This window comes from Magallana gigas, chromosome 9 (assembly GCF_963853765.1).
Source record: "Magallana gigas chromosome 9, xbMagGiga1.1, whole genome shotgun sequence".
Lineage (NCBI taxonomy): Eukaryota > Metazoa > Mollusca > Bivalvia > Ostreida > Ostreidae > Magallana > Magallana gigas.
Window position 1 is genome coordinate 176,737 of NC_088861.1, and position 144,179 is coordinate 320,915.

Sequence of the window (144,179 nt, forward strand, 5' to 3'; positions counted from 1 at the left end):
ATTTTTGATAACCGCGCCAAATGTATCTGTTTTCAACTTATACGGGTATATTGTAAATATCTTTACACACTGCCAGATCACAAAGGCAGTTCTGACACGAGTCAACATTAATATTCTGAAATACAGTGTATGGCAAGACGTGTAACCGTTATGCAAATGACGTTATTTGCATATGACGTAACACTGTCTGACACGGTTCAATTGCTGGATATAGCACCGATATGAGATGGATCAAAATTCAGCGCGGGCGGTTTACGGGAACGCTGTAAATTGGTCCTACACCACTTGTTTTCAATCGCACTATTTAGTTTAGGATTAGGGGACCGAGAATATAAATAAATTATAGATAAATTTGACACTGGGCGCTTGATAGCGTACGCCTGGCCTGATAATCATATTTGTACCTAGCACCAATAAAGATTAGGTTGGGGATAGAGTCTACTTCAATCAATACATGAACCAAGCCGCATGGAAATACTCTTATATATATAGCTCATCAAGCAATTCTATACAAAAGACATATTAAAATTTGGTGTTACATTTCACGACCATCAATATTAGACCCTCGCTAAAAATATTAGACGTGTACCAGTATATTTTTTTAAGCAGAAATTGTCTCTTTGTTTCAACTTGATTAATATAAATTCTCAAGATCAGATGTTGTTGTTAGACGTTCAAGTTTTTATTTTAAAAAGTATTTAAAAAAGAAAACACGCGTACGGTGACAAATGATGAAATCACATCGATTTTATTAACTTTTTAAAATGTTTAAACAATTTTCGCAGTCAGGCTATATGGGTTTTTCACTTAAACATTGCACTTATCTTACAATAAATGAGATGCACTACGTGCTAGAATTTAGAGTTACATTAAATTTATTATCAAACAATTTTAAACTGACTCCCTTTACATAAAAAGTGTGTATACTCCTTCCGTATTTTTAAAGGTGTTTATTATTGGTCGATAGTTTTATACTAAAAAAGCTGGATTAAAAAAAAAAAACTTGAAGTAATAAGAATAAAGAAACCTTGCAAAAATCATTTAAAGTAGCGTATTCTATTGAATTTTTTTTATTTTTCAAGCAGACCAGCGTTTGTCACTTGACAATCTCCAATTTTATAACGTTAAACAACATTTGGCAGCTAACTGTTTGTGAAAGGTTTAATGGGTTAAACGTTGTAACCAAAAAGAGATCGCTCAAAGTTATGTTTTTTTCATTGGGCCCTTCCTGCAATCTGTGCAAGATGGCAACAACTTTTCATGGCGCCCTGAATAGTTTCCCTAGGAACCGCAAGCCCACTTTCTTTTGTTTCTGTCCGTTCTACATCTTGCAAGTCCCCAGTCATCTGTCCAAGGGATTGTAGATTCCAATCAAATTGTGTAAGCTGTCGTCTGCGAGAACCTCGGCCTGCACACGACTTGCACGCGCTTTATCCCCCCGCACCTGCCCACGCGTTGCGACATTCTGCACGCTGCAAATTTCGACATAAAGAAGCTACATTTCAACATTTATCATCACTGGTACCCGTAATTATTACCAACGTGTCAATTTTATGAGAGAGCTAGATGTTATAAAATTAAAAAAAAACTGAAAAGATTTTTTTTTATCTTAAATGACCATGCATGTTTGCTATCAACGATCGATCGACAGAAATCGTCATCTGTTTCCAAATTACAGCTTAGAGGTTCCTCTTGAGACGCTTATCTGACAAGTTATTGAAATACTTCGCTGTGAAGTTTATTTAATTATGTAAGTGAAACTTTATAAATATGAACACCAGACAATCAGCACCCAGGTGGACAGGTAAGACAGGTAATGATTAGTCTTTGTGTGGGGACCCGTGAGGTGTCACGGGACGAAATCACAATGGGCCGTCCGATGATTGACAGGCGCAGATTTTGTCAACATCCACGGGACGTTTAGTCAACAAGCCCTTAACGCACACATACACCCGGCCCTTGTTTTTCTACTTCATATGTACTCGGAAATTGTAGCACGGTATGGACAAAGACTGACCAGTGGGGTAACAGAGGACTAGTTTACCAAACAACGGAAAGCCCTGACGGTGACACCGCATTTGTTCACCGTCCAAGAATGTCTGAACAATTCCGGTAATAAATGATATCACACTTTGAACAAAGTTTAATTTGCTAATAAAAGGACCCATGGCAGATTCCAGAATAGAGTTACCGGAAATAATCGTAATTTGGGAAGTACGAATATTTCTGAAACTGAACATATATAATTTGCATCTTCAGTTTCTATTCACATTTTAATTTTATTTCCAAAAGGTGTTTTGTTTTCTGGAGAGGGTGAGAAGAAAAGAGAGCAAGCGTTTACCGGTTTCCATGGTTAATTGGCATTTTTTGGTGTCACTCGATTGCTCAAAATGTGAAATTAAAATAAATCCCGGCCTTTGAAACCTTGCGGTGATACATCCTGCATTGTCCTGCTAATTTGTAGACATAAGACAGTTTTATACGATCGCCATTGAAGGCTACGAGGCCAAATTATACCCTTAACCAAGCGCTTCATTTCCATTATTGTACGACTGACGTTTTTATTGCGTTACGCTTGAACGTAAAATGGCCCGTTAAGTCCATTGAAAGAATGGCATTATCCACATTGTGCGTGTGTGTTTATAAGTGATTAGCTTCACTTTAATGATACGGTTTTTTTCATAAGCTCTAAAGCTCTTAACTATTGCTATTCCTTTATTGTACATCACCATTACACGCTAAGCCGCCTTGTTCTTTTTGCATGGTTACCAAATTTTTTTATTCCCATTGTGCCAGGTCGGATTTTTGAAATATGAGTCCTTATTTTTGAAGTCATTTATTTCTATAAATCGTAGATCTTTTGTCCGCTTGCTAAGTGACAGCTTGCTGCCACCTCATCTAGCAGGCCAGAAATCCCTTTTTCACATCTGTTTTTGATCAATAATCAATAGTCCACTTTGTCCAAATGAAAATAAGAACTGACCACTTGGTCATTACTTTTTGAAAAACTCCCCTTTTCGTCACGCGCAAGTTCATAAATCCCAATTATTCGGGTTAATTTGAACACATTTTTTGCAGATAAAGTGCTCTCGATGCGGACCTTTGTGAACTTTTCTAATTCGTTCGTGACATTTTTCTCGCTAATCTGAATAACTAATCTTGAAAACTAGAGATTTAGGGACAGTGCATTCAGCTTCTGCAGCGGCTGAACAGATGGGGCCTGGAAGAGAGAGAGAGAGAGAGAGAGAGAGAGAGAGAGAGAGAGAGAGAGAGAGAGAGAGAGAGAGAGAGAGAGAGAGAGAGAGAGAGAGAGAGAGAGAGAGAGAGAGCGAGCGAGAGAGAGAGAGAGAGAGAGAGAGAGAGAGAGAGAGAGAGAGAGAGAGAGAGAGCATAATGCATTGAGTTTATGCATACAATTAAGTATACATGGTGTATAGGTGTGATCTTAATTGTTGTGTACATTGTTTTCGGTTTTTTGTTTCTATTAACAATGTACGTCTTTCTTGTATAGATGTATAATTCGAATCAAGGTTCTAGCCATTTCAAAGCTTATAAAAATATTAAAGAAATGCGAAGTTCGTCCTTGTTAAAAATTGTCTATATCAATTTTTAAAAAAATATATCATCTAGTGTCTTCCGTTTAAACCTAAATCACGAAATTAGAGATCAATTCTTAATTAAGATTGAATAACATGAGTTTTTAATACGCATTACTTCGAGTGACTAAAAGCTGTGTCCTTGACATTCGATAAGGAAATCATAATGGACAGGGGAAACAGCGCAAAAAAACGAAGAAAACAACACCAAGGTCAAGGTCAGATAAAAAATACTATAGAACGTTTCCTGTTAACAAAGGAATAGAATATAACAGTAACCACAATTTGTGTTAAATTCAAAGTTTCACGAAAGTTGGTGAATGACTAATGGAATAAAGACCCCCCCCCCCCAAAAAAAACCCCCAAAAACCCCAAAAACCAACCGCCCGCACATACCTTGTAATTTGAATTAAAGGTACCTTTTAAATTCGATGTCTTTAGATGGTAAGAAAATTCATCAATAATATTTTTTTCATAGAAATAGAAATCTATTGTTTTGCAAATAATGATAACATTTTGATAGTAGATAGCCTGTATCTTTATAAAGCATATTGTGACCGGAACCCGAGATATCAGAGACACGCTCAAGTACTGCCTTTCGCTGGACTTACGGAATGCAGTGCTGATCATATCCCGATATCGGCATAATATAATCAAATAGATAACTTGTAGTTCAACAATGGAGATACTTTTACATTTCACAGCTTTCTGATAGAAGTTTTAGTGTAAACCATAGTTTATTATGAATACAACGTACAACATATATACAATGATGCATAATTAGGCAAGGATTCGGACACAAGTAAACACTTATATTAATCCGTTTCCTTAAATATAATTTACAAATTATAAATCACTGAAGTGCCCAGGTTGGAATGTCTTTGTAATCACGTTTACGAAAAATTTACGTCTAAACAAACAATGTGTATGAAAAAAATATGTTATGGGAAAAAGATAAGATGCAGGGTGAGTAAGATAATAGAAAAGATGTAGGATGTGTGAGAAATGTTTATGTTTGAAAACGTTTTGATGCTGAAATAAATTTGTGAACTGCTTTGAAAATTGTTTCATTATTTGCTGAAGAAAGATTTGTATCCCCATATAGTAATATGTAGACGTCAGTTTGGAAAGGTATAGTATCCAGGTGCAACATTCTTGCATTGGTATATAGGGGGCATTCAAGAAGATAGTGTTCGTTAGTTTCGGGTTTACCGCATGTGCAGAGTGGGTTATTAACTATATTGCGACTGAAAAGGTGATGTTTTAAAGTGCTGCATTTTAGTCTAAGCCTGGTATGAAGAATCTGTTCTCTACGGTGACCGAAGTAATAGTAGTTGGGAATTATGTTTTTGGTATGCAGTATGCGCTTTAAGTTTGATAGGGAAGGATTTTGTTTCGTGGCAGAAGAGAGATTATTCCAGAGTTTGGTTGTTGATGAAAGAAATGAGTTTTGGTAGTACATTGTGTTGCATTTGACCTGAGTGATACGTTCTGCATTTCTTGTAGGATAATTGTGAGTATCGCTACCTCTCGGAGGGATTAGGCTGGTGAGGTAAGGTGGTGCGAAACCGTGAACTATTTTGTGATACTGCAAAATCTTATGGTTGCGACGCCTACTTTGAAGGGTTTCCCATCCCGTTTCTGTATAGAGATCTTGGATGCTGCTTAACTTAGTTGCTCCTGTGGTGATTCTGGCTGCTTCAATATTAATGTGTTCTACCTTTTGTGCTAGTTCAGCTGTAGTATTATCCCAGATGACGTCGGCATACTCAAGAATTGGTCGAATGTACGAAAAATAAAGAGTTTCTAATGATTTACGATTAAGCTCATACTTGTGTTTTCTTAAGATTTGTAGGCGCGAGGAGGCTTTTCTAACTATATCATCTATGTGCATTGCCCACTGTCCGTTGTTTGAGAAGTTTAATCCAAGATGTTTATGCGTAGACACTTCTTGTATTAGACTTCCATTAAAGTATAAATTCGGATGTTGATTCCTGTGTTTTTTGTTAGTTATGAGGAGAGACTCGGTTTTGGTTGGGTTGAAGGTAACAAGCCATTGTTTAGCCCATAGATTGATTTTTTCTAAGTCACTGTTAAGAACATGTCCAGCTGACCTAGGGTCATCAACAATAACGTATAGCGTTGTGTCATCGGCAAACAGTCTAATAGATGATTTAATATCGGAAACAATATCGTTAATATAAACTAGAAAGAGTAAAGGCCCTAATATAGATCCTTGTGGCACACCGGAGTTTATATAACCCCAGTCTGACTTTTCCGAATTGAGAACTACTCGTTGTTTTCTGTTGTTCAAATAACTTTAAAACCACTTTAATAATGAACCAGATATCCCCGCTTTTGCAAGTTTGTACAGTAGGCCCCTGTGCCACACTCTGTCAAAAGCTTTGCTAATATCACAAAATACAACTCTGATTTCTTTTCCGGAGTCAAGAGCTTTGCCTATGTCATTGGTGATATCTATTAATTGATTTACTGTGGAATCACCAGGTCTGAAGCCTGATTGATTTTCACAAATGATATTGAATTTCTGAAAATATTCGTAAATCAGATTGTAGACACATCGTTCTAAAATTTTGCCAGTAATAGAGAGAAGGGAGATTGGACGATAGTTGGTTAAGTCGTTGGTATTTCCTTTTTTATGAATAGGAATGACGTGGGCCATTTTCCAAGGGGCTGGAAAATAAGAAGTACTGAGAGATTTATTGAAAAGCTTAGTTAAAGGATAGCACAGAATAGACGCAGCTTCTTTGAGGAGCCTTGGATTCATGAGATCAGGACCGCAAGCTTATAGAAGTTTTATCATTCATTGACCGCGAGCGAGAGGGGGTGGTTGCACACCTCACTCTCTCTCTCTCTCTCTCTCTCTCTCTCTCTCTCTGCATGGCACATATTTATTTATTTATTAATTTCAGCTTACATTATATCAAAATGTGACTATTTTATCTATCTTTATCTTTGTTAAAGTTGACATTCGTAATTTTGAACTTTGGAATGTTGACCGTGTCAGCTAGGAATGTTTCTTACACAAAATGCCTGCTCTTCCAGGATTTTATCTAACTGTTGTTCGCGTAACGAGGTGTCAAAAACCTACAAAATATGTCGCCCCTAGTCTGTTTATTTTTTTCCGAGTCGTTTTCTTACTTAATAACATTACAACAATCATTTGTTGTTGATCTGTTGTACACTTTATTTTATGGTTGTTGATTTAAGAGGACAAGAATACTGTCGGTCGATCAGAGGAATTCACAAGTGCTACTAATTGAAATGTTACACAATTAACGACACATACAAATCGGCGACCCTCACAACTATTTAGACAAGTTGTAAAATTCTTGAGATCTTCGGTTTTCTTAGCGATGGTGTGAAAGTATGTGCCCTGCAGAAGCAAAAGTAACGCTAGCTGCGCCTTCAAAGATCGCCGCCATATCTTATTGCGTCACAACCTGTCAACAAATGGCGTCGTTTTCACATTAGCAGACGGTAATCGGACAAAACGGATTTCTAAAGTAAAACACCAATAAAACTCGTCGCTTTTAGTTTCAGTTTCAGATCAGAAATAACGATGAAAAGCAATACAAATTTTTAATCCATGCGCATAAGAGATAAATATTTTTAACAATGCAGATTTTGTAGATTCTGCCATATCAGTGTTACTGGTCTGAACTCTTAAATGCAAAATGCTAACAAGTGCCGTTCGACATCTGTTGGCCAAATGGAACTCTAGATCAAAAAGAGACACGAGCAGTTTATTTTTGTAATACAGAACAGGTCACTCTAATGAAAAAGTATAACTCTGTGCTCTGCTGTACGGAGATCGGAATTCTTTAAAAACTCTTTCAACTTTAAACTCGCGAACACGACACAGTGTCCTTTTTCTTTGTCGAGCACGCGAGTCATTCTTAATCTTGACTAAAATTTCACACGACATTTTCACAATGGAGGCTGATTAGATTCCTTCAGTCTATTCGGGCACCAACAAACAACCTCTCAAAGTCCGGACATTTTTAAACAAATTTCGGACCTTTAATCCCATTTCCTTCCCGGGGATCAATATTGACCGAGTCATGGGTGCTATCAGTCACCGACCCCCAAAATGTATCATGTGACAACTCGGGTCAGGGTTTTTAGACTAATACTTTTCATTTTATTGAAAATAAACAATAACGCGTTTACATTTGTTTTCAACATATTTTATTGCATACAAAGGGTTTGAAACACAAGTTTTAACTACTTACATAATTTATCACAAAGTCACAAAGGCCATAAAATATAATGCAAGTAGAAAAAAAAAAGATGGGAAAATATGAGGAGCAAAATATTATGAAAGTACGTACTATAATACAATCATGTTTTTAGAATCTATTATGAATTTCAGCACAAAAGAGGGAAATATGCCGTCAGTTCTTTAAAATACTAGTTGTCATAACCCAAAGTAGAATGTATTGACAATCATTAATTATACACAACCAGTTCCTGAAATATTTGTGTATGCAAAACATTTCTTTTGCTACAAAAACAGGTGTTGAGCGTTGTCTTTTATTTAAAGCAAAAACATTGTATCTATGTCAATAATATTACTTCTTTGTAAATATAAATTAAGCAAATAACTGTGTCCATAAATGAGCACAAGAAACGATTCTGGTAAGTGCGCAAAACCATCATGCATAGACCATCCATTTAGAACCCACACTGAATGAGAGTATCATTGTTTTAATGCTAGATAGACTCCATTGGGGGTGAGAAGGGGGGTTGGGGTTGGGGTGTCATAAAGATGTTGAGAATCGGAGAATATTGAAGGTGAGGGGGTTTACTTTTTGTTAATTCAAATAATCTGAACAGTTGATTATAAGTTTTGTTTCAATTTGTTCTAGATAATCAAAGCGGTTATATTCATGAAAAAAAAATCGTCATCATTCAAATCTTTTACATTCTAAGGGCATCGTTATCACCAGAGGTCAGCGCGGGGACATGTTAGATTTGCAGGTAACGGGCATGCAGAAGGGCATGCAAAGCTTCCTACTTAGTTCCTTCTACGAGCGAGACGCAGGTAAAAACCAATACCGACTATACCTACTGAAAAAGTCAACGGTCAACGGATCATTGCAATGGTGTTATCTTCTCCCATATACACGTGAGACAGATTTACAACACCTATGGGAGCTATAGTGGGGTGAACGACCCATCGCTGACCATTACTTCACCCGACCAGGTTCGGTCGAAATTGGCCGTTCTACTGTACTTTGCGGCGAAACCAAACAATGATAGACAATTCCTGAACAGTCCTGGCTTTTTATGGCACCGGGGTCAGCTAAGGTGAGGCGCTGTGTCGTAATCTGCTCTTGGTACGTGTTGCAAGGTCTCTGCTGATAGGGGCTTACGTACTGACCCTGATACAAAAGTTCGGGGCCCGCTCTAATCATGCCCCGTGGGGTAGTCTTTTTACGCACTGCATTGTCAACTTTATTTAATTTTCGTTTAAATAAAAGGGTTTTTTTCTGAAAGGGGTATGTGTCGCAGTTTTTAACAGTATTTAAGTAAGACATCGACCCCACGAAATCCTGGACCTTTCAACCTTTAGTCAAATTAAGCTGGCATACTTCTCATGGACAACACATGCAGATACTAGCAAACCAAAAACTCTAATAATAATTAAAAGCACTGATAATCTCAGTTACGTCTTACACACAAATTGGATGGATTTTTTATATCTTCAAATTACACAGTAGTACTCAATGCAGCTCAGTCTTTCGTCGTATTTCAGCTCTTTCTCAAACGTCTCAACAACACAACAAAGACTGCATTGGCGATAGTCGATACAGTTATAAATACTCGCTCTACTCATCTTACTCCATGAATAGCGATTTTTTAAGTGAAAAATCAGCGATCTGCTGGGCCCCCTATCTCCTGACATGTATGGGAGAGGACCACGTTTTATTGTTTACGTATTGCGGGACACTGGTTTTATGTCCGACAGGTGTATTAATGGTAGTTAATGTTACCTGAGTCTTTTCTGTAATAAAAAAAAATTATATCTGCTTAGAATTCAATATCGTTTCTTAAGTTTGATAACAATTATAGTCCCTGCAGGGTAATGGTTTTGTGGCGCTACCAGTAGGATAAATTATCGCTGACAGAACAGGTTGATAACAAATATGAGAAAGAAAGAATGACAGAAAGAAAGACAGTTTTTAGAATATTTGTGCTCAAATCAATTTACTTTTGGAGACAAGAATATCTATAATCCGATATTGAGTAGACCAAAGAATTGTTCTTAGATTTTAAATAATTATATAGATATGAAAACAGTGTTAGCAAGTAAAAGATCTCCTCTTTGTGTCCTAGAATAGTTTCTGATTATAAAAAAAAGCAAAGTGCGAAGAAACCATTCACATATATATACTAATATCACTTTAGCTATTAGCACAATTAACTCATATTATTCGGTCTACAGAGGTGGCGGGTTATCAGGAATTGACCATTGGACGACTCGTTGACATATTGATATTTCACTCAATTCAGGACGCCATGTGGCGTTTGCTGAGGTACAAATGTAACCGTTGCGACATATGGAACCTCGCCATTGTTCTGTTTTTCTCAAGAGGGGGATCACGTAAAGCGCACCGTGACCCTCTTACAACAGGTGCGAGCAGCGACAGGAATGCAGTGCTTGCAGGGATAGGGAAAACAGCCAACACACGGGGCGATGAATGTTTACTTTTCTCATCCAATTCGACAAAACGAACAAAATTTCATAGATCAGTATTAAGGGTTAAAAGTCAAAAGCTGCTTGAGAATCCACGAGTGGGTCAAAATCTATTCAAATTGTTTGCATTGCAGAAATTGTATGAATCACTGGGACAGCGACGCCCGCAGTACAAAGGATACCGGATCGATTGTTTGAAAGAAACTTTTGAACAGCATTAAAGATTACTATGAATGGAATAAAAGGACTGCGATATCAAAGGTGGTTTCCTTCATTTCGTCACAAGGAGAGACTGAGAGCTAAGGGAGATTTGTTTCAGAGACTGATAGCATTAGGAGCTTAAAAGGAAACGTCACCAAATGATCGACACTAACCACATGGCGTACTATTTAGCCAGAAGCAGATCAACTGCAATCGTTAGAGACAAAAAGTTTCAAGACACAAGCTGTGACCAGCACTATTTAGAGAAATACTAATTGAATTGACAGCTAAATCGTCCTTTGGTCGTGTAAGGTCGGGACTGTCGTCTGTTTCACTTGCGCGGCAGTCGTCTGCTCGCCGCGTGGTGGATCCCGGAGACAGATGACCATGCATCCGGGTAACTTGTCACCCCCTGTCACGTTGAACCAGGGTGCTGATGTTGAGATAATGGTGAGATGGAAACAGACCCTGATTACAGTAATGTACCGAACTCTATTGATTGCCGACAGATTAAGATGAAGAATGGAGACAAAGACATTAATTCAACTCCATGTTGTGAATAATTGTTCTGTCTCCAAGTTTTTGAATTCTGGGTATTTTCTCAGAGAAATGCCTAATACAGAAGATTACAATGTCCATGATGATCGCACTTCCCATTCAGGGGGAAATTATTCCGTTTTGGGATTTGAAAATTTTTAAACTTTGTAAAAGAAGATATTTAAGCAGGAAGAGTTTGTTTTCTTCCTCCAATTTGAGATAAGAAATGTTCATGTAAGATTTATAACCTAATCTTAAAACAAAATGGAAATATAATCCAGGAAACTTTATGAAATTAAATTGGAATTAAGTTTCTTCCTTATGTGAACGATATCAAGGCTTTGCAAACTCTCTAATACCCCCCCCCCCCCCCATTCTCCAATTTCTCTCACACACATAATACATCAATCACAATAAGTGTCTAATATAAAAACCTGTGACCATGTTCGTCAGTAGCGGCTGGTAGTAGTAACATATAATTAGGAAAATAAACACAGAAAAGACCAGTTTACTGACGATCTAAAGGCGAACACCTGTGGCCGCCATCGTCTTTATTGGCGGTTTATTTGATTTTTCTCTACCTCAAATACCAAATAAAATTCCCATTGCCGGGCCAAAGAGAAAAAGATGGACAAGAAAGTGACCAGAATTTTAACATCCCGCTTCTCTAAAACACGTAGCGGCCCAGCGACTTTGATCTTTTACAAGTGTTTGATTGCCTTTTTCACAAGATGGCCGCAAAGCACTTCCGGCAAATCAGACTTTTGATTGATGGTCAAGAGAAATTAAAGATGTTCATTAACGGTGTTTTCTTTTTATCACAGTCGGCGTTTTCTGAACAGTAGACCCCCAAGTCGAGTCACTCTATCAATGAGGTGTTTATAGACGGTAGTTTTGTGGTCAATTGTCGTCTTTTAAAAATACGACACTTTCAAAGGAGAAAAAAAAATGATTTTTATCTTTTTTTGTCTATTTGTTTAAGATCTTTAAAAATATTAACGATGTCAGATGTATAGGGAAATATGAACTCGTAATTCTATTATTGGATCAGATCAAATTTGATTTGCTGTTCTAAATTTGTTGCAATAAAAATGGACATCATAATCAAGATGCATATTAAAGAAGTTAAAAATAAACTGACGAAGACCGCCTTTACAATGAAATACATCATATGACAGGTTTTTTAGATTTGATAGCAATTCTTTATTCACTCAAGACCAGTTTACTGATATTTGAGGTTCAAAATCAGTATATACAAATGTACACAAAAACAGTCAAGGATCACATGCACAGTAGGAGTAGTAATGATAAAAACAGGGTACGTTTATAATACAGTAGATTGTTCTTTGCCACAATGAGACTACTAGTATTTGATATCCTTGTTGGTAAAATCGTTATTACACTTTGAAGCCCTCCTGCTTAATCAATAGTTCACCCATCTGTCGGCCTGCGATTCAAGGGTCCTCGCCGGATTACCGCTGACAATCAGAACAGAGGTATTACAAGAAATGACGTCAGACACTCTAATACGGCACCGGTCAAGTTTTACTGTTTTACCCCCCTGGGGAAGAAAACAGTTACTGTCCCGTTGTAAGTGATTTGCTTTGTTACGGGGAATTAGCGGTGCAAGGGAAGACTGGTTCTCTTGCTTTGAACATGGCGGCCCCCGGGGGACACAGACTTGTTGTATAACTGGTCTTCGTGGCCCCTAAAGTCGGATAAATCCTGCATGTAATACAACACAAACACCCCCACCCACCCAATATAAAATGTAATGTAACCATCACCGCCCTCTTTATCATAAATAATCAACTCCTACCGAAATAAAGAAACTAATATTGAAAACAAAACAGATAAAATTTTAAATAGCTTTCCCATAAATTACACGTATCAAACGAACAAAAGACTGATTATTAGCGCCGATTTTAATATCCACAACCACTTGGCCATATGTTTATCGGTTGTTCTTTATGTTCAATGTATTTTAGAGAAAGCGAAGAAAACAATCGTCCAAATTGTTCCGAATGCGTGTCATGGTACCAATCAATTAATGATGATTATAAATTTCACACTGTCTGCATCATTTGAATTGTAAAATTGCGAAACATGATTTTTATTAAAAATAAAAAAATAGGTCGCCACCTTTACCACCTGTTAGATCTTTTGACCTGTTTTATATTTGGTAACTAACCGGGAGAGGGGGTGGGGGGTGGGGGTAGGAGAATGTTATAGGTAGCTGCTAACTTTTTCATTTGAAATGCAATGTAATACCGCAATTCTGTCTTGAACAGAATATTGAATTCTTTTATGTCAACGATGCTAAATGGCCCTTCTGGAAGAAATTCGTCAGTTATTATATATATATGCATTTCGAAATGGAAAAAAGAAGCATAAAAACACTTTTTTTCTTTTTTGGATCAATACAATGAACAAAACCTTTCTATTTTCTACATCAGTCTAAAAGAAATTAAATAAATTAGATGCATGTTTCTCCTCCTTCTCGTCTTCATACAACAAAATATTCGTTAAAGTTGTTCTAAGCAGACAAGGAACCAAAATTTCAATTTTCTTTCTGAAAATAGTATTATTTGACACATCACGTTAATAAGATGTATATATGTTTTTTGAAAGAAGATGTCCCGCGCTTGTGGAAAGCTGTCCCTTGTTTATTTCAGTAAAATAATTGAAATTGACGAAAACAAACAAAACTGTGTCAATATTAATTATCGGGGCATTCAAGTTATTCCTTTGTCAGCCAAATTAACATAATTTTGAATATTTCAGAAATGAGATCACAAGTTTTTGGTCCGTATCATGTTGCCTCAGATCTGATACAAACGACCTCGAAGACAAGCAGAGGTCAACTCGATATAGACAAAGAGTTCTGCACCGTCACCCCCAAAGAAGCAAAAAACCCCTCTCCCGACGTTGACGGGTTTCTTCCATTGTGAATGACACAAACTCTCCCGATTTTTTCTGCCTTTTATCTCGCTCGTCCCTCGGATGAAGGCAAAAGAACAAAGCTCCCGTGATCCGTGGCCGCCCGATAAAAGCCGGAGTGTAACATATTGCAGCAGAGTTTTTTGTTTAGGGCGGAGCAATGGTGTGGGAACTAGCTTGTCATGTTACACGTGATGGTCGCTCAAGTCTTTGTTTGAATAATTTTCCCGTACTTTTTTTTAATCAAATAAAAAGAGCCGGTCTGTTATTAAGTAAAATAGTCTCGAAGCTATTCAAATTATTGAATAGGACTGCAAAGAGTCTTACAAAGCTTGCTTATTAAATTTCTACAAATTTGAAAAAAAGTCGGTACTATGCGAAACGTTGAAACATAATAGTATAGTAATGAGGTAATGACTAATGAATGAGCATCTGTTCCTTAAACAACAGGAAAGCCTCTCTTTCTTCTTGAGCCTGAGAACCTGCAATGCAGTTCTTAAAATCACGTAAAATCATAATTCATAAGGGACATTTCATGCTCGAAGCATCGTTTTTTAATATGGGAGGGAGGGAGATTTGAATCCTTGAAAAAGCAACCTATTCCGCTGATGATAAAAATCCTAATCCGTGAAGAAGGCCGGGGGAGGGGGGATGGAGTGGAAGAGTACCTAAAACTTCTATTTTTTCTATTCATTTTTACTGGGTCCTCCTTAAGTTGGGGGAAGGGTAATTCCTCCTTTCATTATATTTTCTCTATGTATAGGCACGTAGCATCACCTTTCCCGCACTATATATAGAAATTGAATTATCATGGATTTTGTTTAAAATAAAAAATCGAAGTGAAAATAAGGAATTCGACAATTCAATTGAATGGTTTATGACATCACCATGTTGGCATACTGTCATGTTGTAAATTTTGAATTTACCAGGTGGGTGTAAATACATAATATACATGGATTAACAATTTCTTTTATGGGACCAATACCATGCATAGTATAATTTATCATTGAAAATATCACAATAATGAAATCGAAGATGACTAATAATTTACAAACATAGCATATAAACGTTTTTTCTTTGGGATAATTGGTTTACAATATCTACGTGTTTCAATAAACAGTGAATGTGCACTTAATATTGTATTATTTCATGTTTTTTTTAAGGAAAACTTTACGAAATCTTGCAACTTTTACTCGTTAGAATTAAATATTTTATTGTCAAAATGAAGTTTTCCTGAGTTAGAATATAAGATTTTGTTCAATTGTTCTAAGATCATATCAATAAAAGTTTTATTCAACTTAAACCACAAATACTCATAGGAAATGTCTAAAAATATCAAGTTTTTGTTGAAGATTGAAAATATTGCTTTGCCATGAAGTATAACTTTTTCTCGAAGCTTACTCTTTGACTTCTTTAAAAGCTGATACTAAAAGTGCATTATTATATGTGGTATTTGATTCCATATTTCGTAGTCTGATATACATGTAGTATTTAAACATGTTTTCATAACAAAAATAGTAAAGTGGATAAGAACCTAGTTTAGCATTGACTGCTAACTTTGATGCTTTTCTATGTACACGTATTCTACGAATACATGTATGTGATTTTGAATTTTTTTTCAAATGGAAAAAATTCTGAGAATTTAATATCTAATTTATAGTCTGTGATCTTTGTTTCAGATCCATATATGTTATAATTGGTACTACATGTACAATCATTGAATGGTCATGATAGTTTAAGTAGCACTTGATCTGAAAGGTTATTATTTCCAGGTATACTTGATGTTAGTGCATAATAATGCCTTTTTAGCTCGTTCCGAAGCAAAATTCAGCTATTTAGTTCTTTGCAATTAACAGTGAAATTGAGAATAAAGGTATGACCCTTCTACCCCACAGATTAGGATTTTCATGGTTTGCGACCTCCCCCCCCCCCCCCCCCCCCCATTTCCTCCTCTTTGTTCTGACTCCGATGCCTCATGATCATGCGCGGATCCAAAAGATTTTTCCAGTGGAGGTGAGTTTGCCGGGGGGGGGGGATCTGAGGCATATTTTATGGTAATTTTAAAATGCAATTCAAAGAAAAATGACCATAACAAACTGTCAACCATATCAAAAAGCCATAAAACGAAATACAAATTCAAAGCAGAGCAAATTGAATTTTGCAAGTGGGGGGGGGGGGTCTCTCTCAAGATGCTACATGCCTGCACTTACCCTGCAATTGAAAATACCCAAAACAGGCCAATACGAAATTATTTTTTATTAATTATCAATTAACTGTATGATATTTTTTGAAAAATTAACAAGACACAGCAAAAGGGAAATAACCCTAGATATATCAAGAATACATCAAGTCTTATCCCCCAATACTTACAAGCATCGGTGGTTCAGTGGTAGAATGCTCGCCTGCCACGCGGGCGGCCCGGGTTCGATTCCCGGCCGATGCAATTTTTTCTTCATCTTTTGTCATCAACTGGATATTGTTGATGTTTATTCTAATGATACATATTAGGAATAAGAAATCATTCTTTGAGTTTTATGACAAAATGATTATTTATTCATTATTTAATGATTAAGTTGATCACCCCTGATCGCAGAATGGATCCCTCATAATATACCACGGTACAAAGAATGATGCCTTATCATTATGATTTCTTTTTTCTTACTTATATTTATATATTTTTCGTCAATTTTTTGCATGATTAAATATCAAAATAGTCGTTGACAAAAAGTATTGGACTACATTACAAGATTGATTTGTAGTGTTATCACAGACATTTTAAGAAGACACTGAAAAATATAAATATTTAAAAATCAAAACTTTAAAGTAGTCCTCCATGCAATGAAAATCAATATACATGAAAACAAACTTAAAACTTAACAAATATATCATCCTGAATTTAAAGTTTAATCTTCAATGATATGCAAAAACAGTAAATTATCTTCTAACACAGCCGCAAAGCACGGCCATATATGTAAGACCCTCTTACATGCGAACTCCGGACCGTGGTTCGCGACGATGCTTTTAATAGTATCGTACTAATAATGACTTCAACTGAATTTAATAAAACTGCATGTATATCATGCATGAGGTTGAAGAAAAAATCCCACGGGGTGGGGTGGGCGGGGGGGGGGGGGGGGGGAGGGGGGTCCGCGGGAATATTGTGAATACCGGTTTTTTTTTTTTTATTATTAATTATTTTACTATGTGACTTTAATAAGTTTTAATGTTCCAGGTGTGTGTGTGTGTGTGTTTGGGGGGGGGGTGTCTTCTTATTATTCTTATTTAATTATATAATGTTTCTTTTTTGTAAGTACAAATGTAGCATGTTTTTAAATAATTTCTAAATGATATCAACAAATAACACAAATCCTTATTTAGTTAAACACAATTAATGGGTGTGTCCTGCTTTTTCTGACAAAAACAATTTTTCCCTTTTTCGGGGTCGTTCTCCAAAAAAAAAGTCGATAATATCACGTTATTTAAAAGACATATTTAAAAGATGTTATTCATATTACTTGGACCTTATTTTTCGTAACTAGAGTAAAACCAGCAAATCTTACCGTGGGTTTTAACATGTAAGAGTTATTTATCTTGATTAGCCGTCATGTCTATTTCAGTAATAGAAAATCCCAGGTAATTGCACCATGGTCAAAATGGTGTTGCATTCGAAATAGACAAGCCAAATGCACGGGAAACACCGTCAAATACTCTTAGTAAGTAAAATTAATATGAAATTCGTAGATTCACCGTGTATACGGTACATGTATGTGTTTATTATGAATGTGTATATAATCAACTAAGTATTGTGCAATGGTGGTGTAATCAGGAAAAGAAGAGTATTTCCCGTGACAATATATTATATGAGCTATACAATCCTGTGGTCGACTCAAATGATATTTTGGCTGAATATATGATGGGCTTCTTTTGTGATACATTAAGAAATATTTATAAATATCGCGATAATCAAATAATGTAAACACAATGATGCATGCATGTGCTTAATTGTCATATTGGCCATAATACAAAGCGAGATAACTCTCTAGGAAATAACGACCAATCATTGAATTTTTGATGCATAACATTTTAATTTGGTTCTATTACAAAATGTATATCTACATTTGTATAGCTATTATATCGTACCGATAACTTTGTTCTATGAAAACTCCTTTCTATTTTACTCAATTCCCACACCACCCTAACCATAAATCAATTATTACTTGTTAATAAGCATATTTATTGCGGAATAACACTTGAATGCATTCCATAATTCCATATGAAGTACTTACAGAGCAGTTACATTACAGAGCAGACACATTACATCAGAGCATAGAGACTCGCCATGAAGAAAGAAAACACTTACCTACCCTCCGCCAGGAAGATATTCCAGCGGTATGAACGGGTCAGCCACACGGAGAACATCTTGTTGGTGGGGACTGTGGGGGCGGGGAAATCGGCGACCATCAACACCATCACCGCCGCACTCTCGGGGGAGAAGAAATACCGTGCCCCCATCGGCGCTCTCCTCTCCCCAACAGACGGGCAAAGGAAGAGGACCACGACACACCTTATGTGGTGAGTCTTGTTTGGTCGATTGGAGAACTGCAAGAGTAATTCTAATTTGCTCGTTTGCAGTGTGGAGATCTCCGTTAGATCTACATTGTCTACTTTCCAAATAGCAGGTAGACAATGGAGATCCGCTGGAGATATTCAGGACCAGTTCTGAAGGTAGCAAACGAATACACTCATACACCGGGTGAACCGGCTGTGTGGGATCTTTAAATTTCGTGAGGGCCAATTTTCGTGGATTGTATAATGTGTAAAAAGATTCATAGGGGCGTAATTTTACTTGAAGATTGGCGAAGTGTTTGCATGTCAAGTTTTTTGGGGGGCAAGTCTATATGCAACCTCCCTTTTAAAAAAACGATGCTAAGTGCCGTGTGTCGGATGCTGGTAAATATCGGGCTTTTCTTCCAAATAATCTGCATGCATGTATTATCTTATCAATGTCTTTATAGTACATGAAGGTTACAATCAATTGAATAATTGCAATTAAGTATTAATGTATTGTATTACAATTCAATTTTATGTACATGAACTTCAGTACTCCACATGACATTGTATACGTATATACATATGTGTACTAAAATTCATTTGTGTGACTATAGGTACAAAGGGTGTGGTATAGACGAAGTTAGAAGAAAAGAGATGCATGTTCCAAAGTACATTCCAAACCTTGTGGACATGACAGGGTTAGAAAACGTCGAATCCCGCGAACAGGAAAAGCTACTGGAGATGATACTGATGGGAAAAATCCCAGACGAAACTTCGATTCCCGCATTGCAAGACATGGAGAGAAGAAACACAGGGTCACTAAACAGAAACTTTCCATTCACATACGATCCCCGACGCATTCATAAAATTCTATTTGTGGCTAGCGCTACGGAACCTATACCCACCAAGTTAATTCAGAGTGTTCGAAACGTCGCTCAACCTGATGGCAGCCCCTCTAACTATAATCCAAGATGTAAGAGATGATTACTTTTTTTTTTTTAATATTTCTGCACATTTCTCTTCTTGTGTAAGTGAATTGTTTTCTCTATAGAAGGACTTTATGCGACAAGTTTTTACACTAAGCACCAAGTCATCATATAGAAAGGTTTAATATATTTACTGTTCCAACGCTGGTTAAACGATTACAACTTTAGCAAATAGTAGATTCAATTTAGATCATTAACATTCGAAATTTTTTTTGGTAATTTAGACCAAATTGTCATATTGCATTTCCTGTATTAACACCCTAAACCCAATATTGAAATTCAATAACTGCAATTTATAAAACAATGCGTTCATGTGCTTTACTAGCTGCAGATCTGTATATCTTTCTTGTTGAAAAAATTCGATCGGATAGACAAACCAGATTTTTTCAAACAGAGAGCTGCAGATGGTTTGTCTATCCGATTTTTTTTAAACCAGAGAGCTTCAGATCTAGCTGTAGCTATACATTTGACTGAGGACTTGAAAGGTATTAATCTGAATTAAAAATAAAATTAAATTGGTGTATGCAATGTACATGGGTTATTAACTTTCTTTGACAGACATTCCCCTGTTTGGCTTGCTTACCAAAGAAGACCTCGTGGATTGGGAGGACACAGATATTCTAAATCGAGAGCGGGAATTCCTTCAGAGCCTCGGTATCGACGAAACAACCTCGTATTCACGCTGGCACAATAGCTCATCCGGGGACTTTTCGTGCAAGGTTCTGTATTTCCTTGACAAACTTATGTCCCCCGAAGTCCGCGTTGTTTTGGACCAGATTGGAATTCTACACAGATGTGTAGGTGCATTATGGGAACATCCGTCGAGTATATTTACAATTATGCTTGTATCGTGTTTTGGATGTGCTTGTATTTTTTATGTTTATTCATATGGTCTGAACTTGAGTTTCTTACCTCTTTAATGTTTTAAATCGTACATGCTGCTTTGTAGATTTATGGACCTTCTTATCTAAAAATTACACAATGAACAAAAAAAAAAAAAATGCTGGTAGTGTTTGTTTAGTAAATGTTTCCTCGAAAATGTGAGTGAATATGAAATGTTTCTTCACCCTGAATACTCGATTTTATTAAGTAAAATCTTAGATATGTTTATTTTGTTTAAATGCACATGTACACATATAAATGTTTCTTGTTGTATTTAGTTTACTTTCATTGCATATGTAGGTAATGGAATTAGTTTTATTCAATTTTTTGAATATTGTTATCAATAATAAGTATCATTTTTGAAAGAAAATATGATAAGTAATATTCATGCAAAGTTGTATGTTGGTGTGGTGGATGTTTTTCTTCGTATCTCATTTGATAAATTATCACAGCACTGCAGTCTCCAAAATCGAGACCTACAAGTAAATCTATATAATATTGTAATATTTTATTTTACTTACACAGGATCCTATATTTGAAAATCAAACCAGTTCTTATAGATGTATATGTGTTGTTGTTTTTTTCAAAAGGAAATGAAGACACCTGTGATGTTTACAACTCGGATGGCGGATGACGTCATCATTAATACTTTGCATACTCTGTTTTAAAGTGATCTCATGGTATTTATGTTTGAAAATCCCAGAATTACAAGAGACACTGTGTTAATGATATTGCATTAATAACATTGCAACTTAATTGTGTGTTTGACTCCTTGTTTGGAAAGAAAATGATTTTCAAGTATAAAATATATTTTAGAAACAAAGACTTCAAGTCTTTGTTTTTAAAAACAAAACAAATAAATGAGTAACAAGTGAAAAGCGGTCATGTGACGGCAAACCGGGTTTTCTTTTATGTGAACTGTATCCATAACCCATGTCATCTCTTGATTGATAAACACTGCCTACTCTGAGAAATGAAGTACATTGTACCCTTATTGCAATATTCTGCGAAAAAATGACTCAGTTCAACAGCTGATATTTTTTCATTAATTATCAAAATCAAAATCCAAGTAATATGCACACCTCTGATATATGTACAATTGATCTGCAAAACAACAATTTCCTATCTTGAAACTTTAGGAGGAATTATCCGTACAATAAGGGTACCCTATATCCAATATTTTGCCAAAAAGTGACTTAAGTTCAAAAACTAGTATTTTCATAAATAATTACAAATCAAAATCCTAGTTATATGCACACCTCTGATATATGTACAATGGATCTGCAAAACAACAACTTCCTATCTTGAAAACTGTAGGAGGAGTTATCCGTACAATACGGGTACTGTATATCCAATATTTTGCCAACAAATGACTAATTAAGTTCAACAGCTGGTGTTTTTTTCACTAATTATCAGAAATCAAAATCTTAGCAATACGTACACTTCTGATATATGTACAATTGAACTACCTAACTTAAAAACTATAGGAGGAGTTTTCCGTGCAATATGGGTATTCTTTTGGCAGCCGCTCGCCCGCCTGCCATTTTTCACCATTTCAGTAACCAGATTTTTCTTCCGGAAAACCTGGTTAAAAACGATAGCAGTGTTTCCCCAAAAAATGTGATTTAACTACGTGAACTTTTATTCAAAATGACTTTATTGAATCGATTTCATTTAGGGTTTATATGTGTTAGAAGGTGCACTTCTTTTCTAAAGAAATAAAATTAGTTTTTTTAAACCATGAAATTATGAAAATATCGTTTTTCCAAAAGTATATGATTTTGTGATATAAATCTCATGCTGAGAAAAGAAGATAAAAGATTTTCTAACGAACACAGGTTATGAAACATGCGCGGATCCAAACATTGTTTCCGGGTGATCAGAGACCTATTTTCAATTTTACTTTATGAATTTTCCGGGGGGGGGGTGGGTTGTAGTAGTCCCGTACCCACCAACTCCTTTCAAGGTCCGCGCGTGTGAAATTTAGTATGTGTCTTTTTGAGACGGTTGAGAAAAAAACTGTATTTTAAAGCTTTATTATTCCATCATTGTCCTAATCCGTCGTCAAAGGAATGTACCGGTATTATCCAAAATCTAAATCGTAAATTCTCCTTTATTTATTGTATGTATTCACACAAATCAAAGAAAGGATTAAAAAATGATATCAAGCCAATGTGTAGGAAACTACTTTATATAAGCAATATAATTAAGTTCATTGTAGATATCACAGAAGTAGGAATGTTTGTTATGAATTACATTTTCATATAATGTATATTGTACATGTATATATAGTTAGTAATGCTTGAGCATGAGAGATTCGATCTAAAAACGGAATTAAACTCTTGACTTAAAAAATATAATACACTGGAGTCTAATAAAACTCCTCATGCATATCATATTTTTTGATGCAAATTGCACATACATTGTACATGTGCAGTCCATATATAGTTACACATACATATATAACACAAGTTAAACATACATGGAGCAGCTATCTACCGCTATAACTAGTATTGGTTGAAAGATTTCAACAATATTCATAGAAAAAAAATATTATGCCCTGTGCATGTGATGTACACAATTGCTAAAATTTACTACTACTATAATAAAATACAATTTCATGTAAATATTTGTTAGAATTATCATTGGAAGACTTCGTAAGCACCATTGTTAAATCTGAGACATAAACAAGATCAATTTGCTCAAGTTTACATAATAATGAACATGTATTTTATACATATTCGTAAGTCACTAAAGACTTGTCTATGACTAAGAGAATTTAATGCCAAAAATATCATCTGATTTCTTGTAAACTGCATCATTTGCTCACATACATTGCAAATATGAAATATCATTCAGCAAAGTAAATAATAATAATTATTCGTCCGAACTTAAACCCGGTGCATTATGCGTTGAAGCAATTTTGAGTACATGGAAATTCAATACGTCCTTTACACAAATCCAAAAAAAAAAAAAAAATTAAAGGGGCATGGTCACGATTTTAATCAAAAATTATTTTTTCGATTTAAATGTTTATAATGCTTCAGTAAGGCATTTTTAATAGGCAACCAAAATTTGAGTGTCATTTGTTGAGTTATAAGCGAGTTACAATTCCTCGCTATGTAAACAAAGCTTTTGTTTACATTTTGAATGTTGAAGTGAACATTCCAGTTTTAGACCTAAAATTAATGTGTTAATCGTTAGGAACTGTTTATTTATGCTTAAAATGAAAAAAAGTATTGACAAATCATCTTGAAAAAGGTTTTTTACTGGTATATTGAACCTATGTAAACATACACAGGGCACGAGCCTTGTTTACACGACGAAGAATTGTGAGCCCTGTATCTTGCTTAAAACTCATCGACGGGCACCCAAATTTCATTTGATCATTAGAAATGCATTCATAAAGCATTTTAAATAATAAACACAGAAAAATAAAAATTGGCCAAAATCGTGACCATGCCCCTTTAAACGATGAGCCTTTGATTGACAAAAATTTTTCTTCACATAACATTAAACTCGTATATTCTCCAATACCCCGAACCCTTTTGGTCGCTGGCAGAGACTCGGATGCGCTCCCCCGGAGATGACGTCTTCATCTTGCCCTCCCATACGCTTCCCTTTTTCTCCATTGGAGTCTCGTGAAGCAAAGCCTGGACTATTTTTGGAGAGGAAAACCGGATCTGTATTTGCTCATGCGCTTTGACCTCGCACGTGGCAGGGGACAGCAGACGACATTCAAACTGGGTCGTCTGCGGGAAAGTTTTCGGGAATGGTTCACTCTTTGGATAATCTTCGCCACAGAAAACTAAGTATGCTATTCTGGGTGAAAAAGTTTCTGCGTTTTCATTTTTGGTGAATACACTCAGCTTGTAATATCCTTTGGAGGGAAACTTTGCTTTCAAGTGTAGCTGTCCCTTCTCTCGTTCAAGTAACGTGTAATTATCAGACAAGTTCAAATTTTTGGTCGCGTGCTCCAGCTTGGCTACTGCATCCACAATTTTCGTAGTTTTGATGGAGAAGTCGACCTTTCCATTCTTGCTTAGTAGAAAAGCTTTCTTACCAGCAGAGCTATGGAAACCGGCCTCGATGTAATCATGGTAAGAACCAAATGGACCTTGGTGACTGGGGAAAGCAAACACTTCAGAGTCTACATCTTCACATTTCAAAACATAATTTGTTAGAGCAGTGAGCTCTTCAATGGCTGGATCAGTTCGACCAAACAGTTTCAAAGTGTACGTTCCCTTTTCGGATGGAGTGACCCTGATTCTTATTTTGTTGCCACTCAAGTTTTCGACAAGTACATACTGATCAAAATTGCGAGTGGACATTTTCTTGGATAATCTGGCAACTACGAAAAAGTAGGAGGAGGGGTACTGAATGGTGAGATCAAGTTTCCTTGAGAACGTGACGACTCCGTCGGGATGAGATATGGGCTTTAAGTTCCAAACGTACATTTGTGAAAAACCCTTTAGTCGTTTGCTAAACGTTTCGAGCGATAGAGGGTTTGGGAGCAGTTGCCAGGGTTGACTTTTAGACATATCATTGTCCATGTATGGAAAATGTGTAACTATGAAATGGCTTGGTTTTGTCAAAAAGTGAAAATCGGAGAAGTTTTTAATGAAAGCTCCCCGTTCATCGATGGACCCAGCTCCCCAAGTGCATTCCACAAATTGCCAATTTCCATGGATATACACCGCGTTCCACGCATGTTCAGGAGTTTCTCTGGTCGTAAAAACTCTCTCTGGGTCGTAATTGAATGATTTAGAGTATCCGGAAACGATTTTCACGGGAATTTTACATTCTCTGAAACGAAGATATAAGATTTAGATTACCAAAAAAAAAAACCAAACAAGAAAACTGTACTGCAAAAAGATAGTTATAAACTTTAAAATCAAGAGTAACCTACAACGAGGTGACGGTTTGCTCATACCTGCACAGCTCTGCAAATAAGTTTGCATATCCAATGCACACAGTACTACGCATGCGCAATACTGCTGCTCCGCTGGTGTCGATATTTCTGTCATGAAAGTCAGATCGAGTGTCGTACCTTAACAAATGTTAGAGAAGCACTAATAAAATAGTATATTTTGTAACAATTTTACAAGTTCACGAGTAGAATGACATAAAATTATTGAAGTATTAGTGATACAAAGGCGTTGTAACGGGGGGGGAGGGGGGGCTAAGCCTCCAACGGACTAGAAAATTTCATGAAAACAAATTAAATTTTGGTTGTTTTCTTTTTTTACATGTATATGCAATTCAAGTACGCAAGTTTATGCAGCTAAGATTTTACAAAGTTTACATATTAAAGTTGAGCTGTTTGCGAAACAGAAAAAAAATCTCCTACAGTAACTGTTGATTTACTATTCAGCCTTTATAATAACCAAAGTTAGCCATCTTTTGTGTTTGTTGTATACTAGCAGTTACATGGATTTTGTGCGACTTCGATATACGCACTCGATGTCAAGCTTATTATAAGGGGGTATGGAGCACCTCCATGTTGTGACGTACTTCCGTTTGAAATAACAATAAAGTCTAATATAATTTTATGAATCATTTCTTTCCCAAAACTGATATCTAACAGCCTAGCGCAGTGGGGTAGAGGGTTAGCTACGGACTTGTAAGTCACGAGTTCGAATACTGCTGAGGCTTTAAAATTTTTATCTTTCAACAAAATTTTAAAAAAGTTTTTGGACAAATATTGTAAAATTTGAACATTCTACATTTGTACATCGGGAAAAATATTTTGATTATAATGTACTTTTATCCACATTAATACCGACTTCCCATACCACCTCAAACAGTGTTAAAGTACATGCACATGTGTAAAACTTAAACATGCTTTGTCTACAAGTACGGAGTGTACATGTACCTGTCTACAGCTATTTAGACTTCCTTGTGTGTTGTGTAGTCAAGGAAAATTATAAATGCGCCTGAGTTTGTTTTTACAGGTGTGATGTGAATACATAGTTTGGGTGTAAATCAACACAGGTGGTATTTTACTGTAGTAGTATGTTGATCATTCCAGGCACGTAGCATCGTTTTTGAAAGGGGGGGGGGGGTAGACTCATCAAAAAAATTTTGACAAAAAAAATAAATAAATAAAATAAAAAGGTTACAATGATATTAGCAATCTTGAAATCCTATTCCGCAGGGGAAGAGGAAATACCAGGTATTACTTTCAATTTCAATGTTTATTTCCTTCTTACATTGTATTTCCACTTCCATTTTTCACTTCTCCCGAAAAAAAGTGGGGGGGGGGGGCAACTCCATATTTACTATATGTAAATTTAAGAAAAAGGTTTCCTGATGCTACTTACCTGCATTCAGAATAGATAATGGCGCATACTGTATCTATATCGTGTGATATACATATATCTTATATTCATGTATGTATAGAATGTATTGTGTTGTGTTACAACACATTTCACAGTATATGTGTGTTGTATTACAATCAACATATTGCAAGATGTGATATCAAAATACGCTGTAGACTACGAAATGATTAAAGGTTAATTAAGAGTTGTCTGTAATTGATGATGTAGCCTAAAAAGTACAGGTTGTAGAGATCACTGGCGTCGGAAGCAAATTGAAAGTGGGGGGGGGGCTAGACTAATCCTCAGAAATATTGAGAAAAAATTTTGGAAACCTAATCCGTGGGGGGGGGGGGGGGGGGGGGGAGTATACCTATACTTCCAAAAGAAAAAAAAAACTTACTTACCCAAATCTTTTTTTCCAAAATCATGAAATTCCTAATCCGTGGGGGGGGGGGGGGGGGGGGCTAGCTAGTATGCTTCCGATTCCAACTTCTCAATCTTTCAAGTTAAATTTAGGAACAATAATCTTTCCTGCGAGAAAAAGTGGGGGGCTGAACCTTCTATCATGCTATGTTTCTAATGGTTAGGTATAACTTTGCAAAAAAAAAGTGGGGGGGGGGGGGGGCTAAGCCCCCCTAGCCCCCCCCCCCCCCCCCCGCGGTTCCGACGCCTATGGAGATTACTTTGTATTTGACAGTAAATACTTCAAATTTGGTAGATTTTAAAGGGGGAGGAAGTCATTGGTGAAACTACATGCAGACTTATATGAAATCGGAGTTTTTTCCCTCAGTCACTGATCTCTAATAATATATATGTACATCATATTCACACATGGTGTTACTTCTCATGTGCATTTTTCGAGTACTATATACTTAATGGATAAGTATTAATTGTATTATCGTAGAATCAAACATAAAACAGCCTCTTTGGCAACAGACTCTTTTATGTGCACAAAGTCTACAGATCTATGACTAATCAACAAATATATGTAAGTGAAACCTGATGTTATGCGTGATCCATCGGTAGAAGGCGCGGATCCTCTCCAAGTCTGATTTGGCTCCGTTAACGAGATGGGCAGACAGTGCGGTTACAGAGAGCTCGGCGGATCTAGGTGTCTGTAGACATAAAAATCAAATATAAGCTGTTTGTTGTGTCGTCAGTGTGGCAAGACACTAATTATTGTTTACTATGGGCGCCTTACACCGACTGATTATCAATCTTGGTCAAAACGAATTTTAAGGGGCATTGTGAGGGATGTAGGTGTGGTGGTAACGAAACTTCACGTAACACAATACTAGTAGGCAGCAACAACAAAATGATTAAGAGGAGGGGAAATTCTTTTCAAAAGCTGTACCTTTTTTTCCCGGTCAGATAAGAAGATAGGGGAGGGAGAAAAAAAAAATAGGGGGGGGGGGAGAGTTGCTGTCGCATGAATTCAAAATATCACGATGCAGTAAACAAAGCTTTAGATACGGTTATGCAATACACCTGAGTAAGGTCGTATGACTAGTCCATATATATCAACTTCCTTGACACGTTAAAAATGCATATGTCTCACCTTTAAAGCGTATTCGTCAATTGCTTTAAACTGATCTTCTCGTTTCATCAGGTCTCTCTTAAGTTTCCTCGGGGGTCGGGGTGGGGGGAGGGGGAGGTCTCCATCCTCGGTGTATTTGTTAGATGACTGGGTACACCCCATTGCTGGCTCTCAAATCAAAACTTTGTACCTACAAGTAAACACTTTAAAATCATTCACCTTTGTCACAATTTACCCCCGGTGGGCAACTTTTATTATTAAATCTGCAATTAAATAAATTGGTCTTGTATATTGTTCATCATTTTTATGTGGCCGTAAAATGAACCATTCCCACTTATGTCTTACAATGCCTGAATGATCATCAATGTTAGCTTGTTTTTTTTTTATCAATTTATTTCTTTGGTCACGCTTTACATCTTTTACATTTTGACATTGTTTATTATTATTTTCAATGAGCAAATAACCACTTACCAAATACGAAAGTTGGGGGGATTAAAATCCACGGTTAGTTAAAAGTCTTATTAAACACACATTCTAAAAATCACCACCGCTTGTGTATTGTCCAGTCCAGTGCATTATTATTCTAGCTCTCGTGATATAATGAATGTCTTCAAGTGATTGACACGGCCAAACAGAAAGTATACAAGAATGTCGACAAGCAAAAGAACTAAATCATACCTATACCTGTTACTCGTCTACCTGATAAATGTATTAAGGTGGTTTTACCAATGACCGCGGAATTTTTTTTTCTCACTTTCGTTCTATACAGTTTACGTCATGCCTGTATATATACACACGGTGTATTCCTATATTTTGATTTAAATTTGGACCCTTTCATTATCTAAATATAGACTTACATAGTTTACTGGGTTTAAATCGAAGTTTTCATGCCAATATGTTACATATGAGTTACCTGATTTTTATAGATTAAATATACAGTGCAAGAAAATGATTTGTGCATACCGTCACCAAAATGTATATATTTATAAAACTTTCTGTTTCACTTTGTCATATGATATCATGTTTATAAATATAAAGTTTACCTTGGTTGCTAAGTTTGCACAATTATGCATATTAAACGTCATTATTGAAATGAAATGTTAAGATTCACTTGTCTGCCGTCAAATTTCGTAAAAAAAATGAAAAAAAATCTTTAAGGGCATGATGAAGCTCTATATATTCTTCGAAATAAGAATCAAATTCAGCATAATAATTTTCTTTCCTTTTTCTTATATTTTCATCTATCTCAGGCACGTAGCATCGTTTTGGAAAGGGGGGCAGACTCATCCAAAAAATCTTGACAAGCCCCCCCCCCCAAAAAAAAAATTACTTTCCAAAATTCTCAAAATCCTAATCCGTTGGGGGGGGGTTACACCTTTAACTTTTTTGTATGTAAATTTAAGAAAAATCTTTGCTGCGCTAAAAAGTTTTTTTTTTTGGGGGGGGGGGGGGGGGAGAGGGGGCCCCTGGCCCCCTGATTCTACGTGCCTCTATCTATCTATCTATCTATCTATCTATCTATCTATCTATCTATCTATCTATCTATCTATCTATCTATCTAATCAGTCTGTCTGTCCATTGATCGATCCCTCCATCTATCAATCAACATCCATCCATCCATCCATCGAGAGAGAGAGAGAGAGAGAGAGAGAGAGAGAGAGAGAGAGAGAGAGAGAGAGAGAGAGAGAGAGAGCGAGCTATATGCCTGTAGCTCCCAGTCTGAAAGAAAAGCCTCCCCCACTTTTTGCAAGGTTAGACACTAATTACCATAACTACAATCGTGGGCATAAATAGACAAATGTTATGCTAAATAAATGATACTTCTACTGAAAGTTTGTTCAACACATGCTTTTTGACTAGTGGATTCGGTGAAGGATTTTGACTAAAAAAATGGGAGGGGGCAATAAAATTATTTATAACCTTCAATGAATATGATTGACGTCTTAGAGAAAAGAAGAAGAAGATGTTTTGACTGCAATTCGTACCATCCAATGCTCTTCAAAGGTCAGTCTTTTTTTTCAGTAGGAGGAAGAAATGACAAGTCCTTAAATTCTTTAAATTTTGGTGAACAGGAACATGCATAAGTAATTAATTAATTTTCTCTCACACACCAATTTGACTGCGAAGAGCAAACAGCAACTAGTAAATAAGAAATTTACTGAAAAAATAAGCAATCGATGAGTTTTGTTACAGCACGGGCACCTAAATATATTTTTTTATCAATCAGTCGCTCAATAAGTCTAATATAAAGAAATTCTACCTCCTCTATATATAAATACACAATGTGTATTTATATATAGTAGGAGTAGAATTTTTCGATATTTGACTTATTCAGCGACTGATTGATAAAAACTCAAGTGTCTGTGGTTACAGAAAGGTGGACCTCGAATTCCAGTCGGGATCGGTGTTCAGTGAGATGGATTTCCGTTAGCTCGAAGCAGAATCAGTTCGACTTTCGTAAACAAAAACATAGTTTTAGCGGACAAAACATGAAAGATGGTTTGAAATCTTGATAATCCAAACAGTGTCTCTGCCATAAGGCAGTGACAGAAAGCCAGCTAAACAGGTAAGCCGTTTGCCTAATGTAAATTAAAATTGCTTCTGTTTTGAAGCTTGCTTGAGCTAACCCAGTCCGTCTTAAACTGCTATAAGAATGTTTTAAGGTCGAGCGACCCGCTGCACATACCGCATAAACCCGGATTTATCTCGGTCGTTCAAAATGTCTTCTAATGTATCTGTGAGAAGGTTGCACACCTTGGTGGAAATTAACTGTGTTTGATTTGGTTCGTTAGAAGGTATTAATTTTCATAAAATGACGCATGTGCGTAGTTGTACGAAAATCCTATAATCCTGATATTGTATATTTCCTTTCATGTGAGTATAAAGTGCATGCATCAGAAATCATAGGTTTTGTTATATAGTCTGGTTAAAGTAAGCATGTATTAACTTATTTCTAAGGACAAAGAATTTTGAACAAATTATATTATAGTAACCATCATTGTACAATATCACAGTTGATATGATGATACTGCTAAGTCTACCTTGCTTGTACAAAAGGTATAGGCTGAGGTTGCTTGTGTATTTTGTATATAATGTAAAGAAACCTACTGATGATATCGGGGCCTGGTGTTGGTATATTAAAGCAAGTATTACAGGGTTGCAAATAACATTTTCAAGTGGGGCCATGTGGGCTCCCAACTTTTCAAGTTATACAAGCCCACAATAATTTTTAGGGGCCCACTGATATTCATAATGAAGCTAGTTTATAATATAAAAATATATCTAGACTGAAAATTGTTAAGTGCTATTATTAATTTAAATTAGATCCAATTTATTAAATTTAATATTTTTATGTATTCATACATTTTAGAGATGAAGTGTTTTGTAATCATGGTAATTGTGCTTTGACCCAATTACATCGTTATGTAGAGGATCTAATTTTTTTTTAAATATAACTGTAAACAAACGGTTTTATGACTATTTTAGCATTAATTTGGCAGAATTATTAACTAATTACAAGTTACCAACTAATTGTAATATCAACACTAAAAGTTATAAACATCAGTTGCACAGTATGTGGTTTTATCACCCGTATTTATAACCCCTAAAGATAAGACAATCGGGAGTTATTAATCACAACAGGGGTTAACTGAGACTGTGTAAACATCTTTAGAATTAGTTAATTATCATTTGATTGCCTTTGGGATTAATTTAAATGATTAAGAACTCAAAATACAGGAAGACTTCAACTTCTCTTTCAGAGGAAATTCCGGAGCTGTATAATATATTTGGCCTTAAGTTTTTAGTTCATTATGTACTCTGGAAGATATACATAATACCATCTAGGGTACTCTGATAAAGTTATGTAATCCAATGTAGCATTATCAAATGATGTATAATTACTTGTGTAACATATATGTTTTCCAGGTGGCATCACTTGGCACAAAAACATTTCTATAAGTATTTTACCTTTCACAAGTAAACCAGAAGTACAAAAAATTGATGTGTTGATAAAAAATTATTTTAAGGTCTTTAGATTGTGTAAATTATCAGTTTTCAGCAGTTATACTAGATGATTATAAATGTATGATCTTAATATTATTGATGTGATTATTTTTGTTCAAAGGAATTGATGTTTAGAAAGTGCAGTAGACAGTGAAAATTATACACACACCATGGAAATGGAGGAAATTAAGCCCTGTCCAAATCGGAGCCCAATTGGCACAGATGGGACAGCCATGTTTTTTGTGGGTGAGGATATCCTCATCAAAGGGAAGGTCAGTGATACATGTATTTGCACAGTGTTCAGCATCTTTTTGATAGCCGAGGCTAATTGTCTACTCCTCTTTTCTAAGCGGGGATTATTCCCTCCCCAGCTGGCAAAAATGCAAGTTTCATTAATTGATGCACATACTTGCATGAATCTATATAAACTGATACATAGATAATGGTAAACAAATTTGATATAGTGAAATAGAGTTGCATAATATTGAGATTAATTTTGACTTTTAAAGTTGAAATGTGTAAACCAATATTAAATTTATAAAATGTTATTATAATGAGTTAAATGCCAGTCACCATTAATTTGATAATTTACTGGCATAAGAAAAAAAATTTTAAAAGTATTTTCCATATACCCTTCCCTTTATTTCTCGTTCAACTCTGTAACATATATTTGCATGTACTATTGAATCAGAGGTATTGACCTATTTCAAGGTACTTGTGTGACCTTGATTAAAACAACACTTGTCAACACATTTCTATCTGCTGTGTATTATGAATACACAGTTAGACAAGGTCAGATAAAGATTCCCTATTTTTACATATTTGTTAAGATTAGGTAATGTCTGTTTTAATTGATATAACATACATGTATACAAAATAGATATAAATCAATGATGACACATTTAGTACTGCAGATAAGAATAAACCACACATTAGGGCAGTCAGTTGTACATAGGAAGACTGAAATGAATGAAGTCCCAAGTTTTGTTGCAAACATGCTTAACACATTTTATTCATGTCTTGTCAACCATGTCTTCTCTAAGGGCGAGAACTTGTTTGAGGAACTCCCCGGGGGTAAGAAAATTGTACTGGGGGTCTGTGCCATGCAGAAGAAATCCAACTCCAAGCCGATGCATGAGATCCTGGGAAGACTGGAGAAGTTCATGCAGATGCAGACCATGATCTTTGATGAGGACGTGATTCTGAACAAGCCGATAGAAGAATGGCCGATTGTGGACGTCCTGATAAGCTTCTTCTCGGCGGGGTTTCCCCTGGACAAGGCCATTGAATACACCAAACTGAGGCAGCCCTTTGTGATCAACGACTTGGAATCTCAGTACACACTTCTGGACAGGTAGTCTTACGCATACTGTATACATGGAAAATTCGCTCCCATTTTATTTTTGCCCCTTTTGCTCTCATTGTCAATTGAGAATTTAAGACTAATTTAAGACTAAGCAAATTACAAAAAAAAATTTAATAGCTGTATTAATTGGAAAAGGTTTTAATTTTAAACAAATTCAAGGCGTTTTAAACAAATTCAAGGCGAGACAAAACTGTTTGCAAGTGTAAATGGGTATAAAATACACAGGGCGAAAATGACCCTGTATACAGTATCTTTGTAGTACATGTGTAGTACATGTGCGGTCAGACTTTTTTATCTCGTACTAATTTGGAGAGAGAAAAATAAAACAATGAGATATCTTAGGAATCTAGATAGAGAAAAAGTTATTGTAACTTAATTGTCCATTGATTTTTTTGTTGAAATTGAGTTATTTTCATATTTTGTTACTACGTTTGAGGAATAATTCTGCATGATTTTTTAGATTTTGACATGAGTTAAACTCATTAACATTTTAACAATACATGTCTGGTATTGTCCTAAAACTTTTCTAAAATCACCGAGCAACAATTACTTATTTTATTATTAATGGACTCAATAAGATGTTGTGCAAAAAGGAAAATTTTATGTTTTCTTTGCATTATATATGTATAACTGTGTGCATATATGAATATTTTCTTTGTTGTTGTTGTGTCCTTGATATTGCTGATATTTTTCTCTTTCTAAATAAGTTGTAGGCAAATTTGTCTTTGATATAAAACGCACTCAACTCTAAATTTTAGGAGAGAAGTATACAAGACATTGTTTGAAAATGACATATTACATCCCCGGTACACAGTATTGAACAGAAAAAAGGATGATACAACAGAATGTAAGCATCAAAATGACATTGAATTTTAGATCTGTGAAGTGATGCAGTCTATTTATCATTGAAATAATTGTGAACTTTTCATGGTGTGTTTGGTAAAGATGTACTGTAAACATAAAAAATGGACCATGTAATCAGAATGTATATCAACAAAGTTAAGTGAAGTGTACATTTTTTTTTATCAATAAAATTAGATTTGCACCTCCTAGTTCTCTCATTTATAGATTTTTACTACCCGTACCATTTATAATGCTATAAAGTATTATTTTATTTTTGACACTATTACATTCAGTTTGTAATATTTTACACACTAATTTTTTCACTTCATCATCATTTACGAGTATTCTTCACACTAATTTATACACTTTACATTTTTACACCAATTCTTGCACTTGTGTGTTACAGCTCAGGTAGTGATCTCGGATGACGCAATAGAGGTAGATGGGGACACATTCCAAAGACCGTTTGTAGAGAAGCCTGTCTCAGCAGAGGACCACAACATCATCATCTACTTCCCCCAGTCCGCGGGAGGAGGCAGCCAGAAGCTGTTCAGAAAGGTACCTTCCCACCTCACTGCCTTACAGTGCCAAAAGAAATCACCAAGATGGCATTACAAGCATACACAGTATAGGGATTTATTACATTACAAGCATACACAGTATAGGGATTTATTACATTACAAGCATACACAGTATAGGGATTTATTACATTACAAGCATACACAGTAAAGGGATTTTTTACATTACAAGTATACATAGAATAGGGATTGATTACATTACAAGGATACACAATATAGGGATTTATTACATTACAAGCATACACAGTATAGGGATTTATTACATTACAAGCATACACAGTATAGGGATTTATTACATTACAAGCATACACAGTATAGGGATTTATTACATTACAAGCATACACAGTATAGGGATTTATTACATTACAAGCATACACAGCATAGGGATTTATTACATTACAAGCATACACAGTATAGGGATTTATTACATTACAAGCATACACAATATAGGGATTTATTACACTACAAGCATACACAGTATAGGGATTTATTACATTACAAGCATACACAGTATAGGGATTTATTACATTACAAGCATACACAGTATAGGGATTTATTACATTACAAGCATACACAGTATAGGGATTTATTACATTACAAGCATACACAGTATAGGGATTTATTACATTACAAGCATACACAGTAAAGGGATTTTTTACATTACAAGTATACATAGAATAGGGATTGATTACATTACAAGGATACACAATATAGGGATTTATTACATTACAAGCATACACAGTATAGGGATTTATTACATTACAAGCATACACAGTATAGGGATTTATTACATTACAAGCATACACAGTATAGGGATTTATTACATTACAAGCATACACAGTATAGGGATTTATTACATTACAAGCATACACAGCATAGGGATTTATTACATTACAAGCATACACAGTATAGGGATTTATTACATTACAAGCATACACAATATAGGGATTTATTACACTACAAGCATACACAGTATAGGGATTTATTACATTACAAGCATACACAGTATAGGGATTTATTTCATTACAAGCATACACACTATAGGGATTTATTACATTACAAGCATACACACTATAGGGATTTATTACATTACAAGCATACTCAGTATAGGGATTTATTACATTACAAGCATACACAGTTTAAGGATTTATTGCATTACAAGCATACACAATAAAGGGATTTACTACATTACAAGCATACACAATATCATTGTTTTTCTCAATGTGTTTCTCAATATGTTTGGCTAAGACTTCAGACTGAATAAAGGTGATGAGGTTTGCTTGATAAATCTCAGTTTAATATGTATCAATTTGTCACTGAATCATATAACAAAACAATTATTTTTTTTCAATCAGTACAGTGATTTAGCTACCCTCAAAGTATACTGTACAATATTTACCTCGCCTTTTGAGCTGGAAGAATATTGTACTTCTCAGGTAGCTAAATCATCGCATTGACCTTAAAAAACAGCAGTAATTGTAAAGCTTATTGATATATACATTGAAGCTTCTCTGTCCCTATCGACTGAAATTCTGATGAACTTTTTCCAATTCAAAAGGCCTCTTTAGAATAACACAGAAAAATCCCTGGTTTGCAGTGAATTATTTATGAACTCTTTTTTTCATGCATTGATTTTGATTGATTGAAGGTTATGATCTTTATATAGAGTGTAGGGTCTTTTTAAACCTCAATCGACAAAAATAAGACAACATTTTTAACTCAGAAACCACTACATGTACACTGGTTATGAAATTTATTTACTATTGTTCTGTATTATACAATGGTCATATATAACTGAATAAAGTTCCACATAATACATGGAATTTTATAGAGAAGTTCCATACCACATATACAAGTGCCGTAGGATATAGTAATTATGTGGACTTTAGACACCCACCATTTGATGCATTGTAGTTGATATATGGAAGTACATATAACACATAAATATGGTCTACAAGGAGGTGTTAATGGAATTCATAGAAGTTCAATCAGATCCACAACATGTGTTATTGATTTCTGAAGAAGCACATATTTTTGGTTGGGTCAAAATTTCGTTGTTTTTAAACCAAATAAGATTTCGTTGGCATTTAATTTCGTCATATTGTAATCTCTTTGTATTCATTAATACTTGGGTTAAAAATTTGTCATGGATTTAATTTCGTTGATTAAAACTGCCAACGAAATAACAAAATTAAATCCTCAGTGAATATTTCTGCTTGTACAGTATATGAATTAAGAGAATTTCTGAAAGATAAACTGAAAATTCCTCATTAAAGGTGGGTATTGAATTAATATTTGTGTGAAGTCATGATAAACAATACTAAAGGATTTTAAACTTTTGTTTTTATTTCTGACAGTTGTGATCTACATTCATACATATTATTAAATTATAACAAAAATTTGGTGTTCATATATTATTCTTCGCTTTGAATAAATAAGGAGTTTACCGTAGTATAGTCAGCTTGGCAAACTGTGTACAGTAAAACTCATTTAGTACGAACACGGATAAAGCGAATTCTTGTATATAGCAAAGTTTTTTTTTCAAGTCCCAGCTAAAATTCTTAACAAATCTTTGCAAAATTTTATGGTTATGACAAATTCAAATATAACGAATTTACGGAATATATAGCGAACTGATTTTGAGTCCCATAGAGGTGAATAATAATAATGAAATTTAACACATTTATAACAAATTTCTTTACAGTTTATAAATTTTGCACTACCATTTAACGTAATAGTTTGAATAAATTTATTTTTATGTAAATTTTTCAATTCACAATCTGATTATCAAAGTATCAAGTATCAAAGTAATGTATTTTCATTTTATGCCCCAATTAGCAAAAATTAATTTATCATCTGGTGAAAGGAGAAATGTATATAGTGAATTTGCCATAATAGTTATCATAAGAATTCGTTACTTATACGAATATAACAAATTACGGATATAGCGAAGTAAATCTATTGGTCCGTAGGATTTCGATATAACTAAGTTTTACTGTACTGTGTTCTGATATTTGATGGTCTGTCTGTCTGTCTGTCTGTACACCTGTACACCTGGATGTTTACCTGTTGCAAGGTTCTTCTCGGTCACCCACCTCAGAACTTCCACTGTAATGGGCTGTGGACATATTTAGACACTGAACCATTTCCTGTGAGTTAACTGAACTTTTGGTTGCTAGTACTAGCTCTGTATCTTCCAGTAGCATCGCAAATTTGTGTACAATGTAGTGTTGCAGTTGTGTTAATGTCCACGCTTAGATCAAACTGTTTTTGGTTTGTATTGTGTCCACACATATGCACTTGGTCCTTTCCCATTCTCATAAAAATTGGTTTTTGGGGTTTTGACTGCCACATATGCAATGGAATAAACTATAGCATTTTGGACATATCTGTTGCTTTCATTATGCATAGCATTCTTATACTCGGAAACGTAATGCTTTAATATATGTATATTTAGCAGAGCTAGACTTTTATCAATTTCTCAATGAAGTAAAAAAAGATGTAGTGATTTAGGATTAGAGTTGGCAGCAAATGAAAGCTAAAAGACATTCTATTGATTATTGTTTTTCAACAGTCTTCATGAAAACTTCAAAAATTTACTTGCAAGCAGGACCAGAGGACTAGTGAGCTGTCTTTACCAGCTATTATATCCCCCCCCCTCCCAAACACACACACAAGAAAATTTACTGGCCCTTCTATAGCATGAAAAGTAAAAACATACCCCATCTTTTTTTCACTTCAATTATTAGTCCATCCACCCATGCACTACTAACTTTGGGTCATATTGATCATTACTCAAATCCTTTTCATCAATTTACACATTATTAGTAAGTAATAAAATTAAAAGACGTAATAGATTTTTTACAAAAAATATTTTGATGTTTGACCTTGAAAATATGTACACGCCCATTAGACTTGTTGATTTTTGATTCTCACTGATTCACAGGCCTTGGTCTTCAGATATCTGAGTTTTCATGAAGTCTGCTTAAAAAGAACATTATTTTATTTAGTGACCGAGACATCATTAAAAAAAAAATATTAATGTTGTAGAGAAGAATTGGTGTAAGTATATATGAATGGGAGAAAATTAATTGATATATGTTACATGTGCCTTAATTATTGGTTTGGAAATTTGAAGCAAAACACAGTTACCGGTATAAATCTTCATAGCGAACACCTGCCTTATTGTTAATTAATAGACTAAAGCTTTTGAGAATATAAAGGTCAGCTTCAAATCTGCCCAACATGTTCTAAAAATTTAAGTAAATACAAAGAAGGGAAATGTTCAGTAGGTCTTGCTCTGGGCCATAGGACTAAAACAAATGCACTTTTAATCTAATTCTTATTCATACCAAAGGAAAATATAGTGGTAAAGTGAGACTAAGTTCAAAAGTGAGCTTGTGTGTGTGACTTTAGTCTTATTTTTGACTGGATTTTGTTTCACAGTAAATAGTTAGAGGTGGGTGATGTTATGTCAAGATTCATTGCCTGCATGTATTTTTTGTTGATTGTTGATACTTGATCTGAAGTATTGAAAATTTTTATTCACATTCTATCTGATTTTTTTTTCATGATATACAGGGTTTTTTATTTTTTGTTAATCTGAATAAAGATATTAGAATTACAGAGGCGGGAAACCCCTCCCCATGTATCTGTTTTATAATCGAATGATTAACACAGGATTCTATCAATATTTCTATTTTGAACTGAAAACCAGTACAGCTAAATTTATTAATTTATGACAGTAAATAAAAGTGAAATGCATTTTGAGCATTGTGAATAAAATGTTCACTGAATTAGTTGTGCTTGTATGTACACATAGAGTTGTTTCTAATGGATTTCTATTTTATTGGTCCAGGAGCATACTTTTTAATCATTAAAGATTAAATTAATTTTAAACACATGAAAACTGATTTTGAAAACAAACTTGATTTTTAATGTTGCATATTGGGTATATTTTATGATTGTCTTTTGCAGATCGGTTCCAGAAGCAGTGTATATTCTCATACCGGTCGACTTCGGAAATCTGGGTCATATATATACGAAGACTTCATGCCGACTGATGGAACAGATGTCAAGGTCAGTGGAGTAAATCTGGAAGTGGTTTACCCGAAATTTAAGCAGCATTTCAGACAATTTCAAATTTATAATTTCGAAATAAACATAAATTCAGTTCCTTAAATCTGTAAATCTGATTCATTCTTAATCTTTAAAGCTGTAGCCTTGTACTCAACAAATGTTTTATTTGTATAAAAGCAGAGCTTTATTTAATGATATAAATTAATTGAAGGTTTTTAAAGCATCAACAAATTTTTTATCCCACGTTTATAGGTGTACACAGTAGGTCCAGATTATGCCCATGCTGAGGCTCGTAAGTCGCCCGCCCTGGACGGTAAGGTGGAGCGTGATGAGCATGGTAAGGAGGTTCGATTCCCCGTGTTACTGAGCGCCAAGGAGAAGATGCTGGCCCGCAGGGTCTCGCTGGCATTCAAGGTCAGTCAACATGTCCATGGGGGACTAGCGCTCATCTGTCTGATCTCTAAAAAATCATAAATTTTTTATGAAAGTAAATAATAGTTTTTTTGGATAATCATTTTTCATATGGTTGAATTGGTTATGTGGTTTATTGGGTAATTAGGTAATAAATCTATGTTTAGTGAATATAGACTGTGCAGCGGTTGCCTTTTTGACTTTTATTGATAGGTCTTTCATCCCAGTGAGAGTTGTATTTTTTGAAAGTGGGTAATTTTTACCATAAAAATTACCCAATTATTTAATTCATCAAAAATGATTGAGCTATATCATTTGCAGTAACTTTTTCTCTTTTTTCAGCAAACAGTGTGTGGGTTTGATTTGTTGAGAGCCAATGGGAAATCGTATGTCTGTGATGTGAACGGATTTAGTTTTGTCAAGAACTCTACAAAGTATTATGATGACTGTGCCAAAATATTAGGGTCAGTATCACAAATATAATTATTTTTATATGTAAATCCAATTGATATTTTAAACTTATTATATTGAATAAAAAAAAGAAAAGCCCTACCATGAGAATAATTTTTTTTTTTTGGTGATAATTAATGATGGTGTATTTACTGAAGATTCTGTATTTTGTTTATCATAATGTATTATGAGACAACATTTGTAATTATAGTCTCTACAAGCACAGGTGTTATCTTGATGAATGCACAATTCTCATCTCGAGATACATTCTTATTTATGGAGTTCTCATAAACCTATTACAGGACCATGATAATGCGAGCTCTTGCCCCCCAGTTACACATTCCATGGGTTCTTGGATCAGCCCCAGAGGACATCCCTGTTGTACCCACCACCTCTGGATCCATGTAAGGCTCCATAGGTGGAGAGGTTTTGAGTTGGTGGTTAATGCTTGCAATCAAAACTTCTATTATTTTTTATGGCTTTTGTTGGTCTCTGACATTTGTAGCAAATGAATTAGGCACTTGGCTAGAGAATATGCTAGAAATTGTTTGAAATGTACAAGTACATGTACATGTAATTAACTTACTTTATATATTGAAGACTAGTTTCAGTATAGTATTCAAAATAAACTTTGTAGACAATCACAATTTCATCACATTTACTAATTTTTTGATATTCATTTCTTGGTTTATCTCTTTGCTAAACACATGTGAATCATTGTGAATTAGAAACAAACAAAAAAAGTATAGTCTTTGGAAGAAAAGTATTCAACAGTATATAATGTTAACTTGAATTTCCTAGGATGGAGTTGAGAAGTGTAGTAGCAGTGATTCGTCATGGAGATAGAACACCCAAGCAGAAAATGAAAATGGAGGTTAAACATAGAAAGTAGGTAGCATTATTTTTAAAACCAGAAAGTCCAGACTTCCATTGTAATTTTGTTTATGAAGTTTAAAATTATAAATTTAGAAGTAAATGAACATTTGTACGTTTGTCTGTCAGTTTGGTAACTTGACCATTTAACCTTTTTCAATTTATTCAGGCTTTTTATTGCTGACATCATTCTAATTTGAAATTCTAATTTGAAAGTGCAAAACAATATTCAAATTTAAGTTTTAGTTTAGGACCATTGTTACTGGTTATTAAAACCTCCAAATTAAATATGACTGATGTTATTTTATCCCCACAGATTCTTTGAGCTCTTTGAGAAGTATGAAGGGTACAGGAAAGGACATTTAAAACTTAAAAAGCCCAAACAGCTGCAGGAAGTGCTGGACATTGCCCGCTTTCTTCTGTCGGAGAATGAGAAGTCGTCGGATCCCGAAGTCTGTGAGAAGAAGGCTAAACTACAACAGCTGAAACTGGTGCTAGAGATGTAAGTCGTTCCCTATCATAAGAAATCTGTACAGCATGTTCTTATGATAATTATACCATTTTTAATCTTTGATTAAGATATTCAATACACATTAAAAGCTAAATATAATACAAGAATTTTAAATCTGCTTTTTATTAATAGATGTAAGCAGTAAAGAAGAAAACAATTTTAAAATTTTTAATCAATGAATTGTGATTCAGTTTTATATTTTTTCGCAATTTACCTTGCAATATTTTGCTGGAATATGATTCTTTTTTTTTTTGCTTCAGTTTATAGTCATTTTCTTCATTGTCCATGAAACTTGGATGCTCTGTAATTAAGGTCCAGTGAGTTTTGTAATAGAGGAGTTTGGGGAGCAGTTCTCACTTGAATTATTAGTTTACTGGCACATGTTTTGTCACAAAGTGATTTCTATGTCTTTATATGTTTAGAGTTTTCCCATTTCCAATTACAATTTGAAAAAAAAAAACCCTCTCTTTTGAAAATTCTCACTTTGATTAGTTGCCATAGATTTAATAGTGGTTCTCTTTTAAATCCCTCATCTTCCTTTGATAAAATATATACACCTGTCAGTTGATCAGTATATCAATTTTGTCTGATCAATACCATTAGAACCCTTTACATGACAGATATCAAACTTTGTATACAGATACCCTAAAGAGAAGATGACCCTTATTGATTTTGAGGTCACAGTGTCAAATATCAAGTTCAAAATACCCGGGACTTCGTCAGGTCAAGCTTGTGTCTTCTCATTCATAGTTTTAGAACCCTTTACTGGACAGACATAAAACTTGTTCCACAGATACCTATCCTATATTCAACATTTACTGAAATTCCAAGTGTTGTCTGAACAAAATCTGTTAATTATTTGCATTATTTACTATTTACTTTAAACTTGGTACACAGGTACCCCCAAAGAAGCAGATAAGCCATTAATATTGATCATGATGTCAAAAGGTCAAAGGTCAAACTTTCTGGATATATTATTTGCCCATTTAATTTTGTTCGTTCTCTTAGTAATTTGTGATAAAGTCGACACTTCAATATTGCAACATTTGTTTTGGGGGGGGGGGGTATTCTGGTAAAAGGTTTTTAAAAAGTGTTCTTGACTAATTCCATGGAAGCATGAACATGTCTTATTTAGTAAAACATTTTCAGCAGCTAGGAATCCTCATATTTAATCAGAAAGTTACTGGTAGATGCAGTCACTTACTTTGCATGTTTCTTTGACTGCCATTTTTTTTTTGCCTCTCTGCAGTTGGAAAAAAGCTCTAATCATATTGGCCTTGTATGTACATTATGTAACTTTGCATGTCATATATTAGGCCATTCTTAAAAAAAACTTTGTTTGGAAATGCCGCCTGGAGGTTTCTAGACTCAGGAGGGAGGGAGGGAATTTTTTTTATTTTTGAAACTTGAAGTTTAACTAATTAAAAATTGCTTAAAACAATTTTAAAAAGATAAAGAAAGTTCTTTATTTTTGCTTATAAAATTTTATCAGCGGGGGTATTTCAAAGAGGTGGGAGGCAATTCCAAACAAACAATAATTTTATTTTGGCCTTAATAAGATTTTGGTTCATAAACATTGCCAATATATTTTTTTTTTTAATTTCTATTTTGTACAGGAAACAAATTTATTATTTAATTTGCAGATAATTTATAATTTACCCCACATTGCACTGTGAACAGATTCCTGTTAAATTCGGCAATATTATACAAAAATGATTTAGTTAAGAAAAAATGAAGAAGTGCAGAGGAATATATATAATCAGTCTGTCATCATGCAAATGTTTCAGGGCCCCGATGAAATGAATTATAAATCAAGTGTATTATGCATCAGACTGACAATAGAAAGCAAATGTTGCCAACAAGAGCAAAGTTTACTTTCGTGCAGAATAATAAGTTTTAAATCTTGAATGTAATATGGCATTTAGTTGAGAAAGCTTCAAAACCATTGTTTTCTTTGTCATTAGATGTTTTGTAAAACAGCTACATGTAGAGAACAGGTAGCAGGAAGGGGTTAGTGTGTTATGTGTATAGGTACACACGTGCCAAACTGATTGTTATATAGTACTAATCGGATATGTCTGTTGGGAGGTGAATGGTCAGTGTACGATGTATATATCTAGCCTTCATCAGCTCAATACATGTATAGTGTATACACTCTGTTAACTGTGTCTGTCCCTGTTAAATTTTTAGGTACGGTCATTTCTCAGGGATTAATCGCAAAGTTCAGCTGAAATACCAGCCATTCGGACACCGCAAATCTAAGCGGTCTTCTAGTGAAGATGGTGTGTAGTCTGTATCGTACTCATGTCATAACAACTGACTAGTAGTCTCGCCTTGTTAATCACGTACTAGACAGTTTGTGTTGTGTATCTAGTCACACCTCATTCATCTGCATGCTTCATTTATTTATTTATCATTTTTTGATTTTGTACATCATGAAATATTTATTTTGGCTCTGCTTCTCATCAGCTCATTGCAGTTAATGGAAAAAACATGGCAGCGATCTTAAATGCATCATATTAACAATTTTTCATTTCAAAAAGTTTAATATTCATTTTAGTCTATAGAATTACTCATGACTAGCACAAGATTCTTTTCAGTACATAGTACATACAAACGGGTCATTGATAACTCTTATTTTTGTCAAAATCAATTTAACAGACTATGAAGCCAAGTTCTTTCCTCATGGTGGTGGATTCTATCATTTTCTCAGTGTTGTTATTTTTGCACAGTGAGGAATCGAGAAAGACGGATTCATTCTTACAACCGCTTTGCTTTTAAGCTACGCTGCATGTGTTTTTTTGCATACAGCTTGCGCCAAAGTAAACGTCTCTGATCCCGCTTTTTTTCTTCATTTTTTTTAATAACACGAGTGCCATGCAATAATTAATAGAGGTCTGGAGAATGTTTGATCTTTTGGGTCCTCTCTCTAGGTACAAATTTACTGGCATCCACAGAAAGATTCAGCTGAAGTATCAGCCCTCAGGGCGGCCCTTTGCCACCTCCAGTGAGGGTCTGTACCCAGTGTGTGCACAGATATCGGGGAGTGGACCCAGAGTGTTTCATTCATAGGTTCATGAACCTTTTTAATATCTAGCTTTTAACAAATACTAAATATTTATGTATATCTCAATTAAAATTTTGTCTTTTGCGTGGAAAAATAAACTTAATTATGATATTCTTTGCCTTTAGTTTAATATGTCAAGTACATGTATTTTGTCAATATATTAGTGTTGCTGTAGGTTTTCTTTTTTAAAAACACGAAAATCACTTTGTAGAAAGAGAGACAACTCTGGGTACACAACCTGTATTTGTTACCTCCCTTCCAATTTTATTTTGCTTTTCACATTGCTTTTGGTTTTAAATTCTAGCTGTTTTGGTTTTTTTTGTTAAATTGTAAATTTTAAATTGGGGAAAAGAAATAAAGCTTTAAATGATAAAAGAATTAATGATTTACATTAAATGTTATACTCATGTACGCTAATTATAGGATTTATTAATATATAATGCATTAGATTCTATCTATTCTGATTTGTTTTAAAACTCTTATTAAATGCATGTTTTGATATGCTGAAACAGAATTTAAAAAAAATTATTCAAACTTACTTTCAAGATTTATTACTTTAAAATTGTATAATCTTGATTTTATTTTAACATTTCTTGAATTATCATATTATGAAATCTTTGGTACTCATAACTCATGTGTTAAAAAAGGAAACCATATTAAAAAAAATTGTGGACTTATTTTTTGAAGATAGTATTATGTTAGCTGGAGTTAACAAAGGACATTTCTGTACTTTAAGATGACGTGCCTCATCCCCCATCTTTGCTGTTGATTGTGAAGTGGGGAGGGGAGCTGACCCCTGCTGGAAAAGTGCAGGCAGAGGAGCTAGGAAAAGCATTCCGTACTCTGTACCCAGGGGGCCAGGGTATGTTTTGTACCTTAATGTATTAGGCTACATGTCAGATATATTGTTCATATTAAAAATTAAACCATATGATGAAAACTGGTACAATTCAAATACATTGTTCATCACAAAGGGAAAAAAATTCAAAAATCAGATACATATATATATAAGTATTGAATAGGTAATCTAATTGTTAGCACAATATATATGGTAGATTTATCAGAGCAGGTTATTTTCTCTTTATTTATTAGAATTTATGCAATCTGTAAAATCAGTGAATCCATTTAGAAATGATATCAAACAAATCAAAATTCACATGATGAAACTGCTTTGATGACTGAAGATATTTTTTTTCTTACAGGACAGTTTGAATCTCCAGGGCTAGGGTTTTTACGCCTACACAGTACTTTCCGACATGATCTGAAAATCTATGCCTCCGATGAGGGCAGGGTTCAAATGACAGCTGCTGCATTTACAAAGGTTTGTTCAATGATGATGTCAATATTGGCTGATCCCCAACATATTAAGCCCGGGATCATTAATACTTTTAACAATTGCAAATTTGTGTAAAGATAGCTGAATACGGTGAATAGAATAAGTACAGTTCTACCATGTCACTGTGTCTCATAATTTTCAATTCTATAGACAACATTCCTCTCTTTAAATACATGAACTTGAAATTTATTATGACATTATTGGAATTCGTACTGAGGTCCTCAAACTCTGACGAGCTCACTTTTGATCTCAGCAGTCTCACTTTTACCAAAGTAATATAAAGCGAGATTCAAGATTGAATTTGAATTTGTCTTAAGTTTCAAAACTCAGGGCTGCGTTTTACAAAAGAACTTACGACAGAGTCATAAATATTTTCAGTCTCATGGAACGGTCTTTGATGAACAAAATTTATATCAAACCATTTATTTACACCTATTTTGATTTCCATAATTATATTTTACAATTATAACAATAAAATATTGATTAGTTTGTGATTAATAAACATTCATTAATTTGGTCGTAAGTTCTTTTGTAAAACGCAGCCCTGGAATCTGAAATCAGAATTGTTTTGATATTTTAACCAATTTTATTCTATTTATTAAGTACAAGAAAATTCACAAGCATATGAAATTATTTAGGGGCTGTTAGCCTTGGAGGGGGAGCTGCCTCCGATCCTGGTACAAATGGTGAAGAGCGCCAACACGAATGGTCTGCTGGACAAACAGGGGGAGACCTCCAAGTACCAACAAGTGTAAACACGTTTATCTGTCTTATCTCGCTCTCCGTGTGTGAATCACCTGTAACAGCTCTGGTCTAGCCACTAATATTTAACAATTTGAAGTTTTCATCACAAAAAAAAACATCTTGTGTAGTACATGTACTTAAGCTCATCTCTTTCTCTTTTGAACTAAATTTACTCTGGCTGATTTACTGGTACATGTAGTATATGTGCTGTGAAATAAGGTATTTTAATCCATAATTCTTAATCCAGCTGACAATTCTCAGTATTTTATTTTAGGTAGTACTATACAATGATGACTATAGAGTCTATGTAACTATTGAATGATCAACATTGGTGTAGTCTTGGCTATTGCTTTCAGATTGCAAGATCGGTAAATATCTAACTAAAGCAACGCCTGATGCATCATTTTTTTTATTCACACTGTTTCCTTATTCAGATATATGTATTTTGGCCATAAAGGAGTTTTTCAGGACAATGTTTCATATAGCTATGCTTTAAAATAATCTTGTATGACAAAGTCTTGTCCATTGTGAATTCTCTTTGATAGATGGTTTTTCAGCAGCAGTTTGATTATAACACTAGGCTAAGCCTTGTTATTGATCCACACATTTTCTTCTCTCAGCTTTGAAATGAGACACTATCCTTATTCCTTTGAAATGTGTGTTATGCATGTAACTTTAAAATGAAGATTATTGAAGACAAAGTATACATAAATTCAATTCTGACCACCTGAATAAAAAGGCTAGTTTGAATTTTACTGTCATATTGGAAATAGGTGAGTTTACCATTTGCTCATGTCCTCATGGTATGTTGTACATGTACTTGCATATTATTTGAATATAACGTAGAATTAAAAAACAAAACAAAACGAGACTTTTGCTTTTACTCGCAGTATTTGATTAATATTAGAACACTTGGGAAAATTCACTTGGATCAGTGCCATTTTGAAATGTATTTAGCGATGTTGCATGAGCCTATTTCTTAAACTGATAAATTCAAGCAAAGAAAATTCTAGCTCTCTCATGTCTTTGTCTCTGATTATCTCCTTATGACCTCTATTCATATATCTACCTCAGATATAGTATACTTTTTGCACAGTTTGTAATAAATGCCATTGTTTAGAGTAGCATCAGATAAATATGAAATGTTCAGTGAGGTGTATTCTAAACACTCCATATGCATTCCACATACGGGGATTGAGTGATGCATTATATTTTATTTCTTGGAATAGAGAGAGTACACAGTTTTATTAGAGAACGTACATTTTTTATGTGTAGATTTAGAGTCTGCCTCAATAACTTACAATGAATATCTTACAACTTATATTTCTTATATTGGTGTATAAAAACATCATAATTTTTATATTATTTTAATCATTTTAATATTTCTAGTACATGGAATATACCAGTATATGTGAACCATGTTTTTCTTTTTACAGTACATTTATCCTATAAATGTATTGATTATTACCTGATGATTAACATATACCTTAAGGTTTATAGTATGTGAATAATCCAGAGTTTTTATCTTTAAATAATTTTTGATTATAAGTGCTATTTATAGCTTCATATCCAGTAGTTAGTTGTATTTATCTAGAAAAGGTTTAAGTATGTATACCTGCACATTTGGCAGTACAAACACTGAAAGACATTGCAGCATGATTAAATACAGGTACTGAAATACTGTTAGATGATTTAGTCGGCACTTTTATGACTTTGGTTTGTAGTTTGAATACTTTTAAAAACTTTTGATTATGCTAATAAATATTTTCAGTACCAAAAAGATTAAGAAAACAGCAAAAAAAAAAAAAAAAAAAAAATTGGTGGATATCTGACACTAATAATGATGATGATTGTTGAGTTTTATAAAGTAGCTTTAGAGAGAGACTAAAAACCAAAATTATTCTTAACAGGGTGAAAGAGAGGCTGACTCATATGTTGAACGAAGACAAGGAATTTGATGAAGACGATTACTTTAAGGTACCTTAAGTGTATTATATTTGGCTGTGTGTTCTATTAGGCATTTAGGTGGAATGTTCCCTCTGCCTCAAAAACATTGCCAAATGTCGAACATAACTCTAGATCAGGGGCATAGTACTTGGGTTGCAGCAGTGAGGATAAAGTGAATTGTTCACTGTTCTACTTCGAATGCGACTATTTATCTAGTTGCTTTAACACCTGGGTTTCCTCTGGGTACTCCGGCTTCCTCCCACACCAATGACAGCCTTGTGCTAACATCTGCGCAAATGAGAGATACTGATATAAGTTGTAGAAATTTGTAAATCATTTTAAAATAAGTTCAGTCTTTATAGAAAATACTCTAAATCAAATTGATGCCTTTCTGTTGAAAAATCATTTTCCCCAAATGTAATACATTCTAAATATAATTTACGTTATTGTATTGATGTAATGTAAGGATTTAAAAATACACATTGCCTTGTTAATTTCAAGATCATTACTTCTAAAATATAAAAAAAGGCATAGCACTTATATTAAATGACATTTTGAAAAGTGTTTACTGAAATGTCTTTTTATTTCAGTTGGCACCTACCTACAGCGAATCTCTCATTAAGGCACTGGACTTCATCAAGAATCCAAGAAAACTCTGTGAACATGTGTATAGCATGGTAAAAGAGCTCACTGCCAAAATTAGAACACTCAAATTGGAGCACAGAACAAGAGGTGCGTGAAATTTAGTTATGTTACTACTCTCATTTAAATTCTTGGGGGTCAATTTTCATGGAGTGTGAGTTTTTAGGTTTATCGTAAGGATGATATTTCTTGGATGCTTTGGTTTTGCATTAGAAAATCGACCCTTTCAAAATTTGTTTTTGTTGAGGATGTAAATGGGGGAGGGTTACCCATGAATAACATTGAAATTGAGCCATACAAATTCTAATGAATCCACATTATTCTCTTAAAGGAGACAAAATGGAAACTGTAACAAAATTGTGATGAAAATTTTGACATTTCAGATCTGAAACTGTATCATGGAGAGTCATGGGAACTATTAATTCGCCGCTGGGCCAAGTTGGAGAAGGACTTCAAGATGAAGGACGGCCGATTTGACGTCAGTAAGATCCCAGACATATACGACTGCATCAAGTACGACCTACAGCACAACCAGAAGACCATTCAGTATGAGGGGGCCAAGGAGCTGTTTGAATGTTCCAAAGCTTTGGCAGACATCGTTATACCTCAGGTATAGTACAGGTCATATACCTGTAAACCAACTTTTATTCCCAAGCGAGAAAATTCTGCGAGGTTCGCGAGAGCCTCCTTGTCGGAAAATTTATTGCTGCAAACCAGCCTTTTTCGTATGGTTGTAATAAGAACACAAAATTTACTTGCATGATATTATTTTCATTGTTTGAGAAGTGCTCATAGTGTACATTATATTAGATAAAAAACAAGTTAACTTCCTTGGTTGTTTTTGTAAAGTACACAAACAAATAAATATAGTTTTAAGAGGATCCTTTTTTCTCATTACATGTAAACCATTTTCCTAATTTTAAAAGCGGTATTAATAATTATAAATAAATTTATATTCAGAAAATTGAACTGCTTTCAGATGAGTCTAGTATGTGATTACTCTTAAGGCTGCATGACTTTTTAGCAGTATTGAATCTTTTTAACTTTTATTCAAAGTTGATTGATTTGTAGGAGAATGGGATCACTGTATGGAGATTGAATTGATTTGTAGGAGGTTGGGATCACTACATAGATATTAAATTGATTTGTAGGAGAATGGGATCACTGTATGGAGATTGAATTGATTTGTAGGAGGTTGGGATCACTGTATGGAGATTGAATTGATTTGTAGGAGGTTGGGATTACTACATAGATATTAAATTGATTTGTAGGAGAATGGGATCACTGTATGGAGATTGAATTGATTTGTAGGAGTATGGGATCACTGTATGGAGATTGAATTGATTTGTAGGAGGTTGGGATTACTACATAGATATTAAATTTATTTGTAGGAGTATGGGATCACTGTATGGAGATTTAATTGATTTGTAGGAGTGTGGGATCACTGTATGGAGATTTAATTGATTTGTAGGAGTATGGGATCACTACATGGAGATTTAATTGATTTGTAGGAGTATGGGATCACTGTATGGATATTAAATTGATTTGTAGGAGTATGGGATCACTGTATGGAGGTATTGTTGATTTGTAGAAGTATGGGATCACATAAGATTTAATTGATTTGTAGGAGTATGGGATCACTGTTGATGAGAAGCTCCACATCTCCCAGAGTGTGTGCACGCCTCTGATGAGGAAGATCCGCAGTGACATGGTGCAGTGTGTCAGCCCCGATGAAGAGGACGAGTCGACGAGACTCAACTCTCTGTGAGTCCATCTCAGTACTCACATCAATCATAATTTGCCAGTCTAGCCAAAATATAATTTTACCTAGTAGATTGTTTTTAGGCAAGCCTCAGCATATATAATTGCCTTTAAGTTTTAATTATTCTTAATCCATCTTGTAGAAGTTAGAACAGGGTAAATGCCTAATGTACATTTTATTGTCATTTTATGAGGTCATTTATGTGAACAATAAACAATTGTAGCCTATATTTAAATGTTTTGTGGGGTTTTTTTTGGATATGTTTCCATAAATTTATGTTGCACATTTTATTTCAGATACTCCTTAGGGGTTTCTTCCCCTGAGAGATTTGTAAGGACTCGCCTCTATTTTACCAGCGAGAGTCACATTCACTCCCTGTTAAACATGCTGAGATACGGAGGCCTTCGTGATGTAAGTTTGTGTGTCAGAGTGTTAAGCTGTCTAGAACCTCCTTTTGACTGAGTTATACTCTGTTGATAATAGGTTGCATTGTTGGCAATGTCATGCAGTTTTGAAACAATTTAGGAAATTCATCCCAGCAATCTTTTATAAATTTAAAGGTTTTTTGTTAAATAGCTAAAACAAATAGCTCTAAACAAATGTGTAAATTTACTAAATGTTGTAGAGAAATAAACAAAACTGAATTCATTGAATAAGAATTAATCAAATGAAGGCATATATATCCAAATTCACATGAATTGTGATGACACCACATTGTTTTACTCTATTAATAACAGAGATAATTCTGAAGCAAGAATATTTCAAATCTAGGCCTATATTTCTTAATTCAGATCTTAAGTTCTGATTGATTGGTACATGTACCGGTACTTTATACACTTTTTTGACTGTGCTGATTTATTTTATTTAGCAAACTACTCACTGAGTATTGTTTTTTGTGTTGTACAGGAGAATGCAGAGGAGCAGTGGAGGAAGGCTCTGGATTTCATCAACAACACTCCAGAACTGAACTATATGACACAGATTATCATCATGATGTTTGAGGACCCTAGCAAGGTACTAAGGACACAGAACTACAGGAATTTGAATTGCTAGAATGTGGCATGGTCATACCCTATTTTGAAGAGCAGGAACAGTTTTGCCATGTTTTTGTTTATACATAAGAAAATACACTCACCCCAAAAAACAAACTTGGAGGGGTATGATTGAATCAGTGTTTTTGTCCATCTGTATTGTATTGTCTGTCCATCCATCAGTAAGTAAGGGTATGGCATGGGAATCTACATGATTGTCAGAGAACATGTAATTTGTAATCTACATGATTGGCAGAGAACATGTAATTTGTAATCTACATGATTGTCAGAGAACATGTAATTTGTAATCTACATGATTGTCAGAGAATATGTAATTTGTAATCTACATGATTGTCAGAGAACATGTAATTTGTAATCTACATCATTGTCAGAGAACATGTAATTTGTAATCTACATCATTGTCAGAGAACATGTAATTTGTAATTTCCCCAAAATTCAATCAAAGTTAAGGATGTGATGTTTTTGCATTTATGATTGTTTGCATATTTCAGGATAGCACATCAGATGAACGCTTTCACATTGAGCTTCATTTTAGTCCGGGTGCGTACAGCTACGGGGAGAAGGGTTTCCACTACCCTCTTATACAGTCCAAGTCAATGGCCTACAGAAATCCCAACGGCTCTTTGGTAATGTTGTTGTATCAACACTTCAAATGTGAAGACAATGATAAGAAATCATGATTTTGTCGAGAGTTATCAATAAAAAATGATTTCTTTAAATGAAACAATGTTATATTTTTAGATGAAGCGAGAGACAGCAAAAGAAAAAGAGGAGAAGAAGTGTCACAAATACGGAGAGTACCAGTGGTCCAAGTCGCCCCGAGACTTCCATGACCGCCCAGTGTCGGCTCCAATGATCATACAGGAACAGGAAGAGTTTGAGGAGGCAGACATATTTGAGCATGCTCACAACAATGTACACAATATGGACGATATCAATCTCATCAGTCAAGCAGAACAGGGAGATCACAAGAGCGTATTTCCAGAACCAGTCAAGGAGTCAAAGTTCAAGAGTGAACCAGTCAAGGAGTCAAAGTTCAAGAGTGAACCAGTCAAAGAGTCCAGCGTGACAGCTGAACCAGCCAGTAATTCCAAATTCAAGACTGAACCAGTTAGTGAATCAAGACTGAAATCTGAGAATGAAATCAAACTGAAGGCTGAGTCAGTCGATGAAAGAAAGTCTAAAACAGAGCCAGTCAATGGGTCAAAGTTCAAAACAGAACCAGTGAATGAGTCAAAGTTCAAAACAGAGCCTGTCCGTGAATCAGAATTAAAAAATGATGTAGTGAAGGATTCGAAAGTTAAGGTAGGGGAAATGCATGACATTTGTTTTGCTTCCAGGTATCTTTTTTTTGTTTCATGGAATTCCATGATTGAAACAAATTAGATTTAAGCTGTTATTGTTCAAGAATTGAAAATTGATTTTTGCATAAAATGAAAACTATGTTAATTAATTTTGACCTGTATAAGATTAATGTGAATTTCACTCTCTTCCTTTTTGTTTATTCTGTGGTTGATAATGAAGTCTGTGTATGAAACTGGTTCTGTACAGTAAATCACGCTTTTAACTAAGTGCCGGGGACTGGCCATTTTGCTTTGTTATGAGTGTAATTTGTTTTATCTGTCAGGTTTACAACATGTAATAAAATCACAGGGAATGCAAATCACTTGCTGTTAGTGTCAATTCATTATAAAAGTGTTCACTATAACCGTGTTTTACTGTAACAGGCTGTGAAAGTGTCAGAACCTGCCAGTAAAAATGCAGACCCTGCGATTCCAGAGTGGGACTGGGGCAGTGACCCGGAACACGATGAGGAAAAGAAACACAAGGTACTAATTCCGTTACCACTACCTTATACTTCATCTCAATATCTCAATTTACTTATATCTCAATCATCACTGTGGCACCACCGTGAAACAAGATGTTCTTCCAAACATACCTATTATGTTTTCATTTGTCAATCACCTTCACTTACGTTATTACATAAATTCCATAATACCGTACTATACACAGGGGAATATTTGCCCCCGTTTTATTTTTGCCCCTTTCGTCCTTGTTGTCAGCAGGCATATTTAAGACTGTACGAATTTCAATGCTTCAACTTATTTCTTTTTAAACATACTGTGTCTGGGCGAATGTAAGACGGCGGCCGGGGCAAAACTGTTTGCAAGTGTAGAAAGGCAAAAATAGCCCTGTGTACAGTACATTATTCAGACTGACATAAATAGGTATAGTTATCACAAACAGGTATAATTAAAATGTTTGTCAATAGAAAATTAGAACAATTTGAATTATATAATGGTGAATTACAGGAGGAGAAGCCATCCAACCTGCCAATAGCATCAGTGTCTGAACCGATAGAAATCCTGTCTCCATCTTCAAACAGTCATCAGGACATGGAGTCTTTAGGTGAGACTGTAATTCAGTTCTGTGTATTATGTGCTCACATCTTTAAATAGTACATGTATAGTCATTCCTGTCTGTTTACTCCTGTACTTTCTTTAAGTGGAATTTTTTTTAAATGTTTTTCATAGTATATGCTATATTTTTTTTATGACCAGCTTCTTCTAAATGACATGCTAAGGTTAATGGATGTTGCTGTGAATTTACTTTCTTGTATAATTATTGAAATGACTTCAGTTATTATCATTTTTCAATCATATATCATTCATATTTCTTTTTATGGTATGGGGGGGGGGGGGGGGGAGGGGTGGATGGCAAGAATTATAGGAGAAAATGATGGTATGGTATTTTGTATGCCTATTGTTTGCACTGGGCGAGGTATGTCACAGAACATTAATTAAAATCTCCTTGTCATTGTGGGAATGTGTTTGATATTCTGTCAATATTGTCACACAAGCTGTCGGGAGAACCAAATCTCGTGTTCGATTTGTTGGTCCAGGTAAGATTTGCACCTGTCTGTAGTTTCGTAAAAATATCTGTAAAAATGTGCACCCAGGTCAATGGTTGTGTAGAATGTTACGTGTAATACATTTGTAATATTTAAAGAAAAAAGATAAAAAACCTATCATATCCTGTGATGTTCTGTATGCTGAGAAACCTGACCACAGGTCTGCTCTTGAGAAATATCTGATGGTTGAAACTAATTCCTGTAAACTTGTTTGTTATTCTGTATGTGTACACATTTAAGGGTAATCTTTTAACTTTTTTTCATACATGCATTAAAATGTGTAGAGTTTTTCAAAACTGACTTTTCTGAAACAAAGAAGTGTTGGAAACATACTACAGTTTTGTACTTGCTTGTAATAAGTGTCATCAAAATAGATTTGATGTCGAATTGTACACTTTACATTGTGATTTTGATGAACTATTAAAAAAAGAACACCTTGACACAGTCACATTTTTAGATATCTTATGCACATATATTTTTTTATGACATTTTGCTTGGTTTATGGATTAAAGCATCTTCCATAGCTTCTCCCTATTCTGGGGGCTTTTATTAAAATGAGTACTGTGGAATCGCTAAATTTCAAGGAGGCCAATTGGTGTAGATTTTCAACTATTTCAGTTAGATAGTATCATACTGTAAAGTAATACACATGTATGTAAATTTTGTCAGTGAGACAGGCCTATAAAATCAACTTGAATGAAAATTGAGCCCCGACAAATTCTAACGAATCCACAGTAATTAAAGTAATTATATGTAAGATAACACTACAGTTCAATTATATATTTAATTGCAGATATACATGTAGCTTATTTTACAGATTTTCATATTCATTTTATTTACACATCATACAAGAAATATAGATATGTATCCTTATCTCATTCCTGATGGTGAAATGAATCATAATAGGAATACTATTTCAATTTCAGCTTCCATAACCTTGATAATACCCTGCCACTCTCCTTTCACCATTATATCAATTAACAGTCAAAACATGTATGGCATGATAACTTCAAATTAATATTGAAAGAGCCATTTATGTATAGTAAAACTTTCCATCAAGTGAAGTGCATGCTTCCTGTAAATATCGAGCAAATGTATTTCTCACAAACTCAGAGGTTGCATGATCCATTCCCATACTAATGTCATGAAATTAAAAATATAATGATTTAATATGACTCAGAATAGACGTATATTAGGTATATGTATTTAGACAATTATATTAAATGCCGATTATTTAAATCTCAACATATTGTTGATCTTGAATCAAATGAAATAACCTAATTTCAATCTGTACTTATAATTAGATTCCAAATAAATAAAAAAAGCTATGCAATGTATTTCACCATCTGATTCAAATTGTGTTTGAATAAAACTCCATTTTCAACTTAAAAAAAATATTTCAACATGCTATGATCATGGATGTATTTTGTCCTCATATATTGTTGATCAGATGTACAGAGCTGTTTTTGTCAAAGAGTTTGAGGTCCATGTTTTCACTGCCCATTGTCTGTTGTAGCGGAGCCGGTGCGGTCCCAGAGCCTAGAGGAGAAGAGAAGTAGGAGCCTGGAGGATAAACCTGCGGAACCCAAGGTGGACAGGCACGGTAGGGCTCTATTCCCATGTCCATCAGTCATTGACTCATTGTGCATACTGTTGAATCAGGGTCCTTCACACCCTGTGACTTCTCCTTCATGTGTGCATCCAGATAATTTTTCCAGGGGGGGGGGCCTGACAGTTTTTTTAAGTTTTCCGGGGGGCATATTTTTGGAATTTTATGTTGTAATTTAAAAAAATTTGAATAGACCCCTCTGCTAGACCCCCCCCCCCCTCTGACCCCACTCCCTAGATCCGTGCATGTACTTTTAATGAAACTTGAAATAACATATATTAAATGATATGTACATATTTTTCAGAAAGTAAATTCCAGTTATTTTATTATAATTACTAGTTCATACCATTTTCTTATGACAGTCACGCAATTCACAATGAATGTTCTCCATTTCAGATCTGTATGATAGACACTATCTGACTGTTCATCTACCTTTGGCCAGCGACAAGAGAAGGAACTCTTGTTCTAGTCTGTTTTACCTGAATCCTGAGACCCTCAAAGGTATGGACACTGTTGTTCATATATTGGTAGTCTCATATTGTAGAACTGCAGCAGGTCCTGGATCATTTTTACTCCAGTGTGGAATGATTGGGCTCCTAATCCATTCTGGAAATCCCTTGTGTGTTTTACAACTTCAGCTTCTGATCATTGGCTGGTCCATCATGAATCCTTACAATATTTAGTTGTTTGCGTTGCAATTAATTCAACATTTGGCCTTTGTTTGATTTTCTTGTATATTAGATTAGAGCTCTATGAATTTTTTGGTATAATTTTTTCAATGAATGTGAGCTTTATAGGTATACTTTCTTGAATGCATGTATGGTAGTTACCGTATTTATTAAAAAACAAAATTCATCAAGATCTTTAAATTAAATCTAATGAATCAAGAATTAGGGGAACATATTTATGGATTTATTTAAAAGGCAGTGAAATCGGATATCATTTTATAATGCTGTTCAGCGCACAATATGATACAGTAAATTAATTTCATTTTTTTTGTAAATGAAATTTCGTTCTAGAGAACTACATCATACAGAGAGAAGTGAACATGTGCAGGTCTAGATCAGCATCCAGTTGGGGGTCTAATACAGCTGGTAGGGGTCATTGTAGTACACACTGTCCACTTTGTGGGCACAGCGGTTGAATGACGTCTTAACACTGCAAGAGCTAGCATGTTGTCTATACAGATAATAAAGGTCAAGCATGTCCCTTGCCCCTCATGTTCTTTTCAAGAAAAATGACTGTAGATGTCAAATGTATGGCTTGAATCTTTGAAATGCATGTAGGTCTAATTTAGAGCTTCATTAATCATTAATACATAATCTGTTTTTTTTTATACAGTGCCATTGTATAATTATATATTTAACAATACTTTTCTTGTTATGCCAAAAAAGTGGCCCCAAAAGAGCATTGCAAATTATCTTTTATATGTTTGCAAAATTTATTAGTATAATTATATATATATTTATATACAGTTTTGTAAGTTTATAATAAAATTTTCAAATAGGATGGGATCAAAAGCTTCATTTGAAATATATTTGTTTATTTCTAATGTAAGGAGCTATAACAATTGCCAGCTTTAATTGTTTTCTAACTGATAATAAATCTAAAATGAAATAACTTGAAAACAAAGAGTTTTGATTTTTTTTAATTTGCTATGTGGCTTACCATTATAAAAGTATAGATGACTGTTTATTCATAAACCTTATCTTAGTTATGTTTACTTAATTAACTTCCATCATATGATGGTAAAGAAAGTTATCACCATTGGTTTACTTTTTTAAAGAAAAAATTATTGTGAGAACTTTTGATCCCGTTCCTTTAATAGATAATGGAATACCACATCTCCTTGGTTGATCCCTTGGTTGTATTTTTTGTGCATCGTGGTGCTAACCCTTCTTCAGTGTCTATAAGAAGTGACTGTCAATTTATTTCGTTTCTCCTGCCTTCTCTGTTGTAAAATACTACTTGAAATGTTCTGGGGCTTCAAAACAACATTGATTGGGTGCTTTCCTAATGCAACATCAAACAATGGTAGATTCTTAAGCTTGGAACATTGCGTTATTTAACTTATTTTTTACATTATGTTCAGCTTACCAGATTAATTTCATACCTTTTTGAATTTTTAACAGTGAACCTTAAACTCAAGCATATTTTAGTTTCATAAGCTTGTTGAATAGAAAACTACAGATTTATTGATATTTTTTATTTTGAATTATATATTTTTATTCCATTTTGATTTTTGTTGAGTAATTGCACCTCTACTGCTAAAGATAACACTTTACATTGTTTTGTTCAATGCATGTCTTTATGTTTTGACAGGATCAAATGGTATGTATCAAAGTGTGTTCATTGCAGTTTCATTCAGTTAGCACTAATTGTTCCAATCAGTTTACACTGGATAGCTAGGAGAGGGCTTCTTTTGAGATACAGCAGACAATTTTCAAGTTTTTAAATCGTATTTATAATATAATTTCTATCAAATAATTCTTTAAATTTATAGTTTCATTTTTTTTCCCACAATTTTTTACTTTGGTGTCTTTGGAACTCTTCTCCTGTGAAAAAAATACCAATACTATTACAATGAAAATAAAAAGGAATTTCAAAAACTGAATTTTGCACTTGTAATTGCAAACTAGAACGTAAAGCAAGCTCATACTGATTTCCAAAGAGAGAAATCTCTGAAAACTTCATTCTTTAACTGTCTTTGATACTTGTGTCTTTTAGAAAATATACCACTACTCTTTCAAAGAGAAAACTCCCTTTAAGATCTTTGGTCTGTAGATAGCTACTGTTTGCTTGTTTCAGTGCCCTGTCCTTTGTCAGAAGAGGAACCTTCTCAAGGTTTATCTCTTTGCTGGCTGCTGTGGTGTATTGTTTCCTATCCCTTCCCTTTTTTGCATTAATTAACTTTATGCAAACCATTTCAGTTGTTTCACACCATAACTAATACTGTTACTGCTACTGTCTACCCCACATGAAGATTAAAAAAGAGAAGAAAACGTGTGTTTTATTTTTGAAAACACATTGTTTGAAGTTTCATGTTTACAAAACAATGAAGGAGTTTGCTCTATTAAAATTTATTCTCAGCACTGAATTTGACATAATCTTGGTTATATATTACTGGTATATAAGAAAAAAAGTCATTTAAAACCTCTCTATTTCTTCTTAATGTTATGTATTATCCAAATTATATATTTTATTTTATGTATAATGAAACATGCGGATATCAACTTCCTCGCATGGTTTATCAGTAAATAAGTAACGATAGTACACTTTTATACTATTTCAATAAATCAGAACAATACTTCTTAATGGGTCAGGTAAGGTGTGGTGTTAGAGTGTATAGAGAAAGCTAGATTTGAAAGCAATGAAGGCGTATGGTTGAAGTCAATATTAAGGCAAGTTTACAACTTACCCACCGTGCTACAGGTATATAAATTTATGTGGATGGTTGAAATCAATATTAAGTCAAGTTAACAACTAAGTCAGCATACTCTCGGGTATAGATTTGTGTATACTGACCATATTTTATGTGCTGTTTCAGCTTTCGAGGGATTCAACATGGTGCCAAGCCTCCACCCCTTGGAAACTCTGCACAACAAACTGACGATGAAGGAACTTGACGATTTCTTGACGCGGGCCACCACTAGCAAGTTTGTGACCCCCATTTCTTCACCCCCATACAGTAACACTCCACTGGCCTCACCACACGTCCCCGTCACAAGAGCACCACGAGGTATACCGTTGTAGACTATAGTATTTTTGAGTTCATGAACTCCATGTAACATTTGTTAGTCATGATTCAAAGTATCAATCTTGAATTATTCTTGAATATCTTAAAACAAGTGGTAGCCAGATCCGTTAAAAAATTTATTTTAGCTGCGTTACATATGTGTGAAAATATAAAATCAACGCAACCCAATTTAGTAGGATGTAGAGAATATTTTCAAGTGGCGATAATATCGTTTAGAGGAGTTTATGATCTTCTCATAGAAATAAGGTTTTATATGTATGTCTCAACGCCAGACTTTTTAACTACCAAAAATGAAGAAAGTATAATGAACCGATACCGCAACTTTTCCTTCTAAAAGAAATTAAAAAAGAAATTCTTCAACATGTAGGAAATGACCTGATACTTCAGCAGTGCCAAGGTATATCATTAACAAAAGCTTATGAAGTAGAATCTGTCGTTATTCTGTAGTAAACTAAAAAGAAATTTCTTGAGTTTTGCATCTCGTGTTCACAATATTGGAACCGTAAAAAACCACTTGCAATTTATGTATTTTATTTCGTTTTGTTTGATTTTTTTTGTCTTCGAGTGAATCACAAATGATAGTTAAAATCTGCACATCATGTAATTTTTCGAAGTGTTAATCTTAAATTGTGTGCTTTGTCATTTGTGTGAGAAGTAGAAAGATTCTTTATATATCTAACAAATGTACAAACCTCTATTTTGAAAAAAATGCACTACCTAGTTAGAAATACCACAACAATAATATACTTATTTATAAGTGATTTGAATAGTTTATGTACACGTAGTATCATTTATAATGTTTTGTTTTTATCTCAAAGAGATTATAGAACTGCTGTAAATCAAACGTGAGCGCATACATATGCTCACTTTGCTTCAGATCAATTTGAATGTGATATTCATCGTGTTAAAGCACACAATCAGTCTAGCATACGCTTACTGACGGTGTGCAAACTCACGACACCAACTGTTTTACATTCTCATGAATAATTAAAGTCCTGTTCTGATTAGCCCCTTTACACATTCGTGAAGGAATTTTCACAAATCGTTTGAATGCTTTTGGAAATGACAATTTTTTCATTACACTTTCTTCGATTCGTTTCTAAACACAGCTTTCTCATTGTTGGACTGAGATTAATGAAAAACTCATGAAACGGAAACTTTTTTTTTATTCCAATGAGCTGTCTCTGAATTATATTAAGCGTTCACGTGAGACTGCTCTGGGTTTTCGCAATGTTCTGTTACAAAAGTTTTTTTTCTACTAAGTTACAAGCAAGTTTTGTTTGATAGATCAGATGAAAGCATTACAAAGCCATATTAATTATTTATCAAACTAGGTGTAGAAAAAAGTTAATTTCAAGGAAATTCGGCTTTATGTTTTTGACACTGTTAACGACAAATTATTTTTATTTTCATCCGTACATTACATTTGTAAACATGTTAGCCGTATACAATGAACAGTATGTGACAAGATGGTATGATTGCATTATCGAATAATTTCCTTTTGAAGGGAACCAATCTTCCAGCAATTCTTCCACCGGCCCTAGCTCCCCTGTATCAGGAATGGGAAGCCTGGTCCTGAGTCGGCTCCAGGATGTGGCCACCTACATATTCCAGAGACAGGACAGCAACCAGGACGAGTCACCTTCCTGTTAGTGGACCAAGAGTCGTCTTAGGGGCCAGGGGATTCCCAGTCCGTACAGGGGGCGGGGAGAAGAGCCAGCGTCTAATGAGCTGAGGGTCGGAGAACCAGAACTTGCCACTACCTTATTTGGACCGGTGTTGTGTCTTCTGCATGTCGAAAGGCAACGATTTTGTCTGTGTAGAGAACTGAATCTGTTTACGGCGGTGTCTGACTCAAGTGTTCAGTATTCATGTTGTGTTGTTATGTCTTATGAAGTTTTATGTTTATGTTTTAATAGATAACATGTGTCGTTTGTTCAAGATCTGTGTTAACGCCAGCTATGTTGTTGTGATTTCTAGTTGAACAAAGAAATCTAAGATTTTCATGTACTAGTTTTCTTTTTTTCCTTAATATGTTGTTGTTGACATATAAGCAAGGTAATACAAACGTATTCGGAAGACATATCTGTGATGCATTTGTGTGTTTTAGATGATTTTAATAGGTTGATTGATGTTGATATCTTGTTATTGTAAATTACGGCTGATTATCAGTATATTTTACAGAGACGTTACACCACTAAATTATACATAAATGTAATATAAATGCTGAAGTGTAAATAAATTTGATGGAGAAAGATTTTATTTGAATTTTTTTTGTGTTCGACGAAGCAAAGGTAAAAAAAAGTTTTCCTTTGAGTGAGTACTTGTGACCATTGTTTCAAGTGTTGGTTAGTGTTGATATATTGTTCTTTGTTCTGTATTGGTACATTTAGTCAAGCTTTTGGATTCCTTTCGACCTTGTACTTCTGTTTAAATGATTTGTACCAAAACCATTTTAAATGTGGTTACGTACAAAGTAGAACATACTGGATGTCAACTTCTGTTAATCTGTTTAACGTTATTGTTATTTTTTATTCTTATTTATAACACTGTGCCGGATTATTTTGCCAGTGTCAATGTGACATTTTAAATTCTGCAGCCGTCTAAGGTGTTGTTTCCAAAAATATTGTACATGTATGTCAGATGATGAGCAATTCCCTTTAAATTAAAACCACTTTTGTTTAGTGCACCTGACAGGTAAAATATTCATTTTAAAAACAAAATCCCATAGAAATTAAAACTTACTAAGTGAGAAAAATGTTTCAACAGGACATAATTATTTATAATATCCTCAGCTTGTTTCCTTATTGAACCGAGTTTTTTTTTGTGCAACTTGGAAAAAAATAAAGAAGGAACAAATAAAAAGAAACAAAAATACAAAAAAGCCCCCACCCGACCCCCCAATCATAACTAATGAATATTGAACATTTATTACCATATCATCTCGATTACAGAAAAAGTGTCCGCAAGCCGGGTATTTCTCTTTCCTATTTTTGGTTTTCATAATGTCTTCACCAAGGCTGTATTCCTCATTGTATGAATAAAACCTCCATCGGATTAATGGTGTTTTAAAAAGTTGAAGACAGACATGTACCAGTTCTAGTCCGAAAAATATTGTTCTAGAAATAAATAAAACTATTTTCCTTACAATTAAATAATGAATGAATCAGTTGTAACTGGAGATCAACAGCATACATTGGCCCAGAATTTATTTTTGTGTTATATTGTACAACTTTCGTTCATACCGGAATGGCACTGAAACATCTTGCAGCATACGAATTTCGCTTATGTGCCTTTTAATATGATATCTATCATAATATGATAGATATGATATGATATAATAGAGAGAACTATTGTAGGCTATTTTTGCCTGCTCTTCAATCCATATTCACTTGTATACTTATATGTATATTATTGAATAAAATATTTCTTAAACTAATTATGATACTCACTGTAGCACTTATATGCAACTATCAAATATTTGAATGTTCCGACGCAAGGATTTCCGAATAGAGAATTCGATGCTTTAACCTTACAGGTGCGTCTACTTCCCCCAACACCGTTCTCTGAGTATTTCTGTTGCAAGCCTTGCCCTACATCTTTTAGTTTTATCACCACGTGAGCATGTAGAATCGTCAGTTCGCCCGTATATGACATTGCTCACGTGAATGGCTTCATCGTGACCGCATGTCATATCCAATTGCTGGTTTTCGCAAGTGACTGTAATGATTTCATTTGCATCAGAAATAGTCCCTTTATAAATACATTATGATTTATTACTATGTGAATTTCATAAATTTTACTTTTCCAAGAGGAGGGGTATTCGGGTTGAATTTCATCGCGCTCATAAAAAATTCATACCCTATTCCGAATGGCTTTCGCCACAATTCCGTGTATGCATACTCACAATTCGTGTAAATGCTTCTGCATGCATCGTTTATCAAAGGCATGTTCCATGACATGTTCTTTAATTTCGTAAGTATAAAAAAAGCGAAATAATTTCGCTCTCTCATTAATGATTCAAGGATAATAGATTTTCAATTAAACAAGAAAATTTAAATGAGTTGCCCATGGTCAGTATAGGAATCAAATCTCGTTCTTGTAGTGTTCAAAATTTAAATCTGTGAACCATTGGAATTAAGTTAAAGGGAGTTTGTCTCAAACTTCAGAATATGCAGGACAAGATCTGAGACGATATCTAATATGCACAAATATACATCATATGTGTTTCTAAAATAAATGATACTAACTTTGGCACTTGTACGTTACTGTCAGGTATTTGAATGTTCCAAAGCAAGGATCTCCAAATACAGAAGTGGATGCCGTTACTCGGCAGTCATTTTACCCCTGACATTGCCCATCGGACTATTTCCGTTGCATGCTTTGCTCTACAGCTGGTAGTTGCGGGGTTTGTCTCATTTGAACATGTATGATTATCTGTTCGCCCATACATGGCACTGATCACGTTAATCACTTCCTCTCTCCCACAACCTATATCCAGCTGTTGGTGTTCGCAGGTAACCACTTTTCTTTCAATGCTACCTATGAATTTTATTTGTGTTAATGACAAATACATGTGCGTGACTATTACTGCAAGCGAAAGTGAATAATCACTCCTACAAAATAGAAGGAAATGTAATAGAAATGTTTACCTTGAGTGGCTGCAATAGAGAAAGCAACGACAAAAAGGAACTTCCACATCGCGTGCAATGAACAGGCTGTGCGTTTGATATACTGGAAATTACGATGGCCGATATGGGCCGGACAAAATGTAACCATGAGATGTGTTTGATTTGCCGGCAATTCCTGAAATGCCGGCAAAAAGGAACCACGAGTTGTGCTTGATTTGCCGGCAATTCTTAGATGCCGGCAAATCTTAAATGTGGGCAAATCTTATATTTAATGTTTTATTAAAATACCAGAAGATTGAGGTCAAAAAAGTCAAGTTATCTTAATTGGTCGAAAGGGTTGAAAAGAAGCAAAGTATGAGGAGAAGTAAGGGGGGAATTGCGCGCCGACAATGTTGAGGGCCTTTCGAAACTTATTTATCACGGCAAATATAGAGATGACGGCTTTGTTCTATTTAATGGAAGCCCGGATGAATTTAAAGAATTTTTTGACATAGGGAACTCTTGTCATAAATATCTGAGATTTACTTATGAACTATCTCACACCAGTCAATTTCTTAGACACGACCATATACAAGAAAACAAGATTCTCAGATAGCCAGCGATTAGACATTCGCTCATATATCAAACCTACTAACAGCTTCCAATACCTGCACAGACAAAGTGCTCATAGCTCATCAGTTTTCAAGGGCCTACTTAAAGGAGAATGTACCAGACATCTGAGAAATACTAGTGATCAAGCTGTATTACAAAGTATTTTTAAAGACTTTAAAACTCATCTAAAAAAAAGAGATTAAAAACAATCAGAAATTGAACCTATTATGCAAGAAACTATTTCAGCAAATATAATTAATCTTCTAAAAAATAAAAGAACACAATAAAAAGGCTGTATCTAATGTTTTGGTGACCAAATTTGTATAAAAGAATTAAGGAAACGACTTATGAAATACTGGGATAACATACAACATGACGAAGTATGCAAAAATTATTCACAACACCTCCTATGGTTGCATACAGTAAACACAAAAATATAGGTGATCTTATCATTAGATCCAAATTAAAACCAAATGAAGCTCAAAGAGATTAATCGATTTATGTTAATGGTGAGCTTCGGACGAAGTGGGCCTTATTACAAATTTGAAATATCACATGTGCTATTTAAAATACCTCCGAAACGCTCTTAATTAGTTATGATTTGTAAGCAATTGATCAAATGCTTCATTAAGAGTGTCGGGTTCCAATGAGTTTAACACATGTCTGCATGTTATGATGCCGTCTTTTTTTTTTAATTTGCTCTTGTGTTCTGTTTGATGTCATTAATAATGCACGTTGCAAGTAAAACTGCCATGTTTTTGGTCAAACCCTTTTATCAATTAAGATAACGAGACTTTTTGACCTCTATATCCTCTGGTATTTTAATTGAACAATAAGTAAGATTTGCCCACGTTTGAGATTTGCCGGCATCTAAGAATTGCCGGCAAATCAAATATAACTCGTGGTTACTTTTTGCCGGCATTTCAGGAATTGCCGGCAAATCAAACACAACTCGTGATTACTTTTTGTCCGACCCATATCGGCCATCGTAGGAAATGTTATATATATGTGGCCGTCTAGGTTGATCATGCCATTATGTTCACACAAACGTGATTTTAATGTCATTTATGATTAAATGTTTATAAAAAATATTAAAAACGTGGACTGTGAATGATAATCATTGTGTCAATCGTGTTCAGGATCTTTCAAAATAATGTTAATCTATACTACTACACTACAAAACCATGAACATGTACATAGGTTAGAAATATAAGCGTGTCACTTGTATTCCATAAGGAATAAGGAATCATTCTTTGAGTAATATGAGGTGATAATTTTGGTCGGGGCGTTATTGGTGGAGCTACCAATGGAGCTATCTGACTAAACTGAGCAGCTGTCTCCCTTATATAACTTTTGCAGCTAGTCACTAACCAATCAAAATGCTCTATTCTCCTGACAATTCCTGACAGGAATAACTCATTATAAATAAATCAATTAAGAATAATTAAAGTGTTCAATTCTACCTAATAACTGTTTTTGTACTAATTCTATATCTAAAGCTGATGAATTAATTCATTAATACATCAAGTAATCACTATTTTTGAATAGGGACTATATCCTTGGGTGGAACTACATAAAGCTAACAACACTGACTGTATTACTCCTATTCTGGGGCAGAGTAAAATAGTACCAATCAAAAGATCTAATAGAATTAGAAAACATATCTACAGGTAATGCAATAAGGATTAGTTAATAACAATATTATTTTGACAGTATCTACTTATACTTGCTATTCATAAATGCAAATGTTCAAATTATTGCGCCAAGTGAACTACTTGATGATGTCACACAATGGCAGCCTACATGCACTAAGTGTAGAAGCCATGTTATTTATAGTGAGGATTCACTTATATCATCACTGAAACTACTGTAAGTACATTTTAATGCTGATCATCAATAGGTTCCTTTATCCATAACATGAATAACAAATAAAAATGCTTTAGGAAATAAGTATGTGCATGGATAAAATAAAAAAAAAACATGGGACCTACACAGTGTAATATAAACAATAAATAATGACAAACGTTGACATCAATGACCATGATTAATGGTAAATTCTTGAAATAGTAAAATCAACCCCTATATAAAATCACTTAAATGGCTATTACAATATATACATGTACAATACATGTACTAGTAAATTAAAATCCAATCAAGTGCATGTATATAAATGTACTAGTATACTTTATAATACTATCATCTTTCGGATATCCTGGCGAATGTGATGCAGATAAAGAACCCGAGCTAGCTGACCTAAAAGTGTAAAAAGAAAGACACTCAGACAATTTTTAGCCGGGCTCTGCTGAGCAGAATCTGGCTGTAGGCAGGCAAATCACCAATGTTACTATAAATAGCACAAATTCAAAAGTAAACAAAAAACCAAACAGCGTCAAAGTAAAAGCTTTCGCTATACCAAATAGTTACACAAAGAGCCACGTTTTGTCAAAAGTGTTGGTATTTTGTTTCTTTATTTTAATTTCGAGAAATTGTCTATCTTTTTTAGCTTTCTTATTAATAACGTGTTTTAAAAAAAACAATTTTGGACACATACAATGCGCATGAATTTCCATGAATTAGTTTGCTGCGCGTTGAAGAAATGGGGATTGGATATAATATAACGCTTGTTGCAAAATTCAAAGCAGCAACTGTTGAACTTTTTTCTACTAGACAAACATATATTTGCTTTTAGCCGCTTTCAAAATTTGGTCGCTCTCTGACGCTTTGCCGACATTAAAAGCATGAGAGAGAGAGAGAGAGAGAGAGAGAGAGAGAGAGAGAGAGAGAGAGAGAGAGAGAGAGAGAGAGAGAGAGAGAGAGAGAGAGAGATTTTCAGTCTTTACTACATGGTACGCGTAGACACACCAAAAGAGCCTGGCTTTCAGTACTTCAGTACTTTGATTGATGTAAGGAGATAAAAGGAGAAGGATTTATACAGCAACAAAGTTCATAAAGCACTTTTGGAAAGTATTGCCAAAGAATTAGCAGATGTTGGTGTCAAAGCTACCTCTACTCAGTGCATCTAATTAACAAATGAAAGGCCATTAAAACGTGAATTTAAAAAACCGTGGACCACAATGTTCAGATTGGATCTCACAAAAAACATGCCCATGTTTTGAGGAATTTGGACAGCTAAGACCGTCTGGTAAGATTAAATAATTTGCAATATTGTCGACTCTTCGTCCACTCATCTCGACATTTCAAATATATATTACAGAAAATGCATTCTGAAAGTTTTTAAAATACATGTCACCACTGCGAATGTTATTGTCATTTAAATTTTAGACCACGTGTTTTTATTTGACCCTTTCAGTTTCGCAGTAAAAATCGCGCCTCGTGTTTATAGCCTATTTCATATAAAATCTAGGTACTTGTAGTCAAATATAAAATCTAAAGATTTATTAATTTTAAAATTTATCTTCATTAATTGATGGATAAAATGTGTTCTAGAAATAAATGTGACAATACAAAAAATAGTTTTTGTCTGCTGTTGCAACAATTAATTTCCATGCTTGTAGAGATTCCCCTGAAGATTAGTTTTTCGATCCGCGCCTGACCTAGTAATAGAATCAATAGTGAAACAGAATAAACTATTTTATGCAGAATGTCCCTTGAAAATGTCTCGATATATTAAGTTTTTATGCAAAACAGACACCCATTATATTTTTTAAAAACATGGTATTGCACACAACAAGCATCAAACCTGGCTATGATTTTTTTAAGCAACCCAATGTTTATATTTTCAACCGCTCTACACGTGGTTGAACACGAACGATAACTCTGTTCTGGATATCATCGTTTAATTTGAATAACCGCTAGATGGTGAAAAAAACATACATCTTAAAAGATTTTCATGTTTTTACTTAAATCAAAGTATGATATGATATGAAAAACGACCAGAACTTCTTACCTATATTAATATTATTCGAACTCATATACTTCCGCTCGAAATTACACAGGAACTGAACTAATCTCGGTGAAGTCTCGTGAACTTTCATTCGAGCATCTCTGGATTAATTATGTACTTAGCAACGATAAAGAAAACATTCCGAACACATTCGCATGGGTGTGTATCAAAATAGAGTAGTTGCTCTTTAAAATGACGTCACATTGTTGTGTCTAGAGCATAGAAAAATAACAGCGTTGAGATTTCCTCAAACCTCTGCGAATGAAAGGGAGAAAATGTTTAAAATTGAATAGCAACAACACATTGAAGTGAACAAGGATGCAGAAAAGATCGAATATTTAAAAGGTGAGAATGATAATTTTGAAGAGTTCGATTATGTAAAAATGGATGAGATGTAAGGCCACATTAACATGTATTTGCGTAAATCATTGCTTTTGTGAATAAATGTCTCATTTGGTAGTACTCGGGAAAACAAAACACTTATTAGGTTCGTTACTGATAGACTACAGAAATATATTGGGTTGATCAATCTCATAGACGGCTCGGCTTCGTCAGTCAGTCAGTTTTTTTTTCTCACAAACCTAATGAGTAATAATGTTCATGAAAACCCGTAGAAAGTTTATAACGATGCATTTAAAACCTGGTTACAGAAAGGTATCAGTTTTAATATTCTTAACGAAAAAGTATCTTTACATTGTGCTTTGCATTTATTCTTTATCACGGAAAATATTAGTAAAACTTTCAGTGCTTTTGATAAATATTATCAATATAAAACAATTGTTGATATTGCTACCGTAAAATACGACTTATATATTTGTACAGCTACGTCATGCAAACAAAGACTTAAAGATTATTCTGTATGTCTATAAATGCGGAAGAAATTTTGAGATATATACCGGCTTTTATCAGTCGTAAATGTTACAATATTGACAATTTTTCGTTTAATTATACAAACCCCGATTTGCGCCCCACATTTTGTCATTTGCGTAATTGATTAAATGTATTCAACGATACGCAAAAATTTGATTCAAAGTATTATCACTGTTCACAGACAAAAGACGACTGGAAAATGTAAATGTTATGCTCTTTACAGGTATCGTTTCCACTTTTTTTGCATAAATTAAATGTTTCGGTATGCAAAAATGCCATTAAGTTTATGACTAAAATACACGTACATGTATGCAATAGAATGACAACCATCCAGTTATTGCTTTTGAAACGATAGCTCTATCGATCCAGGTTTCAATATATATATTGATATCAAAAAAAAAGTCAACGGGGATTTTGCACTGTAGAAGACATGAAAAATACCCGGAAAATTTCTAATGGTTGAAAGGTGTCATATTATAGAAAGTGCCAGAATCATCGAATGTGAAAACGGAACGAGTGAGGAAACCTTTGATTGTTGTTATATTTTGATTTTAACTTTTCTTAAGGTATGTGCATTTATTTAAAAAAAAATAACAAAAGTAATAGAAACGGCAACCTGGAACATACTACAGTAATGCACATGCACATAATCAATCAATGTTTTAAACTTGAACATTATAGCCTGGATCATATCTAAGAATAAACGATTGTAAGCCTTCTGTCTTACGGATCCAATTGAGGGTCAGCTCAAACTTAGTGATGACAAGTACAGTATTTCTTTCTCAAGCGGTTTTATTAAAGCGTGATCGTATAGTTACAACAATTAAAAGCAGCCCAAATCAAGAGTCTAAGAATCTTTACAAGCGGAATCTCTAAATCTGTTCAACATCATTTTACATGGGTATATATAACATTTTACTTATGATGGACAGTTCTGACTAGTTTGGCCCATTTACGACGATCATGAGTGAACATTTAGTGTTCAAAATTAAGATTAATAGTTTAATCCTAAATAAAGTAACAAAACCGTAAAAACTGCCAATCAAAGAGTCTGGATGCAGGATTTGAGACTCCGAGTCCTGGGTATCAGAGTCTCTCACCTAGTATGAGGCATCACTTACTCATAATACGTTCATTCATACATGGCATAAAAGGTTACAAAGGTTAATATATAGAATACACAATACATGACTCAATATTTACATTTACCTTCTTTCCCTCTATTAAATTGCATTGGTTGATTTGAGTGATATTTACGCATAACACAGAAGACCCAATCACCAAAACTGGTGCGTAGGAATACATTCAGTATTCCTTCAGTATTTCGCGAAGAACATGACTGACTCTTCTCGCGACTTCAAACCGGATCACAACCTGACATTATACTTACGCTGATTAATATTTCATTGATGTAAATACATTTTGACGGTTAAATGAATTCAATTGATTAATTTCTTAGTGTGCCAACAGTAAATTTATTAAATCACAGAAAGAAAAATAAAATTGTCTTATTAGAATTTAAAACGCTGTTCACTATTTTTGTCAGCATAATTCGGCTGTTCCAATGGCTCTTCCGTTAATTTCGCATTACTCGTTGAATAAGTCAGAGCTTTTTAAAAACAAATCATATTTGCGGGAAGGAAATAAATGTTTAAAAACGTAAATATAAGCATTGAATCATTATTTTTTGAAAGATGTGGTCTCATAACTGCAACGGTGTGTGCAAACAAATTATCATAACGCGCTAGCGCGCGTTATTCAATTTGTATGCACACACCGTTGCAGTTATGAGACCACATCTTTCAAAAAATAATGATTCAATGCTTAAATATAGAGTACCAGAGCTATCGTTGCAGACACAGAATCGCCAAATATGACACTTGTTTTTAAACTCTCAATTTGGATATTATTATGCCCGTATTATTCGCCTGGTTTTATAACATCATTTAGGAATACTACGCATTGCTACAAGATTCACAGAGTTCATTCTGTTAATTATCATTAACACCATTCAGTGCGCAGTACCTAGGTATACATAAATATCATAGTGACCATTATGTAATACTAGCAATTCAAGGTCATAGCATGGCTATCTGTTTACACGATATAATGTCAGTATTCAATAGTTAACAACAAGACAATTAAGGATGACCTACACAAAGCATGACCTTTAATTGCCTAAAATTCTTATATTTAAATATATGTAACGCTTTATGATTGACAAACATTGTCAAGGAAGATGTCATTTGTCGCACACATGCAGTACCTATCTGTTCTTGGTTAAAATTATAGGACGTCAATGAAATGGGGCATACTTGATAACACGTGATACTGATCTATTTTTCATCGTACATGTAGTTGGACAATTGCTTTTTATTGGGTCAAATCACAACTGAATGAACATTAAAATTAAGATGCAGTTGTTCGACAGACAGAATTTGGTCTTAATGATATTGGAAATATTGCGTAATTTAGCTGATTATATCGATCAAAAAGCGTTCTCGGGTTGCATGTGTGGTCATGGAATATATACGAGTATTTTGTACTGGAGATTGTTTTATTAGATTTTGTTTTATTTACAGATTGGCTTCAATAAGTTCTCAAAGTCTTTATTATTTTTATATAGCTGTTTTGGCACAAACCAGAGAACACTCAGGCATAATAAATACATGTACAAGATACAACTTTTGTTGGTATTTAGTGTATGTTTATTTGTGAGCCGTGTGGACTTGTAATTGATAAAGTGATATCCATTTTATTGGCATATTGTGGTCATGAATTATACTTTCTTTCACATAATACGAACGAATATTCCGGCAATATTCTTTTTCATTATGATACTTATACTTTCCTTAAATGTGTCCCATATAAAAAGTTTGAAATTGTTGTGGTTTTTACCCATAAAAACCCATTGCTTTCTTACAACGAAATTAACTATGCAAATTATTATATTTCTTTGATTCAGAAATTGTAATAAAAAACCCCACATAAATGAATCTAAAGCATCGTTTTCTTTTTATATCTTTAAATATACCAAATCAATGCAAAAATGGATGATATATCCCCAATAAAATTAAAATTTTGAAGTATGTCCTCTATTACATGAATTGAGGCGCTCTTTTAGATCAATAATAGAGAGTTATTAAATCTAAGAATTAAGACTGTTTGATTAAATACTAGGTGTTATTTTATAATATTCTTACTGTTTATGAATTTGTTGCTTTTTTACAAAGGTTCCTATAAACTGTAAACTTCTATTCATAAAACGAAACTAGATATATAAATTACTTCCTAAATCAATAATATTTAATTTTCACACCAAAAACACGACATTCCTATTTAAAGTATTGCGTGCAATGTAGGCGTTGGATCAATTATTCTCTATAGCCAATTAAGCATTGAACCATTATTTTTCGAAAGATGTGGTCTCATAACTGCAACGGTGTGTGCATACAACTTGAATAACGCGCGGTAGCGCGTTTTGATAATTTGTTTGCACACACCGTTGCAGTTATGAGACCACATCTTTGAAAAAATAATGATTCAATGCTTATATTTACGTTTTTTAAATATTTGTTCTTTTTCCGAAAACATGATTTATTTTTAAAAATCTCTGCCTTATTCAACGAGTAATGTGCAATTAACGGAAGAGCCATTGGAACAGCCGAATCATGCTGACAAAAAGAGTGCACAGAGATTTGATAACTTATAAGAGAATTTTATTTTTCATTCTGTTATGGATGAATTTACTTTTGGTATACTAAGAAATTAATCAATTGAATTCATTTAACTGTTAAAATAAGTTTACACCAAGAAATATTTATCAGCGTAAGTATAATACCAGGTCGTAATCTGGCTTGAAGTCGCGAGGAGAGTCAGTCATGTTCTTCAAGAAATACTGAAGGAAGACTGTATTCATACGCACCAGATTTGATGATTGGGCCTTCTGTGTTATGCATAAATATCATCAAATCAATGCAATTTGATAGGGATAAAGAAAGTAAATGTAAATATTAATCTATACACATCTAAAAATTGCAAAGATATGAGCATGTTTTCAGTCAATTGAGCATTCACGATCTAATAACAGTTTTGGTATGGAATAAATACAACCAGTCACTTTTATTTTCTATGTTTGTTATATGTTTATTCAATTAGAGAATTAAGAAATAGTGATCTTCAACCATGAAATATAAATGCATGCAGTTAAATAAACGTTTTTAAATATATATAGTCAAACCAAGATATTCGTTTTTATTTAATATAATTTAAATAGCATTTCTTCTTTAGTTTTAGAATGGATCGTAAAAGAAATGAAGAATTACAGCTTTGTGGACTTTGCAATCGAAAAAGTGCACACCTGGTCTGTGTCGAATGTCCAATTGACCTCTGCAAAACCTGCGTAGGAATTCATTTAGTTGATTATCCAGATAACCATAAAATTGTGAAATACCAAGATAAGAGAAATACACTCGTTTTACCAAAATGCCATACACATTACCAAGAGAGATGTGAGAATTATTGCAACGAATGCAAGGAAGCCGTATGTCCATCTTGTATTTCCTCCTATTATCATCAGCGACACAAATTTCAGACGATTAATGAGATATATGATATCAAGAGAGAAATTATCAAAAATGATATTCAAGAATTAGAGCAAAGCACACGTCCTCTTTATAACAGTAAAATTCAGCAACTGGAATCTGATGAAAGTCAACTGGAAGAGGACTACAAAAAGCTACAAGAAAATTTGGAGAAACACCGCAAAAACTGGCACGAAGAAATTGATTCTTACGTTGACACACTGAAAGAGGATATTAATGACATAAAGGGAACTCAACAAAAAATACTAAATGAACATTTACAAAACCTGAGAAAACGTCTCGCAGAAGTCCAGGAGGCAATTAACACAAACAATGAAATATTAGAATCGTGTCAAGTGTTAAGAGCACTTTCGTTCAAAAGTACAATTTCAACATTGAACCACTTTTCTACAAAACCTGATTTATCTCTTCCACTCTTTATATGTCGTCCGGTTGAGTTGGATATGTTTCCGGACATATTTGGATTTATCAAAGGTCTCACCATCGTAAGAGAAAACAGTAGATACCATCCCATGACACAGTTTAATGCTGTATCTTTAGACTCCATTGACAGCAATGATGAAAAAGCAATTCATAAAGACCTCCTCTATAGACCAAATATCCTAACAAATATTGAAACAGGGATTACTCTGGTTGAGAATCTAGCTTGTCAGAATGATGGAAAGTTCTGGGTTACCGGTCAAGAATGTACAATAAAGTCATTTAAAGTCAATGATCTAAGCTACTTTTTCAGCGCGTTTGTAGCATCCAAACAAGTATTTGTAGACAAAGGATCAAAAGAAATCGCAGTAACAAAAAATGGTAATCTGATCTATGGAAAGAGACTTTCAAACACAATATGCAATATTAAAGAAGATAGAGCAGAGGTTCTGATTAGACTACACAAATGGATTCTTACAAGTTTTTGTTTAACAGCAATGGATGAGCTGTTAGTTTTCATGACAGATAAAATGAGATATAGGTGTAGAGTTGTTCGATTTGAGGGTTCCGAAAAAACGCAGATTATCCAGTACGATGATCAGGGGAAGACAATCTATGCCTCAGGTATGTCAAACAAATGCATCAAAGAAAATAAGAACGGAGACATCTGTGTTGCTGATTTTGACGCCGGAGCAGTGTTGGTGACGGACGGAGAAGGAAAGTTCAGATTTCGGTACACAGGCACTTCTTTATCTCCAAACGATGTTCCATTCCGTCTAGTAGGAATCGCTACTGACAGCCAGGCCCACATTTTGGTTTCAGATTCAATGGCCATACATATCGTAGACAAAAATGGTCAGTTCATCTGTTTCTTGAACTGCGATTGCTCAGGTTCATTGCGGTTGGCTACAGATACAGAAGACAACCTTTATGTGGCTGAATCATCTGGCAAAGTGATGATGATCCAATACATGACAAAATAAACCAACTGACTACATATGTAAAAGAAATCAGTCAATGAATATTTCATTGAGTTAATCATGCATATTCCTGTCGCTTCAGTTGATTCACAGTTTTATATATTCTACAATATACTTATTAAGATTGTCATAAGATTTGACTTATGATTATCATAAGATATTACATAGTTGTTTCACAAAGCTGTCATAACTTTAACTTATCTTAAGATAATCTTAAGATAACTATTATAGGAGCGATTGCATAAAATTCAATGAGTAAATTGTAAAGTAAAGAATTATATATATATATATATATATATATATATATATATATATATATATATATATATATATATATATATATATATATATATATATATATATATATATATTTAATAACATTACTGGGTACTTTATAATGTACCGTATGTTTTTGTACTTTCTTTTGATAAGAAAAATAAAAACAAACCAGTGAAGAAAATAAATCGACATGAATTCAACTGAAATGAATTATATCAACCGCTGCATGGTAGGTCTTTAAAATTAAAATAAGTGCAAAATTTTATATTTTTATCTCTTATAATGAAAACATTTACATTTATATCATTTACGATGAGCATCAGTTATAAATTTGAAATAAAATGAATCAACATTTATAATTGTTGCAGCCATACCATTTTATTATGTACACCTAAAATATAGCTAGTGGACCCAGAGTCGTCTCAGGGGCCAGGGGATTCCCAGTCCGTACAGGGGGCAGGGAGAAGATCCAGCATTAAATGAGCTGAGGGTCGGAGAACCAGAGATTGCTGCTACCTTATTTGGACCGGTGTTGTGTCTTCTGCATGTTGAAAGGCAACGTTTTTGTCTGTGTAGACAACTGAATCTGTTTTTGGTGGTGTCTGATTCAAGTGTTCAGTGTTCATGTTGTGTTGTTATGTCTCATGAAGTTTTATGTTTATGTTTATAATAGATTACATGGGGCGTTTGTTCAAGATCTGTGTTAACACCAGCTATGTTGTTGTGATTTCTGTGTTGAGCAAAGAAATCCAAGATTTTCATGTACTAGTATTCTTTTTTTTCTTTATTATGTTGTTGTTGACATATAAGCAAGATAATACAAACGTATTCGGAAAACATATCTGTGATGCATTTGTGTTTTAGATGATTTTAATAGGTTGATTAATGTTGATATCTTGTTATCTTAAATTACAGTTGATAGTATATTTTACAGTGATGTTACGCCACTAAATTATACATTAAATAAATGCTGAAGTGCAAATAAATTTGACGGAGAAAGATTTTATTTGAAGTTTTTTGTGTGTTCGACGAAACAAAGATAAAAAAGTTTTCCTATAAGTGTTAATTGTAACCATTGTTGGTTAGTGTTGATATATTGTTCTTTGTTCTTTATTGGTACATTAAGACAAGCTTTTGGATTCCTTTCGATACGTATTTTTCTGTTTAAATGATTTGTACCTATTAAATTTTAATGTGGTAACGGAAAAAGTAGAACATACTTGATGTTAACTTCTGTCAATCTGTTTAACGATATTGTTATTTTTTATTCTTATTTATAACACTGTGCCGGATAATTTTGCCAGTGTCAGCGTGACATTTTAAATTCTGCGGCCGTCTAAGGTGTTGTTTCCAAAAATATTGTACATGTATGTCAGATGATGGACAATTCCCTTTAAATTAAAACCACTCTTGTTTAGTGCACCGGACAGTTAAAATATTTATTTTAAAAACAATATCCCATAGAAATTAAAAATTACTATAAAGTGGGAAAGATGTTTCAACAGGACATAATTATTTATAATATCCTCAGCTTGTTTACTTTTTTAACCGAGTTTCATTGCAACTCAGAAAAAATAAGAAGGGAGAAATAAATAAAATAAAAAACCAAAAATACAAAAAAGCCCCAACCCCACCCTCAATCACATCTAATGAATATTGAACATTTATTAACATAGCATCTCGTTTACAGAAAAAGTGTCCGGAAGCCGGGTTTTTCTTTTTCTTTTTCCTATTTTTATTATGTCTTCATCAAGGCTGTTTTCCTCATTGTATGAATAAAACCTCCATCAGATTAATGGTATCCTAAAATGTTTAAGAGAGAGTCCAAAAATACAGTTCTACAAAGAAATAAAACTATTTTCCTTAAAATTAAATAATGGATGAATCAGTTGTAACTAGAGATCAACAGCATACATTGGCCCAGAATTTATTTTTGTGTTATATTGTACAATTTTCGTTCATACCGGAATGGCACTGAAACATCTTTGAGCATACGAATTTGTGTGCTTTTTAATATGATACTAATCATAATATGAGAGACATGATATAATGGAGAGAACTTATATATACTATTTTTGCCTGCTGTTCAATCCATATTCAATTGAATACTTATATGTATATTTTTGAATAAAACATTTCTTAAACTAATTATGGTACTCACTGTAGCACTTGTATGCAACTACCATATATTTGAATGTCCCGACGCAAGGATTTCCGAATAGAGAATTCGATGCTTTAACCTTACAGGTGCGTCTACTTCCCCAACACCGTTCTCTGAGTATTTCTGTTGCAAGCTTTGCCCTACATCTTTTAGTTGTATCACCACGTGAGCATGTAAAATCGTCAGTCCGCCCGTATGTGACATTGATCATGTGAATGGCTTCATCGCGACCGCATGCCAAATCCAATTGCTGGTGTTCGCAATTGACCGTATTGATTTCGTTTGCATCAGAAATAGTCCCTTTAAAAATACATTATGATTTTGCTATGTGAATTTGATAAATTTTACTTTTCCAAGAGGAGGGAGATTCGGGTTGAATTTTTATCGCGCTCATAAAAAATTCATACCCTATTCCGATTGGCTTTCGCCACAGTTCCGTGTATACAATCTCGCAATTTGTGTAAACGCTTCTGCATACATCGTTTAACAAAAGCATGTTCCATAACATGTTCCTTATTTCGTAAGTATAAAAAGTATAATCCCGATCTCCCATTAATTAATCAAGAATAATAGATTTTCCATTAACAAGAAAATTTTAATGAGTTGCCCATGGTCAGTATACGAATCAAATCTCTTGTAACTTTCAAAATATAAATCTGTGAACATCAGGAATTTGGAAGGAGTCTTTTCTGGTTTTCGACTTGTCAAAAGTGAATTTGAGTAAATGTTCATTAAATCTAGATGACAGGAAATTAAAATATCATATTTTTCATTCTTTTTGACTAAAATACAACTTGGCATAGAAACTGTAATCAAAGTTTAGAATCTAACAAGGACTACATTTTTGACGGAACATACTAGGCGTAAGAAAATAGCACACACTTTTTCAGTTCAGAATTGCTGTGGATTCATGAATCTAGATAGCATTTAAAGGGTCTTGGACACGATTTGAGATCAAAAATTTCATTTTTATTTTTCATGTATAAAATGGTTTACTGGTGCATTTTAAATGATTGACCAAAATATTGAATGTTAATGTCAAGTTACAAGCGAGATACAGAGGTAAGAATTGGTTGTTATGTAAACAAAGCTCGAGTCTTACAGTTGTTTACAAAAAATGTAATGTAGAGAATTAACCTTAACAAAATGACATGTAAAAACAATTTAAATTAATTCAGTGTCTTCATAAATGCTATTATCAACAAAAGAAAGATACATTTGTTTGAAACTTACACCAATACAACACATATGTAAAAAACCCCCCGATATTCTAGCTTTATTTACAAAACAAAGAATTATGAACTATGTAACTTGCCTAAAACTTGATATTCGACTTTCAAATTTTGACATAGCATAATAAACTTCTATATTTATCAGTATAAACATTGAATATGGAAATTTAATTAAAATTTGAAAATTTTAAGTCAAATCGTGTTCAAGTCACCTGAAATATAATATTAATGTTGGAATATTTAAACTACTGTGAACTAATTATAAGATACTTTGGTTTCAGAATATGTTTTTAAAATATGATTTGCCTATCAAATTACATTTTTATAAACTTTCTTAAGTACTCATTCTATGCATAGACTTGTGTGAAAAAAAATCACTAAAATAAGTTTTTTCTCTTATTAAATGGTCAATATACTCATTCTATACATATACTTGTGTGAAAAAATCACTAAAATCAGTTTTTCTCTCTTATAAAATGGTCAATACATTTAATTAAGCTTTTCTGTCAATTTAAATCTTTGTATAAAGTCTTCATAATATGTAAAAATCAGATATATTTCAATATTGGAAGCATAGAAAATTAATAAAAATATCTTCAAAATTTAAGAAAGTTAGAGGTAATGCGGGCTAAGCAATTTCAATTTTAGTTTAAATATTTATTTAAATTTAGACTAAGTAGTAACATTTTTAACGTGACAGCCCCGTACAATGTACAATATACGACAAGTTGGTCCTAGCTCCCCTGTATCAGGAATGGGAAGCCTGGTCCTGAGTCGGCTCCAGGATGTGGCCACCTACATCTTCCAGCGCCAGGACAGCAACCAGGACGAGGCACCTCCCAGCTAGTGGACCCAGAGTCACTACTGACAATTAGACTCTGTTTCTAGTGTCTGATTGATTCGACTCTGACAGAGTCTACATGCATGGGTATTAGAATTTTATACCTTCAATATTAATACCATTGTCGTTACACTAGATATAATCATGATTCGAAAGAAAATAAAAGAATCAAAGGTTTTGTTATACAAGTATGGTCTTTAATATTAAAGCTATGGAGCAAATTAAAATAATAGACTGAATTAACTGCCATTCCGCGCACACACCCACACACACCCGAGAGTGTGCATTTGCCCCCCCCCCCCCCCCCCAAAAAAAAAAACAAAAAAAAACCTCAAGTGGATGCTGAATCTCAAATACTTAAGTTATCGGACAAATTCACCAAATTTGCAGTTTCTTAACTTTTAATGCATTCGCCAACCTTTTACTACATGTAAGCTTGAAATTGCATATAAATCGTATAAATTTAAAACAATAATTAACTAACCAATATATAACAAATACGATATAAATATCGGATCCGGATAATTTTTTATAATCTTTTTTATATTTTGGAACATCAATAACGCTATTAATAATTATATTGTTTAAAAATCCTACATGTATTACAAACATCACGGCACACATTGGTAGTGCATATTTGTACTTGTACGTTTATGTTACAAAACGAAAGTAACCCCCCCCCCCAAAAAAAAAACCCCCAAAAAAACACCAAAAAACAAAACAACAACAACAAACTACTTCCTGAATTCGTTATCATGAGCGCCATGATTTGTATACCTACCTTTTCCGTGAACCATAAATGCAACGCTTCAGACAATCTCTACCCAGATAGCGCAGCGTAATACGCCCTCTGATGAGAGATTGCGCTTCAGAATGACTATTTACAGCTAATACAGGTAGGTACTCGTTTCCTTACTGTTTTTTATTATATTTATTTATTTGATAAAACTTATTTCAATCAACTTCTATGATAGTACTTTTCCAGTGAATTGCGAAAGACGCAAAACCTGTGGCATCATAAAGTGATATGTAAATAATATGATCGCGTAAGTCTAAGATGGACAACCGTGGTATTGAAATACATGTACACGTTCTTTATTTCAATGGATATTCGCTGATATTGCTGGAAAAAAATTCTATCTATTAAACGGTTGAACAAGATGAATTTTTTTTACATTAGCTGTAGAGTGAATTGGTTTGTGCTGATGGCCTACAAAAGATAACAATTCAACATTGACCTAAAAATATTTATCTTTCTGTGAATTTTTATAACCTGTATTAGTCTAGTGTTGTTCAATTTAAATAACATTTTGAAGGGTAAAGTGCAAAACAAAATCGAAACGAAACAAAACAAATCGAAACGAAATAAAACAAAACACCGCATTAAAACGAAACAAAACCAACGAAACGGAATTAAACAAATCTAAAAATCAAACATGACTACATAAAAGTGAGATTAAATTCATTGAAATAAAAAATAAATAACATTATATATTTAACAGCTTATATGTTTCAGATTGGCGTTATTAATTTTAAAGCCGCTTATCCGGTAGTTACAAAAATTATATAACAATTTCTGAGACGGTTGACAGTTTGTTATAGTGCTTTTTTTAAATGTAAATAGCTGATGTACATTCTTTATAAGTTACATCTTTTATGCTTTTAATTGGTTTCATTATAGAGATAGTCAGACATTTTGAGAAACAGAGATGTCTGACTATCTCTTTAATGAAACCAATTAGAAGCATGAAAGATATTAGAATGTACATCAGTTTTTTTACATTATTCTATAATTTTTGCAAACAGCAACTTAAGAATTTACAACGGCAATCTGAAACAAAAATGTGCAGTCTGTTATATGCATGGTAATGAGTTTATTTTCACATTTATGTATTCATAATTGACTTTTAGTTTTGTTTGATTTTATTTCATTGGTTTGTTTAGTGTCGTTTTGGATTTTGGTTTCGTTTGGTTTTGTTTGATTTCGTTTCAATTAGTTTTGTTTCGTTTCGTTCAGTTTCGTTTCAATTTTGTTTCAAAATTTACAGATACCCCCTTATGAAAGACGTATTAAATGATCATGAATATTCAGAACAAAAAAGTCAATATTCAGGAAAGGTATTTAGATGTAAGAAACTTTCAGCGAATACAGTTTCATTCAAACGTATTAAAAATTATTGAAGATGATTTCCGATTAATGAAATGATTGTCCAAATTCGGCAGTGAACCTACCTGTCAAAATACTCATGCATATAATCACTAATAATATGTTTAAAAATGTCGACGCTAAAAAAAAAATTAAGAATGTTAACGGTACATGTTCGGTACAAAGCTTAGTCAGACAGAGAGTAGAATCAATACTTATGAATTAAGGCATTTTGCAAATAAACTACAAAATGGCTGCACCAGAGTTCTTGCTTACGCCTTTGGTATTTCAACACAAGTGAATTTTAGCTGATAAGTTATTACCGTCTTCCTTGGAAGACGGTATAAAGAGTTGAAATAATTTACAGTCTCCGAGTTGTGCACTTCCTTTCCTTTGTGATTGGTTGAACATACATGATGTGAAAATTTACATTTATTTCATTGGTTGAAATACTGTTCGGCGCAAGGGAGATAATTTTCTGATTATCTTTTTCACGTACGACTTAACAAATTTCGCATATTTCAAATCTTAAAAAGTGAGAAAACGAAAAAGCAATACAAATTGCTATGAATGAAATTCAACCTTTGGTTTTCAGGTCCAACTAGTTGAAAGTAACATTCTATAATATCTATTGAAATTATTTGTTTTTCTTTTAGAATTGTTTATTCAAATATTTATACAAACATGTTTTAAAAAAATTGACGCGGTATGCCTAATATCGGTAAAGTTATTTGCACCTTAGATAGATAAACGCAGTGGTATAACTTTGATTTTATCAAAATACAATGTAGTACCTGAGATCTCTTTCACCCTATAGTCGATCTCAACTAACAAGCTCGGCTACGCATTTATCAATTTTAGACATGCAGGGTTAAACGACACATGACACAAAATGTTTGGATGAATCCACTCTTCATGCTATGTAGAGGAAGGTGACATTTATATAAAAAAGAGTTCAACTGTCTTTGATAACTAAGTGTTGTTTAGGGTTTGTTCTAAAGAAGGTAAACTTTTTTTAAAAAGCTTAACTTGTTATAGTGAAATTAATCAAAAACCTACTTTCGTTTTCGATACACGAGCCCGAAAAAGAAAAAAAAATGAGAGTAAGGTGGTGGACACGCTTTGGCGGATCCAAGTAAGGGATAGTTTGCATCAAAACATATACTTGCAATGAAATAATATTGAATGATTACGTAAAGAGTGAAAATATTTACTGTGAGCCTATTTAGAAAATACATTGGCGGATCCAGAGGGGGGGAGGGGGTCCGGGGGTCGGAACCCCCCCTTTCTCTGGGACATATGAATTTTTTGGAAAACTTGTAATGCCTATTTAAAGGCAATTTTCCCCATTTATACTATAACCACTTTAATTATCTCAAATAAATGCTTTTAAAATTGCTCATTTTAAGAATTTCTTATGCGGGTTATGCTATTTTTCTGGAATGCTAGCTACCTTCATACCTGAATCACAAACGAAGCCTTTTTTGTGTTTTGTTTCCAAGAATCGGAAATTACGTTACAAAAATACCGTGTAAGGGGTTTATATGTAAACCATTATGTAAATGCACAACTTTTCAAAACTTTCTTGAATATGATCGCATCTGTACTAGTGCCGGGTGAGGTTGCGCACCCATTACAGAGGTCACATCAAGTTCCCTGGGACGACTATTGCTTGTACCATTGTATTACACATGTACAATCTATTCAGCAGATAAAGTATCCCCTTTTTTGTCATATCCTATCATTTAGACCTTTATTTAAGAAGGCAATCGATAGAAATCAAAATCGATAAATAGTTCAGAATTTAAATATCAAAGACATAAAAATATTACCAAAAAATTCATATTTATAATAACTTGTCGTAATAAGTCTGTATGGAACGCCATAGCTGCCTTAAGGTCAATTTCATATTATATGAATTGGTATTTCATTTATATGCAATAGTAATATCATTATATGCAGTGGTAACGTCATTATATGCAGTGCTAACATCATTATATACTATGATTTCGCCATTATATTCAGGGGTAAAATCTTTATATGAAGTGGTAACATCATTACGTTATGTCGTAAGATCATTATGTGCAGTGGTTTATTCATTATATGCTATGAATAAATCTTTATATGATATGATAAACTCATTTCATACAGAGCTAAACTCATAATGAACTATTGTTCAATCGTTATGTTATATGGTACACTCTTCATGTGCAGTTGCAAATCCTTTTATGCAGTGCAACTTCTTGACATTAGGTGATAAGTTCATTATATGCAGTACTAACATCATGTTGTGGTGTATTAAAACCATTATGTATGGTGGTAAAACCATTATGTATGGTGGTAAAACCTTTATGTATTGTGGTGAAAGCTTTACATGCAATTGTAAATCCTTTATATGATGTGACAATTTCATAAAGTGCCGTTGTTGAGTCATTATATAATGAGGTCAGTTCTTTACATGATGCGATCATTGCATTATATGGAGTGGTAACTTTTTTATATGCAGTCGTAACTCTTTATGATGAGGTTGTAAACTGGCTCTCGCTGAAAAGTTTTAATGGGGGAAGAGGTCCAGTTTTATTTTGAAAAAGATGCCGCGTTCATTGTGACGATGCACATTTCCTGGTCAACTTGTCGTTTGTTTTGAAGAGAAAGAAAGAGAAAGAGAGAGGGAGAGACTAAGAGAGTTTATCTGTCCTTTAACATCGATATCATAATATCAATCATTGAACCCATTTTGTGTAAAAAATCGAATGTACTACATGTATTATAGAGCATGCTTTTAATTCAAAAGTAAAAGAAAGTACAAAAAATCAAGCAATCAAAGTCAAAAGACCTTTGTTTCAATGTACTAGGTAGGTGCTACTCCTCGCTGATCAATACCTCCAACAAAAAGGAAAAGACAGATTTTCATTCATAGACATGTATAAAAATTCGTTTTCATTTCTTAAAAAATTAATTTGATTTTTAAGAAATAATAAAGAAATTGGTTGGTGTTAATCTCTTTAAATGGTTGTTTCATCCAAGGTATAAAATTTAAGCTCACCGGGCATGTATTTTTGTATTTTAAATCCTACAAAGAAGGTGTTGCAGTTCCTGTGCTATTTTCCGTAAAGCTGCAGATATCTTCGGGGGGGGGGGGGGGGGGGGGGGGGGTTGCAATATAAATACTGAAGTTTGCCGAAGGAGTGGGGGAGGTGGGTTCGAGGCAAATTTTTGGTAATTTCATGGGAATTTAAGAAATTTGAATTTTTCTGGGGCGGGGTCCTCCCCGGGACCCACCCCCACCTCCGTTCAATGCCCCCATGCATTAAACAAATTGTAAAATGGATACACTGAAAAAGGTCATCGTGTCTAGTATAGCAGAGTGGTTACGCAGGATGGCCGAATAATCACCGAGACTAACTGCTTGGTATTTTTAAAATTAATTTTTGATCGCACGAAAAGGTAATACCCCTATTCCGATGGTTTTAAAAATAATTAATGTCCGGATAAATAAGTTTCAAAACGCTTGCCATTGTAATATTGTGCTGATTTTCTTCAACGTTACCGACTTTGTTCACATGAATTGTAATCATTTGCTGCTGAACGAGGGGTTTTAAAACAAAGTAACGCATTAATCGATTTTATTGTATCTTTTTGTAAAATATGTCGTTTTCAAAATATATATACATATTGTTCGACATCGTTAAAAGCAAGCCGTGCAAAAATTTATGAATCAGCAAAATACGGATAAGTTTGTTTCAAGCGCCACGGTTTATATGGATGCAATTAAAATTATTTTAAATAACAATCAAGAACAAAGTAACTCAATTTAAACGTTTTTGAATAGACAGAATTAGATTGTTTAATTAAGCTCCGAAGAATAACATGTATATTTTAAACACGAAAGCAAGTAGAAATCAAATAGTTCTATGTTAATATCAAGATACATAAAGTGATCTACCTAACTGTATGCGCGGATCTAGAAGCAGGGGGGGGGGTATTAATTTTTTACACAAAGCACAATCATTTTTTGAAATTTGTTTTACTTTTAAAATTAAACTCTACTCTACTAAAATTTCATTCGATTTTTCACACATCGATGTATCAAGAACAGAGAAACCCCCCCTCTCTCTCTCTCTCTCTCTCTCTCTCTCTCTCTCTCTCTCTCTCTCTCTCTCTCTCTCTTCAAAACAAACGACAAGTTGACCAGGAAATGTGCATCGTCAAAATGAACGCGGCATCTTTTTCAAAATGAAACTGGACTTCTTCCCCGCATTAAAACTGTTCAGCGAGAACCAGTTTACAACCTCATCATAAAGAGTTACGAAGTTACCACTCCATATAATGAAATGATCACATCATGTAAAGAACTGACCTCATAATATAATGACTCAACAATGGCATATTATAAAATTTTCACACCATATAAAGGAGTTACAGTTGCATGTAAAGCTTTCACCACAATACATAAAGGTTTTACCACCATTCATAATGGTTTTAATACACCACAACATGATGTTAGTACTGCATATAATGAACTTATCACCTAATGTCAAGAAGTTGCACTGCATAAAAGGATTTTGCAACTGCACATGAAGAGTGTACCATATAACATAACGATTGAACAATAGTTCATTATGAGTTTAGCTCTGTATGAAATGAGTTTATCATATCATATAAAGATTTATTCATAGCATATAATGAATAAACCACTGCACATAATGATCTTACGACATAACGTAATGATGTTACCACTTCATATAAAGATTTTACCCCTGAATATAATGGCGAAATCACAGTATATAATGATGTTACCACTGTATATAATGATGTTACCACTGCATATAATGATATTACTATTGCATATAAAAGATATACCAATTCATATAACATGAAATTGACCTTAAGGCAGCTATGGCGTTCCATAAGTCTGAATCATTTTTTGTTTTGTTTTTTAGTTTCTTTCTATTAAGCATAGACGCACGTTCTCATTGCTGGAGACTTGGTTTTTTTTCTAAGGCTAGAAATTGTGCAATCTTCCTTACCCAACCCAAAACGCTTAATAAATGCAGTGCACTCTGGTATTAAAATAGGTATGAAATACATGTAGATAATGACGAGATAACTGTTAATTAAATTTACGCACGGAAAATGTTCAAAAGGCCTTGTTTATTGACAAATAATGAATTTTGCACGTATTGATTATCATCAATTGGAACCCCCCCCCCTTTTCCAAATTGCTGGATCCGCCTCTGAAATACATAGAAGTTGTGACAAAATGTTGAATAATTAAAATGAGTCAATTCGTTTCTTTAGTGGGCGATTTTAGTTTTGATACACATTCACTTGAGAACTTTCCAGAACGGGGTAAGCAAGAACGCGGATTGACTAATTAACGAAAAGTGTAGGACGAGTTTGCCATGGCGACGCCAGACACATTGGATAGCGATTTTAGTATTAATGGAAACGGGGTGCCCAGAAACGGGTTGACTAATTGACATCATTGAGGAAAGTGTAAGGCGAGTTAACCATCGGCCAGATACTTTGAATCTAACAACTTTTGTTTAAGACATGCACACAAATGGATAATCATGCATAACCTAGCGTGTTTTAATTTCATACTTTTTTTTACCACGACAGATTGGTTGTAAGCTTTAGACATTAATGTGTAAACATTATATTAATGAACAGATTATTGTATTCTACGTCTATAAGTTTTATGGGGATGCCCCCCCTCTCCCGATTGTTTTTTAAAAACAGTCTTTAATCTGAGATCCTTATTTGGGAGAGTAATACAAATTATATTGAAAATAGACAAAAAGAACCAAAGTTAGAGAGAAATACATTTAATACCCATTCACTAATTTGAAATAAATACGATACCCATTCACTAATTTGAAATAAATACGATACCCATTCACTAAATAAATTTGAAATAAATACAATAAGAAAAATGTTTTCCAGTCATCTGCAACAAACATTTTATCCATTTCAGTTTAGATTTTTCATCCCTGTCCTTTACTCTAAATATCCAACAATGTATTTTTTTAAAATTTCAATTCTAAAGAATAAGATAAGGAAAAAATCGGACAAAGTATATACAAAAAAATGAACAAAAATATGGTTCAACATTTTGAGGGGGGTGTGCCGCCATCTTGTACATTTGAGGATAAGAATGTAAATATTTCTTGAACTGGCTTGTTTCTGCCCGAAACTGGCCAAAATGTTGCCAAAAGATATAAAAGCAATAAATATGAAGTCCTACATGTCATTTGTTTGAAAAGTTTGCATACAAAAACAGGGCAATGGCCTTTTAATCACACAGAACAGGGGCTCGATTCATAAAGGGTCGTACGTCCAGATTAACGCTGCGTCGGTGTAAATACGGGACTAATTCGAATATTTGCGTTTCATTAAAGAGTGCATCTTTACGTCCGAATTAAGGACGTTGGATCCTGCGATCAAAAGTCTCTAAGTTTTTTTCTAAAGTATTTTTAAATATCTACACACATATCTAAACCAAAATTTAAAACAAAATTTTGGGGTCTATATGCTACTTTCGGTGCTACAGTGTATTTAATATGACCGTTCTGCACTGAAAGTGCAAATTGCACATAAATTGCTTTTCCTTCTATAATTTTTTATCGAAATGAACCATGGTATCAAATACAAATTTACATTATTTAGAATTAATAAAATTAAAATTATCATAATGAAAAAGTTTGCAATTTCTTCACCTTATTGATATTTTGACCTTTTTGCACTGAAAAAATACTATTTTTATTCATAAAGGATTCAACATGCAATTAGATAATTTAAAAGTCTCAAACTTTTTCTCAAATTATGACAAACTTGTCAAAAGAAACTTAAATATTTAGAAAATAAAACCCAAAGTATGGGTCTATAATGTAAATTTTGAGATATGGCATGAAATTAGCTAATTTTAGGGGAAAATTGGAGTTGATTTTTTCTTTACTTTTATGAAATATCACTTAAACATGCCAATATATGTCGATAGAAATATTGAGATATTGTTGAAATATGTTTTTTGAAACAATACGAAGATATCATAATGCATAAACTATCTGGAAATTTGGTCTGCACGCAAAATAAGAAAGCTAAAATTACGGTACTCTAAAACAACTGAGTTATGAAAAATGTTCATTTTCTTCTTAAAAACCTTCCGCCACAAAATATAGTCCCTTACTACACTCTCTAAATATGGAATTTTTTCTTCACTATTTTATTCAATAGAGTTTATTTGGCATTTAAAAAAAGGAATTAACATGTAGAATTCATATATATGACACATAATTTCCAGACTAGAGGTGACACAAAATGGCTACCCAAAATCAGAGGATCGAACCTCTTTAAATACAGTGACCTCATTACACAGTGATACTAGTATTTAAAAAAAAACACCGTGGATTTTTCAAATAGATATGTTGTTTTATGCCTCGGCTTTTTTCAACACTTTTTTATGATGATTTTACAATAAAAATAGCAAATAGGTAGGCGTAAGTTCGGACGTAAACGTAAGTAAGCATATATATTATGAAACAACGATTGTATTTTATCACTAATGCGATTTAAGTTACATTTATTGTCACATTCAGATACTGAAAAAGAACGATTTATATACTATTAATTCTGGAATTTGATTGACACGGGAATTTTCCGGAATTAATGTGCACACGGGGTTTTACCCTAATAAATGTGAGAAAGAACAGAGAGAGAGAGAGAGAGAGAGAGAGAGAGAGAGAGAGAGAGAGAGAGAGAGAGAGAGAGAGAGAGAGAGAGAGATCATAATTTATATTTTAAAAAAGTGCTCTAATTTTAATTTTTTGTGTTGCATTTTATAAACTTACATTATATTTTTTTTCTACAACATTTACCATGGACAAGTTTACATCACATTTAATAGTAACTTAACCTTTTAAAAAATCTTTCATTAAAATTGCTTCCCGAGATAATAGCTAATATTTTTGGTAATTGATATATGAACAGTATATTTTTATAACCTACGATATAAATGTATGTACCTATAGATGCATTAATATTGAATGCAAATAATACTGAAAATCGAAGCCGATTAAACTCACTGATACTAATGCACAATCATAAACTTAATTTGTGATTCTCTTTTTAAAGTGAAGATTATGATGTTATTGATACATGGTTTTAACTACAAGAATGATGACACAAAACAGAGTTTAGACAAATCTGCAATTCAAACTGATTTGATAAATACAAATTATTAGTTCTGAATACTGGATACAGAAAGTATAACTTATCATAATACATGTACATGTATAAAATACATTTTATTGCGCTTAAATACAAAATTTCGCGAAATAATTGAAAACAAAATTTTGTTTTATAACCCCTAAAACTTATTCCAATTGAAATGCGCAATGACAAAGAGCGACAAAGGTAAGAAAATTGGATGTAAACATCATTATGACAACTTGTAAATTTACACCGACCCAGTGAATTCAAACTTTTCAATCTGATAAAAATAATCAAATAACACATATTTTGGACTTCCTAATTACTTAAAGTGATATTTTGATTATTCTATTGAGCACATTATACAAGTCATGTACTTCAACCAAAATGATACCGAGTAAGCCCGCTTTAAAATAAACATTATACATGTATATTACGGATACTACATCTAAGATTTTCATGTGTTTTGACACAAAATAATACTCCTTGTGCTGGTGTTCCTGAAATCATATACACTGCACCATTTTTTGGTTTCCGTTTAATATTTTATCTATTTGTATAATTTAATTTTGATATTATGAGTTTTTTGTCCAGTAAATTGTTGAAGGAAAAGGAATATTATTTAAGAATTTTAACCTTTATGTGAAACAAGAATTTATCAAATCTTAAACATTTTTAAATAAAAATTATTACAATCGCTAGTCCCTCTAAAATTAATCATAATTTAACATGCTACATTCACCTATACATAATAGAGTAATAGAAACAGTTTTATGCATGTGCAGTGCTGCGTTGTCAAGGACTTGTGCTAAAGCTATAGCCTTAAGTTTACGCCTCTAGTTACGCCGCTTTATGAAATGCAATATACACCTGACTAAGTTTCGATGCAAGTCCTCGGACTAGACTAAATTTAGGCCCATAATTTAGGCCTCTTTATGAAACGAGCCTCAGCCGTCGAACTGCGCAGCTACAGACTTATTTTGAAGATTTAAGAATTTGAAGGGGGTTCATTGGTGTCCTCTCTGCCATCATTTGTTGAGAACAAGTTTGAGTTTTGCTAATTTAAGTTGTAACTTTCACTCAAAGTAACTTCATATTTATTCTTTAATATCTTTTGGCAAATATATACATCATATTTCATTTTTAATATCTTTTGGCAACATTTTTGGCCAATTTCGGGCAAAATCAAGTCAGTTCAAGAAATGTTTACATTCTTATCCTCAAATGTACAAGATGGCCGCACGTCCCCCTTATGCATTATATGCTAATAATGTGTAAAGTGTTAACTCCCGCTCTTGCGCGGGGTATCATATAGTAAAGGAAAAACATCTTTACTGGGAACTACTTTGTGCATTGAAATTTGTAAGTGGGATGTAGAATTTAAACATATTTTAATTAACTCGAACTTATTACTAGACACGTCTATACATCGCACAACATTTGGTGGTTTTTTTGTATGATATTTAGTTAACTGATTTAAGATTAAAGGGAGGGGCTTTTAAAACGTTAGCAATCTGGCATTTATCAATTTGATAGTAATGTTTCGAATTGTAAAATGTTTTGAATAGAGGAACCCCAAAGGAAATAAGTAATTTTACACTCTATTTTATTCGGTCAGGTGTGTAAATGGTAATCTATACGTTTATGTACATATATTGTGTATTGTAAATATCCATGCATTTGTAAAGAGAAGTCTGAATTAAACTTTAAATAGTAGTTTAAATATGCAAGTTATAATTTCCATAAAGTAACCCAGATATCGGATATGTCACAAGGTTTTTTACACACTGATCATATACTGACATAATAAGGCTTGATAAAAAAAACATCTAATTGAATTCGTAATCTATTTCAACCTGAGTAGAAAGATGAGAAATTTGATTATTCCAAATTTATATTTTCCGGGTTCACAATTATTACAAAGAATTAAAACGACTATAAAGTTACGCAAATGTGGATAGTGTGCCATTGGCTTCAATGGCTATTTTAATTTCTGCCTAAATACAATATTCACAGCAATTGTTAAAGACGATAGACCAAGGGGAAATAAATTGGAAATAAATTGTTAAGAGCCCGGGGATTTGTTTACAAATACTTATAACAACTTAGTTACATTCATTGTATTCTTCCTATATATTATACTTATCCTTTTCCAGAATGGATAGGAGAACAACTGCACAAGATGTCTACCGATGTGAGTTATGCGATGAAAATATGGTGGATATGCTTTGTGTCGTATGTCCTCGAAAGTTATGCAAATCTTGTGTCGGAAATCATTTAGATGATGATCCTAACAAGCACAAACTTGTCAAATTCCAAGACAGAAACACGACACTCGTTCTTCCAACATGTCCAACACACTCCTCAGAACGATGTAAAAACTATTGCCAGGAATGCTATAACGCTGTCTGTCCCTCTTGCATTCCTTCCGATTCTCACAAAAAGCACACATTCTTGAAAATTTCTGAAGTTTTCGAAAAAAGGAAAGAAAACATCAATTCTGATACTAAAGAACTTGATGAAATCGTATTTCCGTCGTATACAACAATAGTTCAGAAAGAAGAATCTGATGCGGCCAAATTGGAAGAAGACTATAAAAGTTTGAAACAAAGTATCGAAAATCAACGCAAAAAGTGGCATGACGAAATTGACAAAATTGTCAACATGCTGCAAGATGAAACAGAAAGAATGAGGGAAACACAACTGAAAGCACTGAAAAAACACATACAAAAGGTGAAAGATCTTTGTATAGAGATCCAGGAGGCTATCAAATCGAACAAAGACATTTTACATTCCCCAAACGTTACAGAGACACTTTCATACAAAAGCAGAAATTCAGCATTGAAACGTCTTCCTGAAAAGCTTGAACTATCAACTCCAAAGTTTATTTTTCAGCCGATTAACAAAGATTTGATTGCAAAAATGTTTGATGTTGTTTTAGGGTTCTCCATTTCTGAACATACAGAAGGATATGAGAAAAATACACAAACTATCCGTGAAAATGAGGCAATCATCCTGGTTAAACCAGAAATTCAATTTGTTCTTGAGACGGGAGAAATCAAATGCCCGGATAAGATAGCATGTCAGAGTAATGGGAAGCTGTGGATTGCAGGAAATGAAGGTTCTTTGAAATTGTTCCGATGTGATACCTTGCAACCAAAAACGGGTGCGACAAGTTCAGGTTTAAAATTAAAACATGTTAATCTTAACAAAGGCCCAACAGACATTGCTGTGACGAGAACTGGTGACCTTATCTATGGGATAAAACTGGAGAACACTGTATTTAAATTAACAAAAGATAAAGCACAAGTACTGATCAATCTTCATGACTGGAAGCTTTTGAGTCTATGCATTACAGCATTTGGCGAGCTCTTAGTTTGCATGACGGATGAACGGAAATATAGATGTAGAGTTGTTCGTTTTAATCAGGATCCTGAAATAATGCAAATTATTCAGTATGACCATCGGGGGGAGAGTCTATACACATCAGGAATGTTAAGTAAATACATTGAAGAAAACAAAAATGGAGACATTTGTTTGGCTGACTGTGATGCTGCTGGAGTCATCGTAACAGACAGAGCTGGGCAGTTCAGATTTCGGTACGATGGAAAAACCTCATTCCAAAAAAATGCTCCGTTTCGGCCTGTCGGAATTGCTACTGACAGTAAGGCGCACATTCTGGTTTCCGATTCTTTGAAGATACATATCATAGAAGAGAACGGGCAATTTCTTAGATTCTTGGATATGGTCTGCTCAAACCCATTGCGATTGGCTTTAGATGAAGATGACAATCTTTATATTTCTGATACGCATGGCAACGTTAAGGTTGTTCGGTATACAAATACAAACGCTATATTCGCACAAGCGCAGAGATTAATAATGACATTGTTTTAATAATGTGTTAATTAATATTAATATAGATATAACAAAAATATAGTACATTACTTCCTTAAGAGCCAGAATTGGCATTAACGTTTTCAATGAATATGATCGAATTGTGATTTCGTGTCTTGGATGGTTATTATCATTGGAATTATTTCAAAACTGTTTCGGTTTTCATTAATAAACTATTTAAGGTAGGTCGCCGGTTTGCTTTTTTCATCAAATTTTGTACGCAACTTGGACCACTCGAGTGGCTGTTTTGTTAAAGATAATTGATTTTAGATAATTATATGTTGTCTATGTTGTAAATACTTTAGAAGTCATTCATACTTAGTTTTCATGTACGAACGAAGTTGGAAATGCAGATTGGAAGCATACACCATAACTATGTAGATCATCATCAAGAATTGAAGCGTTACTTTTTCTACCTATGTAAAACTTTACTGTACATAAAAGCCAAGTAATGTCAGTCATGTGGACTATATGTCTCAAACAAACTCAAGCAAAAAAAAGTCCAAACCTTACGAATATCATCTGTTTTATAGATTTGAGACTATTCAGGACAATTTACATGAACAATAATATTTTGACCCAGATCATGTGGAAAAAGGGAACCGAATAATCTTGCACATCTACATACATATTTGTACCACCCTATACTCTAAATGATAGATATCGAAAATATTATGCTCACCATTCTCTTATTTAGAATAAGAGAGCAAAATCGGGCTTTTGAAACTAATATTTTTTATTAGCAATTTAGTATAATTCTCAAAATAGCTCCATCTGAAAAAATACTCATATTCCTATATATTTCATTAGAAGACAGTCAAAAAAGCACCATCAGCAATTCCAAGTTCAAGGCGGTATTGCATAAAAATTAAAAGCGTAAAATATTGATAAATAATTATAAAATGAACTGTAAATCCTACAGAACGATTTGACAAATTTTCAGGGTATGTTTTGTAGCGAAATTTTTTATGGGGTAAACCCGCGGCCCACTATAAGAAATAAACATCAAGTTAAACGGTTCATCGGGAAGTGAGCTTGGTTGGTCACGTGATCAAATCCTGTAAAGCTCGAAGGGCTTCTCAAAAGATTTGATCACATATCAAGTTCATTGGTACATATTGATAGCTAACGTCATTTGTAGTTTAACGACATACCTTTATTTTTTTAATCATAATTAAAAAAAAAAAACAACCCAAAAACAAACAAATAATTTCTGGTAGTAGAAATAGTACTAATGTTACATGTGGAATAAACCAAAAAAAAATTAGGTCGCTGAAGCGTTAATGCGAGGGACTGTCAAAAAAAACATCATCCGTTGATAAGGCAAAATCTAAAGGTTTATGAAAATACAAGTATTTACTATGTTTATACGCACATAACTATTTCATACAAACAGTGATCTCCTGTCAATATTGACTGAAATTGTTTTATTTGATTTTCTTTGTGTGAGCTCTCATTGAGGTTGAACGATTTGATTTTTCATAAACGATATATAAACACCAGTTTTTGTTATTAAAATTCGTTTCTTTATTTGATGTTCATTAGCTTGCATTGAAGTAATGCTGTACATGTATGTATGGTTTGTTCCCGTTTTGCACACATTTCAAAATTAGGTATCGAAAAAATGTGTGCGAAACGGGAATTTGACCAGGTGAGATAATTGCTTAATTGCTATAGTCTATATCCCAATACCTGCAAGGGCAATTGACAATAAAATAAATAAAACATATCTACTCGCAATTTATATTTACATTTGTTTTATGTTACAATATAACTTGCATAAAAGCACATTTACATAATAATTACCATCCATATTCATGAATTTGATTTCAAACATCAATTTGGTCATGAACAATTTCATTATTTTTTTTAAATAAGAAAGATTATTGCAAACATGTTGAATATGTAGCACCTTTGTTTAACTTACTGCCTATAGGAGGTACATGTACACGCTAAAAGTTTGAAGAGAAAATATCATACGTTAATATTTAATTATTGCTTTTGCTGACATAAATGGAGGAGATGTGTCTAGTGAAAACGCTGTTTAATATTTTTCATTTATGTTGTGGCTTGAATAATCGGAGAAATAGACAAACTGTATGATGATAAATCGGCAATTTTATATGCTTCAAAACTGTAAAGATTATTTCACAAAACATATCGACCTAATTCATGCATTTTCAACCTTTTTCAGTTTGAGTTATATCGCATCAATATTAAAATATTATTTTTGTCAGATTGTTTATGTATTTAACCTCTAATTTGAAAAACTAGAAAGTGACCCGCCATATACTAAAGCGGTGATGTCATAAGAACTACTGTCAAAGTCGCTACTTCAAAGATTGAAATATTTTGTGATAAAGACTTGTTTTCTTTCATAATATTCTTTCTGTTGATACCAAACAATCAATTATAAACATGCGTTTTACATAATTTGCAAATCGATTGTAAAAAGAGACACGAGTACCCATAAGACTGTCCATGTAGTTTTCCCCATTATCATATAATTATTCATTGAATCAGCTTCCAATTGGCTTTGGACCAGCAAATTTTTCCTGATTCATTTTGTTTTATATTTAAGGTAAATGGACAAAAATTTGAAAGTCAAATCATCAAATCATTATTTTTTTTATCACTGTGCGGAAATTGAAGACTGTTTAAATATATCATTATCTTTATTTTATCAAACGAAAAAAATGGTGATAGTTATTAGACCTAAAACACAACAAAATATCTATTTCTTCTTGTTTTATCGTTAAGGTGCTGATAAAACACAGGTAAACACCCAGGTAAAATCTTTGACCGAAAGCAGACTATAATTGCTATCACAACATAAATCACACCTATTGTTATATACCCAATTATCAAATGTGTGCAAAACGGGAACACACCGTATGTATGAGTGAGTGAATGAGTGTATGTGCCAATGTTGTGTTAAGTAACACGATTTTAATCGGGTTTTTCAACGGAAAACTCCGGCCAAAAGTGTACCCTTAATGTACGGATAACTTCTCCAACAGTTTTTAAGATAGGAATTCAGTTGTGCATATATCAGTGTGGTGTGCATAATGCTAGAAATTTGATTTCTGATAATTTATGAAAAAATACCAGCTTTGTGGCAAAAATTTGCGTACAGGGTACACCTATTGTACGGATCACTACTCTTACAAATTTAAGATAAATAGTTATTCTGCAGATCAATTGCTAGAAATTTGATTTCTGATAATTTATGAAAAAATACCAGCTTTGAACTTTGTCATTTTTGACAAAATATTGCATATAAGGGAACCCTATTGTACGGATAACTCCTCCTACAGTTTTCAAGATATGTACTTATATTTTTGCAGATCAATGGCACATTGTCATATATCAGAGGTGTGGAATTGCTAGGAATTTTATTTCTGATAATTCATGAAAAAAATACCAGCTTTCAAACTTTGTCATTTTTGACAAAATATTGCATATAAGGTACCTCTATTATACGAATAACTCTTCCTGCAGTATTCAAGATCAGTGGTACATATATCAGAAGTGTGCTTATTGGTAGGATCACAGGGGCATCGTATCCGCTCTACACTCTATGACATATATATAAATAAGTAGAGCGGATACGATGCCCCTGTGGTAGGATCTTGATTTCTGATAATTTATGAAAAAAATACCAGCTTTTGAACTTGCTTGCAGCGGCACCCAAGAAAAGGGGGTTTCTAACCAGAAACAGGTGATAAAAAATTAAAGCTATTTGCTTAACCAAAACATATTGAAAATATGAGCAATCATATGATCAACTTAAATAAATCCTTAACAACTATCATCAATGATAATGATACGTAATAAAGAGAAATCGAAGATATGTTTATTTAAAAAAAATTCTAGTGACAATTTGGACTAAAGATAAAGTTAAAATATACACGTTTCTTGAGTAAAATATGAGAGCATGCTGCTTAGTGTGGAATCGAATCGATCAGATGAATTTTTACTTCATCGATCGCTGAGAGTTGTCTAATCATATCCGCGCACATTCTGATCACTCACACTTTGACTGTACGTATAGTTTACGTTCATGAGCAGTTATCCAAAGTCGAATACGTCACCACGAAAGTGATGATGTCATCATTTTTAGAGATGTAATCATAAAATTGTAAAGTACGAAGACAAGAGGAATGCACTCGCTCTACCTAAATGTAATACATGTATACATCACTAAAAGAAGTGCAAGGAGTATTGCCACGAATGCCAGTCAGTAGTATATCCATCTTGTATTATATATGCCTTAATATTATTACTAGCGACACCATGGCCATTTACAGACGATTTGTGATGTACTGGATATCAGATCCAATGAAATCTTACACTCTTATCATTTCTTTCGTTCAAAAGTATATAATTTCAACATTGAACCGTTTTTCTACAAAAACAGAATTATCCATCCCGCGCTTTACATGTACATGTATATGTCGTTCGTTTAACGGGAATAAGTTTCCGGACATATTTGGATTTCTAAAAGATCTCTCTATCGTAAGAGGAAAATGCAGCTACCATCTCATGGCACAGTTCAACGCTGTATCTTCTGACTCCATTGACAACAATGATAAAGAAAAACCTCCTCTATAAACCAAAGAGCACAACTGATATTGAAACAGGGATTACTCTGTTAGAGTTCTAGAATCTAGCTTGTCAGAATGATGGAGAGTTCTGGGTTACCGGTCAAGAATGTACATTAAAGTTATTTAAAGTCAATGATCTCACCTACTTTTTCAGCGCGTTTGTAACATCTAAACAAGTAGATCAAAAGATATCGCAGTAATAAAAATGGTGATCTGATCTATGGAAAGACTTTCGAACATAATATGCAATATAAAACAAGATAGAGCAGAGATACTGATTATAGACTACATGCACGACTAAAATGTAAGGGTTTGTTTTCTTTTTGTTTAACAGCAATGTATGAGCTTATTAATTAATAACTAATTTGTATGACTGATAAAAAAAAATATACGTGTAAAGTAGTTCGATATGAGAGTTTAGAAAATGCACAGGTTATCCAGTACGATAATCAGGGGACGACAATTTATGCCTCAGGAATGATAGATCAAATTAAAGGGACTCCGACACAATTTGACTTAAAATTTTCAAATTTTGTTTTTCCATTTTCAATGTTTATACTGATGAATATAGAAGTTTATAATACTATGTCAAAATTTGAAACTCAAATATCAAGTTATAAGCAAGATACAGAGTTCATAATTCTTTGTTTTGTAAACAAAGCTCGAATATTGTCATTTTTACATGTGTGTTGTATTGGTGTAAGTTTTAATCAAATGTAACTTTCTTTTGTTGATAACAGTATTTATGAAGATATTGAATTAGTTTAAATTGTTTTTTTACATGTCATTTTGTCTAAGAAATGGTAAAATTCTACATTACATTTTTTGTAAACAACTATAAGACTCGAGCTTTGTTTACATAACTATCAATTCTTACCTCTGTATCTCGCTTGTAACTTGACTTTCACATTTAATATTTTGGTCAATCATTTAAAATGCACAAGTAAACCATTTTATACATAAAAAATAAAAATAAAATTTTTGATCTCAAATCGTGTCCAAGTCCCTTTAAATGCATCAAACAAAAGTCAGAATGGAGACGTATCTTTGTAGCTGATTTTGACGCCGGAGCAGTGTTGGTGATGGATTTAGCTGGGATGTTCAGATTTTGATATACAGGCATTATCATAAGTATGATAAATCAAATTAGTGTAGCCTTTAATATAGGACCTAACATTACATTGATCCCTTTTTTGTTCAGTATAGATCACTTGGCTATCTTTAATGTCCATTCATCTTATCAAAATTTGATTTAGAAGTCCTTTGTTAAGCATGCATAGGTAAAATACCATAAAGCAAATAAGGAACATTCTTGCAACATGGGTACGCATTCCACTGAATTGTGCGAGAACTATTGTCACGAACGAAAATTATGAACATTTGTTGGTCTTTAAGTCCCTTATAATTAAAAGCTAGCAAATTCCTGAAAACGTAGAGACTGTCAAAAGTAGGAAGAATATAATGCTTAAAATACACTTAACAAAAATTCCAAGTGTCTACCCTGATGAATAGAAAGTCTTGAAATTAAATATTATGAAATTTTCAACATTTCGTAAATGATATGACTTCTCAAAATTTGTACAAATAAAATAAATCAAACTAGTACTTGTGGAATTAAATAACCCGTATGCGTGAGGAAAACCCAAAGGAAACACTTGTTGCGGGTTATATTGGTCTGTATTGACAGTCTCAAATAATACTTGGAATGTTATATTTTTAGTGGTTGGATTGTTCTCAAGTTGTACATAGTTTACATATATTGTAAAATGTTCAATGCTACATGTGAATCGTTCGTCACTCCATAGCCAATTTAAAAAAGAGTCCGGAAGCTCATGGGGAAATTCATCAAACTAGAATTGTTCATATAATATCTGGAAAAGATCCAGATTTTGGGTCGCAACCAGAAGTCTAGACCACTACATCTTTCTCGTACATTTGAGAGTTAGATTAAAATCAGTCATCCCAAAAGCAAGACAAACAAATGTGTTTATATCATATAACCAATACATTATATTGGGTAAACACAAAGAACGTTCGTTAGATGTACCTCCTAGAAAGTTGAACAAACTGTTGATATTCTGGTAAAAATGAAGTATTCGTCAATTGAATCTGATTTTGCTATTTTAGAATAAGGCTATTGGTTACAAAATTTTAAGTAACAGTACATTCGATTTAACTTTATGTTAGCACAGTGGAGTTATCAAAACCAATCTAAAAAAACAAATATAAAATTATTAAACTTACATATGAAAATTAATATCGTAGTCATACCCTAATCCAGCGATATATTGATGCAAAAGTTGAATAACAGAATTACGGGGAATGTGCATAAAACGGCCGATCGATTGGTTAACAGTAATCCAAGAGATGAAAAGATATATATAGATCATGTTTCGGCTAGTGGAAAGATTAGTGGATAGATTTATGAAGCTACTTTCAAGTAACTTCCAAATTACTTTATTTATTTTAGGTATAAAATTTTTATGGTCTTGTCAATGCATTTATAATAAGAATGGCAGAATACATGCATCCAACATGTTTCAACATTTGAAAATGGCCCAAAAATTATAAATAGATAGTTGACATTTTCATAATGTTTTAAGGCACACTCAGCTTGGTGTCATATACTGTTGGCTAGATATAGTACGAGGATAAAATACATATACAAACCAAAATCAGCTTTGTCAAAGTTGGCTTTATTATCTATTATAATGATAAAAATTGTTTGTTTTTTCATTGTTTCTAAAATTGAAGATACAAATCTGAAAAATCTTAGTTAGATATTGGGGTTTCATATGCGCAAACTTCAATAAAAGAAGGATTTCTGAACCTAAAAATAATACATTTGAGAGTAAAAGTAATTTCAAGAATTTTGTTAAAAGCTTAATCCGAAGAGCAAAACTGCAGAAAGCAATAAAATTACATTGACCATCTTTTCTCACATTGGTCGAGTGTTTATAGCTAGTATATGTACACGGAGGATTAATTACACATATTGTCTAAATAAATTGTGTTTCGTCGGTTTCTCTAGGAATGTCTTCATCATCAGATATCACAGACTCTGAGACCTCTCGATCTCCTTCAGGTTCTACTGGCGGGTTCGTTTCTTCTGTCCTTTGGTTTTCCTGAGGATCTTCTTCGGTCGGTTCCGCTTCTGTCACAACCAAAGTACCAAATTTCTTGCGGACTTCCTCTTTTTCAATTGTGGGAAGCTGGATAAGTTCGTCATGGTCTGGTATTTTCAAACGTTCATCAGTGGACCAAGTGTGTTCCTTGAAGACCAACGTTCCAAACATTTCTCTGATAAAGTCAACGTCAACTTTGGCGGATTCATACGTTGGAGGCGTGACTTTAACCATCTCTGGAAACTGCTTTAGTCGTGAAATCTTGTCCATGTTTTTATCAGCAAACTCTTTGATTTTCTCGGGATCGCCGGATTGTTCTGTTTCGCGATATTCGTTGATTGTGTCATGAATTTCAGCAACGTGATCTTCCAATTTCTGTCTTTGTTCTTGTAAAATAATGGCACTATTCTTTTCCATTTCCTTCAATTCCCTCTGTCGTTCTTCGACAACTTCATTCACCATTTGTTTTAGTTTTTCTGCTTGAGCTGTCATGGCATCTTTTAGATTTTGAAAATACGCTTTGTAAGCTTCCACACCTTCTTCAATATTCTTAACCTGACTCTGCAATTGAGGCGTTAGTTTGTTCTTTTCTTCAGCAAAGTCTCTTATAAGCTGGTTCCGCTTGATGAGAGCAGCCGTTGTCATTTCGACAACATCATGACCCTCCTTTAGGTGATTTTCCCGCGCGCACTCCTCACACGTAGGGACCTGACACCCCCAGCAGTACAACGTGCTCTCTCTATCATTGTGCTGCGCACACATGGGCATGTTTTGCTCCAATGGCGGCAGGTCCAGAATGTCATGGCCTTCTTCTGAGTGAGCATGACTGTCCTTGCACTTCTTACATAAACTAAGCATACATTTCAAACAATAACAAACCCGGTCTTCTCCACAGTTGTCACAGGATTCGTCCAAGTCTTCTTCTGGAAATGCACTCGCCATACTTCTACAAAAGTATACAAAAGATAGTACAAAATGACACAGGGACTGATTTAACAATGACCTTTAAAACCCACTCCAATAAGTTTATCAAACTGTATACAATGTAGAAAGATTATGAACCAAGTGTCTTAAATACTAGTACTAGTATAGAATTTCTACAAATCCTCACATTATCTTTTCCTAGTAGGTTCGTCTTTCATCGATTGCACACGTAAATACACGGCTATAAAAGTTTGTATGTACAGTCACTGAGATCGTAAAACGAAAGTAGAACAATTTACTTCCTGAATAGATGTACTAGATTAATACGCCATGCTAAAATTTATCTACATGAAGGTCTAAATTATGAAGGTATGTTTTTGTGTTATGCACATGCTCAATTATGATCTATACGGTTGAGAGACATATAATATACACGTTAAATATATTGTACATGTATGTCTCTTGCACAAGTCCAAGCTTATTGTTTTTCCTCAACTTACCTGTTCAATGTAATCGGATTTCTCAGAAAACAACGAATCACACGGTCTAAAGATTGTGGTAAAGTACAATGACCTAAGTAAGAGGGTTCATAAAAAAAAAGTTACACCAATGGACACTCACGTGAATGATTCGAAGAAAATCGCGGACCACTGAGAGTAGGTCATCGATAAGTACGGTAGCCTAGAAGCACCATAACCTACATTATTAAAGATCTGTCAGCTGTGTTCAATAGTGATTTTTTTCCCCCTTCTATTTACACATTGATCATATCCCTATTTAGCTGCAGAACTGAACATCTACATGCATATAGCTCAAAGGAAAATTCGGATTGACGGACCGTGAAGCTACAGTTCCAAAAAAAACTGCATAACTGTATATGTTTACGTATTGTGCACAAAAAGTTGCGCATGGTTTTGAACTTCTTAAAACAAATTTAGGAATTTATTTTGTAAAAAATATTCATACCAAAAAATTCATGAGATATTTTACTACTGATTCTGTCCTTTACTTGTCTCAAATATTTTCAGGAACACTCTAACCGACATGTAAATATTTAAAATCTCGTCAGGATTAAAAGTCGCCATTTTTAACTGTATTAACGTAACAAACCACACTATATTTCACTTTATGGGGCTGGTGAGGGTGTTTAAAGTATACTCAGTGGCAAGTAAAATGTGCCAGGAATGCTTTTGGTATTAATCTTTTTACAGAATATATTCCTAAATTAGTTTAATAAGTCTAAAACCTTGCACAACGTTTTGTGCGCAATAAATAGACTGTAGCTCCACGATCCATCATCCCTAATTTCTTGTAAGGCTTCAGTTCAGCAACTACTCCCTTAATATAAGCATGCAATGCTTTGAAGATTGAAATTATTAGAGTTTTAAATTGATAATTATAGCTATTTTGGGGTGTGAATTATGTTTCATTGAAATAAGTTAAATTATTTATAATCAACGGTAATACGTGTATTAGATTTTCATGTTTCAATTTTTTTTTAATTCTTAAGAAAAAAAAAACCAATCATACAAAAAAATCCAAAAGATACTAGTGTATGAATGTTACATAAGTATGAAATTAAATCTACTTTTATCAATCTTTTTTTCCAAGCAAAGAATTCCTTCACTTACTTTTAAATACACAATTATACTTATTTTTAAATAATGAATTATGTTTCTGAAAAATAAATGCAATATTCCACGCAAAGGTTTCTTTAACTTCAAAGGTTTTTTATTCATTTGCAATTGTTGTTCCATGCACTGTAAAAAAATATTTTGTCTTTTAGAATGAATCCTAAAACAAGTGCACAAGATGTCCACCGATGCGAGTTGTGCGAGGAAAATATGGTGGACATGCTTTGTATCGTATGTCCACAAAAACTGTGCAAATCCTGCGTCGGAAATCATTTAGATGATGATCCAGGAAAACATGAACTTGTCAAATATCAAGACAGAAATACGGCACTCGTTCTTCCAACATGTGAAGAACATTCCTCAGAACGGTGTAAAAATTTCTGCGAAGAATGCGACAAAGCTGTTTGTCCATCTTGCATTTCTTCCGATTCTCACGAGAGACACAAATTCTTGAAGATTTCCGAAAAGTTTGTTACCAAAAAAGAAATCATAAGAAAGGAGACCCAAGAACTGGAGCAAGCCGTATATCCTGCCTACAAAGGTATTGTTGAGCAAGCAGAATCGAATGTGATGAAATTAGAAAAAGGCTACGAAACGTTGGAACAGAAGATAGAGAAACAACGCAAGAAGTGGCATGAAGAAATTGACAACATTGTCAACAAGTTGAAAAACGAAACTGGCGACATGAAGAAAAAACAGCTTAAAGCGCTGAATGAACATCTACAAAAACTGAAAGAACTTCTTGCTGAGGTTCAAGGAACAATTGATTTAAACAAAGACATACAGAATTCATCCAACGTTTCGAAATCGCTTTCGTACATAAGTAGAAATCTGTCGTTGAAACAGTTCCCTGCAAAGCTAGAGGTATCAGTTCCATGCTTCTTGTCTCAGCCGATGAACAGCGATGTGATTCTAGAAATGTTTGGAGTCGTCACTGGATTCTCAATATCAAACCAAGATGGTGGATACGATCCCGAATCACAGAGCAAACCTGCTACATCTTCTGGCAAAGATATCGAAATGGATTTACTAAACGAACCACAAATTATATCAATTATTGAAACAGAAATTGAATATCCAGAGAATGTAGCATGTCAGAAGGATGGCAAAATATGGATTGCTGGCAGTAAGGGTAAATTGAAGATGTTTTATGGGGTGCCCTTGAATGTTTCTCGTCTTAGTTTTGGTGTTGTTGGTTCGTCTTTTGCTCTGAAGGAGCTCGAGTCTGAAACAGACGAATGTCCTAAAGACATTGCGTTAACGAGAACAGGTGATCTGATCTACGGGAAAAAACTCCGGAATGTTGTTTATATTGCAAGGCAAAACAAAACAGATGAACTGATCAATCTTCATGACTGGGGGCTCTTGAGTTTCTGTACTACACCACGCGGTGAGCTTTTAGTTGCCATGACAGATGACAGAAAATACAGATGTAGAGTCGTCCGTTTTGAGGGTTCCAAAGAAAGGCAAATCATTCAATATGATCACGAGGGAAAGCCCCTTTACACCTCCGGGATGCTGAGAAAGTACGTCAAAGAAAACCAGAATGGCGATATTTGTGTAGCTGATTGTAATGCTGGGGCAGTAGTAGTGACCGATAGAGCAGGGAAGTTTAGGTTTCGGTACACCGGAAGTACCTTATCTCAACAAAAGGCTCAATTCCGCCCTGTGGGAATCACTACTGACAGACAGGCTCATATTCTCGTCTCTGATTCATTGAACGTGCACATCGTTGACATGAACGGACAGTTCCTCTGCTTCTTGAATTTAGTATTTAACGATCCATTGCGAATAGCTACAGATAGTGAAGACAATCTTTATGTAGTTGAAACATCTGGCATTGTGAAGAAAGTTCGATATTTGACAGAACTTAAAGGCACTCTCACTGAATATATTACAGAAAATGTCGGACGGAAATGGATACTTGGGGCACAAAAGAAGAAATAAATTCATGACCATTCATGGTCCAAGAGTTGCTTCATCTGCCTGCAATGAATGTACATAGCCATTACCGGAACATTTCTAGCCGTTTCAGAATAAGACATGGTTACTTGTTGTACGGTGACGTGCCAAAAAAGATGTTTTTTGTAGCATGATATAACAGGGGTCTTTCTTCTTTTTGTATGTTGATTCTTTGAAAATGAAATCTTTTATTTGCTTACGTTACAATTTCTTTTTATTGGGAGGGGGAAGGGGTGTTCAAAACTATCAACAATCTATTGCGTAACACCCAAATCGAAATTCTGTCACTTAAATCAAAGTTTCTTACCATAACTTGATCTCTTTTTCATACCTATCCAAACATTATATTTCTCAACTAGTCTACGAATTTTGGAAAGTTTTTCAAATTTTACTTTTTCACAAAGCATTTGGGTTGCTTATTTTGTGTGATTACAATGAAAATACTAAGGTGTTAAAAGAAGCTTAAAGGTAAATTGAAATTGACCGCAGAAAGAAGACATACTTATCCTAACATAATTTGTCCCAATCATCAAAAAGTGTGCATATATGGAGCAACAACTTTAAATAGGATAAGGTTGCATCAATTATAGCACATCATGGCTTATATCTAAATGTTGTGATTTGTCTTGTTCAATACTGAAATTCAGTTTATGTAAGATACTGCAATTTGTAATCAAAGACACTTAATTTTGTTCATACTACGTAGTCCTGTGATTAAAAATGGCTTGATTGAATTGCATATTCTTTGCTGTGTATGATGTACAAATAAACATTGCTACAAAGCTTTATTGCATATCATATTGCCTATCAAATTACAAACTGCAAAACATTAAAGAAAAAATCAGAAACGAATGATGTGCATGTTTATTTCAATTTGTTTATTTCATGATCTGACAGTTGTTTAGACCTTCACAGCTAAGATTGCTCTTTTCTTCTTCTTTCTCTCCTTGTACCTGCCCGTTGCATCACTAAAGAAGATTGTCTCCTGTGACATCTCAATTTGTCTCTGTATAAACTCACTGCCTGCTCTGTTGAACCCGATCCTATCCCTGAGCTCACTCACTCGATCTCGAGTCTTCTGTCTGAGCCGGTCAATCACGGGCAGAAGAACGAGATTTGACGTGATCTGGCCGTGATGGACACGGAGGAGGAAGAACAGACACCGACAGGAGAGTTCCACTTCCCAGGCGGAGTCGATAAACACCTCCAGGACTTTTAGTAGATCAATGACGTAGGAGAAGGGCAGAACTAGAAGGGACTCCTCCAACTCACTGAAATATATTGAATACTTGTTATGATACTTGTACAGAACAGTATATAAAAAGTATTATAAATAAAACATTATAAATGAGAATATTTCTATGACAAGATGTAGATCTGTAGCTCTACATGAAAATTCAGGTAGCCCATTTGTAGAGGATTGTAGCTCTAGCACCTGACAAACTGATTTTCCTAAAGAGTTATTTTACAACATCTGTTGAATTTTTAAATCCACATTATGTAAATTTTCAACATGATGAAGATTATTACCTTGATTTAATTTTGCGCAGCATCTCCAACATGTATCTGTCAGGTGTATCACACTTGTAGGCCATCAGCAGGGGGTTCAGTGAAGGGGGAGGCAACTTAAAAAAAATATAAGATACATGTTCTCGATGCATGTGACTTTTATACATTATTTAAATATGTACAAAAAATTCCAATTATGCAGTGGTAAATAAATACAATGTAAATTGTGTCACATCATGTATAGAAAGGGATTAGAATTTGGTAAGTGGATAACTTTGTATAGTACAGGCTGTATCATCTGTTATTTAAAGTTACAGTTGATATATTTATACTTTATACAGGGTTATTTTCACCCTGTGTTATTTTCACCCATTTAAAATTGCAAACGGTTTTGCCCCATCTTGAATTCGCCAAGATACAGTTGTGCTAACAAAGATATAATTTGCAATAAAGAATTTGTCCAGCCAAAGGGGGCCAATATTTTCCTGTATACATTATATAGATGTGGGGCATTTTCCGTCTACATTACTTACTTAAATACACATTTCAGTAGACTGAAATACACATTTCAGTAGATTAATTATGAAGATACCTGCTGTCCCTTTCTCTGACACTGTTCTTTGTGGTCTTTTAATTTTGCCGACTCCTCTTTGTAAAGATCCAGTGCCTCCATGAGCCTTTCAGCCTGAAACACACAAAAACATATGCAAACGATTCTTTAATTCTTTTGATTCATGAAGCTTTTTTAACACTGACATTTTCATTGTCATGTTCCCAAAATATCATACATAGACTGAATCAACTATTGGCATTGCATAAAGTAAAATACATGTGTTAATTATGTTTATCCCAAAACAAATTACAAATACAATGTTTAACTTTAATAAATGAATGGAAATTAAATTATCATATTGTTTAAATGATAGCGTTTAATGATAACATAGTTGTCTACCCCTTTGACGGTCTCTATGGACTTCTTGCCAGCTAATGCAACTTCTGTGTTGGTTTCCCCGGGAACAACTGTTTCCCCTTCAATGGCTTCCTCATCTTCTTTCTCTCTTTCCTTAAAAACATGATCATCAGAGATGGATTAGTACATTTTGCCAAGGTATTTATATGGGGAATGTGATTTCACATCAATTTAAACAGTTATTACTTCATTTGTTTTAAGAACACAAGCAAAAAGATTTCATAAAGACATGATTATGTATTTTTATCACAAATCACATCATCTGAAAAAATATATTATGTAAAACCCTCATGTAAATTTTACTTCATATATATATATATTTAGTGATTAAAGAATGATATTAGAAAATTTTTAACATATTAGACATTTAAAATTATGCAATCACAATAAAAAGTAGTTTTTATTACATCAAGTCATTTACCTGCAGAAAAAAAAACTAAAGCTTTGCAAGTATATACATACACAAATTCCATATTAATTTTTGAAATCAACAAAATTAACCAATGAAATCCCTTACCATTTCCCTCTCCTCCTCCAGCACTACGATCTCCTTGGTCTTTTCCCACAGTCTGATGGACTTGTCATGTGACCCCGTGGCCAGAAAGTTCCCTGTGGAGCTGACAGACATACACCATATCTCAGCATGGTGACCCTACAAACAGATTCTCTAAAAGTGAGCTCATGGACTAACATTTTTATTTACTTCATTCTGTGTGCAATGTGCGACAAACCTCAATAAAAGGACATTACCTTTACTTGAAAATACAACACAGATATTCCTTTGTGATCTAAGTATCCTCCAAAACAGATTACAGTTTTCCACAATATTTATATGAGTTATCATTTATAATCTTATCCCATCATAAGCCATCGAATTATTGTTAGTTTTACCTGAAGAGTGACAATGAGTTCAAATTTGTCAGCATCCCACTGTTTGATTTTGCCATCTTTCCCTCCAGTGAAAATCAAGTGAGTTTTTGCGATGAACTGGGTACACATGACACTGAAAAGGAAATATAAAATCATTCAATTTCAGTACATATGTGACTGTGCAGCCTGATTTCAATTTCTGTCAACAATTTGAATTATAAGAAATACAAAATTCATTCTATGATCAACACTGGAAGATATGGAAAAAATCTGGTAAATTTTCACAGATGTAAAGATTTACAGTTTTAATTATGATGAGCAAATACTGTAAAGCAAGTAATAGACATCTGTGGGTTATATGAACTACCTCTCTATGCTGATGATTACTTATGGGGACACACAGGTACACTGTATGAATAAAAGAAATGAAAACTGCTTATGAAAATTTAAATTAGCAGATCAGTTTCCAACCTGCTATTCGCATGCAAAAAAAGATGTGTCTTATACCTGGTCTATAGTATTGATTTAGGCATAATAGTTATTCGGTTATTTCATGAATACCAGGAAATCTGCTTTAATTTACCTGTCATCATGAGCAAAGATAGACTTGTGGCAGTCTCCAAAGTCGAGCCCCCAGATCTTGATGTTCCTGTCCGCTGACCCTGACACCAACAGTGTGCTGTCGTGGGAGATGTCCATGCAGGTGACAGGGAGCTTGTGTCCATACAGCGACAGGAAAAACTATATACGGTAAAGGTATTCCAGGTAAATGCACAGGTAACAATTAAATTGAATAAATTCAAACAATACAAGGTACATACAGTGTAAATGATTATTAAAATATATTTACCTCAGGAAAAAAAATACATGTACAAAAAGCATGTACAGTCAGTTCAAGCATATCTTTTACAACATACACCATAGCATAGCATAGCATTGAAATCTCATAGCATAGCATTGAAATCACATAGCATAGCATTGAAATCTCATACCATAGCATACAATCTCATAGAATCGCATTCGTCATATCATACCATAGCATAGCATACAACAGTATTTTAACTCGGTTTTAAATGTTTTTATTTGATAAAATAAATGTTTACATGACAGATTTGTGGTAAACTTTGGCTTCTAATTATTTTACTTCAAAATGTGAATAACTCTTCCGTGTATGGAGGCGTTTTTGTTCAAATCTCATAGCATAGCATAGCATACAATATCATTAAGCCCTTAATTTCAATTTCTCATAGCATAGCATACAAATCTCATAGCATAGCATACAAATCTCATAGCATATCATTAAAATCGCATACCATAGCATAGCATTAAATTGTAAAAGATATGCATGAAATGACTGTACATGTACAGGTCTGTAATAACAAAACAGAAAAAAATTCAGGCAAAGCTACACAAACTTTAATTTTAACAGAAATTAAACCAAAGAAAACCATAAAGTTGTGTACCCTTTACAGGGACAAACAAAAAGAAGTTTTCAAAAGAAAATCCTATTCGAGAAGATATATTAAATTTATACATTATTTACTAAATAAGTGGTAGTGTTATCATTAACAACCAACAAATAAACTTCATCATTAAACAACAATTTTAGAGAGTTAACATTAATTTTATAATATTTTAGAGAGTTTCTGTGGAGGATGGACAAACCTTGAGAGTGTCGGCGAAGAAGACCTTGACAGTATTGTCTAGTAAAGACACAGCAATCAAACGCTGATCAGGACTGAAATTAAATGTAAAAAATGTCGTGATTAATTTTACAGGAGTACATGATTATACACCTGTGTGCACAAACATGTTTAGTCAAAATACATGACTGTACATTCTATAAAGAAATCTGTTCATTCTTATTTAAAGTTTATTAAAAACAAATGTTGTTTAATCAATAATGTGTTACCTGTACTTCACACACAGAACATCTTCATCCATCTTTAGTGTTTTCTCCAACTCCAGGGTAAGTCTTTTACTAAAAAATCAATATCAAATACAAATCTATCAAGAAATCTCATCTGTTCAGACCTTTTGTGATTCACAGTGATTAAACATGTTACATTTACATCTGTACGTGTATTTTTGACTTTACCTTGTGAGGGAGAACTTCTCGTCCATGATCAGCTCAAACTTCCAGAAGTGGACCTGCTTGTCTGCACCTCCTGTCACTATGCCCCTCTGTGTCAGAGAAAAAGCAGATGGAATTAATTTATATAAGTTGGTTTAAACCCAAAATTTACATATGTAAGCCTTTAGTCCATAAAAGCATTTTCTGTTTGAATTGCATGTAAATTTAATTTACTCAGTTATATGTACATGTACTATATAACACCATATTTTTGATGCAATAAAAACAATAAAATGTACATATTTCTGGCATATATTTTAACCACAGAGACAGATGTTAGTCTGACTAACTCTGTGCAAGTTAAGAGTTCATGTTTATCAAGTCCGACAACCAAAGTTCAGACCCATCTTAACACCAGAGTAAACCCCAACTAAAACCCGGGTTTACTTTGGGTTTACTCCTGGTTTAATTTTTGAAAATTAGGGTCCACTCGAGGTTTACTTGAGTTTCCTCATGGTTTACTTTAGGTTTACTAAAGTTATACTTTTGGGGTCAACTGTATGCACTGAAGTGTGAAGCAGACCTGTATTTTATCTTACCATCATACTGCCTGTAATTCCTGCCCTTTGCATATTCTGAATACACAGTTAACATCTGCTTTCAGGGTGTGTTTCTGATCGGGGTTTACTTTCTGTGTCCACTCTGGGTTTACTTGGGGTTTACTCTGGGTCTACTCTAGTAAACCCAGAAAGTAAACCCAGGGTTTAGTTGGGGTTTACTTTCTGTAAGGTTCGGTCTGATTGGTACTGTACATAGACAGAACTCTGTGCCAGTTATGATCCTAGTACATGCATATATCTGGCCTGACTACCCCAGTGGCATCACTCACCCTGTCCGGGGACATGGACACTGACCAGACGGCCCCTGTGTGGGCCTCCACCTCCTCCAGGAGACCCCCACTCCCCACGTCAAAAATCTGCAGCTTACCACTCTGAAGATCAAGCAAATCAACATTTACAAACATTAAAAGAAGTAAAAGCTAAAATACTGTATTTATGTTCAAGGCAATGGATATTTCCCCCCATCACATTCTGTGAACCAAGTTTTGCAATAAATATAAATACCTTTGATCAACAATTTGTTTGCAAATATCTATAGTTGCAGACCACTATTTTTTCTGTATGAAATGAATAAAATGACTACTTGTTCATGGAAATTTAATTGTCCAGGAGCACTCAAGCAGTCTTTGGCAAATGAAAATTGATACATTCTGTACCTGATTTTTGATGAAAATTTCCATACAATTTGTCAATAATTAAACACTTAAAAAAACAGCATAATTTCGAGCAATTGCGTACCTTTGTTCCAATGATCACATGCCTGTCCCCCGGAGCAAACAGTGAACAGAGGGCGTAGTCACAGGTCATGGTTCTGATACACTGTGAGGAGGCTCTGTAATCAGACAACAGATAGAAAAAATTCATTAAATGAATCACTTTATTTTGTAGAGAAAGTCTCCATTGCATAATGCCTCACAGTAATTTTTAAAGACCAAAATTCAAACATAAATGTAAACTATATTATCTTTTTTTTAAATTTTAACCAAAAACTTCCAATATATGATTGATATATGTATATGCAATTTGTTCTTTCAAAAATTTGGCTCAACAATTCACCTGTTCCAGATTTTGACACTCTCAGCACTGGCTGACAGGAGAGCGGTGTTGTCGGAACTGAAGCACAGCGTCCGGACGTCCGTCCTGTGTCCCGGGAGGACCAGCTTGGTCATGCTCTGTGGCTCAGCCTGCTTCTGCTCCAAGTCTATACAGCAGTGTTGTAACATGTTGTTGTTCAACAGAAGAAGCACCTGTTGGTGTCAAACAATTAATTGCTAAACACACCTTGTTTACAGTTTTTAAGACTGATAGTTTAAATGCACAAATTGAAATAAAATACCCACCATAAGCATCAAACATTGATAAATCATCACAAAACACAGTTGCCATACATTCACTTATACTGAATGGAAATAATACATATTGTTTCATTTTTACTGCAAAACCTGCAAAATGCATAATAACTGCACAACTTCTCCAAATTAACAAGACTGATATTAAAAGCACCATGACATGAACTGTTGTGACCATACCTTACAGAGGGCAGGATTCTCCATCACAGTGTCCACTGATACAATATTGGCTGCCATCTTGTGAAGACCATTTTGTACAATTTCATCTTTCACTGTAATTAATGCCTCTCCAACTTCTTCTGTCCCAGAGTCCCTGAAAATTATAATGTATCAAATACAGTGTACTAAATACAAATCTTGTTTGACATGTCTTCAAATATCATGAAATAATTCAAAGATATGTTTCTAATTTTGTTTATAATTATGCATATTTGAATTCTATACAACAATTTGATTTTATCTATTTTTACCTTGCTTTCTTCCTTAATTTCTTCTGTCTTTTGGCCAAATGCTTTTGAAGATTCTCTATCGAAGGCAATTTAAATACTTCCAAATATTTGTTGCTTCCCTAGAAATTTCAATATGTAAAAGAGTACATTACCCTACCACAACTTTCTCGAGAGGGTCATTACAAATAAAATTATCATAAAGCAACTATAAACGTTTAGGATTGAAATGGCCTTGACTTACGTGACAAGCCAGCACTGAACCACCAGCGTCTGTTGTCATGGAGACCAGGCGATCTCGTCCTTGTCGCATCACAGAGCCAACCTTTGTGCACTTCAATATATGCTGCAATATGCAATATATGTTGTGATCAAAATATTCAGGTATCTAGATCTATCATATCTTTAATTAATTTCTATTCAATAAAAAGCATTCTTCTGTGTAGTATGCTGTAAAATTCTAGTAAAACTTTAAATTTATGTACTTTCCATGCATCTTCAGCAATCAATGTGTTGAGAAAGGTATATCAATATATAATTTTATGGTGGTAACTGATGTACTTATTTATATGGTTCATCTACATTTTGATAATAAATAATGCTTTGGACCATTGCAACATTTCTCATTATTTGCATTTTCTGGCTCATGCAAGCTTCAATAAAATGCTGTCTTATCTACTAATATCAAGATAAGTCTCTTACTGAGACTGTGTCTAATACAACGCTTTATTGCCATATTTCTTTTAAAAAATTCGTTTATTTCTTTGCAATATATCCCTCAAAATTCTCAACATCTTTCTAAAGGCATAACTCAGGACATAGATCTATATGCTGCCCTTCTACACAAAATAGTAGTCATTTACCAGATCTTCATCCTCCTCTTCCTCATCTTCACCTTCCTCTTCACTTTCCATCTTCATTCTTTTTAAAGCAGGCTCTGCATCTTCTTCCAGTTTCTAAATAATGGTTATACACCCTATGTAGTTTTACTGTTCTGGGACAGGCATTTTTTTAAAAACTTTGAAATTTGAATTGAATACACACAACAAATAGCATATGATGCCAAAATAGTAAATTATATGATAAAATGATGAAATTGAAAATTTCAAATCACATAATAATGACACCTTTGAATCTACAGCACAGACTTACCAAACTGTCAATGTATTCAATATCCCACACTCGTAGTTCACTGTCTGCAGAACCAGTGATCAGGCGTTGACCATTCCTTACAATCACAAAGTCATAGATCTGTCGAGAATCACAAATAATAGATGCTTGAGAAAAAGAAGTTGCTGTTGTACACTAGCTTTATTAGAAAAATTTTTTATTACATGTATAATGAAATAAATTACTTGTAAAAATATTCTAGATGTTGTTAACAATGTCATAAAACAGATTAATTTGGATACCCTGAAAACTAGTTGATAGGAAACAATACTCTTGAAACCTAGTTTAAAGGAAACGAATATCAACTTAACATTTTCACACATACCTCACTTCTGTGACCCACTAGGGTTTTGAAGCAATGTTGTGTATCAAGATCCCAGAACTTGATAAAAGTGTCTTTGGAGCTGAAAAAATAATAACATAAGAATGAACTGTTGAATATATCTCTGTTTTACTAACAATACACACTTCTCATGATTAAGTGGCTGAAAATGAAACATGTTATAATCATTTAAAAAATACAATACATTACCTTGAAACAATGACATTCTTGTCTTTCAGGAAGACAACCTGAGTTATTTGCCCTTTGTGTCCTTTCAGTCTGAACAGACCAGATTCATTCACAATGTCCCATACAATTACATCTGTATCCTGATAAAGGAAATAAAATTGTAGTCAAATGAACAGAAAATCTTATTCAGGAAACAAATTTTCTTTTTGTGTTTGTAATTATCATTGGATAAATTAAGTTGGTACTGAGAAATGTGAAACTTTTTTTTTAATACAATTTGTGCATTTTCTGCATGTAATAATTTAAAAGAAATAAAAATGGAGTTTATTTTACCAAATTTTATTCATAATCAAGGGCTCGCAAGAAATACTTAAAATAAGACCAAGGACCAGTATCTTTTAGATATGGGCTAGTGTTTTGTGAAGAGTAATTGCTCTCTGGGACAGTTATCTTTTAAGACAGTTCTTTTCATTATCATAAAATTTGGACCAATGTGATTGAAAATATTCTACATAGTTGATAATTGAATTGACCAGTGAAGAAAAAATTAATTACACCGAGCTCTCTTATTTTTACCTTTGCCCCAGAGACAAGCCTGAGTCCTTGATGATCATAACTTAGAGCTGTGACAGCAGACTTGTGGCCACTGAAGTTGACCTTGACCTCCCCTCCATGAAGGTCAAACACCTTCACTAGTCCATCACTGTATCCAACTGCGACATGTCTCTTGTCGGGAGATTTTGCTATCTGAGTGACCTCCCCCTTCTCTCCCGGTAGCTCTAGATGCTGAAGTGCAAGATGAATTTTAGCAATCAAATGATCTACCAAAAAGGTAAGAAAAAATCTTTCCTCATTGTTAACTTGAATATTTATGCTTGAAATTACTACATGTATATCGTATGTCTGTTTTAATTCTACACTGCAACAACAATTGAAATTACAAAAACTTTTAACATCTTCCAAGATTTGGTGATCAAAGGTTGCACAAGGAGATGATTTTTAGTATGTTTTAGAACTTACTGCTTCTTATTCTTTTAAATACATGTTATTTATACAATATGTTGGAATCAAAAGTAATTTCAAATTTTTTTTTTACATGTCAAAATAATGAATACGAAAAAACATTTTTATTTCAATCATTCACTGCTAGATATGGCTATTAATTAGGGAAAATTTCAAAATTAACATATTCATTTGGGAAAAAAGTATGGTACTTTTGGAAATGGGACACTTGAACAGATCCAATTACAGACAATCAAGAGCCCTGCATGTACACACCATTTTGTAATTTATATGCTTATTTTTAATTAATGCTGAAAGAAATGTTAACCTAGAAAATAAATGAGCCTTGTTTTCCGTATCCTCACAATGTCAGGGGTCCCGAGCCAACTTAATTGTGGCTGTGGCCCACTGCCACAAGTGGATTTAAGACCCCTGACATTGTGAGGATGTGTTTTATAAAACTCAGACAGAAACTGCTGGGGTTTGGACCAGGATCAGTATAACCAATTCTAGCAACCTATCTAATACGAGGAATAATGCATTAACCACAGGATCAGATCTAGAATGAACAGGAAAACTACCTTCTTACACAAGGTACATGTAGACTAGTATAACCTTTAAAATAGTGGACAGGCATAACCATCACCCAGATGGCCTCCATAATGGAAATGGAAGACAACAGTGGGATGATGAAGGTTTACCTGCCTACCTTTAAGGAGAATACAAGAGATGGTGAAGTTCTCTGATTCTATGCAATTCTGCCTTCAAGTTTTGCTATTGTACTCTGCTTAAAACACTAGGACAATTCCACTTTATCACACATGAAGAATGAATAGTATAATGTGTCTTCATGGTTAAGTGTACACATTGATCTTGTACCTTTTCTCCCGTTCTCAGATCCCATACCAGCACGTTCTCACAAGCTCCTACGGCACAGTATTTCCCTTTCACGCCTTTGATGTCCAGGAACACTACGTTTGACTTCTGCCCCCCGACGAGACCAAGAACTGGTCCGGGTACGTACCGTAGATATTGCTTCGTTAACCCCATTTGACAACTTTAATTAACACATGGACATGATCCCATGTGCTACCATCCAAAATAATAAACTTCCGGTGTATATAAAAACAAAACCGGATAGCAATATTTCCGGAAAAGTATGGTGACCTACTTGTGTTCAAAATAAGTAATTTTTGACAAATAAAAATGAATGTTTTCCATGAGTTTTATAAGCAAAATTTGGCAAAATAAAGACAAAGAGTACAACATCAATATCCAAATTACAAGTGCAATGAATGACAATTTTGTTAATAAAATGGTTAAAAAAAGTTCCACGGTTTAACAAGATACTTACCTGTATTAAATATAGTAGAATATTTTGTTCTTTTTTTTCTAGAGAAAGGTGCATGCAAATTAAGATCAAAGCAAATCGAAACGCCTCTGGAAAAAGAAAAAGAGGGCGGCCAAAGGAGACATGGCGGAGGTCAGTGGAGAAGGAGATCAAGGATCAGGGAGCGACTTGGGGCATGGTACAGCAGATGTCAGCAGACAGGCAGAAATGGAGAAATAGAAGTCCTTGGCGAAGGCCTTATGTGTCACGACAGGGAGAGGACTAAGAAAAGTACTAGTAAGTAAGTATTTAAAAATCATTTATTTCGAATTTGCTTAGATGATGATATATATCTTAATAACTCGTAATGGAAGAACATTTTTTGATATCAAAACGATGGAGGAAATTAAAATTATCAAGTTTATAAGACGTCATAAAATAGTGACCAATCTTAATTCACATTAGATAACACATCGTATATAATGCGCACAAATCACATGATATAGATACATCTTCTTATATCTGTATATTATTGACCATTACATAACGTACCGTGTGATACACAACGAACTGATAGCTAAACTTCTTAAAATATAGAAAAAATTGACAAAATACTGCATCTATGCACGACATTGTAGTATAGTCGTTCAAGGGATCACAGGAAATTTAAATAATAGTTTGCCAAACGTATCCAAGCACATGATTCAGTGGATATACAATCAGTAGCCCATATGTTGCTAGTTGCTGGTTTAAACCCCACTGTGGTCACTTATTGATGTTGTGTGTTGAACACTCTATCTACATTGTCTCGGTCCACCTAACAGAAATTGGCTACCTGCTTACGCTTGGAGTTAACCTGCGAAGGACTGGTGTTCCAGCCAAGGGGAGTCAATGCTGGCATGATAATAGAAAAAAGAATCCGACAAAGATGATCATAATCGTGGAAATCAATACACTGTAATTATTAGAGAATTAAAAATTCAATACATCCCGTCTGCAATTCGTGCTCCTATCACCAAACAGATATAAACGTGATAAAATCCTCTAATCAGTTTTCAAGTTTCATTTTGATCAATACTAGATTACAAATAATCATTATAGATATATCTCTAGTTTCCTTCTTTGTGAGATTGATGCGTTTTACACAATGTAGACTCAGAGAATTGGTTATTTTTAGGATCATTCAGTCTCCTTAATGTAATGATATTCCTGTAAATATGGCATTAATGGACTCAAAGAAGTTCAACGGAAATTGGAACAATTTAGGAGAAGGATACAATCTTTCATATGTCTTTTTTGTGTGGACATTCCAGATTTTTTTTTTTTTGTCTTTTTACTTGAGCTTGAGAAGATTACTTCTATTCAAAAATATTATCAAATTAGACTCATTGAAAGTTACTGAAGTATGTTCTTGGAATACAAAGTAGAACGGTGTACCATAAGTAAGCTCGTGAGGTTTTGCTGACATATAAAGATTTATCAATGAAATCGTTTTTTTCTCGTCGAGATCGTGATATGATAATTTACCTATGCTCAAGGGATTCTCGGAATATCATCCGATAGATCATGTAAAAATAGTGAAGCATGCTTCTATACTTTAAGCCCCTCGCTGTATTACATAATAATGCAGAATTGAGCTTGTCGTATATTCAGTGGAGAAATACGAGTCTTATCTGTCAATAAATTTTGTTTTGGGGATATTTTGCTGACAACAGAAGATGTATGGTAAACTCTGCTAATGCAAATTAGGTTTATCTTTGACACAATGAATCCGCGGGTAAAGGACACTGCATTGTGGTCTGTGTGGAATTAATTACAAGTACCGTGAGGCCATTGATTCACACATGAATATCTTAACCAATTTTTGATTTTATTGTAACGAATTTGAATGTTCCTTTAATTGGCCCAAGTTTGTTATTCGCCTTAACAAACTTTAGATTCGATTGCATAAATTGTTGCAAATTCTAAATCTTGATTATAAAAGTATTTTGTTGTGTTTTTCATACGTTAGATGTATTTCAAAAGAGTATGCTAGTAGGCATGTGTAACCTTATAGATCTCAGAAACCAGCAAATTTTTATCCAATTTGTATCATACATGTTATTATCAATGTGCCTATTATAGTCACTATCATATCACTCTTCCATTTTTCTTACGTCATAAACACTATACTATTTTATATATTTTTTTAATTTTTGAACATATATTTTGATCATTTGACCAGAGAAGGTTGGTTAAGCCATTAATCGTTATCTGATTCTGTTCAAAGACCATTTCGAATAAAACCTTGGTGAAACTCAACTCTATCATGCTTCCACAAAACTAATGAGAATAAGGTAACAGTAAATCAAGTCATGTGATAAAGGTTTCATAAAAAAAAAAATCGACATATTATTGAATAAAATTTAAGTGAAGAAAGCTAGATATACTTTTATATACTATATATATTCTTATGACGCCTATTAAAGTGAAGATGATATGTAATTACAGAACTTGCAGATAATAGGGTTTAAAATTGAGACGATTTTCACAGAAAGAAATGACATAATGTCAGCAAAAATCAATCTTAATTCAATATACACTGAAGTAATTCATTTTAGAACGAACTAAAATAGGCGATGGCATAATACACAGATGACTACGTTCATATCGTAATCTTATTGGCGACTTCTTATATAGCATTAGATCTGTACGAGTTGTAGTACAATGCGACTACACGGTACTTGTACATGTACATGTAAGTGGCACTGTCCTGACCCGGCCTACTACTTACCTAGTACACCTACTTTATATTGCAAGGTGTATATATAGTTCAAAGGGGTATGGTCACGATTTTTGGTCAAATTCTAGTTTTCTTTTTTTAGTGTTTATAATGCTTTCGAAATACATTTCTAATGATCAACCAAACTTTAAGTGTCAATCGTAGAGTTAAAAGCAATATACAGAGCTCACAATTCTGTGTCATGTAAACAAGGCTCGTGCCCTGTTCTATTTAAATTGGTTCAACATACCGGGAAAAGGTCTTTTCAAGCTGATTTCCATCTGTTCTTATTCGTTATCAATATAAATAAATATAGTTCTTAGCGTTTATCACATTCATTTTGGGTCTAAAACTGAAATTTTTACTTCAACATTCAAAACGTTAAAAGAGCTTTGATAACACGACAAAGAATTGTGAGCTCTGTATCTCGCTTATAACACTTAAATTTTTGTTGACTATTAGAAATGCCTTACTGACGTATTGTAAACATAAAAATGGGGGGGGGGGTTGATCAAAATCGTGACCATGCCCAATAATAATATTTTTGTACCAAATTTACCCTTAGATATAAATAAATCATGTGTTATAAGCGCTAAACTGTTTGTTGATGTGTTCCATCCGAAATGCATTTTATGTTTTTTTACACGAAAATATAAACCACATGGTTGATAACTTTTGAAACATGATATTTGTAAGGGGCATCTATATAGTATTGAGTTGATTTGATAACGTTATAACCATGCAAGATCGAGTAAAGCACTCACAGAGAGGTCCATTCTGTTCACATTCAAGCATAGTTTCTAAACAAATCCTCAAAATCGTACTGCATCATGCATATTACATATGCTTCTCGACATTCGTTTGGGAAAAAAATTGCAAACTCTTCTCCAATCAACATTTGTTTTTGTTGTCACCAACAATTTTTGTTGTTGTTGAAATTATCCAAAATGTACATATATCTTCTGATGTCTTTTACTGTTTCAGTTTATCTCAAAGTTGAAATTTTGTAATTGATTACTGATTTTCGCTGTTAATGTAACAGGGATAATTCCCTTGCCGAACCATGTGACCAAACTACTGTATATATTGTATACAATTTCTGCTGCTTCCTTAATTGCCATTACGTCTAATTCCCTTTCGTTATTTAAACAAAAACACTTTAAAGGAATAAACCCTTTGTGGGGGTTTTTATATAAATATTGCGCTAATAGCACAAGATAATAAGATTATCGCGAAAATCTAGAGAGCGTATGGTGTTTTTTTTTATATCGCCAGTCTTCCACAGAGATTTGAAAATGTAACCAAACACGAAAAGTGAGCCTCTCTTGACACTTTGGACCTAACAGAGGTGAGTGGCGATTAATGGTTTATACAGCTATCTACAGAAACAATCGATTATGCGTTTAAAATTATATATAAAAATTTACATATATACTTACATAAGTGTGTTAAAGACAGTTTAAGATTTCAGTATAGGCTTTTGTAGCTTTTAAAATATCGAATTACAAATATCATAATGCACGTTAATAGCGTATAATTCAATTTTCATTTTTTAAACTGCCTTTTGGTTGGCTACGAGAATATTAATGTAGGGTTTGAATGATTGTTTTGAATTAAAACTATCGATTTATTTTTTAATTTTTTTTTAATTTATTACATAGAAACCCAGTTAGTCTAAATTTCTGTATAGATATGATACATTTTGTTTGTGAAATATCTTTTTAAAAAGTTTTTTATTTCGTACCTATATGCATCAATTTATTTCATGAAGTACTCAATAAAGTACATTGAATCCTGTCGTCGATGCATGCTAATAACAACCATTATCTATCAATAATTAACGAACAGTTTATTTTATCTCATTGGTTGTAGTTTTCAACATAGAGAATTATAAACATATACACAATTCACACTTTATGCATGAGTAGAGAAAAAATAAACATTTGTAATAGTTCTGTACATAAAATTTAGTGTAAAAGGTTTTTTTTTATGTAGATAAGCCTATAGGAATTAATAACCAGGAGGTTTAGCCTTCTCGTTAACAATACTGATAAATTTACATAACTTTGCTAACATTGAGGAAAAAAGCTCATTAAATTTGACAATATTTGGTCTATAAAAAAAAATCGTATATATATTTATATTTCGTTTTTCAACATGGTGCAACACAAAATATAATGAAATTTATCCCCAATTAATGATAATCAAATTAATCCGACCAGTGTGACATCAGAAAGTATACTTTTAATAAATACTAGACTTTGACCCGTGCGTGCACGGGTTGACACATTGCATATGATATCGGGCATTTACGAAATAGATACATCGACACACCGTATTGTTGACATTTATATAACCAAGCTTTAAGCCTACAATAATGCTATCAATTTCAGTACACTCTTTTTAGTTAGAATAATCTAACTGTGTCTCCGGACAGGCCTTCACCACATTTATAATGCCTCACATATACCCGTAATGTAGCACAATGAAGCTGCATTTAAAATAACAGTCAAATTGTTCATAAAAAACCATTTTGAGGCTGTAAATACCTTTCATCTAACAATTTAATTCATATTTATGAAGAATTCAACACTTTTTCACCAATGTTTATTACTCGCTTCGAATTTACACACCATGTTGAAATTCGCGGGATTTTTCATACTAAATGCACTATTAAATGAGTTAGAGCTATCTCCCGTATTTCCTTTGATGGACAGAATATATGACAAATTTTCAATGAAAATTTACACGTATTTGTATTATCGTTTCTTTGTTTATCCATGCAAATGTGATATTGTGGAACATAAACTAAAGAGCCCCCCGTGATTTAACGTGAACGTAATGCGCATGCGCAAGATTGTAAAATCCAAAAATTCCAGATGATTTCCGAAATTTTTATAGGAGTTTTCGTTGATAATTAATTAGCAAAGCTTGATTAAAACAAAATAAAAACAAATTGGTAATCTTCAAGTACCAATGTTGTTTAAAATATATAAAACAAAAGACAGTACTCTTTCGATTTCTCGGTATTAAAGCTAAAAAATTCGAGTCTATTATTTTAATATATAGCACTGTATAGATTTGAAAATGTCAAACTGGATTGAATGCAAATCTTGAAAATTAAAACTTATCTAAATCAGAATTGTATTGCTATATATATATATATATATATATATATATATATATATATATATATATATATATATATATATATATATATATATATATATATATATATATACCCCTTTGTACTTATCGAAATTGGATGTGTAAGCAAAGTGAACATTTCTGTAACCGGTAAGTATATACTGAAGATGAGCAATATTGTGTGAGAATATGTTCTAGTAGTCCTAAAGAAAGCTAGATGTGATTAAAAAGGGTAATTTTAGAATTTTAATGATTGACAATTACCAGATAATCACATTTCAGCTCAAAACTAAGAATGAACGTTTTCTTAACCGCCAGATGATCAGTACACAGAATTGGTCCTTTGTGACAATATCGGCTAACGATTAAAATGAGGACAGTGTGTCAATTTCTCCGCCGAGCAAACTTAACAATATTATTAAGTGAAATGTTTAATAATTTTGCCTGTTTTTGGTTAGAAAGACGTCACTGTGAGATTTCTAGTTTTCTGTGTTTTTCCTTGATAAATCGATATGGGGTTTGGCTAATCCGTACAGTTACATGTACTCAAGAGACTGGATCATTTATCGACTCTAATCTGTGACGCTTAAGACAGACATAAACCAAATGGGTATGGACCTTAAAAATAAACATCTGGATCTGGTGCTTATGCTTACTTGCTGGAATTGATGGCGATATCAATTTATACGCTATGATTATTCAAAAAAAAAGAAGAAGCAGTTTGGAGTTCATCTTCAAAAGATTGTATCAAAAAGATACAAAACAATTAACAAACGTCTACTATATATTGTTTTTATTGCGATGATTCCAATAATGAAAACGCGCAAAAATAACTCAGTTTTTGTGCGCCATGATAACGTTTGAATTATTGTTTTGTGCATTTACAACATGCGAAAAAACTAGATATGATAAATCAATGTATCCCGTAGATATTACCCATATGTAGTCAATGGGTCTATCATTGTTCTAAACACAGGACTAGTTATATAGTTTAGTTTTGTTAAATAATATCCTGCTGAATTATAATACATAAAACAATAGATAGACCATACATAATAGTAGCCAAATAAGAGCGAGGGTTTAATTCCAGAAAATTAACAGTTTAAATTATGTGTGTTAATATCAAATAAACAATAGAACGGATTCCTTGGGTATTTGGTGTTGGAAAGCATTGCAAACAGAAATAACCATTATTTATTGGTCACAATTTCTACCACTGTGCTACCTTGATACCCTTTATAACATAAAGAATAACACGCTACATTATCAAAAATTCTCATGGCATGCGAAAAACCTTTTTTGCGGCTGTACCATTTTCATTGAAGGCGATGTGTGTTTCAGCTTTGCTTGACTACCCCCGTTTCCAGGCGATGCTGTATACTCTATTACCATACAAAAAGCTTCTACAAATTAACTTGCATTTGTCTGTCGTGATAATTGTTTACGATTGTATTCTTTTTCACAATCTCCAACGTCGCAGGTATACCTGACAACTTAATTATAATTCGATTACTTATCTGTCCGACGGCATTCACAAAATTACTGAACGTTCCATTCAAAGCATTAGTATTGTCCTTTCGGTCAGCTTTTTCAATACAATGACTAGTACTTATTATAGGCATACGCCTCCAGACTATCGAAGTACCATTGTACCAGCAATACCTAGAGCTATGACTTGTTTGCATTTTCAACAGTTTTTCTCTAAACTGATATCAAAAGATGGATAGATTTATCCCTACATGTAAATGAACTCTTTAATGTCTTCATAGCAATATCTCATCCATAAAGAAAGGTCGCCAATCTTTCATCCTAGGCTTGGTTTGGTGGTCTCTACGAATAACTGAAATACATTTGCTCACGTACTTCTGGTATTAGTGAAAGCAAACAAAAGGATCCAAAAGAAGCTGGACAGACATAATACTTCGATTTTTAAAGTCCATTTTTCTACACACATCACTTTTACTCCACAACATAATACATTTATTGTTTTGTTTATTGTTTATCTGCTAAAATACTTTGCAGTATTCTTTATACAGAATGCCTGTTGCTTTTTGTCGTATTCTTCTGAAAACAAAATATGAAACCCGTCGCGTAAGGTTTGTTTTCTTGACCCCTTTTAAATGACTTAAATAAATGTATTCATAACACAACACAAAACAATGGAAAACAATTTATCAACTAGTAAGTCAATTCGATTCAACATAGACTTTTACTTTGTCAAATATCCAGAAGTTAATGAATTGATGGCGATACCGTTTCTTCCTGTAACCGTCGACATGGCCGAGTTTCTCTCAGCAAAGTCAAGTGCCAGATCAAAGTGACACTGAATCTCAATGCGGGGACAATGGGACATGAATCACTATTATGGTTGGATAATTAAAAAGTTTTAATTCATTAGAGCGCATAATCGCCGTAAACAACTCGCTCTTCATTTCCCCGGCGATGCAGTGATAGAATACAATGAAATATCAAAGGGTCAACTCAACAGTTATGGTAATTTACTTTGAATGAAAAACGGTAGCTAATAGAGGAAATTTCCAAAGGTTACGTTGGAATCAAAGAGAGTACTCTTTGTGAGAATCCATTAGTGTATCGAAGGATTTACAATTCCGTCCTTGCTATTCACAAAGCAAATGATTACAGGTGGAGTTGCATTCAATTCGTCATTGGTGAAAAAAGTCAACATGCACACGTAGTAGCATGCCAAGATGTCATACATAACTGTATGATTTTCAAATCCAGGAAATATCTAAACTTGCTTTGCAATCCGCCATTTTGGACTAAAAACTTTGAACTATTAGGGAAAAAAGACCAAAACATCTCCCAAAGTCTGTTTCAGAGGATGTAACTTCGCCCGCAATTAAATCAGCATTGCATAACTTAAAAAGGCAAATGAAAGATTATCAATTTAAACCATTGATTTCTATTCTTTCATATCAATTTAAACCATTGATTTTATTCATACAAAAGGCTCATGCAATTATTCATATTTTTAGTTTTATTTTTGATTGCATGTTTACTGCCTGATATTTGTTTTAGGAAAAAAATAATCCTCGCCATAAAAGAGAGAGAGAGAGAGAGAGAGAGAGAGAGAGAGAGAGAGAGAGAGAGAGAGAGAGAGAGAGAGTTTCAATTATCCTATCCGACTTTTATGGCACACTGAAATTTGTGGTCGAATGAAATACTTGTTGCTAAACACACCCCGTCTGTTTACTGATTCCCCTGCTTCATTTTTTAATCAAGTAAGTCCCCAGGTTCACGACAGGCCTTGTTTTTTTATTCCTCTGGTAATGTCTCGAACGTTTAGTTTAATGGAGTACATATCAGTGCTTTTTGATCAATATTTTGTGATCTTAAAAGTACTGCATCGTTTATCTCTTTACAATAAATAATGCAGTATATAGATTGATAGCACTATATACATCGCCAGTACAAATATATGTTGTTTATACTCAACTCAGTGCTCTGAAAGAAAAATACTGTCTCTGGTGCTATATCGACCGCAATCGCCAATTTACAATTCAGTTTCAGTAACAGGAAGTAAGAATTCTTAATAATAAATAATCTAAATGATTCAAATGAAATTGATTTCATCGGGCTCGAATTTTGGTATACTGTTTCAACATGGCATGGCTGATGAGCAATAAACTCATACCTCTGTTGCGTTTATGTCTTTTGCAATTACGGTTGCTCAGTTTTTCCTGCAATTTATCCGTGCCTATTTTGAACATTATTGATAATTTAAAGTTATACAGCTATAAAATATTAACCAATACAAAATCACCACTCGAAATCTGCCGAGCCTGTCATATGAAACCACATAACAGGAATGACAGTCCATAAAATTATGCATTAAAACAGAATATAACACCGATTTTTAATCGTAAATAAAAAAAATTGAAACTCATATTCAGATTTTAGATTTTCATTTTGAAGAAAATTACCAGTTACAAAAACGAAAAATGTCTTGCTATTATTTCACCGTATCATTTTTATATAGCCACCACGTGCATATATGTAGAGAAAAGTTATTTTAGTTTTTATAGACTCTGACCATCTATAATATACATCTCTTTAAATCGCCCCTTTCATTGGTTAGTGTTCATGTCGCTAAAAACCCTGACCAGTGGAATTCTAGAGCCAGTTTTGCCTGCGCTTACTCACATTGGCCAACTCAGTTCTTTTTTCGTTCCCATGAATAATTCTTGACAAATATCGATATGCTCATTAGAAGTAAATTTGAGTTTGAAATTACAATATAGCACGGGAGTTTATACCAAAAAATGATAAAAAATATTGATTTCTAGTCATGCGTTTAGAATTCATTTAATTTGAAATGACTTCTGGGAAAACTTTGCTGAAATTTCTTTATATTTTATTCAACAATTTCGAAAACTAGATGTATCATGTTTTAAAATATTGACGATATTGAATTGAATTTTGGGAGTTCATTACGTCAAGCGGACTGTAAGTATTGGACTGTTAAGGTTTGTAGTTGGCTCAGCAAAAGAAAACAAACACAGACACCCATACGAGTTTTATGAGAACATATATAGGAAAATGATTTGTCACCTGTTTATAACTCCAATCTCTTGTATAAAATTCCTGACCATGCAATTGTAGATTTCGATGAATGGAACTTCAAGACAAATATCATATCGACAATGCAGTGCAACTTATTGTGACGTCATATTAGACATTGTTCAATAGTACATGCATCAACAAATTGTACTTATTTTACACTATGTATATACACGAAGCAGTTTCTTACATCAAACGATTTTTCGGCCAATAAGTCTATGGAAAAAAGTAAATAAATCATGTTAAAGAAAACGCAGAAAGAAAAAAATGTATCAAAGCAAATTCTGATCCGTACACATTTTTAAACAATGTTATTAAACAAAATTATCCCGTATTCATATTAAAAGTTGAAACTAATCGATAACAAAAAATTGTTATTACAAGGAACAACAAATTAGTTCTGAGATAATTCTTCATAATATTTTTTATGGATTTCTTTTTTTATAAACCTTTAACCTATTTCCACAGAAGCAATGGGGTTGTAAAGATTAGAAAGCATACTAAATCACTGTAACTCTTTGCCAAGAACCTTAAATTAAGACAAATAATGAACCATCGATTTTCATCTTCCAAAGCTTTCAATGTTTTGAAACCGCAGCTTGAAAAAAAACATCCAAAACCCCTATATTTTTGTTCTCTCAAACAATGCATCTTACTTTATCTTCCAAGTTTCGCCGACTGCTTTAATTTCCCATTTGGTAAGATCGATTTAGGATGGAAACTACGACAGAATGTTATAATAAGATGGTGACAGTATAAACTAAACCCAAAAAGTGTCAAAAATCTATACTGCGTTATCAACCGAGACATTTTGGATTCCACAGCTGCCGTCTTGCGACAAAGAGTCATCATTTTTGTCGTAGGCCTTGGTGTTTTATAGACATGCTATGGTTATATACAATTATGAATTAACGGAAGATTTATTTGGCAGTCAGAACTACAAACATGGGCAATTTATCAGATCGTACCGGAATGCAATCACTAGAAAGTGAAATAAAGCCGTTTTTGTTTTACGTTTTAGAGTGGCAAAATTGAAATTGTAATTAAAATCAAACCGGGTGTCTTTGAGAGTGTAAACAACCACATTAAATAATAATACACGGGTGGAACCAATCTTACGACATTACAAGAGAACTTTAAATGTTCCCTTGGTCACTTAACAAACAGAGGCTTGCCCAATTATAAACGTACATTACCACTCAACTTTGATTTCAAGACTAAGGATAATCGTTATCGATCAAACAGTATAGCAACATGCAGGTGTATTTCACTCGGTTTGTAAACAAAGAAAACCACATCTGAATCTCAACAGTTAAACTAACATGAAATCATGTGTGTTTATGAAGTTGAATATTAAATGTATATATTTACTATTGAATGGAACAACAACAGATTTTAACTAAAAACTAGTATACATTGTATATATTCTTACGGTTGAATACGAGGTTTACCTAGATGTTAACACGACTGCCGTTCCTTTCAAACCTTCTTTTGAGTTTAACAACACACAATATAATGTTTGTTCCATTGTTCTATTAAATCGAATCCCTATATACATGTATTATTTTCAAGAGAGAAACAAAATAAGTTCGATCGACAAGTTATACTGGGATAATCACTCTCTTTTAATTTGGAGGCTGGATTGTCAACATATAATATTTGTTTTATCCATAATTACAATTATAGTCACGTGACCAGTGTCCTATATCTCCTTAAAGCTTTGACTTTTTGTAAACCAACTTTTATTCGCGGTTTGCGGCGACTAATTTTTGCGACCAAGCCTTTTTTATTTCTTACAACTGTATGGCAAATGTTGGTCCGCGGCTCTTGCTTACCTCGCAAAAATTTCTCGCACGCGAATAAAAGTTGGTTTACAGTATGTAGTTTGCTTGACGTACAACCATCACCTCCATCGTTCGATGCATGATAAATAATAAACAAAAAAGACATGGTATATGTGTTCTTTGCCACCTATCATTCCTTTGATAAATAAAAGGCAAGGGTTTCGCCTTTGAAATTTCATCTGATACAAAGTATGCTGGTTTTCTTATTCCTATAGAGAACTAATGCGCTTTTACAGGGGTCTTGACCAGGACAACCCAAACCCTTTGTAGATATCATTCGACCTAAAAACTCACGTTTTGTCATACATATTGATTGGAAGAGACATATTTGTTCAAAATGTCATCGCCGATGAATTATTCATTAAAACAACAAACTATTAAGTCTGGTCTGCTGGGATTAATATTCCGTGTGTCATGCTTTCATAAAAAGAGGTCCCGACACTTTTCTACATTAGATTGCGTGTCTGTCTGAATCTCCTTTCTAACAAAAAATGAAGAAATTAAATAAAATAAAGAACACGCATTTCATTTCAACAATTATATATTAATTAACATACATAAATGATACAAATTGAAAAATTACGCCACATTTTAAAAAACACATTACAACATATTAAAGAGAGACATTAGGGTTTCATATTGTGTTGCACCGAGGTGAGAAAAATTAAATAAAATTATCATTTTGTTACGTAATTATACATGTTGAAAACTTTTTGAAACAATACGCTTATGGTAAACCTGAGATCCAAAATTGTTGGAACATCTGAAACATTGAAAGACGAAGAAACAGTTGCACGGAATTCTAATCAAGTAATAGTTTGCTCTCATCTTGCACTGAACAGCCTGTTTCCAGGGCCTGGGTTCCATGATAGACTTGATGACAAAGCTATATAAAAGATTGCAAATCGTTCCACAAAAGACTAAGAACCTGGAATATCAAACGTTTTGACTGATTAACAATTCAGGACCGTGAAAATATTAAAGGAAACCAAACATGTAGCTTACGTGCTTCTGAGAAAAGCGATCGATACATGATAAATATTTCATACAATAAATTGATAGCATTTACATAATGTTCAATAGAGAAGTCGCGGTAAAAGGCATAATCGGGCGCGAAAAACGGACACAAGGCAAACACAATCGCTTTGTAACTGTTTCTATTGCAATAAATGAACTGCTGGTAATTAATTGCGAGTTCAGAACGTGATTTCACTGCGGCCATAAGATATTTCACAAAAGCATTCCGATAATTGACGAAGCTTTGCTCCGTTTCTGGTACAATTGTCAGTAAAAATCTTTTCTGCTGGATTTCGTGCAGCGCGGGAAAAAAAAACAGCGTTCGCGCGGGAAAATCCATCGTACGTTAGACGCGCCCTGAGATCATCTTGTTCATTGCCGTGGTTAATTTCGTCGGAGTGTGATTTGATGCTTGGGTGTAGGTTTCTGTCGCGGTCCATTATAATCTACACTCGACGTGACGTACATCGATTGTACAGAAGAGAGCGCCATGATCCGGAGTAAAGTTCTGAGAATCGTAAATGGATTTTTAAAATAAACAGTAAGTGATGCATCGCCGGTAAATATGAACCTTTGGATTTATGGTGGATATTAACAATGGTGCAGAGCAAAGAAGAAGGTAAGCTCTGTTCATGATGGATAAAATTATTTTTAGTTTATCAGGATTTGTAGTAGAAATTCACTTTAATGTAAATCAAAAACGAAATTCTAGCTATATAGCGAGATTGTAAATGTAGAGTAGTCATGAAGGTTAAAGAGAAAATGCATGTTCATCTTAAAAATCCACTTTCAAGATTTGTTTTTCAGTTACGTGTCTTGTGTCCCATTGTATAGATAAGGAGAATTGGTGCATTACCATTTCTATTTTTTTAAATAAATTTATGAATCTTCTATATATATTAAATTTTACAGTCCCTTTTACTACAATAAAGAACAATTTGAAAAGAAAAAAACCAATTCAAGAATATAACAACAATCAAATATCTACGAATACATAAAAATCGACATTTCAATATCAAATTGATTTTTAACCGTCACATTCAACAACTGTGTTGGGTAGAGTTTGATAAAGCGATCAGAGCTAACAGAGAGCTGGCTTCCAATAAACTGGTCGTAATTCTGGTAATGAACGAGAAAAGCCTTTAGGCATGTAAATTTCAACAACCCATTTGCTGTTAATTCTTGTGGCCTGTTCTTTGAAGTTCATCAAGGTATGTGAAGGGGACTGATCATTGCTGGAAAGACTGTCATTGTGATAAAATTCTACTAGCTGACAGAAATTAGTCGGGATGCATATCTGCATTTCCCTAATGGATTATTGATAATCTCCTATCGACATCGTATATCAATTGCGAGACGGGGCACCAAACAAAAAATGATGATTAATTTGTCAACAAAACGTGCAGCATTTTACATTGCTTCTTTCACAGCAACGAGCTGCCCGTAATATTACGCGTACGTCATTTTCGCGAAACAATTTGCATTCATGGTATATTGTCATGTTTCTTGTTTACATCACCGAATGAGAGCCTTGGTCACTGAAAGCGATGCATGAGATCTCGTTTCCTATTATTTTTTCTTACATAATTTCGCATATTTACCCTTTATCACTCTATTTTGCAATACCACACCGGTAATCATAGAAGTGAATTATATACATGGTACATGTATGCATGAATTTGAAATAACCATGATTTTAACAAGTTACGATCATGATGATAAAAAATAAAACCATATACACGAGGATCAAACCATGTCACAAGAAGTCGTGCTGTTTCTCTATTCTCTAATGCAACAATAGTAATAGCAAACGTATTGTCACGAAGTTAATCTTCAGAGCCGCACTCTTATTATAAAAATTCTCTTATAAGCAATAAGTATCTTCCACAGAGCGCGATCGAATGAATCGAATCATTCTTTATGAATCGAAAGTGTTGAAGGTATTTACTGTCATACGTACTGTATTTATGCTCCATGATATCATCAAACAAACGTCAATGTATTGTTATGCTGAAAAAAAAATAGCTTTTTTGACGTTTTTACAGCACCACTATAATAATGAAAACCACAATCACCAAGAATAATTTCACATCTCAACCAAGATATAGAAAAACCAAAACCAATACCAATTAAAGCTTAAAATAAAAATTCCAAAAGTATTTGTATACTGCATAGAAAAAAGGACAGATGATTGAAATTGAAGGAAACGTTAGATAATCAATATGTCATGATGATTTCACTTCAAGGAAAACGGTTGAAATAAATATTTCAAACCGAAGCCCTGAGGAGAATTCCCTTTTAAAGGTACAACCATGTACTTTTGCCGAGAAGTCACCTATCTAACGTGCACTTCTCTTCAGTAGAGAAAGCATCAATGGAAGTCGTAATGCATTTTTTTTAAAAAAAGGACTACTTTATTGGAACTATTTTCTTTACGTCGTAAAACTTGAAGCATGACCAAAAATCTGTACACTTTCTGTCTTGCTTTGACGACTTCCTCATATTTGATGCATCTGCGTTTGAATAAATTTCCATTGTTGTCAAACACCTCATGCTCCATGAAAAAAAACCCTATTGATTTTGGTAAAACAAAACCTCCATTTGTACACATAATCTTGAAATTGTGTTTTATTCTGCCATAAAATCGACGACCAATGCAAATGGATGATAAATATTTGGAAACTTGGCCTTGATGTTCACGTCCCCCTCATTGAACCTGTACTATCTATATAATTCTCTATGCATTAAATTACTAGAATTGCATCGCCATAAAACCGGTCCCTCAAGGACCACAAACCGCTGTGTTGAGGGTCAACGATACCCAATATACAATACTATCAACAGAGGCTGTAAATCTTGTTCAAGAGAGCGTCGCCTCGGGGAATCTGCATCCCTGGAACTCTTTATTACAAGCGGAGCCTAGAGATATACACAAACGCACGGATTTACAGGATTAATTTCGTTTTAGTAAATCTCATTGTAGAATTTAGTTCCTCTATACTTCGCATGAATTGCGATAGTTTCATGAATTACCATTATTTGTGAGTAAGAGAAGAATGTGTTTAGGCTATAAGATTGTCTCCGAATTGGATCCTGAGTTTAGCTATCATAAATTATGAGTAAAATAATGTTTTCTTAATTACGACTGCAGTCGTGCTTTGAAATAAGAAACGAGTATGATTTGAAATATTTACCAAAATATGGTACTAGTAGCTGCAAGTCTGTAGCTAATGGTCTGAAACATTTGGATGGACCACCTGTAAGCTACAGTGCATCCCACAGTAAAAAAAGCTGCATTTTACGGCGCACTAAAATCCGCTAGTTTTGGTCTTTATCTTATTTTCTAACACATTCTGTTCAAATATTTGATTCTTAACGATTCCCCGGACGTTTTAAGTCATATATTGTCTGCTTAACTTGCCTCTGGTATTCTATACAACCCCACCAACAGCCCAGGGTGAAGGGGTGCTGTTTGTTTACGTGTAAAATGGCGAATTTTCTAATATGAATTCTCGGGAAAATAGTATCCAAAAAATCGTATTCAAAATGTGTCCAAACAATCTTTTAACACACAAATACATGTAATAATAAAATCTAGTCTACGCCCGTACTAGTTCTATCTCTAGATTGGATTGTCTTCTCTTGATTCCAAACGCAACCGCTGTAAAACTGGCACCGTCTTTATATATATTACAAGAATAGCTAAATTGTTCTAACCATTTAAAATCTGACTGTTTTTAGGTATTTCTAAATAACTTTCCTTGAAAAGCAATGCCTCTAAATATATTGCATCGAATTTACCGATTATTTTAAGGTACTAAGTTTTGTAAACGGTATATTCATGATTGTGCTTAAATCCAAACTCTTTTAAGCAAGAAACTGCAGAAGAGATTTGACGAAAACGAACTCTAAAATATTAAATGTACGGAAACGATTTCTCAAATAATGTTGTCGACTTTGAAAATTACTCTCATTTTTTGATTTTACTTTCTAATGTTTCTAATATTCCCAGAACGGTTCAGTTTACTCTGATTCATACATTTCCAAACCGAGTAAGATATATAAGTAATCATTGAAACAAAACCGGGGAATGCTGTATAACTAAATTAAGAAAAAACGGCTCGAGTCAAGTTTTGGCGTTTGCTTTACAAATTGGCCAACTGCTGTGAAAAAAAAATGCAGCAGTTTTGATCATTTCGACACAACGTTCCCCGTAAATCACGACATTCTCCTGACGTAATTGTTGTTAATGAAACAAACCGAGGACAGAGAGCTTTATGGCTCTTTTGCGTGAAGAGAGGAATTATGGGAACTTCCACCACGCAGACACGGGTAATTGGCGTCTTCTGTATCTGCTGCCACTTTTGTCTTAGCGTGCTATTCTTCTAGGAAGGCAAAATGAAATTATCCGTTTTGTCCTGTAAACGTAATTTTTAATCACCATGGGAACGAATTTGTCGGACTATATTTATATTTTATTGACTTTTATTATCGTTGTGATGAATGTCCTGAATGTTCGTCATTTTGCATAATGCATGTTAATGCAGGTTAACTTCATGGTTTTTGTAGGTCACAGTAGCCTGCTTTTTTTCAGTTATATTTTCCCCCTAACCTGATCTACGAGTATTCGCGAATAAAGAATAGGAGTCAAGATGTTTTTTAACGTCATAAACTATCATATTTTTGTAAGGTTTAAAATTTAGAAATATGAGCATTCCGTTTTGTCTTTTGAATAACATATTAGAGTATATTAGTATTTTCGTAATAAAGAATATCCCAATTAAACGGCGGTTGAATATCTCATGTTACGAAAGATTACAAATGGCTATATAGTCTTGTATGTCAGAGAGAGAGAGAGAGAGAGAGAGAGAGAGAGAGAGAGAGAGAGAGAGAGAGAGAGAGAGAGTTCTGACTGAATGTGAGAAGTTCAGTTTAGTTCCTGTCATCAGGAAACATCAAAGGAACTCATTTATTTCCGATTGTTTGAGACCTAATCAACAGAACAACATGCATGTATTATTTTGTCTAAATAAGTAATGCCAAGCTTCCTCGAAATACATTGTCTAGGAAAATAAACTGTCCAGTTTTTTCCCTTATCGATTTGAGTTTTGAGCCCTCACTTGTGTTCTTTTCGTCTTGTGGTTCGAGTAGGATCGCCAGGTCATCAATTTGTTTGATAATTAGGAAGACACGAAACATAGATTTGATCTAGAAAGACTTTATTGGACTTTCTTTCCCAAGTGCTGCACGTTGATTTGTAGAAGAATCTAGGGATCAATGTTGGAATACGGAAATGTGAATAATATGTCTGTAGTCTAAGAAGTCTTAATCCTTATTTTTTATCTACTTATTTTTTTTTAAAGTAAAGATTATTAAAATATCATTCCTGATCTAAATCTAATTAATGATTGATGTTTTCTAAATAAAAAGGCAAAGCGACAGACTGGTTTTCTGTCAAAATATATCAAGACATTTTCAGTTCTCCGTCTTTCTTCTTCGGTAAACGAAAGAAACTTATAAGTAAAAGAAAAAAAATAATTTAACTCCACACTTTTTCAGTCATACAAACGTGGGAGGCGGACTGCTCATTAAAACAACAGTTTGTTAATCGCAATTTTTATTAGCCCATACCTACAACCAAAGCTGTCTCTTAGTACAGGTAATAGAGAACATTTTTGTTTACTTAAGATTTTTTTTTTCAAATTTGGTAATTTCCAGATTTGAAAAAAAGTTAGAAAAATTGAGATCGACGTATGCAGTTTTTTTTATACTCAATAATTGTCTTTGAGAGGGCTGGACAGACTTGACCATTTTTAGACTATATATATTCATCTTCTTAAGAGGGAAGTCTATAGATCTTTAAAAAGATATTGGAAAGTCTTCAAATTTAAAGTTTAGGTATATGAAATGATTGCCAATGATGCGATGGGCAATTCCAAACAGTAATTTTACTTTTACCTTACCTAATGATTTATAGCTCAATAATCAATGTCTAAAAATTAATGAAAATCTGATGACATATGTTGACCATCTAGACTCCTTATATAGTAGTCATGAATGGCAAAAATATTGCGTATAATACTTAGTATTTCGGAGATGGGTACGGCTGAATATCCTAACTAATTAATTATAGTTGCTGCTTCATATCCGGAGAGAAGTGAGATTCAATCAGGATCATGTGATAACGTCCTTTTTCTTTTTGAGAAGGAGACTCTCTCAAGCAGCGTTGTTTCGATACTTGTGTCCAGCTTGGAATTCCTGATTATAAGTGAAGAAAGTCTGCGAGTAGGACTTTTCTATTTAAGGTGGAATGGGAAACCTGTCGATATTAATTAATGTGGATATAAAATGCATTGAAATAAAAAAAACTCTCACTGATTTAGAATTTTTTATTTCTATAATACTTGACAAAAATGTGGTTTAAAAGTTTTGGAGAGGTAAAAATATAAAAGCCACATTGGGATTCGAACTCGTGACTTACAGATTCGTAGTTAAAGCTCTAACCCAGAGCGGTACGATGTTAGGTAACACTTTCAGAAAAGAAAACATAAAACATTACTTTATTTTATTGTTTATCTCGATTTGAAGTATGTCACAATTTGGAGATGTCCAATACCACCTAAAGGATTTTTGTAAGGATACAACATCTAGTTACATTAAAATTTCAAAGTCAATATGTCAATGATAAAAGGTGAGAACTTGTTGGATATTTACTAGAGCTTACCCCGCCTTGAAGTATTTAAAAATGCTTTCTGCTTTAAGGTTGTTTGGGAAACTTTGATATTGTGACGTACTTCCTATCAAAACGATAATAAAAAAATCAAGTATGATTTAATTTTTTTCTAAGTCATTAGTTATGAGTTCAAACCCCACAGGAGCTTTTAAACATGTACATGTACATTTTTAAAAACATGTTTTAGTCAAATATTTGAAAATTCTTAACCGGTGTGTAAATTAAGTTTTTTTTTAATCCGCATTAATATCGACAGGTGTCCCATACAAGCAAAATAGATGGTCTACCTCCCAATCGTCTGAACGTAAACCAAGTACGTGAACTGTTCCGTTATTCGGTATGATGGGGATAAGTAATTGTAGCGAAAGTAATTGGCGACAATTTATTGCCAAGGCCGCAACAGCAACCACATACAATCACCATTTATCTGTGATTTATGAAATTAATTTTCACGCATCAATTAATGAACGATTCTTTATCAAGTTCATATTTCACTCCACATTCCATCGTTTAGATGTCACGGAAACCGATGTGCATTCTTCACACGTTATCCTTATGATTTGAGACTAGCTATAAGGTATCGACTATCTTTTAAAGCAATTGTTTCTCTCAAGAGAAAATAACATGCAAATAAGTCTTCCAAGAAAAAAAAAAACTGCTGCGCCATATTGCAATATTGTAAAGTAAACTGTTATACATCTGAGTGATTTATCATTTTTATGGAAGTCTAATGAGGGAAACTATCGGATTTTGTCAGTTGTATCCTGAATAATATTTCAATCAATTGATTTTTTTTCAGCGGACGCCGTATTTATATCATATCACGTGGTTTTGGTTTCCATTCTCTTCGTAGTTCGACATGGATATATATGTCTTAATGCATTGAAATCATTTATTTAGTCTCTGTAATGATTATCAAATAGGATACACTGGAAATGCACTTCAGCTAAAACTTAATTAATGTCAGGGTTTGTTTACTATTTTGTTTATTTCTACATTGTAAATAATTCATCTGAGCCGCCATCTTTTAATTATCACTGAATGACGGTAGGTTGAAAAATACAGCGTTATATCTGTTAGCAAAACTTATAAACATATGGACAACGTGCCAAAGTACATGGTCTTGATCACCTGACAATTTTTGTTTCTCGCATCTTATATTGTAAGCTTCCTTCCCTGAACCTACGTATAATCTTCAACACATAAACGCACAAAAAATCCTTTTGTCGAAAGATTTTCGGAGAAAGAAACAAATAAGGGCACTTTGCCCTTGATCTATGTTTTTTTGCGAATCATTCGATTGATATAATAGTTTAAAACGTAAGCATAATGGAGAACATGGATGGGCAATATGAAATAGTCCAAGTTTTGATCTTCAAGCAAGATTTGTAACAATTTGAGCATGAGAAACATTAAATGAAGCACATATCATTTAATTCCACGTTTTTAGAACCTATTCTGTGATCTCTTAAATACTATACATGAACTTATACAAACTCAAATGAAAAAAGACCCGTAAGTAACAGGACGATGTTAATCCGTTTATATGCATGCTAGAACATCCGTATTAAGCAATCGATCTGCGTCAATGAAACGTTTGAAGCCCTAAGGGAAAAGTACAATGAAACTTTTAATAATCTTTTGTAAAGACTGAGCGATGACTTCGTACAAAGATAAGACCGCCAGACTTTCCCTCGTACATCAGTCTCGGTCTGCTATCAGCCGAATTTATTGCCATCTTTAATTGTTCCGTCATTTGTTTTAATTCGCTTTGCAGTGCTCGTTTATTAAAGGTTACGCATTGCAGGAAGCGGGTATACTCTATATGACGTACATGTAAATTGTATCTTCCCCGAATGACCAGAAAGGCGCGGTCTCCAAGCGAATGCTTCAGTTTTATAATGTCCTCCTCGACAGCAACTATTTCCCTCGGCTTTGCCTCAGGGGAAGTTCTTGTTTTGTAAGACGTTTATTCAAAACCGTTTAAAAATGTCTTTATCATTTCTAACTCGACAACGTAAAGTAATATTCTGCTCAACATTATCAAAATCCATATGCATGCTCATTTCATTTGTATAAGAAAACGGCATTGCGCAAAGGAAACAAAAGAGAAAATTACAGAATATCAAACTTTGGTCACAAGCAGAATTTGTATTAAGAAATAGAATGAATGTTATCTAATTTTTAAATTGTTCAGTATTTACACATTATACTATTTCTTTTAAAACATATAGTCCTTAGACATTATTTTCCAGTTTACTATAAAATGTAGATATACATTTACCAGTCATGTATTTGTTTTTGTATAATATATAACAATCACGGAGTATATATTTTTATAGCAATACTATGGAATATCATGTTTATCTAAAGCACTTTTCTATGCCATCATAGATTGGAGAGCTAGAATATTAAATCTAAATAAAACGTTCAATGTCCCTGACAACTATCCAACAACCATCAACCAAGGCATGATTAATATATGTCCAGTCTCAGTTTTCAAGTTACTCGAGGCTCAATGGTTTTTTTTTCTTGTTTACCACACATGCATACACTATAATTATATATTATGTCAGTTGCATCGAATTCAAAATAGGTTAGCGGTAGAATGGAACTAACAGGTATCGAACACAAGAGTCTTCATATGAGCTACTTAAGTGACAGTTAGTTGTGAAGAATAGAAAGACCATTCGTAATATAGGGCCATAAACCGCGATGGAATGTTGGATTATTAATAATAATCTTACAGCGAAATGTCCTTGAATTTTTTTCCGACAGAATTGCGATCGTGAACGTGATTAGGGGTTGATAAATCAACGGAAGCTTCACGGAAGAGAGAAACAAATGTCGTACCCAATCAATTACTTTCTCTGTATCATTGAGTGTGATAAAACGCGAAAATATATTGGACCATTGACAGCTATTTCGTAATACTACGCGGATGATGCGTACGTTTTTTTAAAAAATAATTTCCATGTCCTATTTTGCCATTTTGATCGATGTAGTTAACGTAGCGTACACATCCCAATAAACTCTAGTATATGGCTGCAGTGGAGACATAAACAAGAAAACAATTAACACGCCGAATCTTACTGAATAAAGCACAAGAGAGGTTGATCTGAGATAAAAGTAACTTCCGCGCACCGTCAACAGATTCAAAGCACAACGCTTGGAATGTAAGTCCTTTTGTGAGCCACTAGGGAATTCTGGGTATATGAAGCAGACGGCAGTCTGTGACAGTGATGACTAGCGATTAACACTCGTCTGGTCCAGTCGATAGAGAAAGTGGTAATCTGATCGCACTGCGCATGTCACTGACCGCTTTTAGTGTGATTGTCTTATACAACCCAATACATTGATTGTTTTTTACGGCATCACATTGTATGTAATTGCTATTTTCGAGGTGAATACAAAATGCAGATTATATCATTCACGGTGAAGATAATTGACTTCTTCTATACGATGAGCAAAATGATGTACCACACAGGGATAAAGATGACATATGGTTACTAATTGAAGAAAATATAATTTGTATTGAATCTGAGAACGATAAAGGTATTGATAAAAAAGTATCGTTGCATGATCTCTATCACCAATGGCGATGCCTTTTTCCAGAAGCTTTGATACTGAACACTGCCAAAATTAGGAGCTTAGATAAGAGGTCTCGCCTCAACTTATGAAGTCAAAATTGATAGATTTCCATCAAATATCATAAATCCTTGTAATAAACTTCCAGCAGATTTTACTATTTTTGCTAATGAGAATTTTTAAAGTTGTTTTAAGGCTCAAATGTTATGAAACTTTATTCATACTCAAACTCTTACTCCACTCTCCGAGCGTGTGACCCATTCCAAAAACCGAGCTTTTAAAAGTTTTTGATAACGTGTTACTGCTGATCATGAGTATATATTGGTTCAATTTGGAGTACACCCTGAAAATCTCTGAAAATTCGCCATTTTGTTCTAAGCCGGAAGATAAGTATGAAATTGAAGAAAGGTTTCATAATATC

At 33.8% G+C, this 144,179-nt stretch overlaps 8 protein-coding genes and 1 non-coding gene across 20 annotated transcripts in view; 6 read left to right on the plus strand and 3 right to left on the minus strand.

The window, feature by feature from the left end:
- Window positions 1–16,370: 16,370 nt before the first annotated feature.
- Window positions 16,371–16,441, plus strand: Trnag-gcc (transfer RNA glycine (anticodon GCC)). Its single transcript has one exon. It is a non-coding gene; the product is annotated as a tRNA-Gly (tRNA).
- A 1,116-nt stretch (window positions 16,442–17,557) lies between these two features.
- LOC105332801 (uncharacterized) lies at window positions 17,558–21,173 on the plus strand. Its single transcript, XM_011435518.4, has 4 exons — window positions 17,558–17,711; window positions 18,303–18,570; window positions 19,164–19,522; window positions 20,094–21,173. The coding sequence occupies exons 2-4, from the start codon at window positions 18,338–18,340 to the stop codon at window positions 20,453–20,455; spliced, it is 954 nt and encodes a 317-aa protein (XP_011433820.3). The 5' UTR covers window positions 17,558–17,711; window positions 18,303–18,337; the 3' UTR covers window positions 20,456–21,173.
- Window positions 21,174–22,519: 1,346 nt separating this feature from the next.
- On the minus strand, window positions 22,520–29,078 carry LOC105332800 (kyphoscoliosis peptidase). Of its 3 annotated transcripts, none has more exons than XM_011435516.4 (5): window positions 28,953–29,078; window positions 28,296–28,464; window positions 27,737–27,852; window positions 25,351–25,467; window positions 22,520–25,223 (listed from the first exon to the last, which is right to left on the minus strand). In XM_011435516.4, exons 2-5 carry the CDS (start codon window positions 28,434–28,436, stop codon window positions 23,921–23,923), a joined length of 1,677 nt encoding a protein of 558 aa, XP_011433818.3. In that variant the 5' UTR covers window positions 28,437–28,464; window positions 28,953–29,078; the 3' UTR covers window positions 22,520–23,920. The 3 variants fall into 3 exon arrangements, with proteins under 3 accessions (XP_011433818.3, XP_011433816.3, XP_011433819.3); XM_011435514.4 differs by having other exon boundaries at window positions 28,746–29,067; XM_011435517.4 differs by having other exon boundaries at window positions 28,959–29,036.
- Window positions 29,079–30,676: 1,598 nt separating this feature from the next.
- On the plus strand, window positions 30,677–63,479 carry LOC105332818 (inositol hexakisphosphate and diphosphoinositol-pentakisphosphate kinase 2). 8 transcript variants are annotated; one of them, XM_034476657.2, is made up of 34 exons: window positions 30,677–30,840; window positions 32,401–32,551; window positions 33,323–33,633; window positions 34,404–34,492; window positions 34,895–35,046; window positions 38,143–38,217; window positions 40,044–40,145; window positions 40,398–40,559; window positions 40,899–41,020; window positions 41,309–41,410; window positions 41,808–41,894; window positions 42,196–42,381; window positions 44,581–44,672; window positions 46,194–46,319; window positions 46,660–46,778; window positions 47,432–47,544; window positions 47,894–47,905; window positions 49,448–49,514; window positions 50,075–50,216; window positions 50,510–50,736; window positions 51,754–51,890; window positions 52,185–52,299; window positions 52,795–52,902; window positions 53,432–53,566; window positions 53,682–54,245; window positions 54,668–54,769; window positions 55,253–55,349; window positions 55,801–55,842; window positions 57,368–57,454; window positions 57,857–57,961; window positions 58,480–58,554; window positions 61,008–61,199; window positions 61,585–61,614; window positions 62,725–63,479. In XM_034476657.2, the coding sequence occupies exons 2-34, from the start codon at window positions 32,450–32,452 to the stop codon at window positions 62,868–62,870; spliced, it is 4,323 nt and encodes a 1,440-aa protein (XP_034332548.2). In that variant the 5' UTR covers window positions 30,677–30,840; window positions 32,401–32,449; the 3' UTR covers window positions 62,871–63,479. The 8 variants fall into 8 exon arrangements, with proteins under 8 accessions (XP_034332548.2, XP_065927252.1, XP_034332554.2 ...); XM_066071180.1 differs by lacking the exon at window positions 44,581–44,672 and adding an exon at window positions 45,324–45,403; XM_034476663.2 differs by lacking the exon at window positions 58,480–58,554.
- An 18,991-nt stretch (window positions 63,480–82,470) lies between these two features.
- LOC136271335 (E3 ubiquitin-protein ligase Midline-1-like) lies at window positions 82,471–97,118 on the plus strand. Its single transcript, XM_066071185.1, has 3 exons — window positions 82,471–82,535; window positions 82,595–82,626; window positions 94,247–97,118. Exon 3 carries the CDS (start codon window positions 94,248–94,250, stop codon window positions 95,982–95,984), a length of 1,737 nt encoding a protein of 578 aa, XP_065927257.1. The 5' UTR covers window positions 82,471–82,535; window positions 82,595–82,626; window position 94,247; the 3' UTR covers window positions 95,985–97,118.
- Window positions 97,119–102,558: 5,440 nt separating this feature from the next.
- Window positions 102,559–105,318, minus strand: LOC105318278 (110 kDa antigen). 3 transcript variants are annotated; one of them, XM_011415293.4, is made up of 2 exons: window positions 105,262–105,318; window positions 102,559–104,662 (listed from the first exon to the last, which is right to left on the minus strand). In XM_011415293.4, exons 1-2 carry the CDS (start codon window positions 105,303–105,305, stop codon window positions 103,591–103,593), a joined length of 1,116 nt encoding a protein of 371 aa, XP_011413595.3. In that variant the 5' UTR covers window positions 105,306–105,318; the 3' UTR covers window positions 102,559–103,590. The 3 variants fall into 3 exon arrangements, with proteins under 3 accessions (XP_011413595.3, XP_011413596.3, XP_011413594.3); XM_011415294.4 differs by having other exon boundaries at window positions 105,141–105,282; XM_011415292.4 differs by lacking the exon at window positions 105,262–105,318 and adding an exon at window positions 104,828–104,926.
- On the plus strand, window positions 104,916–109,088 carry LOC105346890 (E3 ubiquitin-protein ligase TRIM71). Its single transcript, XM_011455639.4, has 2 exons — window positions 104,916–105,009; window positions 106,427–109,088. Exon 2 carries the CDS (start codon window positions 106,428–106,430, stop codon window positions 108,219–108,221), a length of 1,794 nt encoding a protein of 597 aa, XP_011453941.3. The 5' UTR covers window positions 104,916–105,009; window position 106,427; the 3' UTR covers window positions 108,222–109,088.
- Window positions 109,089–109,137: 49 nt separating this feature from the next.
- Window positions 109,138–119,883, minus strand: LOC105318277 (WD repeat-containing protein 3). The gene is made up of 22 exons (XM_034476649.2): window positions 119,637–119,883; window positions 118,332–118,541; window positions 117,777–117,895; window positions 117,570–117,648; window positions 117,227–117,325; window positions 116,938–117,030; window positions 116,319–116,420; window positions 116,099–116,196; window positions 115,809–115,941; window positions 115,336–115,526; window positions 115,018–115,111; window positions 114,549–114,650; window positions 113,684–113,769; window positions 113,498–113,566; window positions 113,251–113,323; window positions 112,169–112,326; window positions 111,607–111,718; window positions 111,233–111,367; window positions 110,698–110,808; window positions 110,338–110,430; window positions 109,767–109,861; window positions 109,138–109,507 (listed from the first exon to the last, which is right to left on the minus strand). Exons 1-22 carry the CDS (start codon window positions 119,805–119,807, stop codon window positions 109,138–109,140), a joined length of 2,793 nt encoding a protein of 930 aa, XP_034332540.2. The 5' UTR covers window positions 119,808–119,883.
- Window positions 119,884–133,487: 13,604 nt separating this feature from the next.
- The window catches only part of LOC105318275 (synaptotagmin-9), an 18,826-nt gene continuing 8,134 nt past the window's right edge, over window positions 133,488–144,179 (plus strand). The window contains exon 1 of the mRNA XM_034476648.2: window positions 133,488–134,056. Coding sequence (XP_034332539.1) covers window positions 134,035–134,056 — 22 coding nt within the window. The 5' untranslated portion in view covers window positions 133,488–134,034. The remainder of the gene's footprint in view (window positions 134,057–144,179) is intronic.

Excerpts from the sequence above, each read along its gene's own strand:
- LOC105332801 (XM_011435518.4), top strand. The coding sequence starts at position 18,338 with ATGAAGAAAGAAAACACTTACCTACCCTCCGCCAGGAAGATATTCCAG. Across the intron at positions 18,571-19,163 it reads ACCACGACACACCTTATGTG|GTACAAAGGGTGTGGTATAG; the intron begins GTGAGTCTTGTT and ends GTGTGACTATAG. Across the intron at positions 19,523-20,093 it reads CTCTAACTATAATCCAAGAT|ACATTCCCCTGTTTGGCTTG; the intron begins GTAAGAGATGAT and ends TTTCTTTGACAG.
- LOC105332800 (XM_011435516.4), bottom strand. The coding sequence starts at position 28,436 with ATGGGGTGTACCCAGTCATCTAACAAATACACCGAGGATGGAGACCTC. Across the intron at positions 27,853-28,295 it reads TTGACGAATACGCTTTAAAG|ACACCTAGATCCGCCGAGCT; the intron begins GTGAGACATATG and ends TTATGTCTACAG. Across the intron at positions 25,224-25,350 it reads TTATTTGCAGAGCTGTGCAG|AGAATGTAAAATTCCCGTGA; the intron begins GTATGAGCAAAC and ends TCTTCGTTTCAG.
- LOC105332818 (XM_034476657.2), top strand. The coding sequence starts at position 32,450 with ATGGAAATGGAGGAAATTAAGCCCTGTCCAAATCGGAGCCCAATTGGC. Across the intron at positions 52,300-52,794 it reads GATACGGAGGCCTTCGTGAT|GAGAATGCAGAGGAGCAGTG; the intron begins GTAAGTTTGTGT and ends TGTGTTGTACAG. Across the intron at positions 52,903-53,431 it reads TGTTTGAGGACCCTAGCAAG|GATAGCACATCAGATGAACG; the intron begins GTACTAAGGACA and ends TGCATATTTCAG.
- LOC136271335 (XM_066071185.1), top strand. The coding sequence starts at position 94,248 with ATGGATAGGAGAACAACTGCACAAGATGTCTACCGATGTGAGTTATGC.
- LOC105318278 (XM_011415293.4), bottom strand. The coding sequence starts at position 105,305 with ATGACCTACTCTCAGTGGTCCGCGATTTTCTTCGAATCATTCAC. Across the intron at positions 104,663-105,261 it reads ATTTTCTTCGAATCATTCAC|AAGTATGGCGAGTGCATTTC; the intron begins GTGAGTGTCCAT and ends ATACTTTTGTAG.
- LOC105346890 (XM_011455639.4), top strand. The coding sequence starts at position 106,428 with ATGAATCCTAAAACAAGTGCACAAGATGTCCACCGATGCGAGTTGTGC.
- LOC105318277 (XM_034476649.2), bottom strand. The coding sequence starts at position 119,807 with ATGGGGTTAACGAAGCAATATCTACGGTACGTACCCGGACCAGTTCTT. Across the intron at positions 112,327-113,250 it reads TCTTCGCCGACACTCTCAAG|TTTTTCCTGTCGCTGTATGG; the intron begins GTTTGTCCATCC and ends TACCGTATATAG. Across the intron at positions 110,809-111,232 it reads TGGAGGAGGAGAGGGAAATG|GAAAGAGAGAAAGAAGATGA; the intron begins GTAAGGGATTTC and ends CATGTTTTTAAG.